Genomic DNA, 144179 nt, shown 5'->3' with positions numbered 1-144179 from the left:
GAAATCAAATCAGATATAAAAGTAAATATTGGACATGACAAGTGGACACAAATGTACCAATGTTACTCTGTGTCTGCTGGATGTATGAATAGACAACTGTTTGCTAACAACTTAGCCATAACAACTTTCTAATGTGGTAATACTGTATGTCAATGTTGTGTTTATAGGTATTTCTGCTGCTCTGAAGTGGCCAAAAACTAATTATTGCTGCTTTAATGTTTAAGTTTTTCACTTAAACTGGCAACAGACAAGTGTTTTGCTTTAAGCTATCATTATGAGATAAATACTTGCTGCACAATGTAAAGACTAAAGAATAATGACACTATCAGCGTTTAAATTGGTTCCCTCGCTTTCACTATGCGATTTTGTCTGCCACAGGGTACGATCTCCTATGAAAATGAAAGCATCATTTCTATCTGTCTCCATTATAGGCTAAATTGATGGACTTGTTTTTTTTCCTAATGTTTTCTTCTACTCAAGCTATGTTGTTACACCATATAAATAATGACAATTTCACTGTACTCTTCAATGAACATGCTTCTTCTCTCTCATTTCCAAAGTGGTGTTAATTCTTTCTTCCTGGAAATTGGATTAGGGATTGTGACAGCCTGTGTGTTAACATCCTTGTTCACCAAACCCCTAACATCATGTGTGTGTTTCCCATTCCCCTGGATGTTGCCTGCTATCCACACATATGCTGTTTTTCCAGTTGTTAATATGGTCATCTTTGGGCTGATATATTTTTCCTATTGTTGTCTTGAATTTGCCTCATGGATTTGAGACACCCAGGTAAAAGTTAACACACTGCATTACTATGACTAACTGAAATCAAAGACCACATTTATCAAAGAAATCACATGCATATGACATAGAATGAACATAAAAACATACAAATTTAATGTAAAATAAAATGGACAATAAAACCCAATTGAGAATGATAGTAAAAGTAAGATAGAATAAGGATGAAAATAAAAGAAAGTACAATTCATAAAACCACAGAATAAAATAATAAAATATAGGTAAATATTGATTACATGCAGAATCAAGTAAAATGCAACAATTTAAAAGAAGTGCAGCAGTGCATAAGTGGGAGAAAAAAGTTTTAGACCTGTATCAGGGAGTCATGGCTACTCAAAGGATAAAGTGAAGTTTTTAGCTTTCTTTTGAAAATATTCCACGAGCTGCTTCCCTGATATCTGTAGGTAGTGTGTTCTAGAGCTTTGAGGCATAATTGACAAAGGCTGAATCCCCAATTTTCTTTTAAGTGTTGCTGGAAACCTCCAATAAACCAGCAGCAGATGATCACAGTGTTCTTGAAGGCAAATAATAAACAAGAGAGTTAGCAATGTAGCTTGGGCCTAGTCAATTAAGGGCTTTGTATACAAGGAGGAGGACATTAAAACCAATCCTGAATGTTACAGGAAGCCAATGCTGAGCAGTTAAAACTGGACTAATGTGCTCTCTCCTCTTGGTTCTGGTTAATAATTGAGCTGCAGAGTTTTGAATCAGCTGAAGTTTTTTTTTTAAGATGCCAGTAAATAATGTGTGACAGTAATCGATTTGGCATGAAATAAAGGCATGAATCAGTTTTTCAGCATCTTTCTGACATATAAATGTTTGCACCCCAGCTATCTTTCTGAAGTGGAAAAATGAGGTTTTCCTCAGCTTGCTGATGTGGGACTTGAAGCAAAGATCTGAATATAGGGTAACACCAAGACTTGTATCGTCAGATTTAATCCAGGGAGTTAATTTCCCCAAATTATTAAACAGCATTTCCCTTTTTGTCGACTAGAAGGATTTCAGTTTTGTCCTCATTTAATTTCAAGAAAATATTGCTCATCCATTTATTTATTGCCAAAAGACAGTTAGTAATGGAATCTATGGCTGCAGCATCATTTGGTTCAGCACAGATGTAAAACTGTGTGCATCTGCATAAGTGTACATTTTGCTCTCTAATGATGTCACCAAGTGGTAGCAAGTAAAATGAGAACAGGAATGGAGTGAGGCAGCTCTCTTGTGCAACCCCAAATCAGACGTCATGTTTCTCAGAGACATGATCTTCAAGACTGACATAAAACTTTCTCCCTTTGATGTATGTTTTAACCCAGTTGAACACAAAGTCAGAAAAAACAACCAACTGTTCAAGATGATTGATGAAGATATCATGGTCAATATTATCATCATTATAATGCTTCACTTAAGTCTAAGAGGATAAGAACTGTGACCTCAGAATTTAGTCTGAGGATACTAATTGTTTTAGTTGGAGCAGTTTCAGTGTGTTCCAAAGCCTGACTGAAATCCCTCTAGGTTATTATTTTCTTCAGGTAAGGAGATGATTGCACTGAAACCATCTTTTCCAGTACCTGAATGGAAGGTTGATTATCTGCCTACAGTTGGTAAGTGCATTACAATCTAGGTTAGTCTCTTCAGTAATGGTTTTACAACAGCTGTTTTACATGCATCTGGAAAAATGGCTGTTTACAATGATCTTTAGGACGTGACTGTAGGATCAACACATGAGATGAACAAGGTAGACTCGATGACAGCCTTGCAGAGCTTAGTTAATGTAATACAGGTACATTTTCCCATGGTTACATCAGGGTTTGCTGAGCTCGTCTGTGTTCACATCAGCAGCAATGCTGGCTCTGATTGAGGTTATACTGTTATTGAAGAAGGATGCAAGTTCTTCACAGTTTTCAGCACCCTATTTTGGCAAGCCCAAGCCATTGTTGCCAACTCCTCGGGATCAAGTTTACACTGCCTCTCTGTTTACACCAGCGTGCCACTCGGATTGCTGCAGCTCAGAACAACATAGCACTGCCATCCTCAGCTGTCCCTGCCATGGCCAGTAAGCATGGGGATCTTTCTCCAGAGCTAGCGCCTGACATTGGGAAGGCTATAATGGCTATCCTGGCGCATGCCACAGTAAAAACAGTGACTGCATCCAGGATTTTGGTATCCAGTGCCAGTGGCAATGATGGGATGTGGGGACGATATGTTCCAATCCAGCTAAGCAAAGAGAACACAGCAGTCATTGTCAGGGCCATCCATTTTACCTTAAATGAATGACTTGGGAAAAATATTATTAAAATCTAATGATGTGTCATAATTTTAATTGTGTGTGCACCAAAAACAGGTCAGATTTTCTATTTGCCTGTTAACAGTATGTTTTTTGTGCTGATTTAGTGCTAATTAGCAAATGTTAGATACTAGCACGTTAAATCCAGTTGGTAAACCTCATTCATTCTGCTTGCTTCAACAGTCATACTGCTTATCAGTGCTCCTGCATGATTTGCTGCTTTGCAACTGAGCTCCCTCTGCTTCCCCAGCCTGCTGCAAGGAGAATATAAAGATGTTTGTCATTTCAGGAGATTAATTTCTCTGTGAGTACAGAGGCAGGTCTGCATCAAGCTCACTCAGATTTGTTCCAGAGAATCATATGAGCAGAGTCACACTGCCAAATGTCAAATGCATGCAATTAATAGGTTTAAAACTGATTTGGTTTTCCTGACAGAAATGCAATAATGTGGGTTTTCTGTTTTTCCTTCTGCTTTCCTTTCCATTCCATTTTGAGATGGTTTGCAATTTGCAATAGAGGGCACAAACCAGTCAGTCAGCGATTTTAATAAATGACATTGCATTTGCAACGAGAAAATATTGATGGATATGTAATATGCGTTTAACCTTCATGCAATTTTCTATTACTTTTTCTCTTTTGCAATGGAATGAAATATACACTATTCAAACACCAGTTTCCTCCTGATCCTGCCTAATACAAAAAAATGGATGTAAAAAGATTGCAGAAGAAAGCATCCTAAAAGCAATAAAAGAATGATATTCATGATGGATTGGCTAAGTGGGTAATCAAGAGCCCACACAAGGGAGGGTGTCACTGTTTGTATTTCTCACATTGTCAATAATTGCAGCTTATTGTTTGACAAGGAGACTTCTTGCCACTCTATTCCAGTCTTTTAAGTAATGAAATATTAAACTGTGAGCCACTGTGCACTCCACTGCTTCAGCCCAACAGTTGCTGATAATATGACAAAAATCAGTAGCAAGACGTCATGGTAGACCAAACTGAAGGCTATTGCTATTCTTTGTATGCACTATAACATATTTACATTGAAGATTAAGCAGAGACACAGAATATGAAAATCAAGACAATATTTTTCTGTTTAGTACTGTTAAGTACTTTCTGCATTAACATGTAATCTAAACATTTGACATTAATGAAATTTTTTTTGACGACCATGTTAGGGCTGTGGTCCTGAGTTATTTTTTCCCCTGTTGACATGCCTTTTTCTTTCCTTTTCTCAGTAGGTCGGAGCGAGAGAGAGAGGCAGGGCCAAGTCACTCTGGATGCGAGTTTCATGAGATGCACCTGCACCTCATCATCTAATCGACTGGGCTTCTTAAGCCAGCTCATGCTCTGCCCCAGTGCCAGACTATTACCTAAGCTCAGATTATCCCCGCAGTGGCTTTTTCACAGTCGCCTTTTGTTTAGCGTTATAGATTGCTCGCCCCAGCGTTGGTGTGTTTTGAGTTATTATTTTCCTACTTTCCTGCTACGCCTAGTTTTTTCTTGTCTTGCTTTTTGGTGCCTTTTTCCCCGTTGTGGTGATTTTCAGTTCTGCTTGCAAGCAGTTATTCCCTGGTTCAGGTGATTTTTTGGTTGAACTTCTCATCAATAAACCTTGTTTTGACGCCTCTGCCTTTGGGTCCTGGCCTTGCTTCTCCTCAAGCCATAACAGACCAAGATGGATGGAGTGTTTTCTTCTCAGATTTAAGGTCTTGTTCTCTTGTTTTAAACAGTTGTGACCAAAATGTCCTGTATTCTTGTTTTTAGGCAAAATAAAAAAACATTTTTTAGTTAACTTTATTTAATTAAATTAAAAAAAAGGTAGTTGAGATGTATATGATTTGTAGAAATCATTCCAAAACACAGATATGTTGAATCTGTAGAAAGCATTTAACAAGCGAAGAAGAAAATCTGCTGCAAACAAGGAACCTATATAAGAAGGGTCATCACATCATGATGACAACATCAAATCCTAACTTAATTCATCGACTCATTGCAGGAACCTGTCTTGGGCGATTGGAAGATGACTAACATGTAGACCTATCATTAAAGGAAACCTAGCACCATGTCTTCTCGTAAATCACAAGAGGACAGACATGGTCAGTTATCATTAATAGAAACATCAACACTGTGATATCTTCTGGGGGCTCCTCGTAAATCCAACGAGGACAGACATGAGTGGTACAATCCTCAGTGGCAATATTGTTAACACTTTGTTTTTTCCGACCCAAATGGTTGGCTGTACAGCACCACAATGCTGGAGCAGAGGTATGGATCTAACAAAAAACGCTTTTTCCACTTTCCAAAAGATCCCAACTGAAGAGGAAATGGGTGAAAGTAATAAAAAGGGTCAAATGTATTTCATTTATGGCAGCCACTTGAGGTTGTGTGAGGTAAGTTAGAGCAATCGAACCCAAAGAAGTATTTGTCTCAAAAGCCAACCCACCATTCCCCCTGATGAAGGACCACTTCTCAAGAGACCAGCAATGGCAAACTTCTCACTGATGTGTATACATACTATCATATACTGTCATATATTAATATATACATGTACTATCATTCACATACCATATACTTATGCTAGCATATACTATTTTATTATTAGTCATATATCTATTATGTGCCTCTAGTTCTGCTTGAGGTTTCTGTCTGTAAAAAGGTTTTTCCCTCTCTGCTGTCAGCAAGTACTTGCTCACAGGGGAATCGCTGTGTCTCTGTATATTAAAGAGTATGGTCTAGACCTGTTCTATATGAAAACTGTCCCGAGACAACTTTTGTTGTGATATTTTATAATTGTACAATTTGTCTTTTGGCAGACGCTTTTATCCAAAGCAACATACATATGAATTGACACACCGATGGTACAGCATCGGGGTCAGTTTTGGGGTTCAGTATCTTGCCAAAGTATACTTCGTCATGTGGGCCGCCGAGGCCAGGGATCGAACCACCGACCTCCTGATTGGCAGACAAACGCTCTACCTCCTGAGCCACAGCCACCCCATTTTGCGATATTTTTGATGTAAATAAAATTGAGTTGAAACTGAACTGAATGTGGTCCCAAAACTGACTCATTCTAAAGGTGAGATAAAATAATATGAGTAATGAATACATATAATTTGATAACAGTGGCAAATTTCTTGAGAGATAATTTATTTAAGTCAAGAAAAAAACAAACAAACAAACATACCCATTATGTGCATTCCACCATCCCCAGATGTGCTAGGCACAACTGCCATAATCCCCACTAATACCAGTGATGCTAACAAGCTGTTTTTGAGCAAGGATTTGGCCCACAACACATTTGAGGATGATGTTACAGTGGTATTGGAACATGGCACAAGAGGCAATACTCTAAATGAGACCTGTGGAGGAAAACAAAGATTGTGTGTTTGAGCAGTTCAAAGCTTAATTAGACTTTGAGGTAAATATATATATATATATATATATATATATATATATAGAGAGAGAGAGAGAGAGAGAGAGAGAGAGAGAGAGAGAGAGGATGTCACCTTCATTGAGGGAGCTTCTGTTGAGGCAGCAAGGTTTGTGTTATATTCCTCCATTAGCCGGTGTGGTTATGGGTGGTATTTGGTACTTCATATGCTGGTGAGCCAAGGTTCAGACAGACAGAAGATCCCCGCAGTGCCCAGCTCTGATTAACCCAATGGAAGATTTTTCAAAATGGGATTGAAATGAAAAATAATCCAACCTTACCACTGGAACAGAATCAAAAATCGAAGTGAATCATTACATGTCTCTCTGAAACACGTTGCCTCACAGCCCCTCTGGGACTCTTCCCTCTGACACCTAAAGGCCCCCTTCTTTCTTCTCCTCACAGCCAAAGGGACTCTTTTGTTAAAACATATAGTTTTGACAGCATCTTGGGGTGTTTTGGTAGTTCACCCAGTAGAGCGTGCGCACCATGCTCTGAGACTGAGTCCTTAGCAGCATCTTGAGTTCGACTCCAATCTATAGCTGTGCTGTGTGCAAAATAAATACAAATAAAGAATTAAAAAGCCCTAAATATAAAAACAAGTATACTCTTAAAAGTGTTGCAATGCTATTGCTCTTTTTCAAGCGTTTAAATGTATCCTTGACAATGCAGGAAGCTTGAGATCATTTACAACCAAATAATGCAAGTTACATGTGTGATGAATAATATAAGGATAACAAACAACACAGATGTCCTGTACTGTCTTCCATCTGCTAAGAAGACTGAGGTCCTTCAGAGTGTGTTGGACACTGTTAAAGACATTTTATGACTCTGTGGTGGCATCTGCCTATCTTCTACGCAGTGGTCTGCTGGGGCTGTGGAAGCTCTGAGAGAGAAAGAAAAGACTGAACAAACTGGTCAGGAGAGCTGGCTCTGTCCTGGACTGCCCTCTGGATACCATCGAGGAGGTGGGTGAGAGGGGGATGTTAGCCAAGCTGACATTGATCATGGACAACCCATCTCATCCCCTGCACGAAGATGGTGGGGTTCCTAAGCAGCTCCTTCAGCCACAGACTACGGCATCCAGGGAACGCTGACATAGGTCCTTCATTCCAACGGCTGTCTGACTGTTCAGCTCTAGCATTGTTTAATGTAGCACTGTGTTGACATACCTACTGTTTGCACTACTGCGTGAATTATATTTAACATCTTGCTATTACATCCATGCAATATCTTGTACAATATTGCACTTTTTTTTAATACTAAGCCTATGCATACTGTGTTGCATATATATGTATCTACTGTGCAATAGTACAAAACACTGTACTTAATTATCCATACCTTACCATCTGCAATTTCAAAAATTTTCCATTAGCAAAATTAGCTACTATTGCTGCAGTCTGTAACACCCTAACTTCCCTGGCGGGGGATGAATAAAGTCCTTATCTTAAAGAAACTTATCTTAAAATAACAACAACAACAATAAAAAACATGGCTATCCAGTTCAACATACTTGTTAGCTGACATATCTCACCCAGTTTAGATTTTTTATTTTGTACATGAAGAAAGACAGTTATGGTCAAGTTATCTTTGGGGAGGCTATACTGTCTTGTGTGTGTGTGTGTGTGTGTGTGTGTGTGTGTGTGCATGTGTGTGTGCGAGTGTGTATGTGTCTTGTTTGTATGTGTATGTATTATATGGGGATAGAGTCACTTCTGAGCTGTATTATAAATACATAATATATATAATATATGAATTTATTCCTCTTGTGGCTCACATCGTATCTACACATGTGGGTGCATGTGAGTGCTGCTGTTTAAAAATACATAACACACTCTGTTGCACGCCTCATTTGTCATTGTAATGCCACTTAATCTTTTTTCAATTAGACCATACGGCCCTCTCTTGTGCTGTGAGAGAGCAGCACATTTTCAGGATAATGCCAATTAGCCGTGTCTAATTCTCCATATTTCAGCCTCTAAGCACCTTCCACAGAAACCTCAACTGAATGTACTTGCTGTAATTGTAGTTGCAGGGAAAGTCTTTGTGTTTACATCAATGCTTGTAGCTGGGAATTTTCCTTGAATCATGATGGATACATGAAGATAGTACATTGAGTTGTAAAGTTTGTCTAGTTTTGCTGATGACTGGTTCACTTTTAATTTGGGGTACATTCATCCTCATTTCTTTCCCCATCAGTTTACCCCTTTCTTTCACAACCCCCCTACTCCCTACCTTATGTTTTTCTTTGTTTCATGTTGTTTCAAATGTTCCAGTCCTTGCCAGTGGTGTGTTCTTCCAAAGATTTTTGGAATGTTGCTTTATTTTTCTGGACCTTGCCCGTTTTTTGGATTTTTGATTTTTACCAGCTCCTGTTGGGTTAGTATGCCTGTTTGAACTGCTTTCCTTCGATTTGACTATTGCTTGCTTTACCATCCTGTCAGTTTTGTGCCTTCATTTGTTTTAATGAATCACTGACATGCACTAATGCTGCCTTTGTGCATTCAGTTTCCATCCCCTGTATTCTGTACCCTGCTTGCACAATTGTAACACTTTTTGTTTTGGTATCTATCATTATTTCATATTCCATTCATTTATTTTGTACTGACACTATATTTCATTCAATTGGCCTCCTGAAAGAACATTTTTATGAGATTTAAAATGTTGAAGTCAGAAGAGGAAAGAACACAGTCTGCTCTATGACTTGGAACCCTTCTCACAGTAACACGTAAGAGACATACAACAATTTATATTGTATTTGACTTTAAATCTTTAATTGTTTTTCAATGAGGTATTTTAAATATTCCATACATTTTCATATCTCATTCTAATTTTTTTGTTTTTTGTGAGATTTGCTCATACTCGTGTTCAAGTCATGTAGCACACTCTCATGGTGACAGTTTCCTCAAAAATTTCAGAATCATCACAGAATCTTTAAATCTTACCAGTACGTGTCAAGCTGTACACATTTCAGAGGACATACGTGCTTTAGATGTTGTTTTAACTCTTGATTGAAATATTAATTAAATAAGAGGATATTTGTATTACTGATCAGAATTTGATTAGTAATACAAATACAATACAATAAATGTATTGAACACTGATCAGCATGACCCAAAGGACTTAAAAGTAAACAAGGCAAATAGTAATAAAGATCTCAAGTGAATGAAGACGAGTTTCAGTCTTCAGTGGAAGAGCATCAAGCCTCAAGTCTGAATATTATTAATATTGATTGTACTTTTTCCAGAAAAGGTAACATTGGAAGAACTGGAAGCATCACCAAGGTGTGAACTTTTACTCTCCCTTCAGACTCATCGCACACTCACATTCACACTCCGAATTCTGCCAACTTGCTTTCTGGGACTTGTCGTCTTATACAGATCCAGTTAAAGGCAAAACTGTTCCCATCTTTATTAGACATACTAATCCTGATTTATAAAATGTATTTCTACCACATGACCATACTGCTATCCACTGTTCATATACAGTTAGTTCTCTGCAATATCAGGATATGTTTGGAGCTTAGTTACAATGGTATTTTATTAATAAAACAATTGCATCATTTTATTTAGTAGTAATGCTAGGAAGCATTCATTCCCCTTTTGGTTAAGTTATTATGCTGAAAGATTTGATTGATGTACTGTCAGGAAAATCATGTTTGCATTGTTTCTTGTGTTAATAGTTGAATTAATTTCATATAGTTATTTTAGGTTTTCAAGACTCATGGGGGAAGACTGATGTGTGACTTTTGTGCGTAAACCTCTGACTAAACAATTACGTTTTTGAAAAGAAATATTAAAGACGAGCTATGATTGGCTGTAACTATTCCCACACTCAGTAGTCCCTGCAGATAAAAACATCTGATGTCTCTTTTGTGCTCTTTTCTCTTGTTTGCTCTTTTCCTTTTGTGGTTGTTACTCTTTTCTTTTGCTCTGCTCTTTTTGCACGCCTGCAATCAACTGCCTTTGTTCTTTCTATTAGAACATACTCGATAATAAATTCACCTATAAGGCACTTCCATTTTACTTTCTTTGTTTTACAAGTCAAGTCACTGCAAGACTGAACTAAAGGAGCCAAAGCACCTTAGAACATCATAATAACATTTATATTTTTTCAATTACCACAGTTTTGCTTTAAGACTTCTGAAGGTTTGTCCAGCCAATATCAAGTCTTACTGAAATTACTTACAGAAAGTTATGAACATCAACCAGCAAGAAATCCATGCAGACTGTACATCTGTGTACTGCAACATGACCAACCAAATTGAACATCTTCAGAAAAAGTCTGTGGACAGACTTCACTTATCATAATTATTATTATTATGATTATTATTATCAGTCATCAAGTTGTTGTCCTGTGTATTCCTTTGAACAAGACAATTGGTAATAATTTTAATCAAGAACTTTTGATATCAGAATGATGATGTGGATTCACTGAATTAATTTGGTAAGTAGCCTCTGCACCTCAGAAGAACCCCAAAACGAGTGTAAGACAAATAAATTAGACTTTTTCCACACTCTACTTCCTGAGCCATATTTCTGCTTTTAAGTTTTGTGCTGCTTGTTGTTGCTCAATTGTTCCATCTTATCAAGATTTTGATTTTATTAATAAACACATTTACAACACAACAGCATTTCTTTTTTGGACTGAGATTAACATGATCAGCTCCCTTGGTTAGCTCCTCCCCCTAACTCAGTGATAGTATTCATACTTTAAGTTTAGGTTTTAAGTCGGAATTGTGGATTTGTGGAAATCCAAGGTCATTACGTTAAATGGTAAATGGACTGTATTTGTATAGCGCTTTTCTAGTCTGAAGACCACTCAAAGCGCTCTTACAACTGAAGTCTGCATTCACCCATTTGCACACACATTCATACGGTACTAAGCCACCTGCTCATTATGAGCGTTATACGTTCACACACTGATGGCACAGCATCGGGGACGGTTTTGGGGTTCGGTATCTTGCCCAAGGATACTTCGGCATGTGGGCTGCCGAGGCCACGAATTGAACCACTGACCTTCGGATAGGTGGACGGCTGCTCTACGTCCTGTGCCACAGCCGCCCTTTACTCAAAGTTATTCATTTTCAACAATATTGTCAAGATTTCTAGAATGAGCTACTTCTCTCATCTTGTTTCCAACAGTAGACAGAACGCCCAAATTGTGTTGATACTATCAGTGGTATAATAACTTCTGCATCACCTGCTGTGCCTATTTTCTAAATTGTGGATTGTTATAATTTTCAAACAGTCCTTTGAAATTTGGTCAAGTCCATTGTTATTTTAAATCGATCAACATTTTGGAATATACCCTCATACAGTCCTTGCTGAGAGTTAGATGAGAAAATGCACACCATTCTCGTATCTGTGCGCTAAATATGAAGCTACCACCAGCAGCTATTTAGCTTTGCTTAATATTAAGGCTGGAAACACGAGGAAACAGTTCTGTTGAAGAGTAACGAAATCCACATACCAGCTAAAAATAAAATTCCCTAATATGTTCATATTAACATGTTTCAGTATACCTGGTTCAGTCCATACAACGACAATAGGACTCCAGGAAGTTACATATCTTAGTTTTCCAATGGCCTGATCCTATTCCCTCCACATTATTCCACATTTTTTTCCATTCGCTTCTTACACCTCAACTCCCCTTATTTAATTAAAATTTAGATGGGCTTTGCACATTCAGTCTTTTTAATGAAATGTAGCTACATATTCATTAGTATCTTTCAAGACTGGCTGATTAATTGAATTCTATGGACTACTCTCATATTAGTGGTTAATCAAAGAGTTCCAGGGCCATCATGGTTAAGTGTGGTAACGAACAAGCACAGGCTGTTCTGGGCTAAAAAACAGATGAATGCTCTTCAAGCAGAATGATGAGCCTTTCTCAAGGTCAGAAAGGTTATGTTATGAAACTACTGCTTTCTGATCTTACAAAGTAGCTCACAGCTGTCATGGGTAGCTACCTAAGCTCATCTTGAACTGCAATGTTGGTAAATTCCTTGACTCGCGAGACGTATTTCTAGATTTATTTCTTAGATTAGATTGAGATTCAATAGGTGTTAGGGTCCTTAAACATTTTGGTTCATTTGTGTCATTGCCATCAGGCCGATGTGATTAACACACCTAATAAATGTACTTACAAAACAAGCAAGCTTTGCAGAGATAATTTGAAATGTGAAAACTTTCAATGAATACTCAGATACACCAGTGAATATAGAAGTATATAGGTTGTAGTTTGGGACATGTTGGTGTCTGGTAGGAGCAGGTTTGGTTATCAGCAGGATTAAGGATAGTAATTGATACAAACAACTGCTTTAATATCAATAAAATTATGAATATGAATTAATAATTACACAGTCTTGCAAAAAGGCTGTTCACTTAATATGCCAAACTTTAAAATACCATTATATATTTATAAGTTGGACAGTGATGGACTGAAACTGAGCACTGACCCTCACAACCAGCCATTACCATAACACATATACACAAATAATGACAGACAGTTGCTCTTTCACTGTACAGTGCTGTTTATTTACTTTAGCAAAACTGAACAACAACCAATAATCCTTCAGTCAATAAATATCTATTGTCCAACTACAAGTACAATACAAGCAGTAGGTGTTTGCTTGTGCAGTTTTCTGAGCTACAACCAGAAACAGCATATAATACTTTAAAAGATGTAGAAATCAAATCCAAACATTCACACTATCTGAAATTGGCATTGAACAACCTCTGCAGGTGAATGAACCTTCTCTGCATCACTGCGTCTTAAAACCTGTGATCAACAGCTATGCTCAGCTTGTCAGATGAGAGTTTTAGATACGTCAAGACGACGCTTGAAAAAACAAAGAAACAACAAACTGGACAAATTTAACGTCTGTTTTGGCAAATCTCAGAAACAGGTTTTGAAGACTGGGAAGCTTTTAATGAGGAAGATATGGATGAAATCAGTTAAATGAGAAAGTATCCCAAAGAATCATCAAGAGGATGAATTTTATAAAATGAACAGGACAAGCCTAAGAGCATCAAAAAGCCTATCAACCGCAGTCAAAATTGAATAGATTTTCAAATACAGAAACCCAAGAAACATAAATCGTACAACATAGACACTGAATGAAATGCTGAGGGACTTGTACACCTCTGTCTAACCTTCTAAACTAGGGACAGGGATTAGCCCGGTAAGCCTAATATGCTGGAGGACAGGCATCAACCAAACTGTATTTAACTTAATAAATGACATCAGGTTTTCAGTTTTCAAGTCTGTCATAAGTCAGAATAATTCACCTGCACTGTCACCCTGTGCAGCTGAAAGGTTTGTCTGTACAGTGTTGTTGGGGTTGTGGTTGTGGGTTGAATACATGCAGTAAACACTTCTTTGAAAGGGGAGATAAATATAATAGTAATTGTCATCTATTTTATCCTGTTGAGAGATTGTTTGCTTCACTGTGCTTCACAAAACCACTATTTGTGAAGCACAGCTGTCCATCACCTCTCTGACGCTGGCCCGAAAAGCTGAAAAATAGTTTACAGTTTTTGCAATTATTATTAAGCATGCACTGACCTGTCTTTGAAATGTCAAATATTGTGTCTGTCTTATTACCATCTTCAGTTGTTTTTTAATGTTTTCAACATTACATTGTGGAAGATATGAAAATATAGTCCATCAACAGTTCAGTTAAAAAAAATCAAGTGAATGTAGTTCACATACTGGGTTTTCAGTATGAATACACAACATACAAATCCTGCTAATAATTAGGATGCAGTTTAGAACTGGGACACAGCCTTCATGTATAAAGCTATCTGACAATAATCAGGACACAAACTATGGTGCCTTTAAGTCAGTCAGTGGTTATATTCAAGACCACACTTCTAATTCTTCTGATTTTGAAATGTGCATAATTTCCAACATACTGTATAACGGCTGCCCCCCTCCATCACCATTTTTAGGTTTACTTTAGATTTGCATGCTGGTAATTCTCTGTTGCTGCTTTCTCTGCAGGCAGCCAGCTAGGAATAAACCTACAAGAAGTACAACTGGAGGCGGTAAAATAAGACTTGGTACAGATGCTTATACTGTCCCATCCAGACAAGAGAATTATAAATAGGCAGGAAAAAGAGGGAAACCCTGCATGAAACATTTGCCACACTATACACTATTTTGTGTCTGTATAGGTATTAAGTTATTGTAGGGGGAAAGGATGACAGAAAAAGATAGGCAGGGATGTAAGAAGGAGGGCTTGTTTAAGAGTTGCTATAAGGAAGGCAGCAGTGGAGCTGTCTGTGGAAGCACGCTTATTTGCATAACCAACAGACACAGAAAATCTGGATAATCACTTGGAGATGTTCACTGTCCATTTAGCTCTAGTTTGGTCTCAGACTCTTTCATTGCTAAATGTGTTTGACTAGTCTACCCTGGAAATCAGGTTGATGAGATCAGAGTTTGCAGGTCATAAAACCAAAACAATGAGCTAAAAGAGGCTACTCTTTAGGGCATATGGAACTGCAGCATCTGGTCATCTCATATCATCTCATATTACATCATTTGATCCATTTTTATATAAATACATTGCAGCTTTAGGGCAGGCTGAGGCATGCGTAACTCCCTCATACCCTCAACTCTAATCCACAGTGGACAACACCGGTTAAACCTTCTGACTGATAAGGTGGGGAAGAAAAGTGACCAGGGTGGTTATGGAGGGGCAGATAGCCTCTGGTCAAATAATAAATCCATTAGTATGTCCTCCTCTATTTTAAAACAACTAAAAGGGTTAATATAACTGATGGCTTGATGGTTGATATCCATATTAATGGTCCTGGGATTTGACCCCCTATTCTATTTAATTTACTATTTGGATCAATTGAGTTTTACTTAATGTGATCCCCAAATTGTACATGCTAAGTATGCTGTATAGGTACTGTACATGTTAGTGATATGGTGTAACTGCATACATGGAGAGCATTGTGTTCTATGCTTACATCTCCAGTTAGAAGTATGTTTGATTGGTTGATTCTCAATGAAACATCCAGCTGCCTTGATTCTGAAAAAGGTCTAGTCCATAAGCATTTCTTGAGGTAATGCTGCCATCTAGTGTTCAGAGTCAAGCTTCAACAACCAGGGAAGAAAAGGATGAGAAGAAATCTGGCTGGAAGGTCTTTCCCATTTCCATTAGCTCAAAGTCATGGGAGCCTGAAGTGTCATCAAAATAATTGGATACAAGTTAGCAGTCTGATAGTGTTTTGCCAGCAACTCATCTGATTAATCTGATGTTCAGACCCGACTGAACTTGCACTGAAAGGAAGCTTTGCAATCCAGTGTACAAACCATGAACCTGCAGAACCTGCTCTGGTTTGTGTAAATCTTGTGTTGTTGTTAAGTGAATAAATGTAATTGTTTGGAAGTCTAACAATGAGTTACTAAATCTCCAATAATAGTCTTCTTTACCAGTTGTTGTTTGATGTTGCAGTTGTCTTGTGTCACATGTGCACAGTGGTGACGTGGAGTTGGTCCACCTCGTCATTCCCCTGTGAAAGATGAAATAACGCACAGTGATGTTTGACTCAAGAATGGTGAAATGTTTGATTGAGAAGAGTGTGAGATCCACACTAGAGCCAATGGTAATGGTCAACTGAAAGCTGTTGGTGCCATCTTACCTCTGCCTGTTCCCCTTCTCCCAAAGTGTTTGGGAAAGAATTCCCCAGGGGCTCGCACACCTTTCTAGCAGTTCTGGAAGGTAACAACGAGTGGGAAGTGGGTAGAGGAGAGTTAAGCTGGATTGTTCAAATGTATATACAGATGAAGATATTTATTGTTATTTATTAAGTCTATATGGGTGTGTAAAAAAATATTGACTGTGTATGTTTTTGGTGATGGGTTTGTGTTATTATTTATTGTGTATTTAAGCATGTAGATATCTGTGTTGCTCTCTGTAAATGGCATATACTAGCCATTTAGGTCAGCAGACACCCTTATATGAGGAGCAGTCTGTGTGTGGTGAAGATTGTGTTGTTGTTGTTGTTGGGCAGAATTCGTGTACTCGGATGATTGAAAAATAAAGTTCAGACAGAAACCTCACCGCTCTCCTCATTTGCCCTCTTTGACTGCTTGGTCAGCCTAACAGGAAGCTTGCGTTCATGAGCACACAGGATATGGTGAACGTCCCTTATGCTAATAGTAGATAAAACACCTGGACATGTTTAACTTAAGTCATGCCCCTGAAATCCAGTATCATGCCGAAGTATGTAATAGACCGGTTGGTCCACTAGAGGATAGTGTGTTTGTGGCATGGTTTATAAGGCTAATACATATATTTTTAAGTTATTAGTGGCTTTTGTTTCAGTGTCAACTGTTAATGAGTTAGCTCTTTTAGCATTTAGCTTTACAACTAGCTGAAGGGCTTGCTTAAAATTCCTGTTTGCTGAAGTTGAGTTGGCTAAGCCAATGTTGGTGTCAAGTCTGAGATGTCTTGTAGCAATATAACGTCAACACATCACTGACAAGCCAGTGCTTGGACAGGTTGGGTTGTAATCTTGTCATTTAAGCATGCATTCAGTTGGCCAGGGTTCGTGGAAAAAAACAATCAATTATTCTGTTGGCTAAAGGATGAATTGAATTCATTTAAGTTAATAAATTCAGCAGATCCTTATTGTTCACAAATATCTACTGCCCTTTATTATGTTAACATTCATAGAGTTTACATGTTGAATATGACTAAATATGGATCCTTCAGCAAGTTGTTTGCATTTTGTAATAACACCATCATGGTTACCATCTTCTTCTGTTTCTGTTACAGTCCTGCATTTATGAGAAATCCAGGAAGGATCGCTGCAAGAGGAATAACATATGTTTTTGTTTTTCTTTGCCAAACAGCTCCTGTCTTTTCCCACCACTCTTACACCTGTTACCGTCTTAATGGCTCTTTCAAGAGCCACTCATATACCTTTCTCTTACTGCCTCACTCACACACACCTTGTCTCTGTGTCTGTCTGTCTCTTGATCCTTTCTAGACACCTTGCTCCCTTCAAGTCATTTTTTAAATTGTATTCTTTCTCTCACTGTCCAAAACAGTTATTGCCTGCCCTTTTGTTTCTCCCACGCATGAAAGTGCCTGCAGCCTCCTTACACCCTGTTCTTTGTCTTTCTTTTTGTCTGACCATGTTTTTACCTTCCTTTGCATGAAGTAAGGTTGAAAAAGCCACTCAACAAGAAAGAGGGAGAGCAGAGTTGCTTTTTTCCTTGCAGACATGTTTCTTGCTCAAGAAAAAGTATCTTCATTGAGACAGTATTTGTGATGATACTAAGTCGTGAAACTTAGAGAATGAAATTTATACAAACTGGTCAAGACTTGTTTGTATTTCAGCGTTACCATACAATGTTCATGAGAAGTGGGTATTGGTCAGCATCTGTGAATGCTGACACATTGCTTTCAGTGGATGTATTCAGCACATTGAAGAAGTCAAAACTGTTGTCTCCAGTTTATCAAGACAAAGGTTTTAGCAGATGTTGGAGAGGAGGATTTGTCACTTTGGAAGGGTAAGAACAGTGTGGATCTCATTTGTCTTATCTAGGGATAGTAGAATATTAGTGTACATGTTTCATTTTACTTTTTACTAATCAACTTCTTAATGTACAGGTCAGTAAAATACATGGAGACATGTTCCAGTGAAGCTATATGGCATACAGACTCTGCCAGTACCAGTGCAAAAAAAAAAAAATGGCCAATGTACAGCACTTTACCTGTCTGGCATGTACACGCAACGTGTGGTTGTAAAATATGTAGTGTTTGCACCCTTCCTTTAAATGTAACGTGGTCGATATGTATGACTTTTCCATTGTTAAATAGTTATTGTATCCCTCAAGATCAGTTGGTGTCAGCTTATATAATACAAATTATCTTAGTTTGCAACAAGCAATTTGAGAAATATGGGGCATCGCTTCCTGGCAATTTTGTGTTGAGATTTGGAGTTGGATATACCTATGTTTGGCTAGTTTAGCAGATTGGTAGTCCATTCTAAAAGGGCAGATTGCTGTTATAGATAGTGTGTATACACCCTGCCTTTCGGATCCCTTGCACAGCTGGAGTGGGGAAAGCAGAGGATGTGTTTTCTGAAGCTCCTTCAGCCTTGATAAAACCTTCATTAGTGGTTTGACAGTAAACCTTTGGTGTCTCAAACCATTACAAAGATACCAGTTGTTGTGATGTAAATAAAATATTTATGTGAAATTGCTGATTTGTCATATCTATCTTAACATTGTGTGCCAAGTGTACACAGGGTGTTTAACTAAAAGTTATTATCATATAATATTACACTTTGACAAGTTGAATGTCAAGTAGGTATATAGTTACGTGTTGTATTAATTAGAAAATAATAGCCATAATAAGAAAAATAATGTTTTTCTCATAAACTCAGAAATGGCAGAAGAGCGAATGTGAAGTCCATGTTTTACTTTCAGACAATTTATCTGATAAATGAAGATCACAAGCTGAAATTTTAAATACATTTAAATCTACAAGACTATTCCAATTATAAACGTAAATAATGTAAACATAGTTCTAAATTAAACAAGGCTAAAGTTGATAGCCAGTGCTAGACGTGAATAGTCTGATCGCAGTTGGAATGAAGAAACTGCAGTAGTGTTCTTACAGAGTGGATGCAGTAGTCTGCTGCTGAAGGAGAGGATTCAGGCCCCCACTGTCTCATGCAGGAGGTGAGACGGGTTGTCCAGGTTGAACAACACAGGAAGTTTTCCACAGGGCTGGAACTCTCTCCAGACTGAGGCTCCTGTTGAAGATGTGCAGAATGACCCCGAGGAGCTGATCTGTGCAGTCCCTGAGCCATGAGGGCCTGTAGCCTTCCTCGCCTTCATCTTCCCGAGCTCCTTCCTCACCTGATCCACTATTATGGAAAGGCTGGGTTGACCTCCAGATTCTAGGCCCCTCCTGCTGTCTCTGCTGTGGCCTGAGATGGTTTCCAGGCCTCTCCAAATCTCTCTGCCCTTGTTCCCCTGAAGGCGCTCCTCCAGGTTCTTCCTGTTCTTCTTCCTGCTGTCCTTGCCTCTCCTGATTAAAGCTACATTTGTGACACAGCAAGTGAAGTCAAGTTCTTATAGTCAAAAAGGGCCTTATAAGTCCTGTAACCATGACATGAATTTCAAAATCTATTTCCACAGACATAACTTTAGCATTTTGAATTTCTTATGGTAAGACTGTCTAGGGTTTGAGAGGGATTATATCTGATCTCAACAACTTTGCATTTGCCAACCCTCTTCACAGGGTAAAAATCCTGGCTTGCTGTCACTGAATTCTGAAAGAAAAATGTGTAGAATGATAAGAGATTATTGATATAGCATGGGTTATAGTTTTGGTGTTCTTATTTCTTAAACAAATAAATCAAAACATTTGGACATACCTTCCAAACCATACAGACCACTTTCAAATGCAAATGCAGCCCAAATGAAGGCTCACAACAATTAGCATCAAATTCAAATTTTGGAATTTATTCACAGTACACCAGCACACTTCTCCTTTTATGTGTCAGCATTTTACAGGGAGCTGGAGAGCCTCTTTCCACACTTCCATCTGTTAATTACAGGGAAACATTTAGAATATCTAAAAATGTATTGCATCTATGTGAAACACACACACAAATTCTGACACTGTTTAGAATGTATTTCCAGGATTTGCCCTTAGATTTTATTATTATTATTATTATTATTTGGCACACTGCTTTTAATTGCAGACACAGCTCATCAGAGATGGAGTTTTTCAGACGACCTCAAATTAAAACTTTCTTCATCTGGGACTGAAGGCAGCACATGGTGGGCACTGGATACAGTTATTATCATTGTTGGTGAATTAACCAGACTCTGCCATTATCAGGCTAACGCATGCATTTCAAGCTAGTGAATGACTTGTACAGTTAGCTTTGAATAATGTCATCACATGAAATAGTGAAAATAGTGAATCAGTGATGCTAAAGCACAACAAAATTACATACCGTGTACTTTACATTTATATGCAGTGATTACCTCTTATCATTCCAGGATTTAACTTTCCATAGATAGTGGACAACAACTAAATTGAGTAGTGCGTAGAATTTGAAAGGCACAATAATTCAATAACCTTTTTTTTTTTCCTAATAAATACCCATTTCTGCCATTCCTAATCCAAATTGTTTGACTACAGGGATGCCCTGACTTGGAATTTTTTTTTTTTAAATAATCACATTAAGGGGAGCCTCTATAGCTCAGTAGGGAAGCTGTGCACCCCATATATTGCAGCTGTTAGTCCTCTACAGTGGCTGCAGGTTCAACTCCCACCTGGCGCTCATTGGCTGCGTGTCGTCCCCTCTCTCTACCTGCTTTCCTGTCATGCCTTCCACCTCTATCATAAAGGCTTAAAAAGCTCAAAAAATTATTACAAGAAAAATTCACATTATTCAAAGTGAGCATGTGGCTGTGTGGAGCTTACAACTTATTTCAAGTTGTATTAATATAGTTCCTTTTCTGCTTACCTTTTTCAAGACAAACTGCAGAGGCTGCTAGAGGTTGTTTGATGAATGGTGTTTTCTCCCTGTTTCCTCCCCTTCTCACGGAAGAGATGACTGAGGAGGAACAGGCCAGATGAGTGTCCAAATCCAGATTTTCAGAAGGTGCAGACAGACAGGTCATGGACTGAGATGGGTAATGGTTAGGCACCTGACCACAAAAAAGGAAGGCAGGTAAGCAGACAGGAAAAACAGAGATCAAAAATACTTAGGTGATTTTTTCAGGTCTTGGTGGTTACCACATGGATAAACTAATGATTCAGTGAACACTGGATGGAAGCACTGGAGCTGATTTACTGCAGTAGCAGTTGAGTCTGGTCTTGATTGTCTGATTGTGAGCAGGTGTGCTCAGGAGAGGGGGAGGCTGGACCAAACCCGCCAGCCATGCCTTACAGTGAAGCATACACATACACAACAGACAGGAGACAGAAGGAGAGGGAAACACAAACACACAAGGAAAAAGGAGGGGAAAGCTGCAGATCCCCACAGAAGCAGTCTTTAATTATTTTATTTTTTATAGGTTATGACCTGTTACTATAAGAAATAGCTTACCTGGTGTGATGTAATTAAGCACCAAGTGCAGTTTTCCTTCTGGCTGTGCATATGCAAGGATTTTGTCACTGATAGCAGCCTAGTTTTCAAAACATTCTCCTGCTCCCTTGGGATAAAGTTGCTGGAAGTCTTGAGATATCTGATCAACTTTTAAAACATGGAAACCAAATATAACCAGAACAACAGTGTTTGTAGAAATTAGATGGGTTTGCAGAAAGTACCTATTAGGAAAGAATACTAAGAGGCGTCGACATGACAGATCAATCACGTAGATATATGTCACAAGCCAGTCAGTTTAAGGTACATGATTTAAGTCTGTTAGGCAGTTACTTTGACGTGTATGACTTTAGACAGTCAGACAGATTGTTACTTAATTGAGTCAGCAAGTAAAGGTCTGACAAAGATGGCATCACTTGTAGTATAAAATTGAATGAACTGTTAACAACCCCTTTGACCAAGTATGAGCAACCCAACAGTGTGTTTACCTGCACATTTTTGAATAGTTAGTAACATGGACAACCCAAAGAAGAGCGATAATGAATTAAAGGAAATGATAACTGCTAGTTAAGCATAGCACATTAAAATACATTCTCTCTCTAGCATGGGACATTTCAGTAATTCAACTGAATATTCATAGAGAGTGTTATGATGTGGGGGCTGACAGTAAACAAATGCTTCAATATCAGTATATACTGAAGGTTTTTTCTAAGAATGAAATGAATATCAGTATTTGCTCTTCCACTGTTGCAATTAGACTCGGGACATGCAAATTTCAATCTCAGATTCACTTGTTCTGGAAGGCTGAAAAAATAAGAAAATAAATAAATAAAAAACAGAAATCCCAAAAAAGGAATTTACTCTGATTTCTGAACCAGCTTTCTGTGTTTGAGAATTGATGAGACATTTTTACTTAGTGTCTTCAAAGTTTTACATTGCCTTTTTCGGCAATGTGTCTCTGGTATTAGCCTGATTTTTTTAGATTATCTGGCACAGGACCTCTGATTGTTCCAAAAGTTGAAATAAACAAATATCATATGAAGATAAAAGCTGAAAGGATTATGATGGCAAAAAGTGATTTTCTAGTGGGTATGTTTACCCACCATACCCATATGTATTATTATACCTTTTTAAACCAATTTGTGTTTTTTATTTATTTATTTTTTTAATTTCTTAATATTTCTTAGCAGGTTCCCATTTCTGTGACAACCCAGTTTCCCACTCTTGTGGCACCATTGCTTCATCCCTTGGCTGTTTGCATATCACTCATTTCTGTAGTTATAGAATTTTTGATGTAATTCACTGAATAGACACAAGAGAGCACCGAAAACTAAGAAACAGGATGACGTGCTCTCACCTCAGCCAGGTCAGGTTAAAATGGTCAGTGGACATTTCCATCTCTTCAAATCTGCTGTGTGATCTTGTGTTTCTCAGTCTGATACCTAATGGCAGTTTATCAGCCTCGTATACCAATTCTAATGGGTCCTAGTGCAAAACACAACCATCTTACCATCCATTGAGAGAGACGTGCTTTCACTGAAGATGCTCTGAAATCCTTTGTAGATTGACCAGGTTTGTGTGTCTGATGAAAGTGGACATTGTGGTTATGTTAGCACCTGGGAGCAATCACTGTCATAGATTTAAGTTTCATTACAAATCTGTGCTTGCGTCTGTCTGTTTTGGACTCATGGTATGGTACTGGAACCTGAAAGAGGTTGGTTGCAATATCACAAACCTACTGTTTTGCACTTCTGATATTTATGCTGATATGCATTCGTATCTATTACATCTTGCGCAATATTACACATTTCTGTGTTGTATATTTTTCTATTGTGCAATAGTACAAATACTGTATTTATTATCCATATCTGACTCATGTGCAATTAAATATGGCAGCGGTATTTTTCTCATGTGCAGTTAAATATGGCAATGGAATTTTTCATGGTTACAGTATTCTTATACTTTTGTATATAATATACGTATATGTGTTAATTTTTTATTTTTTACTCTGTATCCTTTTTTATTGTATATTTGATATTTCTGTCTCTCTTTTCTTCTTTGCTGGCTGTAGCAATTTTATACCCCAGCATGGGATTAATAAAGTTTTATCTTACCTTGACTGAAAATGTTGTAGTACACACAGTTTAAAGGACCAGTGTGAGAGATTTACAGGGATCTATTGGCAGAATTTGACAAAAAATTGAATATAATATTCATAATTATGCTTTCATTGGTGTATAACAACATTTTTTGGTTACCTTACAATTAGCTCTTAATATCTACAAAAAGAGCAAGTCCTCTTCCATGGGGTCTGCCATGTTTCACCGCCATGTTTCAATAGCCTGGAATTTTGAGTTTCGTGGTCACCATAGATTCTCTTACACACTCGGAAAGGGAGTGGTCAGGTCAGAGTTATTCACTTGGTTACAATCTGCAACCTCATCGCTAGATGCCACTAAATCCTACATATTGGTCCTTTAATGCATCATGGGTAACTATTGATTAAACCGAGTGCAAACAATGAGGCAGATATGAGCTGTGGTAGCGGAGTAAGAGGACAGGATGGGACTGTTACTGGGACCCATCACAGTATCCATAATAAGTAGTGAGGAAGGTGTGCCCTTGCAAATTCTGGGGGTAGAAAAAAGAATAACATGCTGGATTTCATAACCTGAAATGTTAGTGCTTTATAAAGAGCCAAATGGTGGTCAGTTGTTGATATAATAGATAGCAGTCGTTGTTAATGGCAAGCAAATGGTCAGGATGCACCTCAATGACTGCATTTATAATATCTCCATTTTCATAATCACCCTCTCGTACTAACTGTCTCACTTGCCAATGGCCTCTTTCAAAATCACAAGTTAAAGCCTAATGATGTGCACATATCCTTCAAGTAGTACAAAAATTAACCAAGTGCTGAATTTATATGCCCTTTTGTGCTTTCATTTATATAATGCAGGGGTGTTCACTGCATTTAACTTTCAACCAGGTTGTGGAGATCTGCAGTCTCCTCTCCTTTTCCCCCTCTGTGCTCCAGTGTTTCCCCTTCCTTTGTGTTGTCTGTATGTTTGCTACTTCAACAAAACAATTTCCCAAATTGGGATCAATAAAGAAGCAGTCTAAAGTCTACGGTCTGGTGTCTCCTGTTCTCTTCCCTGTCTGTCTAGTCTGTGTCTGTGTTCCTGCAGGGCGTGGCCGGCAAGTTGGGCTGGCCTCCATCTGCTCACTCAGTAAATAAGCACCCGGATTAGAACCATTATTTGTCGTATCGTCTGCCTTGCTGCATGGTAACGACCAGACCCAAGGCTCATGCTAAGTATCCTGTTTTTGTCTTGTCTACCTTCAGTATACCTAATTGGTTGTGCTTTCTCTATTGTGATTCGGTTCCTAGCCCACACCTGCTTGTCTGTGTCCTGCCGGACTGCTCTCACGGAAGAACTTGGATCAGTCAATTGCTCTGCACCGAGGACTTGGACCTGTCTGCTGACTCTAACAAAGGAACTGGATCCGTCAACACTTCAGCTCAGTGTAAGGACTGGCTTTGCTGAGCTCAGTCATTACCTTTAATTCATTAAAATACTTACTTAACATTAACTTGTTTTCCCGATTCCTGTAAATTCAGTCAAAACCTAACAGGTATCTGATTCTGAAAACTTAATTGTAGTCACTTACTGTCGGAAGTAATTAACTCAATCCTTGTTGCGCTGACATTTTGAAGCAAGTGGTTGCCTAATGGTGATTTTAGTATTAAGTGTGTAGCCTTGTTTGAAGTTAAAGGGTGTGTGGACAGAGGTAAAGTCAGTGGGATGGCCCAGGGGAGCGTGCTGGAAAAATTCCCATATTCCCATATGTTGACTGATGCATATATGGCAAACCAGAGTCCAAAATGTGTTCCAAAGCAATTGACATTGTCAGTGTAATTCTACAGAATATAAAATACAGTTTTATAGCCTTGAGTGGGTAATATAATACATTTAAGGAGATTAAAGTGTGGGCTGTCTGCCTGCATAGCTATACTAAATGAAACAATTACTGCCACACATTTCCTTTGTTTGAGGTCAACATCCAGTGTATAAAAAATATAATTTATTAATGTCATACTTTATATCCATCCCTGAAAATATAATTGGCCTGAACAGTCAGTTATAACAATCACTCAACAATCAACAATTCATTCACCAGACCTAAATACACTGACAAATTTAACATTTGTATATATCATATAGAACATTAACAACCATTCTGTCTGTAATGCAGAAAAAAAAATCAATAAATATTATATATTACCAGGATTTTATATATGTATATTAGTATCTGATCTCTATATTTATTTAGTTGTAGACTTGTGTAAATTCATTGAAGAGGGTTCCAGTGTCTTTGACGAGAGAAATCAAAACAACACTTCCACTGTCCTGTTCCAATCCACACAGACAAACATATGGGGCCTCATTACATAACCAGGTAAGTGTCAACGTTACTGAAATTGCATTGTGCCCTTATTTAAACAAGGAAGTCCCACTGACTTTGATCCTGTCTTGTCCCAGACAAATCACATTGGATTCAGCTATACTGCAGATACGAACAGCCACATTCCTGTTACTTTTCAAGATGTTGTCACTGTAACATACTATATGCACAGTATGTTACTATATATATATATGTGTGTGTGTGTGTGTGTGTGTGTGTGTGTGTGCGCACACACACACACACACACACACACACAGTATATAACTGATAATCACTTGTATCCCCAGACTGCACAGTCCCTGTCTATAGACAAGTACTAGCAGTTCTTTTACTTGAGTAAAATATTTTACTACTCTTTCCATCTATAATAGATAAGAACAATCTAACTCATTGATTCAATATTTGTGACAGTTACGTATAATCATGACCGTAATGTTGCATAAACATGACCCCTGTAATTTTAATTATTTTTAATTATTTTAATTATTTTAATTATGTTTTATGCTCAAATCTGCAGTGATGTGTCTTGGTCTCTCAGCACTGTCAAAATGTGCATGACACTGATTGAGCACTGAACATGTCCATGTTTTTTTGGTGAACGGTGAACTCAACTTAGTTGAACTCAGTTTGCAACTAATGAATGAATGTGAATGCACTGTTTTATAGCACCCAGCATGCCAGCAGGGGTAATGCAACTAGCAATTCAGTCGCAGCTATGAACTGTGAAAAAACAAGTCAACCACATCGTCAGCCACATCAGCAACCAATTTGAAATAAAACATCAAGTTGAAGCATCCAGCCAGTCTTGGGAAGCAGTCAGACAATGTCAGATAAACAAACCCAAGGTTAGCCAAGAGGAGGTGTTGCTTGTACCATCTGACTTTGTTGTAGCAGTGCTGCTGTGTTTCCAGATCCCAGCAGTTATTTTTGAGGGTACAATGTCACTGTTGAACTACTTAAAACTGGGCTTTAAGTAATACACATGTGTCCGAAAGGGGATATTTTGAAAGTGATACATCTTAGTTCCAGCGCATGGTTCTACGGACTTAACAGACACACACAAAAATCAGTTGTTTTAATGCTTAACTTTTGGAAAGGGTTGGATCCAGTGTGAATGTACAGTCTATGAAAGCATAGATTCTATCTCAGCTTTGTGGGTGAAAAGAGCTGCTGTCCAAAAGCCATCCTCCCACATGGTAGAGGAGCTCTGGATACCAGTGGACACCTTCCACTTGGTGCACTCTGTTGAGCTCATTCACCAACCCAACCAGTGACAAGAATGAGTGCCACAGTCGTACTGGCGCAAACACCCAGTGTGCAAGGTCATGATCCTCAACCACTGCATAGCAGGATGCCAAAACCCGGTCAACTATGATGGTTCCATGAGATGTTACAGGTGCGTAAGACCCTTCACAATGCTCCACATAAGTTTTTGTCACTCTTGCAGGGATGAGGTGGTCTGGCCAGTCATTCCCAACAGCAAGAAGCAGCTGTCCAAGTTTTACATTACTGGCAAACACAGCCGTAATGTCACTGCTGTTGGTATTGTTGTTCATAACAAAGACAAGGTGAGCTGGAGTCAGTGTCAGTCTGCGACATGGCTCGTCAGTCTCCAGGACATGGAACTGTCGTGTAATCTGTCCATCCTGGTCCATGAACATAAGAAAGTCACTAAAAACAAGATTTCCTTGTTGATCAGCAGCTAGCACCTTGTCCCCCACCCGGAGCTCCTTTAGTGGTTTAGTTCTTCCATCTGCCAGGATCACCAAGGATGAACCACAGAAGCAACCTCCAGACTTAGCTGCCACGGAGTTTTCTGTAAGATTCAAAACAGTAACACTTACTAGAGTTAATAAATACATTCAGCAACAACTATAAATGGGTTGAATTAATGGGTGGGATACCATAGGCTTGAGTATTCTCAAAGCTAGTGTGGTATAGATGGTAGTCAGACCATCTCTATAGGCAAATGTGTTTTAAATATCCACACTTGAAGTCGAGACAAATTCATCTGTAGGCATATTTGGGTTTGGTAATTGTGATGTGCAGATGCAGTAGGTGGAAGTTAAAAGATACATTACTCCTGAATTAAACCAGAGTTATATTTTTGGGGTCTGTAGATTAAAACACAAAGCAATTAGGCCTAACATTTATCATAAAATCTGAGATTCAAATGAGCAAAAGTTCCCAAGAGAGAATGGGGAACATTCACAGCCAGTCCTTCTCCACGGCTGATGAAAAATAATGACTACAAATAATGACTGTAGAATAAGGAATATCGACATTTTTTCATTTAATGCAACACAGTCACTTGTATTAAACCAAGTCTCAGTCAGAATAAACAAATCCAACTGATCTGATAATATGAAATCATGGCAGAAAAAGTTTTCATTCAAAATCATACATCAGCTAGTTTTTCCTTCAACCTCTTATGTCCAGGTGGGATGGGGAAGAGGAGTGGAACAGGGGGGAGGCCCTCTCCTCTGCTGATTTTTCAGCACTGTAATAAGTCAAAGTTTTCAGTTATCCAGGGAAATATCTCAAAATCTACTGGATAGATCAGCACATGATTTTATAAAGACCTTCATTCTTCCTAGATGATGAATCCTTCTGATCTCCTGACTTTTCCTCTAGCGTCTCCAATTGGTTAGCATTTGTGGGTTTTAAGTGAAACATCTCTACAACTACTGGATGAATTTATATTCATTCAAAATCCACTGTTAACCCCACTGTTAGGTAACTGAAGCACGTGGATATTGCTGGATTGTGAAGAGTCCCATAGGTCACAAGAGTGACAGGTCACGCAAGGGGTATACTTGAACCAAACCAGTTCATGGTTTATGTTTATGTTTTTGTGGTCTGACTACATCATAAGTCAAAAGTGTCCCACAAGGCCACACTTCAAGGCAGGGTAAAAAGCATGTTGTCATGGAGAGGGGGAGGATACAACAGTCTTTCAAATAGAGACAATGATGCAAATTTCAGAAGATCTTTCCTCAAAGACATAAAGTGATTGAATCAGTTGTATGAAGAATGAAAAAGACAGAGTGAGTGAATGTACAATGTAAATACTGATGCAGCCTTCCCTGACATCAGAAAAGGTGTGGGAAAAGGGGTGTCAGATGCTGTTTGAGGATCCAACAAGCACTTTGGTTGAAGCATACTGACCTCTTTACATTGTGCAAAATGGTCTAGTGGGCTGGGCTTTATGAAATAGGACCAGCTGCTGCACAATGTTAACGATAAGGTGATCCACCATTGACGCTGTGTTGCTATGTAGCTGTTGCCATGTGTGACAATGTCTGTTGTGGCTGAAAGTCATCATTAACAGAAAAACATAAGAAAACTGACCAAGGAGTGTATACAATAAATGCTGCATTTCAGCAGTGAAATTTTGTCTCATTTCATTCAATGGGCATCATGAGCATGTTGTCATCTAATGGGACTGAAGTCTCAAGTATAGACAGATATAGTCCACCCACCTGCTTTTACAGAGCAGTGGATGTGGGCTTTGGACTCATAATAAACCCAGTCAAAGCCCGCCTCAACAGCCAGCCGAGACAGCATGCCATACTTGCTCTTGTCCCGATCTGAGGTGGTGATGTCCACCGCTCGGCCCTCATAGTGCAGAGACTCCTCAGAATGATGGCCGTCCTCATCCCAGCCTTCTGTGACTCGAAGTTTAACTCCAGGCCACTGGTTCATGACTGAAATAGCCAAAGAGTTCAGTTTGTCCTTACACCTCTGAAAAAGGAGGGACATGTCATGTTCAGATCATTGACATTTATGTCATGAATTCTTTTTTTTTTTTTTTTTTTTTTTGTTAACTAGAATTATACTGTGAGACTTTGACTTTGATGAATAGGCTTTGAAAGTTACTTACTTCCAAATTTGTTAAATGATTATTCCAGTTTGTTACAAATTCAGTCTTATTTTCATAGTTTTGATCATCTGATGGCGTTATCATTTGTAGTGTAGCTGTGATCCCAGATCACAACAATTAACTTAGTATAGTCGTATTTTTACAAATTGCAAGGCCATTTCTTACTGTAAACATGTCATTATTCAGGCACCATGCTGATGTGTCTTGATGTCATTTAGTCATGGTTTGACGTGGGCATTTTGTTTTGGAATTTGGTCTTTCTGGCTTGATCTTCTTTTTCAATGTTGACACACATCATATTACAGGAACCAGAATGAAGCCTGTCACTCTTGCAATATAGTTTAGTTGTAGTAAGGGTGCTGTATTACAGCACCTAATCTTTTAAAGCTGCTCTAATCTATATTTTCATATCATCCATATGTAATGTGAAAGGTATCACTGGTGACAAAGCAATGAAGACTTATCACCTGATTGTGCACCCCCCTCAGCTCTACGTAGCTTTTCAGACTCGTTAGCCCATTATTGGGTTTTACACCTCACAACTTTACTATCTTGGGTCATTCTCACAGCCCCCATCAACCTGGTTTCCAGCAGCAGGCAGGCAGGCTGTTTTCAGTTGATAATAAAATTAATAATTTCTAAAACACTAGAAATCATGTTGAATAGATTTTAAAATGACTGGCACTCCCCTCTCACTTCAACTCTGTCACCACTCGACTCACAATAATAAAATCAGACGGAAAGAAAGAGTACAAACAGAAGCAGCAGAGTCCGAGACCTGACTATTCCTTCATCTATCCATCCACTGTGCAGCCTTTGTCCACATGCCCGCTGCAGGGTTGTGAAGGGCTGGTGCCTGATCCAGCTCTCTGGAGTACGACTCCGGGAAGACATTGGACAGGACGCCTGACTTTCACATCCTCAGCGCAGAGTTGCCTGTTCCCTGACCTGCATGTCTCTGGACTGAGGGACATCCGCTCTACTCTGCCCATTCCAATTATACTCGCAATATGTGCAAATGAGAGGGAGAAGGAAACTTTCTGCTCCCTTTCACATATTCAGAATTCACCGATAATGACTGTGTCGAGTTCACTGGCGAGAAACATACCGACGCGCTCCAGAGCTTCTTCATATCCGACTGCCATTCACCTGCCCCATATTATCACGACAAAATAAATTCCAATAAAATTATTCAGACTCAAACTAGTTTCCTACTTGTGTCATAAGCCGATCTGCGTTGGTGTTCTCCTCATCCTTAAAAATAATATCGGGATTGTAGTTGGGAGTCAGGTCCTTGAACCTCTCCGAGTTGCGGGTGATCTTGCCTTCGTACTTGCCGCTGGCTCCGAGGGTTTTCTCTGCCACGTTGGGGATAAACTGTTTCAAAGACAGCGGTGTCAGCTTCTTGGGGTGCCTCCGCTTCCCGTATCCCCTGCCGGGTCCACAACCCGAGCCGCCGGACGCCAGCAGCAGGCTGAGGGACATCCACAGCATCACTCTCATCAGGACCATGTTTGCCCTACCTGGAGGATCCTGGAGATGAGGATAACTTGGATTGATCTTCGTTTAAATTCTGTTTCTTTAATTTCCTTTTAAGTATTTTTACATTATAGTTTGAGCACTGCAGGTGTCTTAACTACTGTAGGTCTGTTTGAGTCTCTCTCTCTCTCTCTCTCTCTCTCTCTCTCTCTCTCTCGCTCTCTGTCATTCTCTCTCTCTGTCTGTCTCACTCTCTCTCCACACAGATGAGAGTGAATATTTTTTATGAATACATAAAACTTAACACAAAACTTATTTAGTAAACTCTTTGCTTAATTCAATGTTTTTTGTTTTTGTTTGTGTGTGTGTGTGTGTGTGTGTGTGTGTGTGTGTGTGTGTGTGTTTAACAAAATTACAGGCTGTGTCTGCCTGCTTCACCTGAGAGAATCCAGACATTTGGGCTGCAGTGTCTTACAGAGACTGTAGCAACTGTTTTCTGTAACTGCCTCATTAAACGAAGTATAAAGGACAAAGGATGGGTCACTTTGCAGCTATGTGTGACTACAGTGAATCGGCTCCCGCTCAGTGATGGACGCGCTTGCAATGAAACATGTTTATAAAGACAGTTGTAATGCTGGGTGTTTGTTGCAGAGGAGTGCTGGAGGAATGTCCTCAATGGACACCATGGATCTGCAGGGAGCAGGATGACCACTGCAGCATCACTGCAGCAGACAAGTTAAAAGAGGAATTTTGATTCGGCAGCTCAAACAAGCTGCTGGAGTGTCTATTTCAGCATGATATTAAATCCCCCAAGAATGTGATTTTTCTGCTATACACCTCACAACCTTTCTGTGTGTTTAGTCAGAATGTAAAGCCAACTTCAGTGGCAGCATAATAACATACAATGACAATGTAAAGCTGCATGTAGGTGTGAAATGACCCAAGGTGGCACGAATTGACAAGGGAACGCATCCATACAAGTTGAAAATGTTTCAACTTCAATGGGAAGTCTCTGAGTTCAGGAATCTGTTTCTCAGACAAGATCGAGGGAAAAGGACACTGGTGGGAGATGACAGAAAGAACTGAAGTTCCTGCTGAGTTCTGGGATCAGTCATTGGCTGAGCGTCACACAGACACTCCTACAGACACAGTCAGTGTGTCACTTACAAGTTAGCTTTCAGCTAATCTACAGTTGATACTTTTATCGGCTGAATAAATGCCCCAGCAGTGAAATTCACATGGACAATGCAAAGTGAAAATTTGCTTGGCTTTCTGTCTGAACACACTAGCAGGATCATATTAGATCGTATTAAACTTCTCTACAAATTGTAAGGACAGTAGCTCTGCAGAAAAGCAATCAGTTGAAAATCCATCACACAAGTATAACAATGAAGTTAAACAGATTGTACTGTCTGTGCTGCAGTGGTTTGGTTTCTCAAACTAAATGACAAAATATCCTTCTGACTACCAGTAGTTCAATTTTGTCCTCTGTGGAGGACATTTGTAAACCTGAATATCTCCCACCCGCTCCATACTACTGAATTAACTCCTTTACAGAGGACATTTAGGGCTTTTAATGATACCAAAAGTGAAGGGGTGGGGCTTTGGTGCCTTTCTCTTTCTCATTAAGGAAAATGGAGGAAAAGTAAGTGCATAATACTTTTCATTATTTAACAAATTTTGGCTTGAAATGTTGTTGCCATATTTTAGATAAGTCTCTTAAAACACATTAAAATATTGTCTGAACTATTTTAATTGTATTTTAGCATAGTATTTAAGTGTTTAAAAAGTGTCTAAAATGAAAAAAAGCTTCTTCTTTTTTTTTTTTTCCCCAAGTTTGTTTTTTCCAGAATTCTAATTACCTTACAAAGATTGGGGAATTTAAAAACAACAACAACAACAACAACAACAAAAAATGTGATTGGACAATACATTTTCTTTCTGGTAGTCAGGAGGATGTGACAAAATAAATGTGTTTCATAATTAGACATGCTATGGTTAAAGATTAGGAAAGTTCAAGCACAAAAGCAACTTGCTCAGGTTTTCGGAAAGATCTTGATTTTTGGGTTAAAATGACTATTTTGTTAAGGTCAAACAACCTTTCTAGTCATGGTTACAAAAACAATCATGTGGTTAAGGCTATGGAATGATCCTGGTCATGCAGCATTGACCGTCTGTAAGACATAGGAAACAAACAGTAGTGTCCTGTCTGATGTTTTTTGCACTTTTTGTACTACTTCTAACTGACTTGTATACAAAAATGATTAGTGCATTTTTTTTAAAAAAACGATAACAATACATTGGGATGATAAATAGTCCTTCAGTTCAATCGAGATGGTAAACAACTCTGCTTTTACTATTTTCTGTCTTTGAGTGCTGCTCTACATAAACGGTTGTCTGGCTCAGACAGTGACCTGGATGTGCAGACACTACAATATACAGTTGTTTTCATTTTATAATAATAATTTCAAAAACAAACAAACAAAAAAATACCTGTGAGTAATCATTTCCTGGTGACAAAGAATATATGTTTTTGACAGTTCTTGATGGGCGAGCTACAGTACAATGCATGACAGTACACTGACTTGTGTCTGTCTGTTATATTGTATGACGTTGTTGGGCCCTACATCAGTTAACAAATGGCTCCAGGCATGAATTGTTAAAATGTTGGAATTTGAATTAGCATTTCTTATAATCCTGATCCTCAAACTATGTTAAGAGTCTTAAGTGGGGAATCAGGCTGGTTAGTGCTTTCAACAGTCACTTCAGGGCCTAGATAAACTGAGAAATACTGAAGAGGCAAGTCCTATGTAGTCATGATGGAGATGTTTTTGGCTTTATTAGTATAAAATGTATCACATGTAGTTGTTATTGTGGATCATGCTGGATCCATCCCTGGCTCTGATCTGATTTGCTGCTTTGAATGTTCTGCCTTCCATGATGCTGCTGAGGTTGTTATGGGTTGTTATGGGTTCCAAGAAAGGGTTGGTTTATGTGGACTGCAGGACATTCCAATAGTCTCGCTGTTGTTCGCCTCTGTTATGGCGGGGCATTTAATAGTGTGCAACAGTGTATCAAAGAGTATTGTCTCTTTGCCATCTACAAACATTGTATGGCCCACAAGCTTAATCTTCTTCTGGTTGAATCATGCAAAGTCAACTGAGACATTGAAATGACATTAAATGTGCTTGACAAGCAGTACTCCATGTTTTTGGAAACAAGTAACATCACACGTTATTGTTGATGCACTGGCAGTGAAGCCCAAGGAAGTTGTACAGCAGAATCAGATGCCTTGGGCGTGCAAATGGTGATATCTTCATGCTGTTAAATCGCAATCTGCTGTGTTCACATGCTGTCTGAAGGAGATGCAAGATGAAGGAGAGCAGTGGTCAGTGGAGGCAAGTGGGTTGTATCAGCATATGACCACCCAGCTAATTATCTCCAGCCTCATTATCCTGTGACCGCATTTGGCTAAAACTGTGCAAAGTTCAAACTTTTTTGTCAGTGTGATCCTGTCTTTGCGTCCATAATGTTATTCTTATGCATAATGTGCTGCTCTGTATGGATAATAGTGTTCACCATTTTGAGGTGTCCAATCAACAACTACTTCTGTTGAGTGTGTGGGACTCTGCTCTGGCTCCAGATCTTTGCATCAGTTCATTTCAGATGCAGCATCCTCCTGGTACTGTGTAATGTGAAACTGACAAGGTGCCCTCCAGAGACAGGCAAGTTTTAAAGAAGTCATTCTGTGACACATCAAGATAATGTTGTAAACTAGATTACAATTAATTGATCGTTCTTTTTCTTTAAAAACAACAACAATAACAATACTGTAATTGTTGTCATTAGTATACAACAAATATCAAGGTATCCTGTAATATACTGTAATTGTTCTTACATTAGTTAACAGCAACAGATTTTTGACAACTTTTTGAACAGAGCATAGCGCTGGGAAACTCAAAATAAAGATGTGCATCAACCCCAAAGGAATGCTGCACCTTATCCTGAGGACGGCACTACAGAGAGCCAGTAGAGAAGTAACAGTAACACCTACCAACATGGCCAATTTCATTTTTCAAGTGTGAGGAACAGCAAGGAACAAAGCACTGACACTCGTTTATCCAAACTTAGCAGAATTTGGGTTAAGATGTTAAGTTAAGATTTGAATTGCACTATTATCTTCAGGTGAATTGTTGTTCAATGGGCAGTACACCTCCGAGCTATGCCAGTGTATATGTTGGTGTCCTTGAAAAAAATGTCAAAATCCCACAATGAATCTGCTGCTAATCTCAAGATACAAGTGTTTCTTATGATTACACAGCTCTGAGTAACTGATAGTATGTATGAAAGCTTCAAAGCCACTGTTTTCATTCATGAGATATGCAACCCTGCAGATATTCCTGTAAACAGACTTACATGTCATAGTGACTTCCTGTTGTTCTGTCCTTGTTGAATATAATGTGTCACATTTGTACATGTCACTGCCAATTATTTTCCCACACCTGTGCATACAGAATGACTGGAGCATTATCTGAGATTGCTGTACGGATTGTTTAAAACTCTTTTGACTCTTTCAAAGGAACCAAAATGTGATTATGATCAATAAATTGTGATGCTGATCAACAGCTGTGTGCAGGATCTTCTTTTCTCAAAGCTTTGCACCTCACCTTCTAGTGAGGTTTCAGAACTAATACAGAACCAAATACTTTTGCTTTGATACATGATGTGGCAACATGTCATACAAACTAGTTTATTCAAAGCATGCTGAACCCTAGAGACAAGGCACTGTTTTGATCTGTCCTAACCAGAGTAACTTATCTCACACCAGTTTATCACAACACAAGCAGAAACTTCTTTCATTACATTTGTCTAAACTTATACGTACTCAGTGTGCAACGAAGGAAACTACAAGCATTTTACCTTCTGCTTACAGGACATGCCACCCTGCAGCTGTTATATGACATTGTTACACTTTAGAAGTATACTATTTTTTGCTAATAGCATCCAATAGAAATGATTTATTAAATGCTATGTATAATATTATTTTACATTCGTTACCGACATCTTTGCTTGAGACACACAAGATACTAAAATCAAATTTACGACTCCAATGCTCTAAATAGAACCCTCTAATTAATACTGATCAATAAATGAGGTGGAGAGAGACAAAAAGAGAATGGGTGTGCTGTATTATGATTTTCTGCGTGTGTGTGTGTGTGTGTGTGTGTGTGTGTGTGTGTGTGTGTGTGTGTGTGTGTGTGTGTGTGTGCATGCATAAGTTTGTTGAGGTGCAATCTGCAAGACTGAATTTTTCTATTGAAAGAGTCTGATTTAAACAGTCTTGGCTTTAGGAGCAGCCTCTGGCTGTGCTGCCCCAGTCCTTGATGCAGAGGCATAGTCAGAACTATCTTGTTGGGGTGATGAGGTTAGACCCAGTGACCCGCCTTTATTTATCTGATCTGTCGTGGATACATCATACTCATCGTACTTCCAGCTGTCAAATATTTAATAAATAGCTTAACTTATATTGTATTTATCTTAATGTATTACCCCTTACTGTTTATTCTTTTATTACTCTTTACTTCCCTGCTTTTTGCACATCTGCTTAGATGCTAAACTGCATCTTGTTTTCTCAGTACATGTACTCTATCCAATGACAATAAAGTTTAATCAAAATTTTGGGGCACTTGCTGAAACACAATATGTTCTCAGAGAAGTGTCTGTTAGCCAACACTGAAGGTAATCTTTAATGACACAGAGCTGTCCATCTATCAAAGGCATGCATAATGTAAACATCAGGTAAACTGGAAATCACATTACATTAAATCCAGTTTGGAACATTCCACAGGTAAACAGGTTGATTGGTAACAGGTGATAGTATCATGATTGGGTATGAAAGGGGCATCCTGGAAAGGCTCAGTGGTTCACAAGCGAGGATGGAGTGAGGTTCACCACTTTGTGAACACATGATTGTGGAAAGGATATTACTACATGAACACTTTAGGAAATTGTTGTTGGTAAACACAGTTCATTTGAAGATGGTTGCATTCTGTTCTTCACATTTTGCGCAGCGTCCCAACTCCTTTGGAATCAGGGTTGAAGTAAAATGTCTTTTTTTTTTTTCATCTCTAGTCATTTCCTCCTCTCATCTGTCCTCTCCTGTGCTGTCCCCTCTTCTTCTTCTTTCATTTCCTTTTCATTCTTTTCATCTCTTTTCACCTTTATGTCTCCTCCCAGGTGTTGCCATGGTAACAGACAGTTTGATCTGACCGCAAATGTGGTGATGGATTAAAATAGACCCTGATAAAGAAGTGGCTTTTCTATTTCACCTTTCTCTCTGTCTCCCCTCTCTCTGCTACACACACAGACACACACACACATACACACACACACACACACACACACACACACACACACACATACACACACACACACACACACACACACACACACAGAAGATCCTACTCTGACACTATAGCTTTATTAAACACTGAACAGGATGAAGCACTACTGTTATCAGTTGAATGCACGGCTGAAAGGTAAACTTGTGTAAAACAGCAGACTAAAGCTTGAAAATAGATATTTTGTCCCAAGAACAAGAATCTTGAAATAATAATAATAATGTTATAATAAAACATAATATTATAACATAACATAATACAATATAATTTTAATGGATTCTGGAGGATCAGCTAATCCCAAGTAAGATAAAATTGCTAATTAATAAATTGAAGTAACATTTACTTGAACTAACTCAAACAGCCTTGCAGAGTTAGCACTGCATAATCCAATCCATACTCAAAACAAGTCAAATTTGGTTTCAAATCTAAATGTAAGATTACTTCTATTTTTGTGCGGTAACTTGTCTGTCAATTAGAACAAAATATCTGAGCAACTGCACAGCTTAAACATTAAATGGATCTTGCAGACAAAAATCTCAATTACTATAATTCCAGGAGTCTGACTGGGATTAGGTCTCACTTGAGAAACAGTGCAGCAAAAAACAGCCTGTCGTGGAATTCTGAAACTGACTTAAAGACTTTGACTTAATGTTATACCAACGACTCTTTTCAAGGCCTTGAAGTTCAATTATATGATCTGATGAGAGAAAAAAAGATCAGGGAAATTTATTGTCTCACTGAGAGTCAGATAGGAGGATTTATTTCAAATCAGATATGTGCTTGTGGGCTTGTGATAGTCAGGGTTTCTTCTCTGTGAACTGAAAGTTATAAGCTTGATGTCATCCACAAATCTAACCATCTGGTTGTCCTGGTGTTTAGCAACACAGTTCTATGTAAGCAGGCAGGAATACAATTCTTGAACACACCAGACCTCTCCTTATAACCACAGCCAAGAAGAAAATATTACAGAAATGGAGAGAGAGGCCAGAATTAGGTCAAGATCTCTCTCTCTCTCTCTCTCTCTCTCTCTGTGTGTATATATATATACAGTATATACACACACACACACACACACACACACACACACGTGTGTGTGTGTGTGTGTGTGTGTGTGTGTGTGTGTGTGTGTGTAAGTTATTATTTCAAACACACATATGTCAGTCAGACCAAAAAGTAATCTTTCTGAGAAGCTATTGGTGAATGCTAACAGCACGTCATCAGTGTCATCTCTAGAAATTACTCAGTTATAACTACAATTCCTGATTCTAGTCTTTGTGCTATGATAAGCTAAACATGTTCTAAATTACCTGTGTGCTGGTTGTACAGAGATAAAAATAATATTGGCTCATGGTAAGCCAGCAAGCTACCAATTTTCCCCAATCGTTAGCCTGTTCCTTTAAGACATTTTGAACTCCTCCATGACCTGCAGCCACCCTCTACTTGGAGTGTAACTTAAACCTGCAGGGATTAGAATGACCTGCTGTATAATAGGGAAAACAACAAGGAAACTGCTTAACATTTCTGACCTGCTAATTAGGGTTAGGGACAGTGTGGAATTCTGCCCCTTGTTGTGGATGAAGGAGTCTCAGAACACATCCTGACAGTATTCAGACTGCCTGGAATTCTCTCTATTGGGAATTGTGGTTTCAGGAGTCTTACTTGAGAGGTCCAGCAAAAATCTGAATGCATTGAGAACAGGATGTAATTGTGCTTTGTATCCATCTTTAAAGTGAAAACAGTGACAGTTTTATAGTTCTTACCACAGACCTCTGCAGAGCTCTTCATTTGATTATACCCTATCTATATCTGTGCTTTTTTATTTTTCTATTCGTTTAAACTGCATATGCTTCACATTGATTTATGTTGCAGTATTTTTTACCACTTTTGCTACTTACGCTTTTCATACATTCATCCATCATTCAGTTTCCATTTGGTATCAACCTGCAATCTATATCTGAATATGAACATCTGATGACTGGTTTTCACATTTACATCTGGCATTATAAAGAGTTCTTGTTATCTCAACTCTGCCCACATTGTGATGAGAACTCAATATACATGTCTTGTCAACAAATGGCATGTCCATTGCTACCAGACGAGAAGTACTGATGCAGTAAACCACTCACACTTCCCCAGATCATTTGAGTTATCCTCAACTTCTCCAATGACTTTCAGTCAAGCTATGGTATATGTTTTCAGTGTTCTGCAGAGTGAGCAGTCAAATGACAGGCATCACACAGTACAATCAGCTGTCATCTAAAGCAATACCAATTTACCAAAAATGGAGTCATTCAGCTGGGTTTTGCGAGAAATATCTAGTGAATGGATTGTTATAGCTTTGGTCATCCATTGAATTTCCATCCACCATCAGGTCAAAGTCAAATGGTAACTGCATCCAACTATTCACATGTAAGAAAACACCTAATACGATCATAACAAAGGTAAACAACAAACATGGCATTGTTAGTGCTCACAGATGTCAGTGTATGTATGTATATATATCAAATAACACTTTTTTTTTTGTTATTTTGTGCTGTCCACCAAAAAAAAAAAACAGCACACAATCCATATCTCTCATCTCTTGTTAGAAAAGAGCAATTTCCCCACCTGAACTGGCATATGGGGTAGACATAAAATCTTGTTTTCTGCTTTTATGTTGCTACTCCGATGCTACCAGGACTGGTTCTAAATCATGGTCTTTGTTCTTTATTAGCTGCTATGACTTCACCACTGCTGCTGCTGTTTTTGTTTTGGAGTTCACCTTCAGGTTTTATATCTGGTGTCATCTCCTTTAGTACAGCTCTCAAACTCCACCTTCTAGCAAGAAAGAACTTCCAGTTGCAGTGAGTGTGTTGCTGGTCTTTATGCCCAGCACCTTATGTGTGAGAGCAAGCCACGCTGTTCATATTAACTGAAACTGAACTACAGCAAAGTTTCCTTTTAAACAAATACAGTTTCACTGTTAGAAAGAGCCAACATGTTTGGTTCTACAGCAGTATCTACAACTGCAGTGCCAAATAATGCCCACATGAATCACGTGAATATGATTGAAAATACTGCTGACTAGACAATAAAAGTAGTATTTCATTTTGTGCAGGAATGTTGATGGTCGCAATGTGACAGCCACTTGCCAGAAGCAGGTTCAAACCAACTAAATAAGTCTCTTCATCACACTAAGAAAGGCCTGAGAAATGTGTGTGTGTGTGTGTGTGTGTGTGTGTGTGTGTGTGTGTGTGTGTGTGTGTGTGTGTGTGTGTTTCCTATAGTCAGGTACATCTCAATCAAGCTTTATAAACCAGTTAGTCCACTCTCTTGAAAATTAACTTTCCTGTCATGTTTTGACAGCTGCACTGATCTTATATCATCAATGTACTTTAATGAGTGTGACAATACAGGTAAGAACTTTAACTCGAGGACTAGCTGTAGAATAACTTGTGTACTCCTGGGACATTCTGTCTGACCATTTCAGTTTCAGCTCATATTATGATGTCAACAATTACAATTGTTCCTTGTTATGCAAATGCTTAGCCAAGATTACACTATTTTGAGAAAAGCTACTTAAAAACAAGGCTCTGTTTTGCTGAGCAAGAGTTACACAGAGAAACATTAATTTCGTAAACAGGCTTTCATTTGACTAAATGCAGTCCGGTGCAGATGCAGGCTTCTATCCATCAGTCTTTGCACTGCACTATTGGTGAATAAAAGAGTGTTATAACAACATTAGCTAGAATGAAATCAGTCATGCACACTTTGTGTTGTGCCACAACACAAACTCTTACCTGATCAACACTAAACTAACCAAAGATAATACATGCAAACTTAAGGGATGTCAAAACAACTTGACTCCGATGAAATTCATTTGTATGTTATAGATGAGCTGTTCACACTAAATACAAAGCAGCCCTCAGATAACATGCATGCACTGTTCTGATGGAAGTGATCTCTTGGTAAGGGAAATTCAGGTCTCCTCAACAGTCCCCCATCCAGGCCTCTAGTGGGAACAACATGAGGCTCCAACACTGGACTGGCAAAAGAGGATTTTATGAGAAATGTGTATGGGAATTAGTGGCAAATCTAGCCACTAATAAGATTTCTTTCTGTTTCCTAATCTTTCCTCTAGCCACCATTCAGAGGATCAGGGTGGCACAAATACCTTGTCACCTCTCACATCAACATCAGCGTCAACAACTCAACATCAAAGATCCGACTGACTGGTATGCTCAGTAAAAATATCACATTAAAATAAATGTCAATATTGAACACAATACATTTATACCAACAGGCCTTTTACCAAAGTCACACAGCTTTATTGGTAATGATGATAATGATAATGATAATGCATTGAGTGTGACTTACTGGAACTCTTCATGGAACATAGCCATTAATAATGTTTTATCCTCTGGTATTTTAAAATTGCTGAATCATTGTCCATTGCAGACAACCCCCTCCCTTTCAGATATACAATATTGTTACAAAATGAAAACTGACATTTAGCCAAATATGTGTGATGAAAAGATGGTTATGCATTTCATTTCTGTGTCTCCACATATTTTTTTTCCATCAATACAGATGTGAACATTATGCGTGGAGTGTCCTCAATACTTCCTGCAGTCTATGGCATACACACAATCCACTGACAATCCCACTAATATGTAGCATTCTATTGATGTGAAAATGACACAGATGGAACACTTCAACAGTACCACTAAGACTGTGAAAAAAAAGATTCATTTTCAAGTTTTAAAAATCTGAGTTTTTGTATTCATTGCAGAATAGTGTGAAATATTGGATGTCTTCTGTCTTTAACCCTTCTGCTCCCCTTCCAACCTGCTGACTCTCTCCACCACAGTCTTCCCCCCCGGTCCACACTTTCCCAGCCGTTCATCATTAGCACACTGTAGGCAGCATGCCAGAGCGCAACCTCTGCATATATACCTCTTGCACCTGCAGCACGCAGTGTATGTTTTACAGTCCCTCATGGGCGGGCATACCTGACCGTACCTGCTTTTGTTAACTTGCCATGCTGTGGGCAGGGCCCAGGTTCCCATGCTCATTTTCGCAGCTGGTCGCGGCACTATGGACGGCTTGTATGACAGCGGCGGAACCTTCCGTTCAAGGCCTTCACATCCTCCTTTCAATGAGCGGAGTCCTGAGCGCCTTACCCAGGCGCTCCAGGAACAGCCTCCTCCTGTTTCGTTTATCAGATATCCAGTCCATGTTGAGCTCTTGCCATAGCACAAATGCACTGTAGCAGGACACATCGATTACGTTGTGCAAGGTGGCCATGGGCCATTGGATCGGACCTTCAGCAGCTGTACGTCCCTATGACTTGTCGAGGTTGTCAACGCCTCCTTTGTTGCTGTTGTAGTCAAGGATCATAAGGGGCTTCTTGTCTCGCTGCTAGCTGACGCCTGCGTCTGTGTGCCATGTGCTCATGAGCATGACGACCTTGCTCTTCTTTGGCATGTAACAGACCAGTGTGGCGGCAGGCGCAAACGCAAACATGGACGAGTGTACCTCCCTTCGCTTGTAGGCCAGCAGCTCTGGAGGTAATTCGGGCTTGTTCTTGCACACGGTGCCAACCACGGTGACCTCTCTCACGAGGAGTTGTCACGCCAGCTCGTAGGAGGTGAAGAAATTGTCACAGGTGACATTGCAGCCCCTCAGTCCCTCTGTCAGGTCGAGAACCACATGCATCACCTGGTTCTTCTCTGGCTGTTCGAAGCTCACCTTTCCGGTGTACACTTTTCCACGCATAGCTGGATTTTGCGTTGCAGGCCACCCAGGACGTTATGCCGTACCTGGCCGGTTTGCTGGGCATGTACTGGCGGAACGGACAGCAGCCTGTGCGGACAGAGGACATTGGAGGGCTGCGTTACTGGGGTTGGCACAAAGGGCTGCATATACACAACAGACCGTGAAGCCAGCATTCTGCGGCGTGTGCGTGTGTCCACCTCTGCAGGGAACAAGCTACTCAGGCTGCTCAGCAGCTCAGGCACATGAACAATGACACATCTCACCCTGACAGTAAGAACAATGCCACCAAAGCCATGGTGAAGGACCCAAACGTATTGTGGATTACCGGTGTGTCGTACATTTGACAGCGTGGACAGAAAACTGCTTTAGGGAAAGGTGCACCTTAGGCTTAGGCTTAGGCTTAGGCTTATGCAAATAAGCACTAATGTTCCGCAGATGGCACGAGTCAGTAAGAACACAGCGGTCCCTCACATTGATTAGACATCTGTCACTGCATTGCTCATTGGTATGCAAGGCACGACTGTTGTTCCACCTTAGGCTCTGTAATAGGAATTCTTATTATTCATCTTCTCTTTCACTCAATCATAAGTATTCACTGTCTTAAAGTCAAATGAATAACCATGTCATATGATTAGGTGTGTGCATGTGTCATAACCTGCTGACCATGACACCACATACAGTATGTTATTACGCACTGATTAAGTGAACCTTTTGTCCTGATTCTACAACACATTATGACGTGCCTATTGTGCTGACATTGTTCTGATGATCAGTCATCCTGTCTACAAAGATAATGTATTGTATATACTCAACTTCTCCTGCTCCAGGCGCTTTCTTGTCATTTCACACTTGAGACAGCAAGAAGGGAGTCCGTCTGCAGGCGTCAGAATAAACTCACAGAAAGACAATGAACGACTCTGTGCTTTATAGTATAAAATTGCCAGAGCAGCTCCTACTATCCACACAACACGATACAATAAGACCTACGGTCTCGCGGTACATCACACCAGGTAACTACAGGTCTGGTGATGGCCTGTGTCATTCTCGGGTGCCACACTAGACCTTGCCCAGCTTTATTTCATTTCACATGAAGCTGGATTGCGAATAAAAGTTGTTGATGCTCCTGCCCACATACTCTCAAGAAGAGGACGGTACGGGCTCTAGCTCTGGCATGTCTCTCACACATTCCACATGCATCCTTTCATGTTTCCCCTATTGTATGGTCAAGGTCAGCACCATGGTCACAATGTACATGATATATAATACTGAACACAGCAATGGCACATTCCACATTATGCAGCCTCTGAGATATCTGAGATATTCTGAGAATCCCACGTTATTGTGACAGTGTAGAATGGAATGCCTCTGTATTTGCACATGGCAGCAATGAGAAAGCTGGGGTTGCAAGCAGAGTCTTCTTGTTCATCCATATCACAAATGAGACGTTTAAGCATTACGGCTACCTTGCATATGCAGGGCCTTGTCTTCTTCAACTTGTCGCATCATGAGCTGCAATTCCTGTGTGTGGTGAAGACACTGCACTATGCTGTTGACACTACAATGCAACCCGCTGTTAAGCATGTTAGTTCTGATGAGGTTATATATACCATGTCATACTGAACAGAGTACACTGTGTACATGTGTTAATATAGGTATCGTATTACACTGTGTATCACACAAAGGCGCTACAAGCTTATAATCTGTCACGCTGACCATTGCAAAGTTCTGGAACATATCCCTGATTGATCTGACCGATCCCTGTGGGCGTAGCAGGACCACGAGGATCGTCATCTTGTAATATGCAACATTAAACTCCTGCAGGAGTCCCTGTCTCTTGTACTTTGTGAACATAATCACGGGGGCCCACTTGGACTCAATCAGTGAAACCACGTCATGTCTGAAGCCGTGTCCATTGTCATTAAGTAACCTAGTCCAGTCCAGGTATCCACGCTGGCCACACCGCGCAGTGTGGATGGTTGGGTAGTGACCGTGACCAAGCCTCTTGTGCACTCCAGTGCCGTAACATCCAGCTTTGCAGATTCAAATATCTTCACTCTCATCCTCAGTACTATATTTCTGACCAGTGTGTTCAACGCCATGTCACCTAGACCCTCGCCGGTTTGGTCACCTCTCACAGCCTTTGGATGTCCATAGACAAGTATCTTTTCACCACCTTCATCATCCCCTAAGTGTGTCAGCCAACTGGGTATCTCGGCATTATAGTCCCTTAATGTGAAAATGTTACCAGCTAAGGTCAATATGTGTGGCGTGGTCCTTACGCCGATGATGGTGGATTCTCTCAAACACTCAATACATTTGGTCAAGACATCGGATGCTGATGCACCGGTGCCTAACCTACACATCCACGCACAAAAGGCAGTGTCAGGTATGTGCTTTGCCACTAACGTTGTACAGGGATCCACCAAACTCTTAAACTGATCACCGAATAGCAAGCAAGTTGAAGTTCCTGCTGATATAAGTGACAATATCAATCATCGCAGCTCCATCACCAACCAGGAAATCCTTCCATTCTGTTATATGCACGGGCACAATTTTCATATTAAACGCAACCTTGACTGTGAGAAACATTTGCAACAGGAACACTTGGGCTGAGTTGGGCGCATCTGAGGGTGTCCAGTGTAGCATGTTCTTGCAATTTGGACCATCGACCTTACACTTCTTACACTTACTCTTAAATACACAGACAAGGCTTTTGACCCTTTCCGAGTACCAAGCGTGAGGCTGAGTTTAATTGGGAGCCAGCCTTATAAAGTCTATACCATAGTGAACTTTTCCATCAGACTTAATTACCTTCATGGTAGGTCCTAAGACTTTTCACGCTCTCGGTTCTGAGCTGAGCCCCTCAGGGATGCACTCATCATTGACTATGACATCTGTCGGCTTGTACTCACCCACACGAATGGACAGTGGCAGCCGTTCCACGGGCACTGGAGCATCACTTATATTTTGGGCCAAACTGTGATGCACAGTGTTCCCATAGCTATAAATTGCTTGTCCTGAATGTTACACCCAATGCTGGGCAGGCTGCTATGTATCATCTGCACTGTAGGCCTTGTATATCTTTGTTCCATGTAGAGGGCGGGGCATTGATTGCCTTCATGTAGCCCAGTTCCAGGGTCTCCTCTTTCTCAGGTACGTACACACCAACTGACTTGGATAGGTTTTCAGCATATGTTCTCTTACAATATCCTTGATTGGACCCCTTGTATTGTACCAGCGGCATACCGCTGTACAACCCCCACATAACACAGTATGTCAGCTGAATGCTAAATTTAAGCACCACAGTACCTCTGGAGCCATGTTAGTGCAGTTACTCCGAGGTTGATCAGGGGTTGACAATGTACAGGACGTACCGAAGTCGCTGATCTTGAACACGACCAGTATTGGCTGCTTGTCTGGCTGGTGACACACCATCACCTTCCTGTATGTGAAGTCTTGGTGCTGGATGGTCCATTTTCTCAGTCCAGGCCTCACAGGGCATCCAGTTCAAGAACTGGTACGAATGCTGTGTTCTTAACCCACCACTTGAACTCCTGCAGTGAACACAGGGCTTGTTCCATCACAAATACGACTCTGCCTGAATGATGATGAATGAATGATGCCATTCTGCGGTTTAAATTCAGTCACTGGCCTTTATGACTTTGTGTGGCAGAGATCATCCAGCTGACAAAAAATACCCATTAAAAACCTGCTGTAATTAAAATTTTTTTGGTCCTGACAGTAATTTGCAGTAGGGTGTTAAAATCCAGCTCAGGCATTTTGAAACTTGTCATGGACAAATTAAATCTGCACTGAATTTGGAGTATGATCTTAAAAGAGTTCTTCACAGATTTAGCTTTACATCATGACACTGTCAAACTCACGATGGACAGTTGGAAAAAAAGTGATCAAAATCAATGCAGCAGAACCAGTGATGTCAATTCATTCCATGTCTTCTTCTTCCAAGTTTCTTCAAAACATGTTTCCTACATTACCGACAATGCAACTAGACTGCCAACAATTCAATTGGCAATCAAGGTGTGTCATGCTAGTAGTAGCAAATGTGGCCCACAGCCTCTAGCCTGAGGCAGATGATGAGGGGGCTACAGAGTCTGCTAAGATCTCCTCTTTCTAATTCCACACTCCCAGATTTTTTAAAAAACTTTTTATTTATTGTTCATATTTCAAACTTGAAATTTTGAGCCTCAACCAATGGTGACTCTAATGACATCACCTGAGGACATTTATCAAGAGGTAGTCTGACTTACTGGATGTAGACTGTGGCTGTACGCCTGCCATTAGCCACCTATTCCAGGCTTTCTCCTTCCCTTCTGCTATATGTTACCATTTTAACTATCCCTCTCACTACGGGAAGCAACAACAGTAATATTAGGCTAACCATGACCTGGTCGCTAATGGTACGAACTATCAAGGCTAGCAGCTGTTACCTTTTGTTTACAGGGATTTAGCCATTTTAATGCCAGGGCTTGCCTCCCCACATGCAAATGCTCCACCAAAAGAAGCTCCCTCCCAAGATGAATGTCATTGTTAGAAAGAAATACAAACAAGCCGGAGATTTTTTTTTTTTTTTTTCCCCCCTTATGCCAGAATGATAGTGGGGGCAGCCAGACCGAGGTCTCACTCATTTACTGTTATTAACATTTACCATCAGATGTCACACAGTTCCCTCTGAGAGACTCAAGGCTTTATACTGCTTTTTGCACTTATGCAATAGTAACCCTCAACACTTGGAGACACATGCTGATCAGGGAAAATGTATAGTTCCTCTTTAATGATAGAAACAAAATATTTAACACATCTCTTATCATCTCGGGTTGTTGAGGCTCAGGCACAATGAAGAAAAGTGACATGATTGATAAGAGTTAACTTGAGTAAGTAAAGACACTTTTACCATCAACCATCCTTACATGCTTATCGATTGTATCAGGAGACATTTTTCATTTATAATTGCTTATCAAAATGCAGCAAGGCAGCTGATATATAATTAAGCTATTCAATAAAGCAAGCTATTCAAAACTGAACAATATAAAAAAAAGAATAGTGGTGTGTGAGTGGTGGCCATAGAATATGCACTAAATCAAATATATGGCTTTAGAATTATCAGCCATTTTTCTCTTTTATGGACGGTGATAATGAGTTGGTGTTGGGGCGTCCCAAGGACATTTCGACAATTGTTTTGTACTATCTATCACTCATCTCAAGTACCTATAGCAACAGCCACCACATAAACTGAGTAGAAACCCTGTTCCCAGTACAGGCTGGTCATTAACTGGTGTGAGACAGAGCGTCAGCACTCATCCTGCTCCTCTGCCTATAACCTCACATCATTACCTCATTTAAACAATAAAACCAGCTGCTCATAAAACTGATATGGATTACACACTGCTGACCTCTCTGTTTTATGGTCTAAACTGATAGACACAAAGAAGTACGCCATTGTTGACATGGGAATTAAAGCACATCAATATTCACCCATGCATATGATCAAAGATGTTTTATTTTGTTGGAGATGTTAGAGTTTAGCTGTAACGTTTTCAGTCCATCTGTGCTTTTATCCATCTGTCCCAACTCCCAAGAAAAATAACAGCATCAGTTGTTTGAGCCAATAGCCTGATGCAACATCTGTTTATGCTAAAGTGACATAAAGGAAGTTGAAGTTGAAGTCCTCTGGAGGCCCTGGACACTATGATGGGGAACAGAAGGAAGTTAGCTGAAATTATTATAAAATGACAAAGAGTGAATCCAGAGGATGAATCAACAAAACATCAGATTTTAACACAGAAGACCACTGTCTGTTTTCTACAGTCACTGCTGTTTTTTTTTTTTTTTTTTTAAATCATTACAATGATCGTTCCATAACTTTAACAACGTGATTATTATTGTAACCATGATGACAAAGGTCTTATCTTATCTTATCTTATCTTATTTTCTTTCTTTTTTTTTGTCTGTTCAATCAGTAAAGTCAGTAAAAGATCAGCAAAGTCTAATCATATCTTATTATATCTTATCTTAAACCTACACCAAACCTTCTTTAAAAGATCACACAGTCTCTCCTCAGTGACATAAAAATGCAGGTTGTGTGTAGCAAAGCCAAGATCTTACGAGTTGTCTCTCGACTCTGAATTTTTAATATTTCAATCAGGAGAGACAAGGGAATGAAGATAATTGTTTATGGTGACAGATGATATGTGATAATTCAATCTTATCAGAAAGTCTTTGGCGCTTAGACTCCACAGGGAGATTCTGTAATCGAGGGGCATTGACCTGAACAGCAGCAAGATAAATCCGCCAGTGGAGTCCAGACACTGGTGGTGGTGGTGGTGGCTTACGAGTCTCCTGAGACTGATAGTCTGATGAGGATGACGAAATGATGAAGCTGAAGAGAATCATATTTAAAAGGATGATAGGCTAACAGTGAAGGTGTGCTGCTCTGCTGTTGGATAGATGTGACCATCTGACACAGCTGATATCTCAATTGACAGCCACAGACAGTAACAGCAATATAGCAAGTAAATTATGAGAAACCATGCATGAATGAAGTGAATGCAGGAAGATATGGGAAATAAACTACAGACCTGAGCATGCAAAAGAATGGCCTTCCTAACTGAACTTTGGCTAAAGCTTCATTTCAATCAGTAGAGACAAGAATAAAGTAAAGACAAATATGTATTATGACAAATGATATGTGATTCAAACTTATCCTGCTTCAAGATGTTCTGAGAAAGAGATGAAGACAAACAGATGAGTTAGAGTGGAGTGAAGAAGATACTGGTGCTTTCACACAAACATGAGCCTTTCCAGGATGCCCCTTTCATACCCAATCATGATAGTATCACCTGTCACCAATCGACCTGTTCACCTGTGGAATGTTCCAAACAGGTGTTTTAGAAGCATTCCACAACTTTCTCAGTCTGTTGTTGCTCCTGTCCCAACCTGTTTGAAACATTTTGCTGCATCAAACTCAGTATAAGCAAATATTTGCAAACAATCAATGAAGTTCATGATTTAGAACATTGAGAATATACTTTTTGTGCTATTTTCAGTTGAATATATGTCAGAGTGGATTAGCAAATGACATTCAGTTTTATTTAAGGTTTACACAGGATCCCAACTTTTTTGGAATTAGGGTTGTATATAATTTATTAGCTAAAAATAAAGCCATTGGTTAAAACTTTGGAATGCTTCATAAAGGGTGCACTATAGTGATGGGCACGGCAGTTCTTTTAGATGTACTGAATCTCGAGAATCAGTTCACTAGAAAGATTCGTTCAAAAGATTCGTTCACCGAATCACCGAATCATTAGTGCTTGGCAGGAGGAGCCTGCGACTCCTGAATTGATATACGGCTGAACGGTTCAGGTTTTAGTTCAGTTCACAGCTTCCAGGACCAGGAGACGAGAGTGTTGTGACTGTGTTGCTTTGACAAACACATTTGTAAATATAAAACTTGTTTATAAATCATGATGTTTTAAGTGTCCTGTCCTATGGTATGCTATTTTACTGGTCTACTCGGCAAATTGGGCTCAGTGAGTGTGATCCGTTCACTGAGCGTATACCCCACAGTACATTCAGTGAAGGATTCACACTGAATATGCACCGTTCCCTCGCAAATTGTCGCAACGAGATGATCAGACAGTCACGCATTTTCTCAAACTGCGGGTTTTATAGACTACTTGTTACATGCTGTGTCCTACTGTACGTGAGTTGTTGCGGTGGCAAATTTAGCCGAGTTTAAAAAAAAAGTTAGTTTTCTCCGAGGTACACTTGAACACACCGACACAACACTAGCGCGCGGTCCCTCCCTCCCTCCCTACCTGCAGCGGCTCGCCGGCTGCCCGCCCGGCGCTGCTGACAGTTCAACTGAACTGACTGAGAAACAAACGAATCACTTGAGGAAGTGATTCGGTTCAGTACGTTCACTTAAAAGATTCGTTCTTTTGAATGAATCGTTCGTGAACGACACAACACTAGTGCACTATTAGACAGTGGTAACCAACGGTAACAAATCTGAACCTTTTGCTTTGGTTTGGACCAAACTGAAAAGCCTGAAACTCTCCACTGAAACTGACAAAATATACAATTATGAAATTTTCAAATTTAGCTCAGTGCAGCTTTTAGGGAACTCCATACACTGACACAGAAACATGCTCCACCCAGCTTCAGTACCTTAGCCTGGTCTTCCAGCAGGGGCACATTGTTGTTCTGCAGGTTGGCAAACAGGTCCACAGAGGGGATTGGTCTCTCCATGACCACAAGAACCTCTTGGTACAAGACCATGTATGTCTCCCCATTTGAGACCAAAAGAAAAGAGAATACATAACAGATGTGGTTGTGTGTTTACCATCAAAGTAACAAGCAATGATTTTAACAGTTGATGCTGAGACTTCAGATCAAATCTCTTATCATTCTTCTGCTCTCCACACCTGCTTTAGGCATGTGCTTGATGGCCACCTACAGGACAGAAGCAGCAGTAGTTTGGTTAGTGCAGGAAGTGATTACTGTGTGTGTGTGTGTGTGTGTGTGTGTGTGTGTGTGTGTGTGTGTGTGATGTGAGACTTGATATGGAATACTTACGGGTAAATTATCACTTTTGCTGCTACCTATATAGGACTATATATTATACATACATATATGTGTGTGTGTGTGTGTGTGTGTGTGTGTGTGTGTGTGTAGACATATAGATGGATAGATAGATAGATAGATAGATAGATAGATAGATAGATAGATAGATAGATAGATAGACATGTATACCTCCTGAGCTGACTGAGTTCCTGTTAGCTTCACACATAAATGGTATAAAATCAAAAGAGGTTCTGTTTCTCCCTGCGGTTGTTAGAAGTCTTACATTAGCTTTGATTGCTGACATTAGCTAGCATTCACACTTCCATCCTCTTCAATTTCAACACTGCACAGCTCCTTTTCAAAAGAGATGATTGCTCAGTGTATTTTTCATATTTTCTATTTTGTATTTCTGTTTTTTATTTGATTTCTTGACTTTTGCAGTACTCGGCTTTTTTGTTTCTTTTTCTTTTTTTGTTCCTGTGTTTATTGTGATGGTTATGCATCAAAATACAATAAGGCAAATTCCTCCTAGTTGAAAACCTGTTTCTAACGCTGATGAAGATAAAAACTGATGACTGTGGAAAGGCATTCCATTGAAGCTAGCAAATGTCTGGCTAAAGCAGTCATCCTGGAACATGATGAAGAGTATCATTTCTGTGCTTTAAGACAGCTCAGATGATATGACTTAATGCCCAGAATCTATGAGGTCCTGTACCGGGTTTTTCTAACTCTCAGTCTCACTGGAAGTTCAGTAGCATGACATCACTGGTTGGCAGAGGTGGCAATTCTTACCTAAGTTGCCCTTCTGTCCGACTTCACTGCCAGACATGCACCATACACACAATGCTGTTTAATTGATGGCGTCACTTAAAAGCTTTAGTCTACTGAAGTTGGCATCTAGTTTAATATCCTAAGTGCCCTGGCCCATCTCACAAACTCCCAGAGGTACCATACCCAGACATTCAGTCAATATAGGCTGACGGACCTCTCTGCTCTCACTCAGTGTCCAAATGCATTGCACTGAGGATACAGGACGTCTATCTGCAAGGTGTGTGTTTGAGTGAACTGGCAATCGCTTTATGATGAGACAGGACTAACCACTGGTCCCAAACCTGGAATACCTGAACTGGCTGCTCTCCAACCCATCAGGTGTGCTACATCGGCTGGGCAGAGCCGTCATAGCCCAGATAACAAACTAATCTGGTCTATTGATTCTCACCTATTATAAAGTGTCAATCACTGCTTCATTTTTAAGCATATAGGCAGGTAATGGACCTCCACACTTTCTGTACAACAGCGGCACATTTGTGATCATGAGCAGAATTACACTCACAGAGCAGAATGAAATACTGCTGTTAGGACATCAATACAATCAGTTTGTCAGATAAGAGCCTATATCAATTAATACTTGCTTTGGAATCACTGTAATTATTTAAAAATGTATAAATTCACATTCACTATACACTATAATTCCATATGCAGGTGCTAATTATGTAATCAAGTATAATCCTGTATTGCACATTAATAATTACCTGGGCCGGTCGTTCATTTAATACTGAAAATAATAAGCTGCTAATAATACACACAGAGAACACTCAGTATTAGCATACTCCAACACTGGTCAGACGTGATAAGAGTTTTGGTGATTCCCTGCACTCCCTGATGTCAGCTCAGGGATAGTTAACGTGCTTCTTAAACAACCAATCAGAACAGTGTGTTTCCCATGTGCCTGCACAGACTGTGTAACTGACTGTATCTGTTTATCTGTTTATCCCTCTCAGCTCTCCATCACATGTGATCTGAGCATCTGGTACAGACCTTCAAGCTGACTCTTTCTTCTCATGGAATTCATTCAGGTTGATAATTAGCTAAAACAAGCATCCATCTATAAATGCTCTTGTTAAAATGTCCAGTCTGGATTCTTCTAGCAAAACCCAAATGATTTTATATTTCTTATTCATACAAATAGAGTTTAAAGGATTCATATTTTACACGAGTTGTCAGGAAATCAGGTCCATTGTTTCATGACACAAAAAACAATAGTTCCACAGCAAACTGACCCAATTCCATATTCAATACTAATTACCTATTAAATACAAGAAATGAACATCATTTACCTTTTTGTGCGAATAGGAGGACGTGAATCAAACTGTGACTTTAGAATGACATTGTGAAACAAAAATGATTTCCCTGTTTTACTACATTAGTTGTTGTTTTCTGAGATGTTCCTGGAGCTGTCAGACCATTTTCTAAAACCTGTTTGGACACACTGGACTTCATGCAATGGAGCTCCTTAGTTGGGACACAGCTTTTACACGTGCGCAGGTTTGTTCTGATCCAATTTGCCGTCTAACCAGAGGCTGTGCTGCGTATACACTGAACATAGACAAACAGATTCTGTAAGAGTTGTAAAAATAATTTACTTTCAGATGTTTTCAGTTTACATGATGCAAATTCAACCGATACAGGATATACACATTTGGCATCATGCTATCCATTCATACTGTCCTTGATATCCATCTTACTAGGGGGGCAGATTACAGGTTACTGCATGTATGGAAAAGATGACAAACAGCGTGCATATACACTGGAACACCACCTGGCCCTAGTTTAGCTTTGTGTCACTTGGTGATAATTTCATTAAGAACATGCACCACATAGTATCATCAGAAGTTTTAACACAGAGGGCCCTCGACAAAACACGGCCTCAAGATCAGGTTACATTTCAGAAGCTACGTAAGGCCCTTATTACTCAGTTTTTATTGTGTTTTATCATATTGCCAAACAGATTTGTAATGAAATTCACACAAAGTAACTGGCACACAGACAATCTGGGTCTTTCTGGGTCTTTGAGGGTCTGCTTTGCCTGGATGATGATCCAGCCTCCATGCAGAGACCCGCCTCAGTGGTCTGACAGAGAGAGAAGCAGAGCAGGTGAAGTCTCAGTCTGGCTTGGTGCTGCTGAATGAGGCTGCAGGATGGAGCTGGGTGGAGTACTTCAGAGGGACTTCCAGACCCACCAGAGGACCCACCACACTGAGCCACGACAACACGTAGTTCACTGGCCTGCCCACACACACACACACACACACACACACACACGCAGTAAATACTAAGAACATGGCAGATATCCAACAACACTGTATGAGGTGAGGAACACTCAACGTCATGTTGAGCACAACATCACATGTTGATGTGATCTCAGACACTGCATGAAACTATTTGCAAATCCAGGTTCAACTTAATGCAAATGCTGCATGTTGCATGCAATTTTTCAATGAAAAGGGCCCAATGAACCGTGTTCGAGTAAAGACATTCAGCAGAATCCAACTAAGTTGTGTAAACAAGTTCATGTGTAAAGCAGCCTGTTATTGTGTTTTTATTGTTTTTTCTTTTTGTAATAAGTGAATCCAACAGTGACCCTACCTGTGTTGGTTCTGAGCCATCTGCAGAACAGGCTTCATAAACTCCTCTGTTCTGCAGGGGTGGAGCATGAAGAAAGGCTGACCCAGCAGGGGATGCTCCTGACACACACACACACACACACACACACACACACACACACACACACACACACACACACACACACACACACACACATGTGATGTTTTCATCACTTGTGGGGACATTACATAGACTTACATTCATTTTCTGGAGACTTACCCTGACCCTAACCATAACCACTATTTGCCTATTCCTAACCCTATACCTAAGCTGACCTAACCTTACCTAACCCGTAACACTATCCTCAGTTTTCACCCTAAAATGTAATGATTTAAATTGTGGGGACCTATATTTTGTCCCCACAAGTAAGTTGAGTCCCCACAATGTGACTATGTAAAAAGGTTTTTACTACGTGAGTAATACATGGGCGCACACACACAGACACACACACACAGCTGATGGCTTTCCTGGTTTTACCTGCATCGTGATTGTATTCAGAGGATTTTTCTGAAGTCGCAGCCTGAAGTTTGGATGAACAGAGCTCCACACCTCCTCTAATGACAGGCTCCTCCCCTCTGACACATGAGGAATAAACACAACAGAAGAAACCAGTGAGAATATTTGACTCATATATGAGTCTAACAAAACTGCTTTCAAAGCTCAGAAATGTGAGGTGTGATGTGTAGATCAGATCCTAATTCACTGTTTGAGCTCCAAACCATCCGAACACTGAGCTGGAACAAATCTGGGGGCATTATTGAATGCTCTGAGTAAATCCTGGAGCGTACTTATAAAGTCACTAACAGCTTTACATCAGTTAAAGGGAGGTCAAAGGGATTAAACGTTAAGTTTATGACTTCGTGTTTTTTGTTTTTTTATACATAAGTAGCTATGATACAGTATAAGCTCATCAGTTCAGTCCAAAATGTTCTGATAAAAAAAATAGACATGGTGAAGTGCTGGTGAGTCACAACTAAACTCGAGGAGCTTGGTGGTTATTGTTCTCATGCATTCAGCACCACAAAAGCAGTGATGATATAATACATGAAGAGGTCAGAGTCAAAATACCCCTCATCATCTACATCTAACGATGACCCTGGAAGTGCTTTGTTCACACAGCAGTGTGTGTGTGTGTGTGTGTGTGTGTGTGTGTGTGTGTGTGTGTGTGTGTGTGTGTGTGTGTGTGCTGAGACTGTCTCACATGTAACTAACCCAGAGTGAAGACTCTGAAGTAGAGCACAGGAGTACTGTAGCTGCAGGAGTACAGGATGTGATACTCGTACTGAAGCACCTGGCTGCTGCCTCCAGACACCGTACAGACCCCATCATCTTCATCTTCATCATCTATGTCACCTCTGATGCAGTCAGCATCAACTTGGGCAACAACAGCAGACTGTGGAGGAAGAAGAGACAGAAGTGAATGATCAATAGATCACAATGTTTCCTGTTGCTGCTTCAAAATGAAAACCTGGAATGATCCTTCATTTCACAATTATTAAAGACAAAAATGTGCGTGCAGATCATTACCTTAATATTTTAATTGAAGGTTCATTTTAGTACTGACTAATTTCTGACATTCAGTGATATTTAGTTAAGGCACAGATGGATGAAACAGCACATCATAGATGTTTTCCCACACAATTCTGTTGTTCACCTGTTCCTTTGGCCAGGAGAGACAGGAAGTGTGTGGCTCTGACTCTGAACTCAATCCTCCTTGATCCCACGCTGCGCTCGAGTCAATAACGACTGACCTGAGAGCAGTCTTCCTCAGGTAGCCCTCCTCTGAACCCTGAACCAAGGTCAGAAACTACCGTTAACCACATTCATGGATCAGAGCAGGCGTCCAGGCCGTGTCTACACTAATGACAGTGACAGTATGGACCTCCTCACCTGGACCACTTCCCAGCTCCAGCCGTCTTTCAGCTGCTCTGACTGTTGCAGGAGGAGCTGACAGCAGTGACTGAAGTTCTGCTCATCCAGCACACACGAGCTCATCTCTGCAGGGGAACATGGTGGACGCTAAAAGAGGGTGGTTAAAGTGTGGAGGTCTGATTGATTACATCCTTACAGAATAATTTGTGCCAGATGTGCAGAGTTTAAAACAGACACACAAACCGCTTTACTGAGCTGAGCACACTGTACAGTTAGAAAACAAAATGTCACAACAGCAGGGTAACTAATAACATACATACTGTTACCTTTAGGTATGTGCATATGTGTGTGTGTGTGTCTATACTGTATACACACACACAGAGAGAGGGGCACATTTACATACACATATATATAAACTGTTGCATTTAAGTGCAGGCAGCTCATTCACATTGTTTCTGGTTGGAGCGTAGCTACTTTTAATCCCTTTATACAGCACTCTGTTGGATAGCTTCATATATAACAATGTTCTCTATGGAAACTCTGTTTCTGAAATGTAACCAGTGACTCCAGCTGTCAGATACCTGTAGTGTAATAAACAACACAATACTTCCCTCTGAAATGTTCTGAAGTAGAAGCAAAAAACTGAAACACTGCCCGTGTCAGAGGATACAGTCCAGCACTGGAGCAATGAACATTGACGCCTTGTACCACTGCTGCTTGACAAGCTGCGGCCTCCTGTGTACCTCCACACTGCACACTGACAGCAGTTTGCTGCAGTAAAATGTTCATTGTGCAGTGTTTTTGTACAAATTGCGTACAGATTAAACCAATGCAGACGTGACAATGAGCAGAATCTGTAACGATTCAGCAGCTATTCATTTTCTGAGGGGTTCCATTTCTCCAGTCAGGCTACAAGTTTTCATTTCCAACATTTAGAACCAAATCGGTTCTATTCTTTGAGTATAACCAATCAGTCACACTGTATATATGTGCATACATAGAAGTGTCTGTCTCTTGCTGCAGCAGTGATCAGGCGTCAGGTGTTGCCCCTTTAAGTTGTCACTTCATTATTTGTAACGACACATCACGTCAAACCTGGAAACAACAACGTTCCATCTCACAGTTAACGAGCCATGTTTGGTCGTTTCAAAAAAGTGAAAACACAAAAGCAGAGTTCAAATATTTCTCAAACATTCCACCGTGATATGAAAACAGTGTTTGTTTCGAGGTGATATTCTTACTGGATTACTGGATGGATCTGAAGCTCGGCAGCTTGACGTCACCTTACGGTTGACGAGTGGATTCAGTATTAAAACAAAACCATCCAGACACACAGAACACAAGGAGGACACATCAGACTGGATCCGACCGCACTTCTCTGTTCAACAGCATATTACTTACATTTAGAGGACTGGGACGGTTCTGCACAACGCTCCGCCACGGCTTCTCTTCCGGGTCGTCATATCACGTGACTACTGCCGTTTAAATGTATTATATTTTTCAACCAACAAAATCATACTGATTGACTTTAAAATAAAAAAAGATTATCAAATGCTAAAAAACATTCTTCTCGTTACATGGATTTCATTGAAATGTCGGTTGTGTCGTTGTTGCTCTTAACGTGTTGTTTGTCTTTTTAAACGCTAGATGTCACATTCCAGCTGCAGCTGAAGCAGAGCTGAAGGCAGTGAGGAGGACAGTCCAGCACCACACACACGAGGTGTTTGACTGATATCATGACTCTCAGTGTTACGAACAGTTTCAATGAGAATGTACAGGATGACAGAAATTGACATACTGCTAAAAATCAAGGGCAACAAAGCTGAACAACTCTTAATGTACATACGAGAATATAAACAATACATAAAGGTGAATAAAAGCACCAGTGATCAACAACATACAATGTCTACAAGTGTTTCTGTAAACTGGGAAAACAGACTCAACAACTTCAAATTGTGCATTCGTGTCTAAGACATGTAATTAAAAAGAATAAATAAGACAGGAATGAGACAGAAATATGAAACATCATCAATAAACATCTACAGAGAACCAATGCACAGAAATAAAAATATAATTGATACACGTGAAGCCGGTGGATATGTATACATGGCTATGTAAAATATGAACTATATATAAAGTATATATTTTTTGAGACCCACTAGAACTCAGGGTGACATTTAGTTAAGGCACAGATGGAAAATAAAGCAGGTTATATATCAATGTGAGCGCTTTCAGTCATTCACCTGTTCCTTTGGCCAGGAGTGATAGGAAGTGTGTGCCTCTGACTTCGAACCGGATCCTTCCTGACCACACGATGGGACTTCCTCCAGTAGTCAATTGTCATCTCCATAGTTTTGAGTGTGTTCAGCTCCAGATTCCTCTGCCTGCACCAGAGGGCCAGATGTTCCACCTCCCATCGGTGTGCAGATTCATCACCTTTCCAGATGAGACATATGACCATTGTCTTGTCTGCAAACCTCAGGAATTTAACAAATAGGTGTCCTGAGGAGCAGCTGTTCATGTAGAGGGAGAAGAGCAGAGGGGAGAGCACACCTCCCTGTGGGGTCCCGGTGCTGAGCATTCAGGTGTTGGATGTCATTTTACCCAGCCTTCCCTGCTGCCTCCTGTCTGTCTGGAAATTTGTGATTCAACTGGGTGAGTTTTCAGTAGAGGTAGTAGAAGACTTGTGATAGTGTTGAACAGTCTACAAACCTTGCATATGTCCCTGGGGAGTCGAGCTGTTGCAGAATGTAGTCCAGCCCCATGTTGACCACATTATCCACCGACCTGTTTAACTGGTAGGCAAACTTCAGGGGGTCCAGCAGGGGGCCCAGCTCCAACCCAGGAGTCTGACGTCTCTCCAACCCCTAGGTTGGAGCTGTTACCTGTTCCTGTGCTGCAAAAAACTGAACTGAAAAATTAACATGTGCAAAAGTATGTGAACCCTTTTATTAGTAGCTTGTGGCTCCTCCCTCTGCAGCCATTACTTCAACCAAATGTCTTTTGTAACCACTAACCAGTCTCTCACGTCTGCTTATGGGGATTTTTGCCCACTCCTCCTTGCAGAACTCAGCTAGTTGGGGGAGGCTGGAGGGACATCTGGTACGTACCAACTTCTTCAGGTCTCACGACAACATTTCAATTGGATTAAGGTCCGGACTTTGACTGGGACAATCCAGAGTACAAATCCTCTTTCTTTGAAGCCATTCTTTGTAATTTTGCTGGAATGCTTTGGGTCATTGTCTTGTTGCATAAACCATTTTCATCCCAGCTTTAACTCCCTGACTGATGGCAGGAGAGTCTGGTCAAGAATTTGTTGATATGTCTGAGAATTCTTGGTTCCTTGGATAATATAGAGTCGTCCAGGTCCAGAAGCAGAAAAGCAGCCCCAGACCTTCACATTTCCACCACCATGCTTCACTGTTGGGAGGAGGTTCTTTTCTTCATATGCAGTGTTGGCTTTTCTCCAAACATGGTGGTTTTGATTGTGACCAAATAATTCTATTTCGGACTCGTCTGTCCTGAGAATGGACTTCCAGCAGGCCTCTGGTTTGTCCAAATGCTGTCTGGCAAAGTTGAAACGGGCAGCGTTGTTCTTTTTTGAGAGCAGAGGCTTCCTTCTAGCAACCCTCCCATTAATGTCATGGCTATTCAATTTTCGTCTGATTGTAGAGACATGCACATTTGTCCCAGATGCTACCAGAGAGGTCTGCAACTCTCTAGAAGTAATGTGTGGGTTGGCCTTTACCTGATTTATCATTTTTCTGGTGCTACTGGGTGATAGTTTTAATGGCCGTCCTCTTCTAGGCAGAGTTGCTGTCACGTTGAAGGTCCTCCATTTGTAAATTAGTTGTCTTACAGTGAATGGATGGAGCTGGAATCACTTGGAGATGGTCTTATAGCCCTCCCCAGACTGATGGGCTGTCACTACACTCTTCTTCATGTCATGCTCTCGGCATTGTTGATTTGTATGGGGCCACAGTGGTTTGGTTGGTTTCCTCTCTCTTTTAATTAGTGCAGGCCAAACCCTTTCCCAAGGATGTCTCAATTCATTGCTCTGCTAAAATGATTAATTAAACACCCAAATGTGTTTCACCTGAGTTTGTTACCTGCTTGACTTAACCAATGCAGCTGGGGGTTCACTTACTTTTGTGTCATGAAGTTTTTGGGCTAATTAAACAAGTCCCACTAAACAAGTACATGCAATTGCTAAAAATATATCTGACATTTCATACATAAAAACTGGTGATGATAAAATAAGAAAATCATGATAAAACAACAGAAGCATCTAAACTGCTCAAGGGGTTCACATACTTTCAAGTAGCACTGTATAAAGGTGCATCTCAAAAAATTAGAATATCATGGAAAAGTTCAATATTTTTTGTCAGTTCTTTCAGAAAGTGAAAACTGTATATATTGTAGACTCAGTACATGTAAACTAAAATGTAAAACTGAAACATGTTGATTTTAATTTTGATAATTACGGCCTACAGCTCAAAAAATAAAAAGATTCAAGATTGAGTAAATCACTTTTCTGTGGTATAAATATGCTCAATCTCTGTCAGGTTCAGTACACACGACTGCAATCATTGGGAAGACTACTGACTTCACAGTTGTCCAGAAGACACTCACTGACACCCTCCACAAGGAGAGGAAGCCATAGAAGATCACTGCTGAAAGGGATGCTGTTCAGAGAGTGCTGTATCAAAGCAAATTCATGGAAAGTTGACTGGAAGGGCGAAGTGTGGTAGGAAAATGTGCACAAGCAACAGGGATGGCCGCAGTCTTGAGAAGATTGTCAAGCAAAGCTGATTGAAGAATGTGGGGGAGCTCCACAAGGAGTGGACTGAGGCTGGAGTCAGTGCATCAAGAGCCACCACACACAGATGTGTCCTTGAAATGGGTTACAAGTGTCGCATTCCTTGTGTCAAGCCACTCCTGAACCAGAGACGTCAGAAGCATTTTACCTGGACTAAGGAGAAGAACCGCACCATTGCTTAGTGGTCCGAGGTCCTCTTTTCAGAAGAAAGTAAATTTTCTATTTCATTTGGAAATTAAGGTCCCAGAATCTGGAGGAAGAGTGGAGAGGCAAAGAATCCAAGTTGCCTGAAGTCCAGTGTGAAGTGTCCTCATCAGTGATGATTGTTTAACCATTTAGTCTATGACTGACACAATAATAAGGCCTCAACTATATTTATGTGAACAAGCTCTCCAGATCTCAGTTACTGCAGAATGTGTCTCAGAGAAGGTCGTCTTTGCTGGGAAGAAAAATATTGAGGATAGATTCATCATATCAAGAATAAGAGGGGACATCGTTGTCCCAAGGAGGAACACATCTTTAGGCCAGACAGTCTATATAGTAAAAGTTGGAGCACCCTTCAATTAAATATACAATATGAGTACTCTTAATGTTCCTCTGCATATAATCATGGAACTTGCTTAAAAACAACCACACCTGCCATCACACCAAGTCATTACATTCTTGCTATGTCTGCCTGTACGTCTGACTGTGTCCCTTCTTGTTTTACCTCTATCTTCTGTTAGGTGATGTCATTTTATGTTGTCATGATTTGGCTGCCTGTGCTGATCATCTGCTAAACATTGTCTTGGATCAGTTGTCTGTATTGTATGTCCAAGTTTGCATGATGCCGTCTTACCGTCTCAGGTGATTCATATTTTGCTTTCTCCTGTTGTAGTTTTACGTGTTGTGTTTTCTTGTTATTTTAATGGTCAATTTAACATCTTGACAAGGAATAGGAGTAGCACATTAACAGAGATGTTGATCAGTGTGCATTGCCCCTGAAAATAAATTCATAAATAAAAAGCAATTGAGAAAAACTGTGAGAGAAATGGAGACTTAGATCAAAGATGGTGCCCCACTCTTTTCACTGAAGGCTGCAAAATAGGCACATAAATGGAAATAAGTTGTCAATATCAATACCTCTAAGGCTCATTCAGAAAAGTACTTTGATAGGTGTTACAAGTTCAGAAATTTCAAACCATCTCCATGGAGACACTTAAGGTCTCAAGTCCCATCTCATAGTGCATTTCATCCAATCACAGCCCTTAACATGGTGACAATGAAACCAGTCGCAGAGGGCTCAGTATGTCAATCTGGAGGGTACACATGTGGATACAGCTTGAGTCAAGAGAACCTTTGGAAATAAAGGGAAATTTAGCGTGTCATCATCATGTAATTGCCACTTGGGGTCAGAGTGGTCAACGTTCAGCAGAAGTTACAGTCTTACTTGAATTAACACTTGAATAAACATCAGCGAAAAGAGATGGCAAAAGAAGCCATTTATTGAAATAATCAAAAGAAACTAAACATGAACACGTGTTTTTCAATCAAGCAAAATATAACAGTTTCCACGTCAAAAAACAGTCAACACTAAGTCTCTGAAATGATCCTGCCCTGTTTGATCAGGCAGTTCTGTAGCAAGGGCAGGGAACAAAACAGCAGTTTTTTGTTCAGAATCTTTTGGAACACATAAACCTTCAGAAAGAGAAAAACTGAAATCCAGCACATTGCTTTTAAAATCAAATATATATACATTTTTTCTTACAGCATTTACACAGAAGAAAAAAGAAAACGAAGCGATTACCACAGAACTCTATCTGTCAATCCAACAATTAAAAAAATAAAAAATAAAAAAACCACACACACACACACACACACCATGTAGACAGAGGTCAAACTGAAGTATGGTGACGCTGCCAGAACAGTACAATATTGTCTTTGTTAATGCTGACGGTAATAAGCAACAGTTTTCCTGGGTTCAAGGGGAGGTCACTGGGAAGACACATGGAAATGACAGATCAGGGTCCTGGATAGGAACATGCTAGCACAGCCCTGAGGTCAGAGCAAGGAGATGAGGGAAGGGTGTTTGTCCCAGCTGGGTTCACTTGCACTTCAGTAAAGTTAAGGAAGAAGGGATGCATCAAAAGTTTAAGCTTCCCACAACTCCCATAATTTTGCTGATTTAAGGCCTGATTTAAGCCATGCTGACACCTTCTCAGGAGTATAATTATAACTGAATGTGAATTTCACAACTATTTCAATTGGATGTTTACAGTGTTTTTAATGGACAGGTGTGGATTGTTTTTTCAAGCTGGCTTAATACAGTGGTCAATATAATTATTTCCTCCTGTCAGTATGAAATGATAACCTTAGTGGTGTGACTACACTGTAAGGGACAAAGTCCACAGTCTCGTGGATTCTAAAGTTCAGCTAAAGTTAACATTAAGGCTCAACTAGTAGGATAAAGTAAGTATGTTTCAAGGTGACTTTCACTTTAGTAGCTTTTCAGTATGTTTGCTTGTTAAACAAACCTCTCCCCTTCTAGGACAATGATTAATACGATGATGTTGCTCACGCAGACTAATGAAGCTATATATTAACCCCTGCTGAACTTTAGGATGTATTCTGACGTGGCCTTAACTCTACTAACTTATCGTTCAAGGACTTTTGATCACTTTTGGTTTCAATCGTGAGTTCTGACTGACTCAAGTGTAAGTGGGCAGCAAACCTGTATCTGCAGGCTCTGGCAAGATTTCTACCTTCACAGTAGATTCTCACCATATGCCTCCCTAACTATATACTGTCAAAATTAAAGAGACCACAGTTGCCTAAGATGTTGATGCTTCCATACCCCAAATATCAGCAAAGCTGTGTTCCGCCTTATGCAGTATCTTGTGCTGAGAAGTGAAGTAAGCCCAGCCGGGTTGTTGCTGTTGTGCGGTTGTTGCACATTAAAGCTGACCTGCACCACAGATTGAAGGTGAGGTGAAGGGAGGTGGTGGGGCAGACAGACACAGTGACAGTTTGTAGACATTGACTGAGATGCTGCAATCACACCGATAAGCTTTCAGGGATCGAGACATGCCAGTGACCTGCAGACATGTAGACAGATGGGAAGGATAGGGGGAGAGGTGAACTTGGTGATGCATCCTCCTTCACTATCAGGGCACACACAAGGGTAAAGCAACAGGTTTCTTCCTGTGGTTGGCTTTGAGGACAGACAGGGAGTAGAGAGTGAGGAAGCAGAGATGAGGGCATCGACAAGGTGTTCATCACAAATGCAGCCTAAATCTTCTGTGTGTGTGGTTGTAGGATGCGATTTACAGTATAAGCAACTATCAAAAACCTAAATCTTAAATGGCATTTGGAGAGAAGGCTGACACAAAATGACCACAGTCCCCCTTCCATTTTCCTATGCTATACTGCTCTGTAATGTTTCCTGTGACAGTGAAAAGACAGCTTCATTTGTATTGCTTTCAGTGTAGGTTTATAGTGCCTGGTGGTCTACACACTCACAGATTTTTACAAACATTCTTTTGAAGGGAGAGTTTTGGTGTCCTGCAATATTACTGCTGAATGCTTGAGGTGTTGTTCATTTTATGCCAGATTGCCAATGATTAGCTCTGTTGAAGGCAACCTTGATACTGTCAAACTCATGAATCATGTGACTCTCAGGATTTTCTGGTTCTTTAATTTTGAATTGTCCCAGAGATTTGCATGTGGAAGTGGATTTCATTGTGTAATGTAATGTAATATGTGTGAATATATGTATAATGTTTGGTGGTCTTTAAGTTGTGGTCCATTCAGTGTTCTCACTTATTATGAATGAAGAGATGTAATCATGAAGTTATATGGACTGACTGGTAACTCATTCATTGGACAATTATGGTGATGTCATTCGCTCTCATCAGAGCAACATGGACCCACAGAGGAAAATAAAATTTGGATCAACAGCAGATCATGCTGTGCTTTACAGAATTTGATTTGTGTATTTAATCAATAATGAGCAATATTTGTCAAGATTACAACTGGACCTCATATGTCATGGACAGGCAGAAAAGAAGGGTGGGCCAGGATTTCTGATGGATCAGGGAAAATACATGATTAAAATTCATGAGCCTACACTCAAAATGACTTGGGATGAAATACTCTTTCTGTGAATTTGGACAGTCTGGTCACTTCCCATCAACTGGACCCATAAAGTAAAGGCACAACGCGATTTGACAACCTAACAGCTAACTGCCTGAAAATGGCATGATGTGATCACCCAGATCATTTATGTGTAAAAACTCAAACCCTGTTGAACTGCTGTATTTTTGAAGAGAATAACAACACAATCAAGGAAACTTCTTACATACAACCTTATGTACATAATACAGACACCAGCATGCTGAGAGTACAGTGACCAGACAAGAGTGTCATTTAGTTTGGCAAATTAATGTTAATTAGTTACTGCTGACCCAACTTGTCAGTAAAATAGAAAAGAAAAAACAAAAGTAAACATATGAAATGTGGTGTGTAATAGGAAGCACTAATGTTAAACAAGACTGCCTAGCTAGCTCCCACTTTGCTAGTGGAATACAAAGTGAACAGCATGATGGGTCTTCCCAGATGTGGCATGAGTAAAGTGACAGACATCTCAAATCACTTGACAGATAGTCAATGCTATATGGCCCTGTTAAAAATGCATATGGATTGTATAAACCTAAGAGCAGTTTATCTTTTGTATTCATGCTAAAACCACATATTATCATAAAATCCTGTGGGTCTGGTTTGAGTTTGTACCACAAACAAATAAACAGTAGTTTGGTTGGAAGCTGACTGAGACCACCAGAGCAATTTTGATGTAGGTCTGGGTTTGAATGACAACATTCTCAAAGGCCTAATGAAGAATTAATTAAACAGGCAAACGCAACTGAGAACCACAAAGGTTTGGAGGAAAGACACCCTCAGACAGTGCTATTACTGATCCATTAAGCCTTGCAGAATGTTTAGTACATTTAGCCACTTTGCTAGATTTCACTATTTTAATGCCCCAGAAAAATCACTCAAATTACAAGTAGTCATGATTTAAATGATAAATGTCAGGAACAGCCTCTGAATAACCATATCCTATCACAGGACACTAAAACTCTGCAATGAAATGTTTTGTTAGTTACCATGAACAGAACAGCTTTGTTGATCAGCATAATGATATGATAGTGTAGCCTTAATGCTGTATGGATAAGTATGGTCAAGAGATTATATCTTATATTGTGTGTGTCTGTCCAACTCACTGTGTCAAAGTCCAGTGCCCTTTGTCACTCAGTCATCATACCTTCCATGGCCTTCATTTAGCGATTATAGTACTTAGCTTAACAAGAGCTATGCTCAGTGAAAGTTAGCTTACCACCATCTGTGTTTCATGAGTTTCTCAACATGTATTAGTTAACACTTTGATACATTAATAACCTCATATTTGTGACCCATTAGTTAGTGCTGTATTGATCAGTCAGTTCTTTAACAGTCACCTATAGCAAATATCAAGAAATTGCACTGAGCTGAATTCATCATGGTTGCACAGTGTACCAGCATCACTGACTTTCCAACATGATTTCGAATTTTTGACAGATAGAGTTCAGTATCTGTTTTGCAAAGATGTCAGGACCTTTTTCAAAGTTTGTTTTAACTGAGACATCAACCCTGTCCCACAGGCCTTTCTCAAAGTGTAAATTTTGACTTGTCATCACAGGAAAAGCACAGATGGAACTAATAATGTCCATGGTGCCCATTAGGTAGCATGAACACTGCCAAAAGCCTGAAGCCAACGTACGTAAACACTGTATGTCAAATTAAACAATTTCATTTCGGTGATGGGACTAGGGGTTTTGGTTTTCTTTGCCCTGACTAATTAGCCCATTTCATTTTAAATCGTGCGAAATAAATGAATATTTCTGACATTAGATCTGTAATGAATTCAAAATTTAGATTCACACTGTGAAACAGGCCATGTCTTGTGTTCCAGCTGGGGGAATTCATTGCACAGTCACTCTCATCTATTAGAAATCTAGGCTATTGTTGCTCTTGTTGCTACACAAAACACGTCCTTCTGACAGGACAGCTGCTTCTGAGGACAGACATGGCAGAACAGAGGTTGGAGTCTTGAGGACTGAACAGACAGAACGCTTCAATAGCACTTACGTCCTGCTCATGTCTCACTGTGAATGTGGTTTCCCAGTTGGAGTCATTATTTCTGTTAAGTCTACTTACAACATGTTGATATTTTGTTTTTTTACAAATGTACCAAAGCAGCTAGCAAGCTATTAAGAAGGTAATGTCCCCTTTTATAGTCCCACTTACAATGCTTGATTAGTCAACTCCATCCAACTGGCGAAACACCTGTGAATGAGCACATTAGGGGTGATGATTCAGAGGTGTGACACTAGGCTACACTTAAATGGAATGTTAGCCAAACCGATGTGTGGAAAGCCAAAATGTTCCATGTGAGAAAGGCCTATAACCCTTTCCAGTGAGGCCGTCACTTTATTGGTCCATGGACAATCGTAGTGCATTTTGCTCTTGTTGCTCAAGCAAATTAACAGACTTTGTCTGTCTAAATTTATACAGTGTCCATAGAGAAACATTTAATTAACTAGTTAGTTTTCACACATGTCCCGTGTTTGTTTGTCTCTCCAGACTGAACATTTTATTCATGATACTGTTAAAGTTCTATTCCTTTATGTTCTTAAATGTTGTCTTCATGTTACTCTAAACCTGGGAGGATCACAGTCCTTTTCCTCGCTTCTTCAGTAATTTCTTAACAAAATTTTGCTTGTTTTCTTACCTAGTTTGTATTCAACCTTTTCAGGCTTTCTCTTCCATCCATCCATTCATCCATCTATGTATTCTGACAAATTTTCAGTTCAGCCCCAAGATCACAGTCTCTAAACCTGTGGGAAATTGTAGCCCACGTATCAATTCTGAAACATGGGGCAGTTTGTTGATAGTGTAGAGCACAATCCACTGTAGTGCCTGTCCTAAACATGTGAGACTTTTTGCGTCTCTCTTGCTTGTTTGATGCTATACAGCCACTTAATGACTCTTGCATTTCGCTCCACAGCTGAAATGCCATATGGAACACGCTCCCCAGCCTCTTCTTCCTCGTCCTCATCCCCATCTGACAGTCCATCATTGGAGGATCGCCGCGACCGGTCACAGTCAGAGGAGATCATAGAGGCTGATCGGAAGTTCAGGCTGACGATATCTGAGTTGGCCCGAGCAAAGTTCTCTGGACCGACTGACTCCAGCTCCTCGGGGTCAAGGCCGCAGTAGTTAAAAAAGCGTTCCACATCAGCTCCAGCTCGGGCATACCGGTCTGACAGATCTGATTTAGATCTGTGTAGTGAGGATCGACGAGCCACGGATGAACCAAGCCCAAGCTCCAGGTTGGGATCGGTTGAAGTATTGGAAGGGTCTCCAAAATCACAAGGTAGTGACTGAGGGGTGGTGTTGTCACAGAGTGAGGGGGATGGTGTTGGACGAGGGGGAGGCAGTGATAAGGAAAGTGCAGGAGGAGGGAGGGAGGCTGGGTTTGGTTTTGGAGGGAGAGGTGGGGCTGAGGAGCTGCTGGATCGGGCAGTGCGGAGTGGTTTGCCATTGCACAGTCGGAGGAGGTCAGAGGAGGAGTGGGATGTGAGCAGAGGCGGTAGTGGGGAGCGAGATCGATCGATAACTCCTCCCTCACATCCTCTTTCGTCCAGGACTCGTCTGCTAAGGTTGAGGTTTCCTCCCTGTTGAGGACTGCGACGTCCCCCACTGTTGATTGGAGGGACCTTCAGCGAATGGGAGAAGGATCGGAGGGAATGTGAGGTGCTTGGACTGGGAGCAGATTCTGCTGGTTGCTCATTCAGTGTCATTGTAGATCGGTAGGTTAATGGCATCCTAGGAACAGAAAACAGAAAGATAAATACATTCAATGCAGTACAATAAGGCAGGACGACAAAATCATGTCTGGTGTAATGGTTTATTCAGAGAATGTGGACAAGAACATGGGCTGAATTTGAAATCCGTACTTCCCAGCACTTGCATACTTGCGGACATAAAGAGCAACTTGACAACCTTTTAACTTGATATGCCGCCTTCACAAATTCAAAAAATGCAATTCAAGTGAGACTCCCAACCCGGCGCCCATGCCACTGCCCTCACAGCTCTGCTGAAAGTGTTTCAGTCCTAAACTTTTCATAGGAGCTCCACACGTGTGTGCACCTGTGAAGTTTATTATGCATAAACAGTGGAGGGAGTGGGGGCGGGTTGGATCGGCAGTTGTGTCAGGGTATTCATGGACCCCCGTGGCCCCTCTTTGGTGGGGCCCTCGAACATACTAAATTACTGAACTTATATGTATCACGTTAACCTCTGTGATGACTGGAACTGCTTCTCTTTGGCGAGATGTCTGATGTCAGATGGTAGAGTGGATGATGATGCTACTCTCAAATGGTTTTCCATTTCTTGAGCGAAACTGAGTCTTTGCAAGAGACTGGCTTGAAAAGAACTGCTCACAATAGATCTTTGCCTTGCAGCTCAATGATTGTGTGCTGTAGGTTGTCAGGCACATCAGCCATCAGGTTCCTCTTTACGCAGCTAAGCGTTAATTGCTTTTGTCTACTTTTGTTGCAGTGTTGGTGTTGTTCCTACAACATAATATTACTCTCGGATCATCATTGCAACTAATCAAAAATTGACAAAGTCCTCATCGGGAGCAGGTTATGGTGGGTGACTGGATCAAACACAAGACCCTCACCTGGGAAACTGAGGTTTGTGTTCCGTGTAGAACTTCTGGTAATATTGTTGACTTGTTATTTTTTAGATTTAGTTCACTTATTATTTTCAGTTATTTTTTTTTTCTATTTTCAGTTTCACATTGCAGTCTGGTTAGGTTTGGGCAACAAAACTACCTGGGAAGGTTTTAGAAAAGATTATGGTTTAGTTTAAGTGGACCCTTAGACAATGCTAACCACGTGCTAGAAAGAGAACTGAAGAAGCCTCTTGGATGAGAGGTGAAACAAGTTAAGCAAGCAAGTCCACTTGCCTTTTTTAAGCACTTAGAAGTACCATGACTTGGTTGACTAAGGACTTTCATAGATTCCAATATGAAAGGCTAGCTTCTTCAATGTGCATAATCTTCCAGTCTTTTTCCCCCCATGTCATAAAGCTTTGACATCAAACCAGCATGATTGTTCAGTTGCAGTTATCCCGGAGTAACATAACGATGATGATGAAAGAACAACAACAACACTGCTATATCAGATCATGCTGCTATCCACCAATATGTGCGCGTTGTGTTCATGGACCACTTGTCTACTATTTTATGTTATATTCTGTGTTGAAAAAAAGGAACCATTTTTTGGATTCATCAAGTGCCTTGCAGGCCAGATCAAACAGTCTCACAGGCTGCCTGTGGCCAAGAGACTGGAGGTTACCCACCTCTGGCCTATATCACTGATCACTGATCACTGTGATCACTGTTTACATCCCTCTGAAGGCTGACAGGAAAGCAGCACGTGACATCATCCACTCCACTGTAGCGGAGCTACAAATGCAGCAACCAAATGCATTTCTAGTTATTACTGGAGACTTTAATCACAATACTTTGGACAAAACTCTGCCAATTTTCAACCAGTTTTTCAAGTGTCCCACCACAGACAAAGCCACACTAGACCTACTGTATGCTAATGCAAAGGATGCGTTCTGTCTGAGACCATGGAAAGCAGTACAGGAGCACCACAGGGGACAGTTCTGTCTCCTTTTCTCTTCACCTTGTACACTCAGACTTTCAGTACAACTCTTCATCATGCCACCTGCAGAAGTTTTCGGACAACTCAACAGTGGTGGGGTGTATGGACGAGAAGAGGAATACAGAGAAATGGCGGATGATTTTGTTGTTGGTAGATGTTATTGATTTCAGAAGGAACAGGATGACCACACAACCACTGTGTATTTTGGGGAAGAGTGTCGCAGTGGTCAAGGATTACAAATACCTCGGAGTGCACCTCGACAACAGACTGAACTGGAAAATAAACATCAATGCTGTTTACAAGACGGGGATGAGCAGACTCTATTTCCTGAGGAGGCTCAGATCATTCAACATGTGCATCAAGATGTTGGAGATCTACCAGTCTGTTGTTGCCAGTGCACTCTTCTTTGCTGCAGTGTGCTGGGGGAGCAGCATTGGAGCCAGCGACACCAACAGACTGAACAAACTGATCAGGAAGACTGGCTACGTTATTGGCTGCAAACTAGACACTGTTAAGGAGGTGGTGGAGAGGAGGACACTGGACAGACTCTTATCCATCATGGATAACCATCAACATCCTCTTCACCACCTCGTGGATAGACAGCGGAGCTCCTTCCCCGATAGACTGCTCCAGCTCTGTTGTCACAAGGACCGCTTCAGGAAATCATTCCTGCCACGAGCCATCACTCTGTACAATAGCAACTTAAACAGTTAATCCACCAACCTAACAAACCCCAATATTTTACATATTATCTGCACTACTGCAATTGCACATACGGTCTACAGTTCACATTTATTTATCTGTTTAAGGTTTATTTAACATCTGAAACGGCACAATTTTTTTATGTAAATACTTGTTTATACCATTAGTTGTACTGTATTTTTATTATATTATTATAATATTAGATAATTTGTATTATATATTACAATACATATTATATAACTATACATTTAGTTAAATTCCCTGCTGTTATTCCTGTCTATAGTTTTTTGTCACTTTTTTGTTACTTTTTAAAAAAACTGTTGTATACATTCTATGGTCATCTGTATGTTTAATTGCTACTGCAACAAAATAATTTCCCAAATTGGGATCGATAAAGAAGCAGTCTAAAATCCAAAGTCTAAAGTCTAAAGTCATATAATACAGCCAGGGTCATCCAGATTTCATACAACCAATTTACATACCCGTTTTAATGTTAATGTCAGCCAAAATACAACTCACAATTCACTCACACGACCTGAAGCATCTTTTTTACTGGCAGACTTTGAAAGCAGTGACAGTGACTCCAGTCAACACCTTCAAGTCTCCACCTTCACTGGCGGTCCAGGTGGCGGTTCAGAGCCATACTTGTATGAACTGGTAGCTTAGCTTAGAAAGGCTTAACAGATTGTGGCAGAGGCAGTGGAGAGTGACAGAAGAGGGGATGTGAATGAGTAGTAAGCTGGGTGTAAATATCCCCCCAGAAACTGTACACTGATCAACACTACACAGCACTACTTGCTTACAAGGAGTAGTAGTGAACTTAAAGTGAATATGATCTGCAATGTAATTTGGGGGCAACCTAATACTTTTTCAATTTTGTTTGTTTACGGGGCAGAATTATTTGGTTTTCACTGAAAAAAGCAAAGAACCACTCTTGTCATGAATGAATCTGTAGACTGGGACCAGTATCAAACAGTGTAAAAATGTGACTGCACATAAAATTTACTAAAAGTTACTCTTCAAGAAGCACGGTAGTCTGCAAGTGCGAAGGGCTGTCCAAATCTACAATCCATGAAATTTAACAGTTTGCTTTTGTTATTCTGCTGAAAATAGTGCTACATAATGTATTATCTTATTACCACCCACAGGTCTGTGTTTAAAATAAATTTTAATTCCTATTCGTATAATTATTGCTTAAATGTTAAAACAGTAATTTACAGAAGACATGCCAACACACAGCTTAGCATAACATATTAGTTTACCCTGATGGTGTCCAACTCCTGGCCATTCCACCTGATGACCTCATCAGCACAGCACTCTTAGCTCCACCTCCTAGTCCTTCAGATCCTGCTCCTGAAGAGGAGGATGAGTTTAGTAGATTTTTTAGGATCTCCAGGTTTAAATTCTCCCGTTTGCTGCTCCCGCTGCTTGTTGCACATGTATCAGACTTGGCGTTGTTATTGGATGCTTTGAAAGGTATCCCGCCTCCAGTTCCTCCTCCACTAATCCCAGGGCCTCTCTTGGACAGAAGGGTGTGACCAACAGGAGGCTTGGCCAGCACTGGTGGTTTGATTGGCTCCTGTTTGGCGTTGATAACTTCCTGACTCTTGACATACTTGGCTTTGTCAGCCTCTAGTCTCTCAACAGCACTGAGGCGCTTTGGGTTAGGTTCCACCTGGGTAACAGGATAAAAAAGCTCATGTTGATAAAATGTCACACTCTCACACGATTTTCTATATACACATATCCTACAGTATCTGCTTATCCCTGTGTATCTGGATTAGAGCAAATCCAATTTTCTTTTTGCCCAGGCAAAGGCCCACAACCCACTGAAAACCAGTTGAGAATCACTGCTCTACTCTAGTAAAACTACTCACCGTCGTTTAAACTCATGCGAAAGTGTACGTCTCCAACTGTGGGTTTGTAACTTCTGTCTGTAGAACTGTAGTAACGCTCCAGCTCTGCAGGGTGATTTTTCTCCATTTTTTTTCTCCATTTTTGGCCAACACAACTGTGTTTGCTCTAAACCAGTTGATGGAAACTCACCAAGTCCACATTTTCTTGATTGCAATGATTTTGCTTCAATTGCTTCGCTTGGCAATTGGATGGAAATTAGCTATTGGGATGTTGAGAAGTGATTATTGTTTTTCCAGATAAGACTGTTAAGCGATTGTTAAGACAACCAGTGATGTATTTGAAACTGATCCATTGACCAAATAGCTGCACTATTTGGTCAATATCTGGTTGATTAGAATTGTTTTTATGAAGAGTAGCACTACAAATGAAACTCAGCTAACATGATGGCAAAACACTGCACTTCTGATAACTTCACAATAAAAGCATCTTGCTGCTTCGCCAATGTAAAGCTCTAACGTAAAGCGGCAGCAGGCTTTCCCCTGTTGTGAGGTCGTAATAGAAACTTCATCACAGCTACAGCTGATGGCCCCAGGCCCATAGAAAAACCTTCAGAGAGACTTCTTCACTACGACAATTAGGATGATAAACTTCTCTGACCTCTGTTTATCCTCAGCCTTGTTTAGCACATTGTCCTCAGTGAATCTTCAAACTCTCCTGCACATTTGGAGTGTCTGACATTCTGTCAATGCTCAAGCACACACAATATTAATCCTACACACATTTGATAATCAGGTCTTGTCAATTTTGAATGGCTTAATGCAGCTAAATGTACGCTTTCTCCAATATCTACTGGTTATTAAAACACAGCATTTTATGTGGAAGATTTTGGGCTTGAATAAAATATGTAGGCCGGAAGCTGTCTACTGTGTAGCTTGTGTTGTATGCAAACATACTTTCTTCCCAAATTTATGTAAATAGCAGTTTCCAAATATAACATAAATACAGTCTGTAGCCCAGTCTAGTACAAGATTACCACTAAGGGCTAAAAAATTACTTGCCAGCTCCCTAGTATAACGTACTATGAACACTGTCAGATTGGGCCCAATGTGTGAACAAAACAAGTCACTGCCTCGAGAATTCACAGCGAGCGAATGGGCGAATCGATGACAATGCAGTTGCTTCGTACTCTTTTCTGCTTGTCTGTATATTACTTTATGCTCTTTTGTTGATATTGTAGATATGTCGCTAATGTCACTAACAATTAAGTTAACTAAAAATAGACTAAAATGTTCAGTTTTTGGTTTTAAGATAAGGCATATCTTTATTACTTTTATTCCCAACACTAGACAGCAGGCTAAACATAAACATGTATGGACTGCAATACTGACACACACATATATACAGCTGATTTCACAGGGTAATGCAACAGTACCTGTCTCCTGAAGTAGTCAGGGCCCTTATTGAGGATGCGCAGGGGTACAGTGGAACTGAAGGGTGCTGCGGGGCCAGCGGCCTTGCTATCTGGCAGGGCTGGAGCCAGTGTCTCTGTCGGCATGGCAACGAGGCGACTGGGGTGGCCGGCCGTGGTGGCAGCAGGTGCAGGGGGGTTGACAGAGGGCGGGGGCACCAGAGGACCCCCAAAACATGAAGACACAAGGTGGAGAAGAGAAATTCTAGAAAGAGATAAGCCCCCTGGCCCTCCTCATTGCCTGTGGGACCCTGTGGGACTGAGCCAGACTCTGGGCTGCGGGACAGCTGGTAAAGTACTGTATTCAAAAACACCACTGCATGGCCTGACTAGGATGATCTCTGTTAGCAGCTGTACAACCTAAACTACTAATTTCACTGGTTCTTACTGAGAAGTCTCTTCTGGACTGTAGTGCTTCGGTTCCACTGACCTATTCATCGAGCAAAATGGAATGTTGTGACAGAATGGAAAGAGAAGAAAGAGTGATGAATTTGTTTCAGTGCAGTGGTGCGGATGAGCGCTTCCACTGGGCCAAAGGAAGAGCAAAGGATGGTGGGAAAGAAAGCCCCACCGCCTCTCCACCTTTGCTTCAGCTCTCTGTTCAGCTTGCCACACGATCTGAAACAGGCAAAGAGAGAGAGAGAGAGAGAGAGAGGCAGAGAGAGAGAGCCAATGGGGTAAGAGTTAGGCTATGACATCATGCACCTAGCAACAATGGCAGGAATAGCTGGGGCATACAAATACACTTACATACTTACATCAGTATGTATGCAGGCAAGGCACTATACATCAACACACTAAATAATCTGCTAGACACACACACACTCTCACACACACTCTCTCACACACACACACACACACACACACACACACACACACACACACACACAGCCTACTGGTTATATATGTCATGCAACAAGGAACTAATGTGTGAGGAAAAGTGAACTGGACATGGGGGACCTTATTAGGAGAAAAATCATTCCTGATGTCCTGATGACATAAGTATGAAGCTTTTCGTTTAAATGTTTACTTATGCATAATAAATTATATAATACTAGTTCTGTAATTTGACGTTGTGGTAGTTGAGCAGCTCCAGTGGAGCATATGGGCTTTCCCTGCTTTGGCACCCAGCGTTGGTATTTGTTGAAGACACCAGGTTGAACATAAACTAACAACTCTCTGGTAACAACTTGTCATTAGCTTTGGCTGCAAAGAGAGCTCAAAGTTATCCCATTTTAGTTATGTTAAATCAGCCAATGTTAGTGCATAGTTTTTGTTTTTTGTTTTTTGTTTTTTTTATTGAGAGTGTTTCAAAAGCTCAAAGCTCAAAGGACACTGGCATTAACACGCATAACATACATTTGAAAATTGCACATTACGAAGTAATCTACCATCTCTGCAATGTAGCACATTTCAAGTCAGTGCAGCATATTGCGGGATGACATCACACTGTGTTGCAACAAAGGCTCAGAAATGGACCATGTGGTTTTGGAGCTGGGGACCTCTGTCAGTTTTTGTTTTTACGCAGCACTAATGTCTGTCAACTCGGCCATAATTGTGTTGAAAATTAATTGATACTCGTCAGGTTTGAATGAGTTTTCACGAGGGCCATTTTATTTTTGAACTGTCAAAACATCTACAACATGGTTACATCTAACTGTACCAACAAAGCAGATGATCACAGCAGTCTGCAGCTTTTAAAGTGAGTTAACTGACCAGCATCATGATCACCAGTGGAGGACCTTTAATATTGTTCCCTTCAGTCATTTCAAAATGAGTTTGACTCCCATGTTGATGAACAGCATGGCTGCAGCCGTTTACACTACTGACAACCCCACAGACACATATCAAAGAGCCTAGAAGAGCTGCTCAGCCAGCTACAACACAGGTACCCACGCAATGACTCTCTCAGAAGGCCACAAATGTCCATCTAGTGGGTGTCAATTCCCCACCAACTCTCTGTCTGTCCAGCAGAGACACAGAAAGTCTAACAGTAGTCTGACAGCTCTGTTCATGCGACACTGAGTGGTGGTCAGTCAGCCTACCCCATGTCCCATGATCCTCAGAGACACATTACATAACCAGCAGGCCACACCTCCTACAGTCAGTGCCACATATTGCATTATTTAAATGTGCTGGGAGGGAGGATTCCAGCAGAATTTGAGGGTTTATAGTTGTTGTCCATGTTTAAATATCTATATGCTTTGTAAATGATACTGTTACTACTCCCTGTTCTTGCTGCTGTTGTCATCATTAGTCTTTAACTTTTTTTAGTGCAAGGCTCAGTTCATAATTGTGCAACTTGACATCCCAAAATACACAAAGCTACATGATTAATCTTTGGATCTGGTTCCAGGTTGCAAAAATCTTAACAAGGCTGTGATTGAATCATATCTCTGTGATTGAATCATATCTCTGTGATTGAATCATATCTCTCTTTGCTCTTTTTACAGACCGACCAACTTTATTTTGATGGTGAAAATTACACTACTCACACAGTGAGTGGACTGCCTGTTTTGGCGAGTCTATTACTGAAATCATCAGCTGTTTACGTTACATCACTTTTAAATTTTGCATATCATATCAATATTACAGGATAAAGATGTTGTGAATCTAGATTTCCAAGATCTGAAGCAAGTAGCCGGTTGAAATGTAAGAACAGATACAAATTTACTCAACATTTCATATGCTAGGGTGCTCATTTCATCGCCATCGTGTCGCTACAGGCTGACTTAAGTGATCGCCAATTTGAAGTGAATTGGTTCAGGATAGTTTAAGTTTAGTTTACACGTATGTTTTAAAAAAAAAAACAAACCTAAACTAAACCTTTTACTACTAAACTGTCCCAGCCTAAACACTGATTAAACAGATATGAGTAATTTGTTAAGAAATCCCCAGCAGCTCATGGTAATCAAGCTCGAACATATTTTAGTAACTGCTGCCTAAGGTTGTTTTTGAAAACAGACACAGATAATGACATTTTTATCATGCTATCAATCTTATTCCACAGCCTGTGGAGCTCTGCATGATTTGCTGGATTATCCTGTCATCATTGTCTTTTATGAGTCAAAAAAGCTTAAAAAAGATTGTTTCAGTGTACTGTCACAGTCACCTGCATTTGCAAACCAATCCATGACCATTTGCTCACTGAGCCACAATGAATATTTGATATTAACTTGTAAACTAACTAAGTGTGAGTGTGTAACACTGAACTGGTCAGCTGGTCTTTATGCCATGCATCACTTTCATTATGATAAAAATAATGAAATATTATTATTATTAGAGTGCTGTGTTAATGTCTTTTCTTCTGACTTTCGAGCTTCTCACTTTTCAACTTCATATTATGTCAGGAGAAACATATTTGTCTTGTCTTTTTGAGAGTCTGAACAGTATAAAGAAATACTGTACACAATATTATACAAGCAATGTTATTAAATGTGTCCTTTAATAAAGGCACACATCAGTTCCCCAACCACACATTCACGTGTGTGCGTGCGTGTGCGCACACACACACACACACACACACACACACACACACACACACACACACTCTGTGGATTATGAGTAGTCTTTTCTAATCTGGGAATATGAAGCTGCTGATATTGGATTGAAAAATCTGTACGAAATATTAATTATGAATATGAAAATGGCTGGAGGTCTGCCTGTGTGTTTTCTATTTTATTGAAACAGTATGTGTGTATGTGAGCCTGTGTGCATGTGTAGAACTGATTAAAATCTTCTAATCTGCCATCAAAAAACCCCTGCAGAGATGGTTTTTACACACACACACACACACACACACGCACACACACACACATACACACATACACACACGCACACTCTTTAACAATCTCTGTGTCTTATCACAATACACACATATATTCTCATAATGTAGGTGCATGAGGATTTGTTTTGGTACCTTCCTGTCACGGTCAGGAGCTAGGAGCCTGTGCAGATTACCTGTCTGAAGGCTAAACTTTAGGGGACTCATCTGAATTTGCTGTGTAATGTATTGTAAAATGCTTTGCTTGTTTGCTTCACTTCCTCTCTCAGTCTTAGTTTGAATATGTTGCATATCATGTTGTTATTGTATGTGAATATGACGTTTTGTATCTAGCGCTAGAGCTCTGCTGTGTTGTTAATGACGTTCAGTCTCCAGCTGTGGAGTACAGCCTCTCTGCTGCCATGTTAGGACAAGGGGACATCATTGTTGTCCACAGCTTTGTACGGACAGAGGGCTTTTATCATTAAACAGACTGTAGAGTTATTTTCTGCACCTGAACAGAGGTGGTTGAAGTCTAACAAAGAGACACAGTGTGTTGGCTGGTAGTGTTGGAGTTCAGTGCTTAGTCTCCGTCATATCAGTGGGGCATGTGCAGTTTTTAGAAAATGCTTAACCTTTATTTTGAAAGTTCCTGGCTTGTGTTCTGCCTTTCTGAATTTTTTTTTTTTTTTTTTTGTAGATCAGTTTTTTCATCCACGCCTATACTGTAACCACACTTTGATGTTTTTAGGCCTGAAGCATATAGTGTGCAGCATTGAGAACTTTTTAAGGATCTGTGAGAGTAATGTATTATGTGATTACTCTGTGGTTCTAGTCCTGAACAGGGCCATATGTTTCCATTTTGACGCAAACACACAACACAGATAAACACACACACATACACACTGAAGCACTGATTTCATTTGGATTAGGAACATATGTCCTGCTCATTTCCTGCACAACACAGTATCAGAGAAAGGAGAGAAAGTCAGAGAAAAGGTGGACAAACAGCAAATCTCTTGTCTACTTTCAATATCCCACAGGCATATTTTATTTCTTCTTGCCTCTAATCTGTACTTTCACCTACAGGAATGAATCTATTTTGAGCTTACCATGCTCTAGCAGACAGGAAATCACTGTCGTGATTAGTCTACACGTCTCTTGCTTCCAAAAAACAAAGCTAAGAATTAGCTGACACACTCACACACTCTCTCTAAACACATGATAGTCATGAGAGAGAGGCAGTGGGTTCCAGTCCTCAATGCCTGCAGGCTTATTCTTTCCCAGAGAACACTTGGCTGCTGTTCATTTTTGGCTTTAAAAACTGGAATGTCTTATTATTCTGTTTACCAGAAATCAGATGTGGACAGCAGGATAGCTGAGATAGGCACACAAAGTGTATTCAGATTCCATGTTTTAATCTGGAACAACCTCTCAGTACCCTCTATGTGTTTATGTGAGCAATCCAGGTGCAAACTAGAGCACTCTATGGGTCGCTTTCGGTCCATTCATCTCAGCACTCTCGGGTCAGATCAGATGGCCCGGGAAAAATTTTAAAGGAGGCCAGAGAGAAGCTTCCATCTACTCTTATATGCATAGTTAGAGATTCTCTCCCTTGACCAGCTTTCTCCTCTGCTCTGCCACACTGTCAGACAGTGACAGACCACTGACCGCACCACAAAGCGCTGCATCATTTACAGACGACTGCAGCACACATTGAACTCCTTGAATGCACTTATGAATGAAGCATCACATATCGATTACATATAGAAATGACCTAATTTATCCACCAGCCAGCATCTAGATAATTGTGTATGGCATCATTTCAAAGGTTGAGTTTTCTATTTATAAGGACCACAAGTACACAAATAATTTACTCAACCCTGAACAAGACATTGTGATACTATTACCAATAGATGGGTACTGGGGAATACAGTACACTGACACCACTGTATACAGTACAGTGTGTTTACTGATATACTGCACTTCATTCAGCTTTGTGATGTGGTCTCTTTAGATATGAATACTTACAGTTTTCTTCTTATAAGCCTTTTTCACAACATTGGTCTCGTCATAGCAGGAAAAGCATGTGTTACCAATAACATTAATGAATCTCCATTTCATTAAAGTGTACCAGGACCCTGGCACTGGCTCACCTAAATGGAATGCAACCATTATTGCAGCTGTTGTTTTTCTGCTACAACAAGTCAGAATGTCTGTTATGACAAAGGCTGGTTCTCAGAGTAAGTATTTATCACAGATAAAAAAAGTATTGGGTTATATGGTGGATGAGAAGAATTATCAAAGATATGTTTGAGGTCATTCAGAAACAGTGATTCCATTACACTTGTCCACCAGAGAGACTTCGACTTCAGCATATCTTGATCACAATTCTTTAAAAAAAAATTTTTATTCATGTATTAGTATCAGCCAGGCTATATCACATATCCTCAGATTATCTCACATCGACTGCAGCGATTTTCCCCAGAATCATTTAATTTTTCTGCATCCAGAAAACCTGCCGGTGAAGCGAGGGTTAAAGTGTGTGTAAGACACTTTGTGGGGTCAGTCCCGTCTCTCTCACTGCTACATCGTTCATGTCAAGCTCCCACTCCAAAACCATAGGTTTGAAAATGTCAGCTATGTTGAGTCCAGTGTGTGATTGGAAAAGAGGCAGCGTCTGTCAGAGAAAACGTTTCATTTCCCATTTCCCTGGACATAACATGAGCAGTGACTGGAATATAGCCCTGAGTAGCTTGTGAAGTCCACCAATCTGTGGTTCTTGAGATGCACTGTACTTCTTTAAGGCTCTGTGTCACTTTAGCTTTTGTCTCTTGGTACAGAGCTGCTATCACTGTGTGACTAATGTGTGGCCTTGATGTTACTGTATACTTTAGCTCCAAAGTGTTTACTAACCTCTGAAATCCATCATTGTCAACCACAGAAAACACACCGAAGTCTTTGGCTGAATATTTACCAATGCTTCTTGTTATTTCCTCAGCTCTGTTATGTGGATGCGGGGCTCCAAATACTTCCTTTGGCCTGACTGAAGCTTTGTTGTTGTGACTTGAGCTTTTCTGGGTGGTGCAAGTTTCCTTCTCGCCATTGTCACTGCTTGAAACAGGAAAACTGAAATGCTGCCACTCATCAGCTCTAAACCTCGATGGAGCATCTTCAATCTCTTTTTCGTTTTCACCACGTTCATCTGTAATTTTCTCGTTGGGTTCATTTTTAGCAGCGCTAGTCTTCTTGACTATTATGATTGCGCCTTCTGCTGTTCAAACAAAAACAATAGGAGTTTCGACATGGAGCGATAGGAAATAAGCATGTAACCTCACGGTAGATAATGTCACAGTCCCATGACAGCATTGAGCCATGTCCCTATCGTGATATTGCGAGATTCAACATATCATTCCATCCCAAATTCATACAGTTAACAAGCAGTTTCCACTGGTTTTGGGAATAGGGCGGGAACTTCTTGTACTGTTTGACCTTTTCAACTCTTTGCTGTTTTTGCTGGGTTTTCACTCACTTTATTAACAGGCTTATGGCAGAGTCACATGTTTTAGCTGGTCATGCTTCACATATGAATGCCATCAGTCAGAATGTCAGTGGTGCCACAACTGAGACAATTATTATTAGAATTAGACCACGCAATCAGCTGATTATTTTTTAACATGAATGCATGAGCAAATGATATTGACACAGATACCTCTGTTTAAATTTTTTTATTTTCATTGGTGAGAGACTCACTGAGGAGGACATGTTATAGTCAGAGCTCTCTGATGGACCAACTCTGTAACAGCAATCCTTTTTCTAAATGACCTCATGCTTAGTTTGGCATTTCTGTACTGTAATTTCTGGATTGGCCAACAAATACAACAATACCAACACAGCATACCTTAATACCTAAGAAAACGGCAAAAACAACAGAACAGTCACTCCCAGCCATTTTGTTTTACTATAATATATTTTGAAATTGAGCTTCCATGGCCCCTATCATGCTTTAGGTTAATTTGTTTAGATGTTTAAATGGCTTTAGGAAGCCTAGAGGTGCGCGAATTTGTTGACCTGTGAAGAGGAATCCTGCAACGGTACCTAGATGACTTCAAGCCATTGTCAGCAGTCATGGTTCAACACATCCTGCACTTACATCCAAAAATAATGCCAGAGGCCTCCATCCATTTAAGTAGTAGTACTATTAGTGAAATACACTGCATTGTGAGTTGGATATTCAGTTTAACTTTTTGAGTTTGAGTCAAATAATCACAATGATTTTTAACACGAACCTTTATGCCATTACAGTCCATGTATGTCTCTTCAAAGCACCCTCTTGAGAACAAATTTGAGTATGCAATAGCTTTGGCTCAAGAGTCTCTTAGTGTTTTAGAAATTCTAAGGCAGGCCACTAATAACTGATCTGACATCGGCTAAGTATTTAAGCAGGCACTGTTTGTTGAAAAGTGACATCTCCACTTGCCCCTTCAAGCTTTTCTTCAGTGTACATGTATTTATACTGTGCAATAACCTATTTTTGGGACAGAAGTCAAGTCAGATTTGTTTGCCTATAACATCTAAAAGCCTGTATGCATTTGTAACATACCAATATTGTTCCACTGAGTGCACTTAATACAAAGGCTGAATGTACAGTATTTACCACTTTAAAATGTGTCCAGGGGCAGGGTGTGTCAGACACCGCTGCTCCCCGCAGGTTTTCCCTTCATCTCTATGAATTATTCCCGACACTTTGGATTTGTCTGATGTTAGCAGCTCAGCAGCAGAAATAATGTAGTCCTTAAATCCCAAAGTCCAAATTCTCTCTGCATGACACTCCGCATCTACTGGTGACAGGCACCATGATACACTGATGTGATATCAGCTGCTCTGTGTGTGATGTGTTCAGGGACCACTCAGAAGAACGTGTTAGTCTACAATTTAATATTTTCTTTATTGCTGAAAAAATGGAATTGCTTTTCTGTTTTTATGAATTGCCTCATGGGTCAGATCAAACGGTCTTGCAGGCTGTATATGGCCCAGAAGCCGGAGGTTCCCCAGCCCTTTTGTACACTGAACATAAATGGAATGTCTTGTTTAATTTATTTCATTTAGTCTGGGCTTATTTTTATGCAACATAGTCTTTTCTTTAATCAGTATTAGTTTATACTCAAAAAAAGGGAGAACATCTCCAGTTTTGTAATATAAAACAAGTCTTACCGGTTTGGAGCTTCCTATTGGCTAGCACAACAGCCTTGATTATGACTCTTCACTATTGTCAAGTTATTGACTGTTGGAACTGGATGCCTCCCCCTTCTCTTCCAGGTGCTGCAGGTTGTCAGTAGGTGTCACAGCTGTCAATAAAAGAGACATAAAATGACAAAATATTAAGAATGAATCAACAAAAGCAACTCTGACTGCAATAATTAGTCAAACTGCTGACAGGACAGAATATCTGCCAATTCTATGATGGAGGCAGCACATATCTGTGCATCACTAGTGATTGATGCAAGGCATGGCCGTGTCCCTAATGACAAAGTTATTCTAGAAGTTTGTTATATTCCCTAACTAAAAAGACAAAAACAAAAACAGAACAAAACAGAAGAAGTAAGCAGAGGGCACAGGAGAGTAAAAGTCATCTGAGGACATGGAACCAGACAATTCAGAGAGAGTTTAAGACAGTGTAAAAAAGTCACAGCATTACAGAAATTAATTTTATCTTCACACAGATATCAGCTTGAATTTATCAAGTCTGAGAACAGGAAACCAGTCCTCAATGTCCTAAAATGTCCCAGAGTGACATGGCAACCAGAAAAAGCCATTTAGTCTCTTCCAAGATTTTGGAGAGTCTGACCTGCTTTGCGACCTATGCTGCTCTGTGTCTCAGGCACATCCAGACCAAATATCAAGCATCCATAACCACTTTCGTGTTTCATTTGTGCTTGGAGCTATAAAATGACACTGCTGTGTCTGATATTGGACATAAGTAATTGACTGAACATGTGAATTAAATGAAGATGCAATAAAAAAAATCTAAATTGTGATGGGCGTGTACAGTTTTCTGAAGTGGGTATATTATATATGTGGATGGACAGATACATCCCATGAAAAATCTGTCTGTTTTTTTATATGATACAAATACAGAAGCCCTCGTGACACAAGAAAGTGACACTGCAAGGGTCTTTTTTGCATCCTTGCAAAATAACCATTGATGAAACCTTAGAGCTAGATTACAACATTGAGCTACAAAATAAGCTAATCAGGGCTGCCTCCAAACATTAATGATTCAAATCATCAGTTAAGAAGCCCCCCGAGTTGAATAACACTTTGATTAATCATTCAGATTTATATTCATTTAGGATAAATGTACAATAATGTACAGGCAGGTGGAGCCATATGACCACAACTGAAAGGAGCACAGTTACTAATATGGGCCACAAACAATATCAAGTGGACACAAAGAGAACCACAGCACAACTGGATTGACCAATCTCAGGTGAGGTTTTATGCTTCAAAGAGGCTCAGAGAAAGTGTTTATATGACATTACTTGTCAATGTGCCACCTTTCAGTGTTGAACCTTCTGCTAACTCATCCTCCAGTCCTTCACTTATTAGCTTAATTACTTTCTAGTTTTCCTGTTCTTTACAGTTACTGTCTGGATTTATTTCTAGCTGTAGTTATTGTGAAGCTTTTCCTGTTTTTAATCCGTATCAAATCCACTTCTTTTACTTCATCATCTGACATCATCACTTGGCCCTGCACTGATTGGTCTTTCGTACATTAATGACTCACTGTAGTGCCTGTGCATGCACAAGCTCAGTGGTCCAGATGGTCACTCAGTGGGAGCTGGAGTCCCATCAAATGACCTGCTAGCTGTACTGCAGCGACACAGCAGAAACACACAAACAGCAGTGGTTCTGCTACTGTACATTTGTAAGTAAAAAAAAAACAGAAATGACACACTCTGCGCTTCACAATCCTTAGTTTTCAGCTTTCTTTAGCAGATTTTTTTCCAGAATTCTTTTCCCATTTTTCTGAATCTGTTGATCCTGCAATCAGTAAATATACAAAAATATAATATATAAATATACAAAATCTACTACCTGCTACTAAATTCAGACAAAATGGAAGTTATAGTACTTGGCCCTCAACACGTTAGGAACTCACTATCTAATGATACACACACTGTATGGTGTCACCCTGTTCTCCAACACCACTGTAAGGAATCTGAGAGTTATCCTTGATTAAGGACTGTCTTTGTTCAGTCCTGACAAGAGGTACTTGAAAAACTAGCCAGCCACTGGCGCAACCTAAAAATGGACCAGGGTTTCAGTGTAACAGATGTATGATGGTAATTTTCTGACCAGGGTTTGACAGATATACTGAGAGTAACACTTATTGTCTCAGTGAGAGAAGACCAACTGACCTGATCATAGAGGAATTGTGAAACTTGTTACTCAAAGGTCCTCATCTTTTATTCAAGTTCAGAGGTCGGAACAATTGGCCATAACAAAATAACATTTCGTCAAATAACATGCCTTGTGATTGGGCCAGCATGAAACTGAGGCAGACAAGGCTCAGACAGTTAGTCCATATTTATTCCTGATTCAGACGTATTTCAACTGGTTGCTGAAATTGTGTCGGAGCTGATGACAAATTCTCCGGTGTAACATTAACGAGTGAACGTGGAAAAATTTGTCTAAGGACCAGGGCCCATATTCACAAAGCATCCTAAGGCTAAAAGTAGCTTTTAGTGACGTCATTCTTAGAAAAATCTTAGAATTCCTCGAATCCTACGATTTTTCTTAGAATTCTCCCTTGGTAAGATAAAAGTTATTCACAAAGCGTCTTAGGCCTTAAAAGAGCTCCTAAGGTGAAAAACTGTTAGGAGGAGGGAGGAGGACTTTTAAGAGGCCTAAGAATGTCTTAAACAGACAGGGATTGCAGCACGTACCAGCGCTTCTCACACTCGTTACTCGTGCGTAAAAGAAGAGGGAACGACACATTGATCTGCTGGGCAATGTGCTCCCAAGTCTGCCTCTTCCCTTGGGCTGTGATCCCGGGACCCAATTTCCCTCTTAATACTGTTTTATTTTCATCCACGAGCCGTGCCAACAGCAGACACTGCTCTTGTGTCCAGTTTGGCTTTCTTGTTCTCTTTTTATCCATTTCGTTCATTGTTTTGGTCATTCTGCCAAATCAAACTGCTTTTTATAAGGACACGGGCAATCACAGGAATTGCTGACAGCTGAGTCTGCGTCCACCATTAATACCAAATACATTAAGTAGTGAAATTACCAGCATGGACAGTAAACATAACAATAAGCAAATCAATATAATTGGCATGTGAATGAGGTCTGTTCAAACATTTTGAAGCTGTGTCACAATTTAATTTTGCTGAGTTTCATCATCATGACAGAAATTTAATGTCACAATTACACATTTCTTAATACAGTCCAAGTTACATGATCGGTTGATTTTACTGTCCATTCATTACTAGAAACACGGAGTGCATTTTATTTATTCATTTATTTTTTGTCTTTTTCCTTTTTGGTACAACCAATCACAGCTTTTAGAAGACTGCGTCATACCTAGCAACGAGGTCAACCACACCTCCTCACTAAGATAAAAGTTTCTGTACCCTCCTTGCTCAGAGTTGCTCTCAGACACTTCCTGAATCACTCTTAAGCAAAGATTCCTTGCTAGGAATTTTGAGGCTAAGTTAGGAGCTCTCTCTAAGAAGCTTTGTGAATATGGGCCCTGAATTTTTCTATGCAGACACTGCAGGGAAGGGACATCTAAATAACAACATAAGTAATATATAAATCAATAATAAATGATTAATAATAAATAAAAGGTTTATATAGGACTAATAAGCATACTATTGTTTAATATTTTCACAAATTACAGAATTAATGTCATTTTTATGAGCCTATATCACTGTGAAGAGACTCCTGGTTAAAAATTGTGGAAAATCCATAATGATAACTAGATACTGATTTGAAAATGCTCTCAGACCTCCAAGGAGACAGGCAAGCTGTCTGTTGATGATATGGGCTGGGTCTGGATTGACTTGCTGTTTGAAAGTTGGAACGGCAACATTTGGATTAACATGTAATTCTCCCTGAGTTCAGCTTGCAAATAAGCAACGTCTTCCTTCATTTGTGAGAAAGTAAAATGGCAGTTTGCACATACAGCCATGGTTGTTGAGAGGTCTCTACACAAAGTTAACTTAGCCACCAGGTGAGGGCAAGCTGTACAGCTAACAGCTGCTAGGGCAGTGCAGGTAGTAGCTCGATTCTCTGTGCTCAGCTGAGCAGACACACTTCAGCCACAGCAAAAGAAGCCCATTGGCAGTAGGAATATTTCTTACCACACTGCTTACAGGAATGCAGTTCCTCTTTGACAAACAGTGTTACATGGTCAGCTTCAAAGCACAGTTAGTATTGGAGGTCTCCACCAGAAGCCGAACCATTCACAGAGGTCCACTCCTCTCAATTTACGACAGAGCTTCTAATGGGTAAACACCGACATTGATGCATGCGCTGCTGAAGGCTAGCCATGGATATATATTTGGATAACATACAGCAGAGATTAGAAAGAGCAGCACATGACTTCACTACAACACAGCTAAGAGATGAAAGATAATCAGACATGTTGGAACCACACCAAAAGTTTATCCAGATGATTCAAAGTGAAACCACTTTAGTTGGAGGTCAGGTACTTTGGCATCAGGTGAGGTCAGGTGAGGGTAAATCAAAGAGAGTGTAACCTTGCATCTAACAGGCTTCCCCAGGTTCCAGGTAAAGATTAACTCTAACATATAACTAAGATTATTAGCAGGCTGATAAGCAGCATTTCACTACACTCTCTGGTTTAGGTTTTTAGTCTGTCGCACATTTAACCAGACCCAACAATGATGTCATGGTGTACTGATACACTCTGGAGTATACTTTGACATCAATATAGAAAAGTGAAATTAAACTGAGTCATTTTGCCATTTTTTGTGTTTTACAGTGTAAATATGTAAACCATGGAGATGGTAACAGATGCAATAAACCCTTTGTTGTCTCTAGGCTTCTCTGGCATCACTTATTTTAAATGTCACTGTACCTGACCACACAGCTGCTGTCATTAACTCGCGTTATTCTTTATTTTGTCATTTTAACAGTTGCAATCACATAAAAAAAAAAAAATCTCATCTGCACCACAGCAGGTAGGTAATGATTGCTGGGCAACACATTTATGAGCCACCATCACATTTCACACTTTTTCTTTTGTCTGACAACAGTAATTGAAAAATATGTATATCAGAACAACCATATCTTCACAACGGCACTGGACGAGTGACAGTCTGTTACAGCAGCTCTCACTCTAGATTCCTTAAATTACTTTGGTTTCTTTTTTAGGACTTTATGCACGCAATTACTTTTGTTAACTGTCCACGCTCCACAGACTCTAACCTTGTTTGGGGGTGCCCTGGTTTTTCTAATGGTTTTTGCACTGCTTACTATCATGTCTGGGGGTCCCGAGCACAGCCATGGTCCAGCTGTTTTCACCAGGGCTCAGCTCATAGGGCTCCGTAACATGACGGTGCTTCCTGGGGAGAGACTCCATGATTCCCAAAAGCTGAGGGAGAAGAGACAGGGAAGCCATGCTGGGGCTGAGTGCTGCACTGGAAGGGGCAATAGAAACCAGTCCTCCCCTCGATATCATGGGGAATGTGAGATCTCTCCCCAATAAGATGGATGAGCTAGCAGTGCTGATTCGGCATGAGAGGGAATACCAGGAGTGTATCATTATGCTGCTTATGGAAACATGGCTAACCGAGCTAAATCCATGCAAAACTAGGACTGTTTCAAGATGATGCGGGCAGACAAGACAAAGGAGAGTGGTGTGTATTAAAGAACAACTCTGGAGTAAGGACTTTGAGCTGTTAGCCTTGCAATTTCCTCTACTTAGTTACTAGAAGGCTGCAGACAACAGCTGCATGGCCTCCTTCTTATTTCTGGTGACTTTAATCATGCCTGTCTGTCCTCCAATCTGCCTACATTCACTCAGTATGTTACACTATACGCCTGAGACAACAAAACACTTGACTTATTTCATGACAACATGAAAGAAGCATATAACTCATCACCTGCCCCCCTGGGAAGATCTGATCACAACCTAGTACACCTCCTGCCTGTGGATGAGAGGTTTGTATAAAGACAGGAAGTCAGCTGACAGTCAGCTGCCTCTCGCACAGTGATGGTCCAACGAGGCTGATGATGCTCTGACAGAATGTTTTCATACAACTGTGTGGGAACTACTTTGTGATGTTCATGGGGACGACACTGACAGTCTCACATTGTGTAACTGTATATCAACTTCTGTGTGGAGAATGCTGTACCCACCAGAACAGTACAGTCTTTTTCCAACAACAAACGCTGGATTACTCTTGCCATAAAGGCTCACCTCGAGTAAAAAAAGACAGTCTTTAAGTCAAAGGACTGAAAAATGTGCAGAGGAGGCAGAGGAGAGAAGGAGATAAAACAGCTACAAGAGGAAGATGGAGGAGCAGTTGGAGCAGAAAAACATCAGGGAAGTCTGGAGGGGCCTTAAACCCATCTACAAGGAGCCCCACTCCCAGCCTGTGGGGGACTGAAAGTGGGTGAATGATCTGACACTCTTAGATAGATTTGATCAGTCATTTGCCCATCCCCCTTGCTGCAAGCCCCATCATCTGAAGCCCCAGTGTGCTGACCCACCCCCACCTGCACCTCCTTCCCATAACATTTAGCTCACAGCCAGCCTGTACATCTACTTCATTTCCTGCTCAATGGCAGGACATCAACCCTGATGAAGACCCTGCAGAAGCTGGTCTTCGTCCATCTCCACCCTCCGGTGAAACAATTGGTGAGAAAGCATCAACCTGGAATTGGGGTGCATGATGCTGTCATCTATTTCCTAGTAGATCCCTCTCAACTGGAAATGTTTGGGAGCACCCTGAGAATCCTGTTCTTAACACTGTGAGAAATTAATTTTGAAAGTGAGTTAATACCAATGTTTGGTCTCCACTTCATGTGAATTGCTGCATTGGAAACCTTTAAAAGATGTTGAATACTAACTTCCCCAACTGAATATGAATTTCTTTCTGTCCTTATAGTCTCTATGTCCTCTTGCCACCCAATGACTATTTCTCTAGATCTGCCCTTGACGACCATGGAGTGAGCTTACCTTTAAACTCTAAGGAAATGGTTATTTATATGCAGGCTATGCTTTTCAATCCCCACTCCCACCCAAAAGCCACAATGACCCTAAAACTGAGCCTAACATGAATTATCTGTTAGTCTAAAGAAGTTGGTTTCCATCACATTTAAAAAACTCAGTTGTACTCTCATTTGTTCACTTCTAATTTGCTGTCTGAAGTATTTCATAGTCATTACGTTAATGCCTCAGCCTCAACAGTGTGTCATTAGAAATACCTCCACGCCCTGTACTGGTTAACAAAACAGGCTGCCAAAGTCTACTGTGGGGCTCCTTTGCCTACAGAGACGACACTAATGGAGAACCCTCTGACGTAACGAAGCCTGTTTGCAGAAGGTACTGTCAGGCAGCGTCATGCAAGGGAGGAAACTGTTCACCAAATACCTCAGTAACAGACACCAAGATCTCTCCAAGGAGTACAGAACACAACAGGTTAACGAATAAGCTAGCTGGCTAGTCAGCTAGTAGGTTGGTGATGATCTGCTAAATTATACAGAATATATAGAATATCTATGTCAGGCCTGCCTTGTATTGTAAATAGCATGACAAGCATATTAGAAAATTAGAGTTCCAAACAACAAATCTATTGAGCTTCAGTTATTTGGGGGTCTCATTTTGGTGGTATTTTACATGGTTCAATAGCTAAATAGCATAGGGCTCATATCAGACAGAAGTAAAAAAAAAAGGCAAACTCCCGGCCTGACTTAAAAAAATGCAATTCGGTTGCTGGAGTACCACTTAGGTGGAGACGGCATGTTGGCAGAATCATGGTTTGCCATTTTGGAACTTTTCATAGAATAATACATCAGCATTGTGCAGGGCAGGTCTATAATACATAAGTCAAAATTTTGGTATTGTGACAACACTATTCTACACTGACCATTTTCTGTTACTGTTACAAGTACTTTATTTATGTATTTATTTGCTACTGAATTTCCTTTCAAGTCAATTTCTATCTTGAAGGTCAAAATGACTTAGGGATGTTTAGGGCTTTAAATTTATTTGTCCAGCACTGATCCTTGACCGTGCCCAGTTTGTAACACAATCAGTCACCACAATATGAGAAAAAAAAGCAGATGTCAGAGCTGTCTCTGTGTGCGAGTGTGTGTGTGTGTGTGTGTGTGTATCTATGCAGGTCTGCGCTTGCATTAGTGTGTGTGTGTGTGTGTGTGTGTGTGTGTGACGGGGGCTTTTCCAGCTCAGTGATAATGGAAGTCTAGCTCCTCCAGCCTGACTCAGCACCATTAAATACACACATTGCATCACTAGTGTGTAGCTGGTCCTATAGAACACAGTGTTCTGGCCTGGCTTGCAGTTGCTCGTGGTCAATGTCATTCTCTTTTTGGAATTCTTTCATTCAGGGCTTTCTGAGATCTCCTTCTCTTTTAACCCCCTCCCTGTTCTGTTTCTATCATTATATTAAGCAACATCTTCGGGCACACTCCATGACCTTGTTCCACCTCTTGAGGTGAGCTGAGATATTAGACTATAAAAGCTTATGGTAGAGTTAGGGTCTGATAATCTTCCTAAGGAAGACATGCTTTGTCAAAAGCCTGAGACGCCAGACAAGTATATCTCTTCCAAACAAACAACTAAGAGCTTGTTCGGTGCTTAGATTGTTTCCCTTTTTAAGAAATGGTCTGTGGTCTGAAAAGGTGTTGTTTTCAGCCTATGGAGGAAGCTGACGGTGACTGGGCTGCCCTGATTAGGTGGAGAGCTCCTTCCATCATGGTGCAACCAATGTTCCTTACTGTCCAAGTTGGCACTGCCACAGTACTGTCAAGGGTGATGGACAGGTCTCAGCACAGGCATCCTTTCCCCTGAAGGTACACAAGCTGTCTTATCCGGGTTAAGCTTTAGCTGGTGCCTTGACACTAACTCCGAGATGTCAGCCAGGCAAGCAGTGACGTGTGCCTCCACTACAACCAACAATGGAGTAAATCCTACGAGCTAGTTAAGACAGGCATCATGTCATCAAGGTGAGGAGGTGATGACAGAGGCCCACAATGCAGTTAATCAGCAAACAACAACAACAACAACAACAACAACAACAACAACAACAAAACACCTAAAACCATTGCTCAGTGCTTGCCAAATCATCAAATTCTTAATGGTGATTAATCATGAAGACTTCTAATTCACACACACTCACTCACACACACACACACACACACACACACACACACACACAGAGATGAATCCTTTCTTCTTTCATGCTTTACAGAGCATCCTTCTTCTGTCCTTCCTCTCTCCATCCTGCTCCTTTTATCCCTTCTTACCCTCACATAAACTCACCTTTGTCTCTTTCTCTGCTGATCTGTCCCTCCTCCCCCTCCTCCTCCTCCCACACACACACACTCTCAGCAGGCACTGAGGTATACAGGTGGCTGCAGAGCAGGAGCCCACAGCAAGGGCCCCACCAACAGGGTTCAACCCATGTGATGGATACCTATACTGATTTTTCTGCCAAATTCTTCTAATCAAGCTGAACATGCAGTTACTTCAGCATGAGGTACCTGACTGTACAATTAGAATGTTGCTTTCAACAGACAACCAGGACAAGCTATTTGTATTCATCAATTCCGCAGTCATATCAAAGACGAGCCACATTAGTCCAACTTTAGTCCTGCTTTACAAATATACACAGGCCTCCTGGGGCTGTCTGTGTCTGTGTGTGATTCCATGGCCACCTGGTGTAACAGAGTGAGGGCAGAGTTACTAATTATAGACTCACCAAGACTGGGCCTTTTCCTCCAGTGAGTTATATTAGATACATATATTTCCTGATTTCCTTAAGACTGCGGCGCAGATGGGACGTTTTGGCAGACCATCACTGCTCTTGATTATTATTTACATCAGATGAAACCAGTGAGATTTTGACATTGTCAATTCACACAATTCAACAACCCCTATAATGTTGTAGCCTACTCGACAGCAATGACATTTCTGCAATCTGCATTTCAGCATTTGCATTAAACACGCTTTCATTCAACATATGTAAGAATTATGATCACAGACCTTAAATTAGAGGTCTCAGCAACATCCTGACAGCATACACACATAATCACAAAGAGGCTCACAAGCATACAATATAAAAGTAGCACACATCATTATCAAATGTCAACAGGGTGGGAAATGAACTACTGAAAATGTTCATCATGTGACTGGTAGTTACTGACTGCAATAACCACACTTTAATGGAAACAGGAGCACAATCTAAAGAGTATAGCCACTGCAATAAAGTCCTTTGTCACCCAGAGAGAAAGAAGCTACCAGACTAAAAAATCTGTCTGCGTGTTTTGGGAGTTGTTGAAAATTTCTAAACTTTGTGAAGTAACTAACAATGTATGTGTAAATCTTGCTCATTTATCCCCCCTCGTTAATTCAGCAAAGTTATGTAGTAAATTATTCCGCCAAGATAACCTCAGACTCCCTTAAAAAAGCGTTTCATCAGTTGCTGAATTGGGGGAAACTTTATCAACCTTATGTTAATTATTGGTCCCCTCTTCATATATTAGTTAATTTGGCAAATACCTGAATCCTGACTTCTGCTCTGTCTTTGTTTGCTTCATTTATCTTGTGGCAGCCACAGAGGAACAGCTCATTTGTCATAATACAGGAATTTCTAACTTTTAAGTATAATTTTGAAAAATATTGATATTCAATACCATTTTCTATACCACAGGGAAAAACTGACACAACATTGAGGGCATTCAATTTTAGACTTCTATGAAAAGATAAATATAACATAGAATATGATATATTGTTGTAGATTAATCTACCACACAGTATATAAAGTGGTTAAAATGATCTCAATCTTAAACATCTACAGCAGCAAAATACAATCTAAACATTAATGCAGGAGTAATATTAATCCCAAAGCATTAGATATATCAGTAAAACACTGACACAGAACATCAACTGCAGAATGACTGCTTGTTACTTTAAGTACATTTGCAGGACTTTTAATTTTTACAGCGTGGTATTTTTACTAATGGATGCATCTAAGTTACTTCTGACAGTAGTAGAAGTATTTTCCACTCAACTGAAAGTCTGCAGTCTGAGATTCCTCAGGTCTGTTCGTTCATTAGCTAAGCTTTGAGAATTACAAATGGATGTTGAGCCAACAACAGGACACCACACTTATCAACAAGAGTTTACTGGGCCATCTTGTTTAATGCACCAGTGATGTTGAAATAGGAGCTGTCATCATCCTCTCAGAATGCTTTATAGAGGTCAGCATGTCTGTCCTTTCATTAACACTGATCTGTAGCATCTCCTGCACCTTTCCTCGTTCACTTGCATCAAATGTGGATTTCCAATCAGCACTAATATTCATACTCTGAGGCTGAGCTGGAGGCATGTAAGTGAGGGCATAGTTAAGATACCTCAAGTGAGACTTCCTTGTTATTGCATCAAATCTATTTTGATGAATTATTCAATAAATAGGGTTCATATGTGTTTTTTTATATTTAACCAAGTCAGGCAGAATACTTAAGCCATTCTGTACACCCCTGCATGAAATCTAGAACCTGGTTTTGAAAGGTACAGATAGTGAGTTTGAAATCCAGTCTGCAGCGGAACCGTTGTGGTGCCTTACTATATGCTCTACTTGTCAATGGGAAATAGACGACCCCTCAGTTGCTTCCCCATTCGGGTCTCTTTCCCAGTTTGCTCTACTGTTCTCTAATCGTATTACAGGCTTCCAGCTCTTCCAAGCAGAGTGAAATGTATGTCTGTGTGAGTATGTGTCTGTGAGCGCACACGTGTGTTATCAGTATTATTATTACAGTACATTTCCATATAACTGAGATCCCCACTGAAACAGACTGGAGCAAGTTGATCTTTTAATAATAAAGACAGAGGCAGAAAATGAAGGAAAATACAGTAATAGTGAATAAAAAACAAATAAACAACTAAACAGAACAAATGTGGAAAACTTATGTTAATCTATGTACATTATGCAACCATTTCTATTTGTTGAGGTTTCACCAATATTTAGGTTTACTGATCATAATCACATTTTATTAAGAATGGGATCTGGCCTACCTGATGTGACAGTTATAATGTAGTTTCATTGCCTACATGTACTCTGTCTAATGGATCTGTACTGTTTATATCTCATAGTATAAGGTTGGTATCCCACTTTAAGCTCCAATGCCTGTTCTTGCACCATGTAACTTGGGTTGAGCAGGTACAATCTCCCGCAAGAAATGCAAGATAATTTACAGCACTTCACCACAAAACAGCCAACTATGGGTCTTCACCTAGCTATAAGAAAAAGCTAGCTCGGTATTCTTAGTATACACATCATGGCAGAGGTGGACAGACCAAGGAGGATGTTAATGGACAAAGCTAACAAGAGAAAAAGAGAGTGAGCAAGCAAGAGGCTGGACAAAAGGAAATGTGGGACTGGCTTTTAGTTGGCGGCCAGAGCTTTGCAAAATAAAAGGCTACAAGACAGATGCTGAGCCGGCCTTCTTGCTGCTGGACTAATGCGTCATATTAGCTGGCTTGCCATGTCTTGTGTTGGTGCACTTGTTTGGCTGTGTTAGCAAAGTTGTCGACCCTCTAGTTTTTGATTATTCATACAATGAGCCAAATCAGTTGGCGTAAAATTCCAGTTTACTATTACATATGACGAAGAAAAGCAGGAAATCCTCCCAACTCAGAAGCAGGAAAATGATGTAAATGCTGTACCGATGGTGGATTCTCTGATGCACATGACCCTCAAGAGTTTCTGATTCATGGAAACACAAACGTGGCACTGCATGGGCTGGCTCAGCTTGAAAATATTACAACGAATCAATGCAACATGAGATTAAAATACCAAGACGGTGTGCTGTATGTTCTTACTACGCTGTGCTTGCCATGCTCAGATCCATTATCAAGAGTTGAACAACTTGTTTTAAAACATTTTTATCATGAGTTCTATTAAAAACATTTTCCACTAAAAATACCCTCCCATAAATAAATAAAGGCAGCTGTAATTCATAAATCCAACACTTTGCTACAGGCTTAGTTGCAATCCCCAGCCTAATGTCACCTCACATCAAGGTTACTCCAATGACTTCAATGACTCCAATGACTTCCACACAGGGAGGTACACAGATGCCAAATTTGAAAATAAGAGCAATAGCATCAGATCAGTTCTCTCTGTCAACAGACACACATGGTAAAATGGTAAATGGCTGCATTTATAAAGGGCATTTACCCAAAGGACTCTGAGTCATTCATCCGTTTATACGCACACTCACACACCGATGCCAATGAGCGACCATGCAAGGTGCTGGTCTACCCTTCAGGGGCAAGTTGGGGTTTAGTGTTTTGCCCAAGGACACCTTAACATGTGGACTGGAGGAGCCGATGACCCAGCCCCCCAGTGTGTGGCTCGGCAGGTGAGCTGAATTGTAACTGGTTGGAGGAGTAAATACTATATGTCTCATAATTGTGAGGTGTATTGATGAAAACACATCTGTAATAGTACTGTGTTTATAATAACATAAAGATGTCTATAGCTAAGTGAAGTCACAAACCACAAGCCCATGATAAACAGAAATCAACTAAATAGTGAATTGTAAATGATGTGAATCTTACATCGAATTATGATGCAAAAGGTACAGCAGCCCCTCACAAAAAAAAGAACATTGTTTAGAGTGAAAACCACCTTTAAATCATGGGATAGTAGCCAAATTCATTTAGAGATTAGGACACCGCGTTCCAAATTATTATGCAAATTGGATTTAAGTGTCATAAACATTTAATTTTTTGTTTTCCAATTGAACTCATGGATGGTATTGTGTCTCAGGGCTCTTCGGATCATTGAAATCAATCTCAGACAACTGTGATAATTAGTTTGCCGCTGGTGCCTCTGGAGTCTCTGGAGGGCATAAAAAGGAGAGAAAATCATTGTGTGGCCCCCATCTTCCCCTGACCTCAACCCTACAGAGGACCTTTGGAGCATCTTCAAGCAAATGATCTATGAGGGTGGGAGGCAGGTAACATAGAAACAGCAGCTCTGGGAGGCTGCAAAGAAATTCAAGCAGAAACTCTCCGAAAACTCACAACTTCAATGGATGCAAGAATTGTGAAGGCGATACCAAAGAAAGGATCCAATGTTAACATGTAACTTGGCCTGTTAAGATGTTTTTGATTTCCATAAATATGACCTCCTAATGCTGCAAATTCAACAAATGACCATTTTTAGTTCTTTACAACCTATAAAATGTTTTGAAACTCTGCTGTGCATAATAATTTGGAACAGTGCATTGTGAGTTTTTTATTTAAAAAAAAAATACTGTTGTCATTAGGAGGTTTCTTCAATAAAATTTGAATTATCTTATTATTATCTGATTATATTATAATCATTAACGGTTCATGGCTTGAAAATTATACTGACTGTCATTTGCATCGACTATTTAGGGAAATCTGAAACTCCCCTGTTGAAAACACTTTTTCAGCCTTTTTTCTGCTTGTTATTGTTCTTATCTCTCATAAAAGGACAAAATGCAAATAAAACAGTAAATTAACACCTTGGGCTGGTCAGCAGTGTCCTCTGTGAGCACTCTGAGTGATCAGCAGACTCTACTTTCATATGATACCAGGCTTGTGTGGTTTGCGTGAAGTGGTGAAATGAGCAGACGCACTAAATGAACATACACTATTTTCACATATTATTTATTGCTGTATGAATTATGTTTCATTTGGGTGGCAATGCTTGGTAGAGGCTTTTAGCTGAGTTTCTCCCCGTCATTCTGATATGCTATAAGTTAGGATTGGTGCTTCCTAGTGTCCTAGTGTGAGCATTGACCGTCTGAACTGTGCGCTTCTCACGCTGCCCCCTGTATAAGGGGCGCTCGTATTGAACAGGTTAATTGGTACAAGTCGGGGATTGCAACTTGGCTGAAGTATTCTCTGCTCGGTATTTCATACCTGGGATCCACTGTCTTGATCATCTGCCTGAAGCCTTCTTTTTCTACAGCGTTCAGCGGGACCATGTCTTTGGCTTGGTGGATGGTGATAGAGTTTGTAATCTCAATCCACCGTTTGCTACTTCTGTCGTAGGGAGTCCCTTTAGCAAACGCGCCTTGAAGTGACATTTGGCTCGATTTTTCTTTTGCTTTTCCTGTGTTACCTGCTGATGTGGAGGGCGCTGACCTTAACCTTATACATTCTTGATATTCCAAGACATGCTTGTGTCTCCCACCATGCGTAGTTAGAAGGACAACATTGAAAAGGGTCCTGTCTGAAACAGTGTCGCGTGGCGCAGCGTTCCAAACGTTGTGTAATCAAATACACCAGTGTGACGGTATATTAAAAATTCATATCGTTACAAAAAAATACACCGGTATTCGGTGTATATTTTTCAGTATACCACCCAGCACTATTTTAAATGATCAAAAAATGAAGGCAAAAGGCATTGAAACACTCCATCCTATATCTTATATACATGGTCCACACTGTGGAAACTCAGCATCTGGTTGTTACCAGTATGCGTCAAGTAAATATTTGAGACAAAGAGTGGGATGATAAAGGGAGATAGCTCTTCAAAATTTTTCTGGTGCTTTCTTTTCCACTAGGTTTTAAAGGTATACTAAACAAGATTTTCCTTAAAAAAACAATGTGTAGACTTATACAAGGTAATCTTTCTCAATCATCTTATGACCCCTTGGACGTGTGTGGCGGTGTTTGTATCTACAGAGACCCTGCCATCTGCCTGCTTTCCCTTATTTTGTTGTTACTATGTTTTGCAGATAGCATAATAACAAGTTTCTTGGCATCAGCCTTTAGGCAGTGGCGTGTAACCCGAGGCCAATAATAGAGCGAGGTTGGGTCTCTATAAAAACGTAACAACCAGGTTACATCACTGTCTCCATCTTTCTCCTCCGCTCTATCTGTGTCATGAGCTGCAAGTTTGTGTGGCTGTTTGACCAAGGGTAGGAGTGAGATACACACAAGCACACACACAGCAGAGAGGCAAACAGCAGACTGCATGAATATGCGCATCAGCTGAATTAACACAAAATCTGGCAATTGGGTACCTTTCTGCAGGGGTGTGCAGAGGTGTGGATGTGTTTATTTGTGCTTCAGAACATAAGCGCTGTCAAACAATGTGAAAATAACATTTTATTTCACTGGTTCACTCTGTTCTTGCTCCCTCGCTCCCTCTCTTCATTAATATATAGAGCGCTTGACCACCACGGCTCTCAGTCTCACTGAGCCAGATGATAATGAGGATGAGGATCAGGAGAAATAGACACAAATTTTTAATTGGGGCTTTTTGTGAAGTAATGGCTGCTGCTTCTGTCCAGAGATGTGTGCTGATGCAGAATCAGAGTCAGGAGTGCTGGGATCATGACATTAATGGCCTCACAGAAACAGATTTCATCCAATATTTCTGGATATCAAAGGACTCTGATGGCAAGACACTCAGTTCAGGCGAGTGTGTGATGCAAAAGTTGAATGAATTCCAACATCATTGCTCAGACTGAGGTCACATTGCAATATATTTTAGGACTGTTTATGAAAGTGGTCCTAATCAGTATGAAAAAAAAAAAAAACTGATACGAGTAACGCTCCAGCAAACAATCGGATTTGAGCCACTTGTGCATACAGTCAAAATGCAGCCTCAGTTTAGACATCTGACATAAACAATATCAACTGCTGAGCTAGAGGTTTTGAGAACAAGCTAAACCTAATATACATTAATTTGGAACTTTCGCATTTGACAGTCTGAAACTTTCTTAACAATCAAAATGTGTTACATTACTCATTCAAGACTTGCGTTTGATTTCATCAACAACAAGCCATTTGATGAGTAGGATTAAACAGCACTGACAGAACCCTTTCAAAGGTTTAGTTTGACAATTTCAATTCTTAGACAATTGTGTTCTCACTTCATGTCACTCAGGGTTTAACAAGAAAAGTCTGGAGAACATTCTAAATACTACATTTGGATATGTGGACTTACCACAAGAGCAGTTCCTGGAACTCCACACAGTTATCAAGCATTTGATAACTTGGCGAATGAGGAAGCACAAAATCACAGTACACATTGTTGCCCATGGCAAAAGCAGCTCCCGCTTGCCTCACAATAAGCGGAGTTACCCCACCATTAAAATATGGACATATCAAAAGCATAAAATTTATATGCCAGCATGCAGGTCTTCAGAGTTGGATGTCAAGAAACTGACAGGATCGCAAAAATATTCCTTAGAAATCCAAGATCAATGTGTCTCTAAAAACTTCAGAAGGCAACCCCTGAGGCACAGCAGTTGAGCATCGAAGAAGCCCTGGTTAATGTAAGAAGCACGAGAGCAAAGCTGATGTCTACCCAAGTTAATGGGTTTACCACAGAGCTACAGGTCACATCTTAGAGACAGATTTACATTACAGCCTTAATCACCCCCCCAATGAAAGCACACGCACACACACACACACACACACACACACACACACACACACACACACACACACGTAAGGTTTTCATTACATAGACTTATAGTTATTTCCTGGAGACTTACCCTAACCCTAACACAAGTAAGAAGGGTCCCAAGATCCTCTGGATCCCCATTGCCCCCGAGAGCCCGTGCCCTTCGCAGTGCTCCCCCCAGGGGCACTGCGCTTTTACCTAAACCTAACCACTACTTGCCTAACGCTAACCCTTAAACTGCCCTTAACCCAAGTCTTCATCCTAAAATTGAATGATTTACATCGTGGGGACCTCCATTTTGTCTCCACAAGTCAGGCAAGTCCCCACAATGTGACTGTGCAAACAGATTTATGTCCCAAAGTGAGTAATACATGGGCGGGCACACACACACACACACACACACAATTCTTTAACCTTTGCAGCAAGCTTGCAAACTCCTGCTAAGCATAATTCATATGTCCGTCACTTTAATTTAAAGAGAACATACAATGCTTTCTGGATTTCTTCCTGTCCTTTAGTGCAGTGTTGTGGAACCTCCACTTTCCAGGCCGTATACAGCCTGTGAGACTGTGTGAGCTGGTCTGCGAGGCAATTCATAAATACAAATTGCTTTATTTCAGTGACCACAATACACACATTGGGCTGAGATCATGTCAGTGCATCATAGTGTCTGTTAACAAAACAAAAGTAGATGCAGTAGATGAGTGGCACTCTTTCCATGAGAAAGGGACAAATAACTTTTTTTTGTTGTTGTTGTCGAAGTAAAAGACAAGGCAGCGTGTCTAAGTTAGTTTGTGTGCATGCATGTGAAATCATCTAAAGTGAAATTAAAGCTGTGGCAAATGCAACTGGAGCTGTGGATTTTGCAAGAACAAAAGCCTGCTATGGCATTTGACGAGGTTTCAGGACAAGACAATTAAACAAAAGGAATTTTTTTTTTTTTTTACACATTTGCTCATGTGGAACCAGCTGATGTGCCTGCCAACCTACAACATGAAATAACTGAGCTGCAAACCAACAACCTACTACTGTGAGAAGCTGTTTTCAAAAGTGACTCTTGCAAAGACTCTGCTCAAGACTGACTGACCCAAACCCGGAAAACCAGCAAGTACAGCATCATCGTCGTCATCATCATCATCATCATCATCATCATCATCATCACTACCATCAGACATCAGACGCCTTACCAAAGAGAAGCAGTTGCTGCTGTCACAGAGGTTAGTATGATATATGTGCCTTGATCTTTCACCACCAATATCTGATCAGTTGAGTAAACTTACATTTGGGCCAAAATAGCAGAAATTCCCTCACAGTGTTCCTGTGACATTGCATTCACGAAAATGGGACAGATGGACAGACAGCCAGACAACCATAAAACAACCAACAACATCTCCCTTGAGTCCAAGTGGACGTTTGTGCCAAATGTAATTAAATTCTCTCCAAACGTTCCTGAGTAATGACACTGAGGAGAATTGGTCAATCATGAGGCCACAGTGACCTTGATCTTTGACCACCACAATCTAATCAGTTCCTCCTTGAATCTAAGTGAACGTCTGTGCCAAATTTGAAGAAAAATAATTCAAGGCACTCCTGAGATATTGTGTTCGCGAGATTGGGATGGCGCAGTGACATAAGGAAAATAAGCCTCTGTGTTTTCCACATCCAGCTAAGTATCCTTGTCATGGGAGAAGACAACATTTGAGACAACCTTAATTATTTTATTCATTTCATGTATTAATTCAGTATGGTGCTTTTCATACCTTGAATATGGAAAAAGAACAAAGCCTGCGCAGATAAAAAAAAAAATAAAATAAAACCAGCTACAACCCCTCTTTTCAATGACTGACTGATTTTTAGGGAAGCAATCTCAAATATTAACATGCATATTAGATGTCAAGTATTTTATAATAATTGCACTGAGACTTTCATGAGTAACCATATCTACTGCAAACATGTGTGAAGCCTGATATGCATTGGTTGAAAGCAGGTAATGAACAGCCCAACTGCAATTGGCTGATCTTAGGTGGCAGGTGATATCAACACCGGTTGAACTCCAACAGTGTATCAGTAAAGCATCAAGTCCTCACACCTATACAACACAGTTGGCTGTCTGTCAGTCTCAGTGCCCTTTAAAAGCACACATATCACAGTTCCAAGTCACCTTGCATGAGTGCCTAAGATACAAATGTGAGGGTGTAGTTATGGTTGAGCAACAATTCTGTTAAGGTTAGTGAAAAACAGTTGTGAAAGCCATAAAATTTTTGTTTCTGTATGTCCAAAAGAACAGCAGTCCTTAGTCATATAGAAACACCTTTCATTTCAAGTTGAAATTTGTATTAACTTTTAAGTTACTTTCTGAATTGTCATCATCTTATCAATACCATCACCAAGAACAGCAAGACTGAGGTCATTCAATGTATTGAACATGCTGAGCATCCATATTAGAGAAGCCATCATGGGTAAATAAACCAGTGATGACTGGTTCGAGACACGATGTGAGCCAGGGTCTGCCATATCAAATAAAATTGAAATAACACCTGAAATAAATATGTCGTAAAAAATAACTATGTAACAAATACACATGTACAATAATTGGTCAAATAAAAGGTTTTGGACACATTTTTGTTATATGTGTTGTTTTGTCCAAGGGTCTGATCTGGGATCAGCAGTAACACTCACTGCACTGCCATATAAGTACTGCTAACCAGATCAGAGGCGACACAAAGGTTAATCCAGGCCAGGTTTGTGAGTCTGTGAGTCTGCTGAACTCCGTGGCTTCTGTGGCCTCAATCCAGTCACCACACACACGCAGACACAGAAGGACTTTCTATTGACTGGACTAATTCTGTAACCTACAGTCAATATTTTGTGACTCAAATCAACTGCAACAATATAGAATAGGGAAAAAAGAGAGAGTGCACACTGATTATGGGGCTTGTCATTGGCATCTGGTGGTAGCTGACTATAGATATAAGAATCTGATTAAAAACAGGATGAAGGCAACAAGGCACAGACAAGGCTAGAGGAGGTGGAGGAAGAGTTATCTCCTGTTGCTGTAAGTCGTCAGCAGACGATTCAGGGTATGAGTGCCACTGCTTCATCTTAAAATAGGGTTGGTGAAGAAGAGGGCTCTTTAGCTAGCTTGTCCAGCTAAGTGGTTCTCAAACATTTTTGTCACAAGACACACCTTTACATATGACTATAGTTATGTAAATCCTCAGAGACAGAGAGAGAACCTAAAAAAAACAAGAGGCAGTGAACACATATTATCAGATTGAGATAATCCACTGATTATATTATAAGCAAGTTATACATAGCAAAACAATGATGAGTGATGTACATCTGCTGCTGCATTGAATATTGACCTGTATCCGACATCCTAGTGTTGCTGTGTTGTGTGACTTATGTGCCCATATGAAATAATGAGCATCAATTGTTTACATTATTATAATCAGTTATTGGTTGGTGCATTCAAATAGTTGGTTACCTCTATGTATTAACACAACTGGTACATAATGTGTTTATGATCTAATCATCTCATGAAAGCTTTCGGCAGATTTTGGTTGGTATGGCTGTGTGATTTGGCCCTAGCCTTTGGCAGTGGGTTTTACAGGTTTGGGTTTGCAAGAATCAGTTTTAAAGAGCGCTTCTCAGAGTAGCTGAAGTGAAATTAAAACTGTGGCAAGTCCAACGAGTAATGGGTAACTGTGCATTTTCTTACTCTACAAGAACAAAAGCCTGCTATGACATCTGACTATGCTGGTGAGTGTGAAAACAAAAGGAAGTGAACATATTTGCTAAGCCATTTAATTTGGCACCAGCTAATGTCCCTGACAACTGACATCATGTAATCATTGAGCTACGAAGCAACAATGAGCTCAAAGCTGGGCACAAAATCATCCCTCTGAGACGTTCACTGAAGTTTGTATCTCTTTTTGGGACAACCTACTACAGTGAGAAGTTCTTACTCAAGACTGACTGACCCAAACCCGGAAAACCTGCTGCAACTATTATCATCATTACCATCTAACATCAAACGCCCAGCCAAAGGGAAGCAGTTCTAGCCATTGCATTTGAGGTTAGTGTGATATATGTGTTTGCCTACAACAACTGGAAAACTGTGTGTGCATTCTAATGTTGTCCAGACTGCCATGTCAATGAGAGCTGGTAATGGTACAAGCTCAAGAATGGGTATGCCTTCTCCAAGGCATACCCAAAGTAAGTTAAAAGCTACCTTCCCCAGCAGCCAGAATCACTGCAAGTTCTACAGTCACTGAGCAATAGAAGAGGTTTTTATTTTCACTTGATTTTGTTTATTTATTTTTTTTTTTTTTGCAAATAGATGCCTGCAGGTAACTTTATCTAGGCTGTATTAGCTGGAAAACACAACGGGACCACAACATGAAGCCTCACCCTTGTCCAAGTTAAAAAAAAATTACTACTAATAAAATTACTTTACATATTTTGCATATGATATATGCAGGCTTTCTAAAAAAAAAAAAAAAAAGACATTTTTTTATACAGATAAACATTTCTATTTCTATTTAGGCTATATCTTTATATTGATGCCCTACTTGCACTGAATTCCTTGATATGATTTACTTGAATTAATTTCTGTGAATGTTTGAGACAAGAAATCAACTGTGTAGATTTCCACGAATCAAAAAAGTGCTCCAACATTTTCAGAGTTGAGAAGATCCATACGTGCCTTCAGGTGTTGCTAGCTAGCCAGCCAGTCACGCTCACACACCTCGCTTACTCCACCATCATGTTCATGATTGGCATTGACTGTACCTGCTATTGTGACTACATCTTGAAATGGTTTACATCAATCTTATCACTAGAATCGTTGCTTTCCCATGGTGTACAGTATAGGAAACAATTCACTTCAGGTAGTACTAGTAATAGAATAATAGGTAATACTAGTAATACTAGTAATGTTTTCCTAAGAAGAAAAACTCAGAAATGTGAGCTTTCCTTCTGTATGGAATGTGTTGGTGGTTTATTTAGCGTCATTTGTAACTTTAAATTACAATTTGTGCTAAGAAAACACAGAACTGGCACCAACTGTGATCCCTCAAAACAAAAAAGAACAAAAAAAAAAACAGCTGCATATCACAGTACTCACATCTACAGTTCCCTGCAAGTCAGACAGCATCACCAAAACCTGAGCATATTAATCAGTGTACAAGCACCACTTCAGTGTTGACTGGAAGACAGTGTTATACAACAGTTCATTCCTCCTGAAATCCAATCTCCTGGAAACATCCATGACTAAGTGCAGCTGCTTATGTAAACTATGGCAGATACTGTGGAGAGCCCGAAGTCTAAAAAGCTGATGTTCTCTGCAGCCTCAGTACTGTAGAGGAGATGTTAATGAAAAAGAAAAAAAAATCACTCTTATGTAATGTTATTAAGTCACCACATGAATGGCACTAACATGCTCTGATGAACACATACATTTCAGTGATCCCTGTTTAGAAGTCATAGCTTGCGGATGATCCAACAGCATCTGTCTACACTGAAATCAGGACTTTACCAGCCATATTCAGGTTGATCAAAACACAGGGGATAATGTAGAGCAAAAAGAAACAAAAAACATACTGACATGAATATCAGCCAGTGTCAAATCCCAGACATCCCTTTCCTGAGACTTGTCTCCGTCAGAGAAGAACACAAGCTGGGCTGCTATGCTTATTTGATATTGTTTAAATCATCTGTCAGATTTCAACAGACATTAAATATAGTAAATCAATAAAAAATTATAGTTGCAGAGTCAGGACATGCATTTTAAGGAGGAAGACAGATGAGAAATACAGAAGGGTCCATCAGCAGAACTGTCAGGACCAAAATAGTCATTAAACCTAGTCATGTGTCTAACTCACACAGCACAATGTCTAATTTTCCAGGTTTGGGTCAATCAGCCTTGAGCAGAATTTTTGCAAGAGTCGGCTTTGAAAAGAGCTGCTCACAGTGGTACAGTCTCTTCATCTCTATGAATTATTCCAGACAAACAGTTTCACTTTGTCCGGTACTAGCAGCTCTGCATTCGCAACAAGGCAGTCCTTCACTAACTCTCCTTCTGATTGAGGTTTCAGCTTCTTAGCTGTTAGCTCGCTCAACACAAAACTTGCTGGGCATCCAAACTCCACTGAAAAGTGATAACTTTACCCAAGCGCCTTATCAAGCTTAGCATGTTAAGAGCTGTCATAATGCTTGAGATTACCTTTTTCATTACTGTGAGCATGTCCCCACAAAGTAACATAGGCACATTGTTTTGCCTTTTACTTAACAACAATAAAAAAAAAAAAATCATCTGCACACTCCTCTTGAAAAGCACAACTCTCTAAATCTACATGTGCTTTGTTGACAGACACCATGATGCATCCACATGATACACAGTAGTAAGTCTATGCTCATCTAGCCTACAGCATTTCTGAAACTAATCAAAAGAAAGCATTTTTTTTTTCTTGTTCACCTTCTTCCTCAAAATCTAACGAAATCTAAAAACCACAAGGAATTGACCTGAAGCAATACAAACTAACTTGACCAAACTATGACCGATGCATAAGCAGTGCCCATGGAAACAATGTTTTCCATGGGATTCATTTGACTCATGAATTGAAGGCAACATAGTGATTAATTGAAGAAGTGAATTAAATCTGAGTGAAAACATAATGCATATGGAGTCAGCTCTGTAGTCCAAACATCAGGAGGCTGACCTGCTGGGTGCACATCTCCATAACGTAATGCACACATTCAGCTGCAGCTGCTTGCACCAGAATGAAATGGAGAAAATTTTAAATTCAGATTAGAATATAACTGATTCGTCTATACACATAGCAGGTAGCTTAATAGCTTCCCCTCCACTCAAGCATACCACCTATTTTCCTCCCTCCAGCCATGAAAGTTGTTCTAAAGCAACAATCACTTACTAATGTGCTTGTTAGCATAAAATTTTAAGTTGGTAATGAATAATTATCAAAATCTGTTCATGAGTTGTAATGTTACACAACTAAAAAGTCAACTGAACTACCGCAGAAAAGGTCAGTAAAGTCAGTTACGCAGCAGCACCTATATGAAAACCAGTGGTATGAAGCATTTGTATCTGAGTGACTCGGGCGCCTCACTGGCCCCCCTTGGCTGCACCCCTGATGAAGACTTCTAACTTTAGCCACCATAACCTACAGGTAATTCCAGACCAAGTAAGGTAACAACAGCAAAACCCATGAGCATACTGAAGTAACAAGCAGTGTGATGTATTTCCTATGTGTTCCTATGTCAATTCGAGCTTTTATTTGTGACAGTGAGATCATGTTACATGATCTTTCAATTGTTAAAGCAACACTTCAAATCTACAGAAATGGAAGATTAATGCTTAAGCTGCTGTTGACGTGATGTAATCTAGGACAGTGGCTTTGACGACTGAGAGGGGGGTTGCTTTTCTTACGCTTGTACAATGACTATTATCAGCATTTGGTCATTAATTCGAGGCAAGAGAATAACAATACCCCCCCTCCCAGACACACACACATATGTACCCACACTCCATCCCTGCATATATCCTCACGCGTTCACACTAATGCGACCCATCATCTGACCATGTCCCCTAACATCATTTGAAGGAGCCCTTGAAAAAAAGCAAAGGACAATCAGCATTTTCAAGGCCTACGAGTGCATATTTGTCTGTGACACACAGCCCATGTGCCCATTTTCTAGCAATTACCAGCTGACAAATACAACAGATAGGGTGTCTCATGCACACATACATACCACATCACATAATAATAAAAGAAGAAACTATTTATATGACACAAAGACACAATTACAGAATACTTTGTGATAAAAGAAATCCAAACATAAAAACACAACAAATGAAACAAAATTAGAACAATACAAACAACTTACTCAAAAAAGCTATTATGAAAAGGTGAGTTTTTAAAAGTGATTTATAAGATAGGAATCTTTTCAGTTCAGTTTTCAGCCCTGATCTCAGGCAAGCTATTCATCAAATCTCTGTCACCTTTGTGTTTTAGTCTAGACTTCAGAACAACATGAAGATAAGCATCTGAACTATAGTTAGAGTTAGAGTACTATAGACTGGGCGATAACACATTCTCCATACAGGAAAGTTGGACAGTTTTTACTTGATTTGGATAAATAGATCACACAGCAAAAATAAATGCAGCAACAGCCGCTCAGTCTGCAGTTTTTGGCTTGTGTATCAGATTTTGGCTTACATCTACCTTTCATTTCCTACCGCAAAGCTCTGTTTGAGTTACAGGTGAAGAAAGTGGATGTGAAAGTGCTTGTCCTCCAGAGAAGAGGGTAAAAAATCAGCAGAACAGAGGGCCCAAAAAATGGCAGTGACCATGTGTTATTCTCCAAAGCTAAGGAAATTTTGACTAAAAAGGTAACAAATAAGATAGAATATAACATATAAATATGCCATCAGTCAGTGCCAACCAAGACATCCCAGTAGTTCTACTATTGGTAGCATTAGTGAGTATGTGTTTATTATGTTAATAAGCTACATTCTAAAGCTAACAAAGAAAATCTGTTTTCTTCAGGCTTCAGTCATTATTAGGACACTTTTCAAACTGGCAGCATTATCAAACATATAGTAAATATCAGCACTGACCAATATGGAAAAAATGATCATGATCATGTTTTTTGACATTGGCCCTGCCCTTAACACAAGGCACTATGAAAGGTCACATAGACTCTCTGTATTCACGCAGTTCCAAGAATAATTTTCAGGGAGACAGATGGTCAGAGTAACAGTTTCTGGGTTTTTGGTATGGTGAAACTTTGAAATGTTTCAAAGATGCTGAAAACAGGATGACCCGTGTACTTGTTTGTATTTCAGTTGAGGTTACTCTCAAAGTTGACACCAAGATTCCTTTGACATGAGGTTATAGACTGAGACTGTGTTCCTCTGTCCTAAAACTATTAAGCAGGAGGAAATTCTGAGGCATTCACTCATGAATCTCATGAAGGCAGTTTTGGGGGATTCAATTTACTAAAAATCGTTTTGCAGGCTCACATCTTTAATAAATCTGTGCCATCTGCGTAAAAATGGAAACTGATATTATGTCTCCATAAAAGGTGACCTACAAGAGGCATGGAGATGGAAAAAGGATTGGACCAAGCACCCACCCTTGAGGCCCCATACCTGTTGTGGCTGACCTGTAATCAGTAACACCTCCACAGAAAGGCCTGTCTTTTAAGTGGGATCTGGACCATTGACGGGCAATGTAAATGAGTATGAGGCAGCTACATTCCAAGCAATGTCATCAACACACCCACTCACTCGCTATGTAGCCGTGAATGACTGTGTGTAAATACAGCTGAAGGGATAGCTCCCATGGTGGGACTCTCTACCACTGGACATATTTCTACCATCGCACAGTACTTTCATACCACCCAACCGTAATTGAGAGAGCAAAGAACAGCACTGAAGGCTTTTCTCAGTGGAAAGATATATTTGATCTTGTCCTGACTAGCTTAGGCAAGAGTTTCACTCTCCTACTATGTTATATGGTTTGCTGATCCAACTGGTTGAAGTTAGCTCGTAATACACGCTGATAGACAGATGGTCCATAGATTCACCAGCCAAGTATGTTTTGTAAGTGCCTGGCCTTTTCCAAACTGCTTCTATGAACGCCTTCCCAGATGCTTCTGTAACAAACCATCTGTCACACCAGGTTACACACAAGCATGGAATATGACCGTGACTGGCTGAGAGCGAAAAGCATAAACAACTTGAGCAACACAAGTTACTTTTTTTTTTTTTTTTTGCAATTCCTTCATTTGTTCAGGGTTGAGCTCACTCTCGCCATTGTAGCTAACATGAAAATATTAGTACAGTTTGGAGACATTTTGCTTAAAATTACCTGTAGTTTCTGGATCCATCTATCCATTTATGCACATTCTGCTTGTATTACTCTGCCACACAGAGATGAAATAGCAAGGAAAGTGGTCAAAACATACTCACATACATACTACAGCAATTTCTCTAATCTCAACCGAAGTGGTAAAGTAGGTAACGGACTGCTCTGCCTTTACTGTGACTAATATCTGCCTTGGATTTGATTTGGGTTGCCCACGCAAAAAATGTTTCCACTTATCTTTTTTCCCTTTTTTTCCTTTCTTGCAAAGATCTCCATGAAAACAGTCAGCCAACACAAATAAACTGGTAACCTGTAGAAAACACTGTCCAGGGTCTCCTTATAAAACAGGGATGCACTGATACTACAATTTTTTTTTTCAGACCAACGAGAAGTACTTACATTTTGGTACTTGCTGATACTGCGTACCAATGTGAGTACTTAGAAATACCATTACAGTCCTTACAGGCTCAGCTTCTGCTCCATGACAGACAGTTTGGTAATGTGGTTTCTGTGATGTGGTGATGGCTGCTGATAGCTCAGCTCCTCACTGAGATGATGACGAAATCTTGTGTATTGTCTACTGCTGAGGCTGGTCATCAAGAGCAATGTACTGAGTTCTGTTGTTTTTACCGCCCATGGGTTGTCTCTTGACATTTTCTCTCGCTTCTCTATTGTTTGCTGCAGTTGGTTGTTGCAATTTCCTGGTGCTAGCATTACCAAACTCCTTAACTCTGCATTGTGTTGTTCCTTTAGACGTTTTATGGGATTGCTTGTGTTAAAGGAGCTGCATTTCATGCCTCTTCTTGACAAGTTAGCAGAGCATAGTTTGCAGTCTGCCTTACTTTTGTTATCATTGCTTATCTTAAAATATCTCCAAACTGCTGACACTGCTTCAGTATCAGGTGCAGTTGAATTGAAGTAGTTGTACGATTATGATTATGAGTGCATAAGCTCTGTGTAAGATCCAATACCCAATACCAGCATCAGTGTTAGTCCTATTACCAAAAGCCCAAACCATCTACGGTCACCTACTAAGTTGCTCCTGCTCTCACCTGGCCTGAGCTAGCCACCATTTTCAACTGATTTCAACCATACATATGGTGTTCTAATTCCTTAGTTTTCATATCGTCAACAAATCCCATGAGCAGACCCAAACCAATAATGTGTTTGTCAGTTTCTCAAAACTGTCTGACTTCCCAGCTCCAAGCCCAATATTCCCACTGAAGAACTCCTTCTTAAAAACGATTATGTAGTTTTATTTTTACAAAGGCTCAGTAACTTCCTCTATGGCACAGGAGGAAAAAGATCCGGCTTAGACACACACGATGCTTGTTAGTAAGATGCATTCAGTATTCGTATGTCTCTGCACATGGGATTTGATGACAAGAAGAATAACATAGAATACTACCAGACTTTCAGCTGATGATATTTTCCCTAGGAGTGACTCTTGGCTGCAAACCATGCCACAGCACATCGAAGGTCACAGCAACATAGCAAACCAATCACTGCAGTATTTGCAGTATTTCCTCATGAAAATAATCCAATTCAGAACCATTTTTAGGAGCCGAAGTCAAATACAATACAGCCTATGACCTCGACAAACATGCTGACTGTTGCAAACATCATTCAAATAAAAAAAATAACATCGCTTGAAAAAAATCTGTATGTTTAACTCTGTTCCAGACTATAAGAAGACACCCTGGTGTGCGTTGCTGGGATCATGTCTACATGAGTTTCTGCAAGACAAGGTCTGGGTCTGTCTTCATAGAGGTCTGAATTTACAAATGGAGCTCAAAGCTGGACTGGACAGAAGGACTGTGTGTGCCTGTTAGTGTGTGTGGTAAAGGAGAGATGAGGCCCTGATACTAATCCTGAATGACCAGAAACAAAACTCCCATCACAGTGTACACCAGCAGGTTAAATAAGTAAAACAATGAGTCAGGTTTTCCCAGGGAATTTCATATATTCTTTATTCTAAATGACATTCCCAACACTGGCTCAACTAATGTGCTTTTTCAATTGTGAAGACATTGATTATACCCTTGTGCTAACCGTCAGCAGATCAGCTAAAAGAAATGCTACAACTGCTAAATACTAACTGCTGAAAACAACACGATGTTCAACAGAGGCAGGCTGTAACAGCAGACAACACTAACACAGCAGGGAGTGTAGAGGCTTCATTCTGACACACCAGCACCTTGTCAGCTATGTTTTGCAGGGCCACAATGACAGCTATATACATCCTCCATCATCTATAACCACTTATTCTGGAGCCAATCCCAGCTGACACTGGGTGAGAGGCAGAGTACACCCTGGACAGGTCGCCAATTCATCATAGGGCTGACGCATAGAGACAACCATTCACACTCACATTCACACCTACTGGCAATTTTAAGTATCCTTGTTCGGCCTATCTGAATGCCTCTGGACTGTGGGAGGAAGCGAGAGGACCGGAAGAAACCCACACATGCACAGAGAGAACACGCCAACTCTGCTCACCGCTGCACCATCCTGCTGCCCCAACTGTGTACTGAGAGGCTGCACAGAATCAATCTGACAAAAGAAAAGTATCATCAAAAGCAGTCATTGCTGTAGGTATTATTACAGTACAGGGATGTACGATACATCATATCAGCGTCTACACTTCAATTTGTGCATGTGCAATAATCACATCACAGGACGTGTGATGTCAAGTAAGGCAAATTAACTCAAACGCCTCAAGCTATAACTTTTTTGCTGCTTGAAAGCAAAAACACTGCATGGTTTTCATTTTCCATGACTAATCAACAAGAGGCGTCCGTCTAAAATGACCTCATTTACTGATTTACAGGTTCACTGATAGATTGATATATATTTTTTTTAATCTATGCACCAAACATGGAGTTTGCTCTGCTTGGACAGCAAAATGAGCGAGGAACAGGAGAAAACAATGAAAAGGAAGATTTGATTTCAACGTCGGTCATATGGAAATATTTTCTTCACAGAAAGGATGATGCTGACTAAAAACAGATACTTTGTTGGCAGTGCCTTGCAATTGTTGCTACAGCATGATGCAACATAACAAATTTAGTTTGCTCATCTGCAGTGTTTTGGTCACAGACTGCAGCTCGCCGTTGATGAGTTATGCCCATGCTATATTTTCTAAGATGTTTTACTTAATGGCCTGTCCTGATACACAACAGTTTTCTTAAGTTTAATCACTTTCATAAACATTAGCTTTAAAAGCTATCCATTGTTAAAGGCACAATTGATTCAAACTGAGGGGCAAACCACTAATATAGAGGACAGAGCTGGGTTAGGATGAAGGATACAGACTGTCGGCTTGATGGAGTTCTGGATGCCAGAAGTGACAACTTATGGTATTATGTCATATTTTTAATCTCATTTATTTTTCAAGTGTAAACAAATGTAAAACACCAAACAATGGAGGGAAGTTCCCTTATGTTTTGAGTCACAATGAGTCGGAGGAGTTAAACACATGAGACCCAAGTTATAATCTTTGGATGAATATAGATCTTTAGTGGATAGACTAGTCGTTTTGGCCAAAAACTGTTAAGCTTGAGTGAGTAACATATACAGATGCTTAAAAAGTCAAATTATTTAACTAAATTATGCAACAGCTGTGAGGAAGAAATGTTGAGCTATCTGCTCGGTGCTCTGTTTGGGTTGGTGCACGTTGGAGCTGGTGCACAGGACAAGGGGAAGGGGAGGGACAGTGAATCTGGCATGCTAATGTGTGATCACATAGTGAAGAAGAATAGATGGCAATTTCTATCTCCAAATGACTCAGCCCACCTTTAGGCCAGAGACGTGTTAAAAACAATTACTCAATTAATTAATGACTCAACAGAAAACAACAATTTTTGATAACCACCGATGAAAAAATATTCACTGGATCCAGATTCTCAAATGTGAAGATCTGCGGCCTTCCTCTTTTCGTCTTTGGGTTTTGGATTGCACAAAACAGGACATTTGGAGACGCCTTCGAACACTTGAACTAAATAATTACTCATACAAGTTATAAACACATCCATTTTTAAGTCTCAGGCGTGATTAAACCAATCAATCCCATGTGCAGTTTGCCTTGTTTTCAAACATTATTTTACACTTGCCTGTTTGAAAAGTCTACACATGAGGAATTAGTGTGCTTCATTACCCAGTGCTCGTAATTTATTTATAGCAAAAATGTGATCAAATCCCAACTGTCCCTGGACACTGCAGGCCTGGGCCAACCACTGAAGCTCCAGTGAGAGCCAGGAAAAACCCTGACTGTTTGTGTTTGCATAGACTAAATTATCCAGCATTACTCATCAAGACTGCAGACAGAAGCAGTGCACTGTCAGCAAGGCTCTCACTGTGGCCCTGATGTGAAATTCCATGACTTTTCCTTGACTCTAACTGGGTCGAAGGGCTTCAATAACCAAACAACTGTATAGATCAGACTGTATGCCAGGTGATGTCACTGCCATCTGAGTGTATGCAACATGGAAAACACTGGCAATCACTTACAGAAACAGATTCAGAAAAAAACAGTTCAAGTTCAAGTGTTTTTAAAGACCAGTCCAGGACTAAAGAGAAAAGAGGCAACTTAAAGGGCTGAAAGAGAATAAATGCTGCTTTAAATTTGGACCTCTTTACACTTTCAAGCTTTTGTTGTTTAAATAAACATCCTTCTTCGCTGCCTGTTACACAGTGCCAGTTCAAAGGTAGCATTAGTTTGTTTAGGTATAGTTACACCATACATTGCATATACAGTACAAGTTAGTTCTAATGCAGAATTGGATATAAGTTGAAATTTCCACCTGCGCAAGTCAGTGACAGTCATTCATCACTATCTGATGACATGGAAAAAGATTAGAAAGCTGGAGAAGGCAAATGACAGAAGAGCCGGAGGACAGAAGAATCGGAGGACAAAGGAGCCGGAGGACAGAGGAGCCGGAGGACAGAAGAGCCAGAGGACAGAGGAGCCGGAGGACAGAAGAGCCGGAGGACAGAAGAGCCGGAGGACAGAAGAGCCGGAGGACAGAAGAATCGGAGGACAGAGGAGCCGGAGGACAGAAGAATCGGAGGACAGAGGAGCCGGAGGACAGAAGAGCCGGAGGACATGTATTCAGTATTTATACTTGGAGCACATCGACTGTACTGAAATGAATGCTAACGTGTACAGCTTCTGTTTGGATCAGACGAGGGAACAACAGTGATTTTATGGTGCATTTACTCAACATATGACACTGACGCCTCTTATCTTGTTTCTTGTTGTTTCACAGATACTGAGACTTATTTATCACCAGTCATATGTTTAACACAGCCATCGTAACCCTTGTTAGTATCATAGAAGCAACTGGTAAATGATCAGTGCAACAATAATGCCCCGATTTGTTGACTTCTTGGCATCTACTGAAACTGCACGATTTATGAATTCAAGGACGGACAGATATGATGAACAGAGCTGGACATTCCAGCTGTTGCAGGGACGCTGGACTAAAATTATTTTAAGGGGCATCTGAGCCCTATGACTCATTTAATGTAAAACTTAATTAGCATAGTAAAACTGTTTTTCAGACTCTTTATAGTTTCATATCAGTTTTATTTGTCATTTTAAAGCATTTGAATTTACTGACAGCTCTAATTAAATTCATTTGAATCAAGACACATTTTGATTTCACAGAGATTCTCATGAGGCTGTCACATTAACAGCAAAGAGCAATGAGAAACAAAGAAATATACTGCACTTACTCCATCAGATTGTATACTATATACTACCCAGCATCAACTAGTTACAACTACCAAATCATGTTAGCCCATGACACTTATCATACAGAGCAGGTTCAGATCATTCTTTAATCATAGTTGTATTTCTGGATATTCAAATGATGATGATCATGGCAACTTAGTTCCATTAATACATGGAAACTGTCTCTATCCCACCTCTCTCAAATATAGTCATCAAATCAACCTGTTTCATTGATTCATTCTGGGAAAGGCAAACTGAAGAATGCTGGATCCAATATTTAGTCTGTTCTTTGACTCAGCACCATAGCAGGATTACCAACGGAGCGAAGCAGCCAACTGCCCTTGGTCCAAAAACTTCAGTGTCTCTAAAAGCTCAAGGCTTACTGTGTGTCGACTGGTGTGTGCTGACTTCGCTGAACATTTGTTATGAAACATGCACCATTACAGCAACTAATTGACATGATACGGCTTTAATTAAATAAGGGCTGACTGTATGCGATAATGCCTTCAAGGTGCGATATGTGATGATATGGACAAAAGTTTAGTTTAAAACATTCAAAAGATGAAGGAACATTATCAATGGAACCTGAAGAAACAACAGTTCCGACAGTCTGTCAAAGGCATCCATGTTTTGTGATGCACAGATATCTACTGAAGTTAGCATGCTAACCAGGTAGCTGCTGTCCATCCCCTCTCATAACACCACTTAGTATAGGCCCCGATAGTTTCAGCTGGGAGATGTATGCAGGTTTGTTAGGTTTCACAGGCACTCTAAGCTTTGTTCAAACTTAACTGAGACAAAATAAAGCTCACCAAAAACATCGGGTCTTTCCATACATACAACAATCACCAACTCTGGTTTGATTCTCCGAGTTAGATGTAAAAATATTACGACTCTGAACGCTGCTTTTCCACGCTGGCGATGATGGTCCCCACCCATCACGTGTTCATCATCTCTGGGTCAAAGACCTGGTTGGAGCTGCTGTAAATCACCTCAGCACCATTTTCAAACTGGTCTCCTTCAGTCCGTGTTCAGTCCTGATCTGACCGTGTTCACTGAGGGGCTGCTGAACCCAATTCTGTTACAGCGGTGTAAACAACAACAATCCCCCGGTGCTCTGAGCTCCATTCAGAGCAGACTCCAGTCACACGTTTCATCTTTAAGGCTGCTTCTCACATGCCAATTTCATGTCCTGTGCTGCGTACAACACATGAGCTGTTATGTTCCTGGACATTGATTTTCTCTCTTGTCTGTTCTGTTCAGTTGCAGCTGAACCAGGGGTGCAGCCATGACCTACCAGCACTAATTGTTAATTTGTGGCACCTGCTCTGGAGGTTTTAAAAGCCCTTCCTCTTCAGCAGCACCCTCTCTACTGCTACCACTCTGGTTGGTTTTGTTATATTTTGTTTGGCATTATCTTAATTCCCTTTTAGTTATGCACAATAGCTTTTTTTTAGTTACTATTCTTGCACAGTCTCCCCTTCTTTGTCCAGCCTTGAGCCAGGTTGTGACATTAGGTCTACACCAGCAACACACACAATGAGCACAGTCAGAACTCAATGAGTGTGAGCGTGAGAGACACAGGGGTGTGTGTGTGTGTGCGCGCATCAGTTATACATTGGACTAAGTCTGTGCATGTGTGCGATTGACATTACAATATGTTCTGCTACGACCATATTAGGTCTTTTCTAACCTTCTGTATTTAGTTGTGTCAACACAACTCCCCTATATAATGCATGTCTGAGATGCTGTATGTGTGTGTTGCTTCTATTGGCTGAAACCACCCAGACATAGCATGTTGTCTGAGATGCTGTACTTGCTTCAATAAACTTTTATGAACAAGACAGTATCGGCGGAGAACTTCTTCATCATCTTCACTTCATTGCTGCATCATCAATACACAACATCAGTTATGTGCAGGGTAATGCCAACGTGAAACTGTGCGGTATGGGAAATGATTATGAGCCGTAGGACTTTCAGTCTTAAACTAGCAAGCTAGCGTGCTAAAAGCTATAGGCCTTGCAATCATAAACAACAGCCTAGTATGCACCTGATGCCTGAGCAGCTAAAAAAATGGTATGTATTTTTTTTCCTTCACACTGCCATCAAAATGAATTTGATTGATTTGGTATCAAAATAAATCTGGAGGAATTCATTCAACTGATCCCATCAGACCACAAGACCAGACACTTTCTGCAAAGCTGCATTCTAAGTCATTCAACCTGGGAATGAAAGGACAACATCGTATGTGAAATAAGTTTGATTAAATGCCAAAACTATATGGTTTGGGTTTTTGGTTTTAAATGTTCTGAAATGTTCAATAGAATTTGTACGACTAAAAAAAAAAGAGTAAAATGTCGACAGTTTTCATTGACTAAAACTACACTGAAATAGTTATGGTGTTCTTTGATAAGACTAAATTACCCAGACTTTTAGTCCACTAAAACTTGACTTAAAAAACAGGATGAGGTTGACTAAATAGATTTAAAAAAAAAAAAAATACTAACATGGACTTCTAATGAATAGAAAAATGGTTGACAAAATTAACACCGACTGCTAGACAGCACACCTGGGGACAGGTGGTTTTCTATAATAGAAAAACTGTACGAATTGTTGAAGGAGCTGGGTAAATAGAGTCCCAGCTGCTCATTTTTCCCAGGAGCCCCTTGAAGGTTAATCCAGCCATGATAAGAACACAGAAAAGTTTACGTATGCAAACTGTGCACTCCCCAAGTCCACCGAAGCTGTCACTAACTGGAAAGATACATTCCAAAAAGACATGTTTTGGAGAACATGGAAGCCTGCAACATTAAAAGTGATGCAAATGAAATGTAAGAAAAATGCATATGACAACTGGAGCTGGAAGATCCTCTAATTTCATTTTGATCTATTGTTTCAGAGCATTATACTCAGGAGGTTACAGTGACAATGAACAGAGTGCCGACACTGTTCAACCAAATCTGGACATGTCTCTGGAAAAAAAAATCACGATTTGTGATGCCTTCACTTGAATGTGTCTATCATAAGCCATGCTTATGTTCCTTCATGTGTGCATTTAGTCAGTCTATGGTAACTGCCCCAAGCAAGGTATCCACATTTTATCCTTTGCCCTGCATAAATGATCAAGCTGCAGCCATCCAGGAACTATAGACTGCCCCGGGAGCCACTCTCACCACATATGGACAGGTCTACAGAGACCTGCTGAACTGTGTAACACTTGACAACAGAGCGAGCCTTGACTGAGTATGAGAACAAACTGTTGAACTGAATGTAAAAACACTTTAACTCTTCTGCTGGCTCTGACGGTCAATTTAAGTTTATCATATACATGTTACACGTGTATTATTGGACAATTATCTTTATGAACTTGTTTAAGAATATGAAGGATAGACTGTTTAGTAATAATGCAGCATGGCATACTGATTTTAGTGTTCTTCTAAGAATTGTGACCAACGAGCCAATGTTTATATTTTTCCAAACAAATTGAAAAATATTGATCATTTTGTTTTTCCTTCCTAGTCGAAAACCTACCAATGTGTGATTTGAAAACTGACACATGTAACAATCTGTGTGTACTTTTACTCACAGAGCATGTATTGTGTGTGCTTGGCCAAGTAGGTGATTGATCCAAGATATCACTTCTGGATTGAAACCTGGATATCATATTGGGAGCAATATGGAAACATCTGAAACTATATCCAGCCCTGGTCACCACCCCAAATACAAAAATAACTGTCACATCGAGAATTGTGTGAACAGAGACTGGAGACAAAGTCAACAAAGCACTGAAAGAGCCTGGACGCGTCCAACATCCCTCACACTGTGAAACCATTCCTTCCACAAGAGAGGCAACTGCAGTGTCCAGCTGATAAGTGCAGACTGGACATGTGTCAGGAGCTGCACATTAGCAGTTGACACAAACACTAACTACACCTGCGTGCGTGCGTGACTGCATGCGTGCGTGCGTGTCTGTACGTGCGCGCGCGCTGGTGGTGGTGCAATGCCATGCCAAACCCCCACCGACACAGCAGCACAGCCATGGACGTATTAGTTACAGCACGGAATGGTTCTGTGTTCCTGAGCTGGAAGCCAGCTTTGTAACGCCATACTAAAACTCCAGCAGCTGTTTAAACAACACAATATCACATGAGCATTACTAACAGTCGACGAATGTGGCGTTAAATGAATGTGCCTTTGCTGCTGCCTGCATGACAGTAAGCCGAACAATAGCCACATTTTCGATATGACTGGAAATGAAGAAAAAAAACAGGTCATGCGTATCGTCAACGGCCTCAGTGACGTTTGAGTCATTACAGGGATGACAGGCCGCCAGGTTAGCATCACCACTAGCTAGTTAGCCATCCTTACCTGGATATCCAGCTCAACAAAACAAAGGATGCTGCTGCGGTTTCTCTCCGTTAGGTCGGTGCGTCTGTTCGGCCTGACAGCATCCTGTTCCCAGCCAGCAGCACCACTGTCACTGTACACGGCGATAAAACAGGCGCTTCCGGTCACAACTTTCATAATAGAAGTCGGATCGTATCAAAAACCTATTTAACTCCTGTTTACAGTAACGTTACCGACGTTTATAGGGGTGGATTCCTAAGATTTGGCAAACAAATTACAGAGAAAGATTGACATTGTTGACTCCTTGTGAAAACAAAACGAGGAAAAGCAGAAGTTAATTTCAGCCAAATATAACGGCATTATATAAGTGAACAACTTAATACGAGTCTTGCATAGGCACATCTGTCTGCTGCCCATAGTTGGTTGGTGTTTATTTCAGCACAAAAATCAACAAGATTTGTGATGTGTTCTCCTCTAAGTCAAAATAGGTTGCAATTGTAAATTTGCTATGTAATTATTATTTATAAAATAGATGCAGGGCCTCCATCTGCATGAGGTTTTACAGTGAAAAACCAATGAATAATTTAGGCTATGTAATTAGGTACTTTTTATACAGTAGCAGATGCTTCCCAGGTACAAAATTTATCAATTCTCATGCTTTTGTTTTGAAGGTAAAAAACACATCTCTTCCGGTTATTTGTCTACTAATGCTAGCCACCTTGACGCAAATGCCAACAGCTCAGTGTCTGCAATGAGACAGATAAATGCAGCCGAACGGGAGAGCACTGGGCCTGTCTGCTCCTTTACTGCGTTTTACATCGACTGTAAGCATTTGCACCCTGATATCTAGCATGTCAATATGATTTTCTTTAGTATATTTTCATGACTCCTTGTATTTTTATGAAATTTGTGTACATCCAATCTTTAGCCACTCAGTTCTCCCCTATGAATATGAATGGAGCGGTCCATTCATTAAAGGGCCAGTGCGTGTATTTTCTGACAGGTTGCTAGACTAAATAGACAGTTTCCCATTTATCATAGAAAACTAGGGCAAATCTTTCCTTTTGTGTTCACCTTGTTTCTTATTGTTTCAGGTGAGGCCCTAATGCTCCAATTAAAGGGTAGACCAGGTATGTAGTACTGCACGTCCACACAATTAGTGGACTTGTAAGAGACAAGCTAAAATAAAATGTTCCAAATTGATACAAAAGAAGCAGAGATATGAAAAAAGCTGGAACCTGCATTTCCCATGATGCAATTCACTAGTCTCTATATATATATCGACGTATGTCTCTATCCAGGTTGTGAACTGTTAAACGTGTTTATTGAAATCACTGGACAATTAAAAGGTCAATCACCAAGACATTTTTGTGTTCATCCAAACAAACAAACCACCATCAGTTGTAAAGTGACAGGAAGCAAGAAGAAGTCACATGATCAGCTCATGATCGGAGATGTAAAAGTCACACAAATAATGAAAGTCAGTGAAGTGTGCTTGCCAGAGGAGATGGTTTTTCCCAGCAGGTTATGGAAGGACTGAAACGTTGTGGTCATCCAGAGATTCATCAAAACATATACAAAACACATGAAGATATTTGGAGAATCCAGGTGAAGGAATCAAAGTGATATAAGAAACCATGTTGTCATCCCATGTGGAGCTGGAGTGTTCATCTACGTCAAAGTGGTGCAGCACTCACTAAACCGAGGACGGGGTTTGAGACACCATCTGTCCTCAGCTTACAATGCTGTGTTAAAGACTGTACCTCTGCACTTCATGGATGAACCAGCTTACTCCACCTCACAAGAGGGAGGAGGGGCACTACCATGCTGGGAATACCTTCTCCTCTGGCGAGCACTCTTCAGTGACATTTCAATATTCGTGTGATTTTTACATCTCAGGTCATGTGCTGATCACGTGACTTCTTCTTGCCAGAGATCCTTCCTGCACACCTGTACACCTGAAAGCTATGCCACTGTGTGACTGTTATATATCTCTCTGCAGGAACAGTACAAAGAGCTGAGCTGGAGTCAGGACATGGTTAGCTTAGCTTTGCATAAAGAGTGGAGGCAAGGGGAAATAGCTTGCCTAACCACCACTCAGTTACTCATTCAAAACAAAAAATATCAAATACAGCAACAACAGTCTGGGGTCCACCTCCCCTTTAATTTTGTCAAAAGTTAATTTCATTTTCCGAATAGGCCACGGATGGCTTGTCGAGCATGGAACAGCCCCAACAGACAGTTAAGGCTAATAATCTGAATAAATTGTGCTTCATATTTTGATCTTTGCAATCAAACACACAATTGTTTTTCATCCTTTTCAAATAATTTGACACCAATAGAATAGAGGTCATTATTTATCCATGAACTGCTTCTTATTAACTATCCCGATACAAAGGAATTCATTCATCAAATTTATTGTAGTCTCAGTACTCACCATGTGTGAGTGTGTAGGTCTGCACACTTCTACGAGTATGCATAAGGGAGAGCTGAACCAAAGCAGATGTGATCATATGTGCCTCCTGTGGGAGTATGTTTCTGAACTCTATCTAATCAAAGAGGTTAGGTGCTGCAAAGTGAAAACGTGACTTCATACTCAACTCTGAAAATCAGCTGAATAAATGTAATGTAAAAAATAAATTACTTGCCAAACCAATTTTCTTTGGGAGAAATTGTGTGGGGTTACACGTGATGGTCATGACAGGCGAACAGAATGAAATGGCATCCCTGATGTGCAGGACAGTAAGGCAGACTGGAGGAGAGACCATGAAACTGCATGCGTTGTATTATACATCAGAAAGCACTCTGTGCCAGAGCCAGCTTTTAGATTTTCTTGTTGGAAACTAATGCACACTACAGGGTCATAGTCTGCCACTCAGATATGCACTGGCATCAGTGTGGCACAGTTCAAGAGTAGCTCTGAAATCAAGCATTTCGTGAAAGGAAAAGGTCATAGCCTTGTTGAGCTGAGCAGCACTGAGCCGTTGATCTCACTGGCCACATTGAACAAAAACAGGTTAGGAAAAGATGGACTATGCTGCAAATGTATGCACACGTGCAATCATTTGTGGTGCAGCTTCACCTTTTGGAGGGACAAATCAGTGACAGCACATTTCCCATAACCCGTGCTCACATCACTGACCACAGGCTTTGAAGATTTTGCTGCCTTTAAGAACAATGTGAATTTTGTCAGGCAAAATTGTGGCATATTTGTTTAAACCCTTTAATTTTGCACCAAAATTTTAACGGCAACATAAATAAACAAACAAGACAAATTAGTGTGAAATCTCTGTTCATCATGCCCTGAAAGGTAAAGATGAGACAAAAATGCTGGCTCTGTCTGGGTCGAGAGGTTAGATCACAGTAGCCATCTCAAGTCATTGGCTGTTTTCCTTTTTAACCAATCATTTAATTGCAAGTGCAAGAACATATTCTCATTGTCTCTATACATCTTTCTCATTTGATAATTTTGTTTTCCTGCTTGGTGCATGTCCTGGATGTGTTGTGAGTGGAAAAAACACAACCACTTTCACCTGAAGATACTCCATCCTGAAATGTCTGCGGAGCCAAATTTCAATTATATATGTGGCTTGATTTGAAAACACGTATTTATATAAACTGTCAGGACTTGCAGTGTTGGACCCAAACAGAGACACAGAGCCCAGGGTTGATACACTGCCAGTCTGATGAGCTGATAGACAGCAGGTGGGCAGGTTCAGCAGGTGTGCTTCATCAGCAGGGATCCAGGAGCGGGGAGGATGAGAGGGATTAACACGCCCACACCACAGATGCACAGACACAGAGAAAGACAGACCGGAACACAGGAGACACAGGGAAATGAAAAACACAAGGAAAAATAACTGGGACACAGCCATGACTGTGATGTACATTCCCCTTTAGGGCAAAATTTAGTGTCAGTATAACTCAAAGTTGTTTGTGGAGTCAGGACGCATTAGCATTAGCCTGCCTTGCTCTGTTAACTAATTGTTAAATTTGATCAGAGCCAAGCTTACGATCAAGATACTCTCCTAAAAGATCATTTATTATGTCTTACAGCACATAAACAGGTACTAACTCATTCTGCAAAGACGTAACATTATTCAACATTAATTTTAGCTCATTGTAACATAAATAAATGTGATGTTTCCCAGATCAGGCTCATCTGCCATAACTAAGAAGTGCTGATTCATTAAATCGGAGTTCTACTGACTGAAACATGACACAGAAAAGTATGCCATAAAGGATTGTTGTGTAGATATACGCAGACAATAAATATGTGTGAACAAAATCTGATTGTACTGATTTCTAACAAAATTTAGGCTTATTATGTGAAAAAGTAGAGTAAACCAGTAATGCATGCTCAGCCTAGACGACTAAAGACATAGTTCAAAGTAGGCTTACTTCTGCTTGCGGCCAGGCAAAATATCCATTACAGCATCATGAAACTGTTTGAGTTGGGCTGGTGTCAATCAAATGATATAGGCTTTGCAGATAATTGGATTATTCTATCTTGGGAAAACCTGGTCCGATAGGAGAGACTGTATTCTCCCCACTTTGGATGGAGCAGCACACATATCTAGAAATCTGACCAAGTTAATTAGTGGACCAAAACCATGACAACCCAGAGCTGAGACCAGGAGGCAGAGATGAGATAAGGTAAGATAAGACTTTATTGATCCCACACACAGTCCTATAAGCTTATCTGCGCTTCCACCAGAGCAGTTACCCACCCAAAACCCATAGAGGTGAACGGTGAAGGGTTGAATCCAAGCACTGATTCTCACAGCCAGCTGTTACCACAACACATGCACAAATAATCCCAGACAACTGCTTTTCAACTGTAATGCTGATCAGCAATCAATAAACATGTACTGTTCAACGGAAAGGCAGCAAACAATTTGTGTTGCACATTTGAATGTGTGTGTGTGTGTGTGTGTGTGTGTGATGAGGAGAGAGAGAGAGAGAGAGAGAGAGAGAGAGAGAGATGAATAAACCAAGTCAAAAGGAAATGGGTTGATGTCTTCTGTAAGGAAGGCAGGATGGTGGACGTGACCACTTTCAAGACAGTGTGCCTTGACAAGAGGTATGAGAGGCACATTGGAGTCTCTGACAACAAGATGGTGGTGAGCAAGTGGGGGCGTCTGTGGCTCAGGGGGTAGAGCGGTCGTCCACTGATCAGGAGGTCAGTGGTTCGATCCCTGGCCTCAGCAGTCCAAAGTATCTGTACTGAATGCTGAATGCTGTGCCATCAGTATGTGAATTCATATGTACGTTGCTTTAGATAAAAGCGTCTGCCAAATGACTAATTGTATTTGAGTAAGTTATATTGCCACTATCTGCACCTTTAAGGTGTGTGTAAAAGCCTGTGGATGTGTGCATGTGTGGGTTCGTAAAAGTGTACTTAATGTACTTATGGCAATGCAGAGGGGATCCTAATTGCTACAGGAAGACACAATAACTGTCTCATTATTACACAGAAACCCGACATGTGAACTCAGCTCAGGGTTTGTCAGCTGGTGTTCTACCTGACAAAGTGCAGTTTGCCAGCTTTAGCACAGTGGCAGAAAACTAACACAAAACAAAGCAAAGCCTGACGGCGTAGGACAAACATACTAAGCAGAACAGAAACAAGCAACAAACACAATGACTGAGGTTTCTCAAATGGCAGCAATGGGACTCAGCGGTTCGCTAATTTCACAGCAATACAGTCAAGCTTGTATAACAATGACACTTACAATAACACACTACTTAACACATTACAAGAATTTCCCAAATTGGTGATCAATAAAGTCAAATTTAAGTCTATCATTAACTTGTCCCTACAAAGACAAAAGCCTCTTACTTGAGGTCACTTCGGGAGGGATTAATGTGTGTTTCACTCTGTCAAGGGCATTTCCTGGAGCTCAAACCAGCAGATAATCAACTTAATTGAAATGATGGTAAATTCAAAACTTCCTTATGCAGGTACAGTGAGATCCCTGATGAAACAAACAATTGATAATTTTGAGTATCCAAACATGTTTTGTGAACACAGTCTGTTACTCATCCAGCATTTAAGGACTGTTGCCTCGGCAAGTTAAAGTGCAAAGGTTGGATTGCGAATGATATACCACAACTTTAGGTGAGGAAAGGCAAGGTAGAGTGGGGAGCACTGAATCTTATATCCTTGATATCCTTGATAATTTTAACTCAGGTGTGATTTGTAAGGCCTGAAGGATCAGGCTTCAGTTTTTACATGCAGGCCTCTGTTCATGCTTTTGGTGTAACATGCAGGCCTGTCTTTGTTCATTCACATGGTGACAACAACTGGATATCTATCTGATAGTGCTGTAGCTAAATTTCAGGAAGTGGTTTAATTTGACGTCATGTCTCCATATAAGAGAGGACTCCTGTGCTAACGTTAATGCCTCTCAATTTCATCGTCTGTTTGATAGCACTGCTGGCTCAGTGCCAATGACGCTCGACTCTATTGCCCCCCTAAAAAGAAGATAATACGACAAAAGAGCTAAGCTCCATGGTATAATCCCAAAAACCTGAAAATAAATCTAGAAATCTTGAAGAATCTCTTTTTGTCTGGCAAGATAGTCTTAAAACATATAGGAAAGCCCTCTGCAATGCCAAGGCAGCCAATTACTCATCGTTAATAGAGGAGAATAAGAACAGCTCCACATTTCTCTTCAGCACTGTAGTCACGCTGAGGGACAGTCATAGCTCTAATGAGGCATGTATCCCTATAGCCCTCAGTTATAACAGCATCATGATCTTTGTTGTAAGAGGCAAGCCACTGTGCCTCAGTTTATTTGAGGAGACACACTGGCAGTGATGTATAATCTTGAGTGTGGTAACAGCTAGGAACATGGTAAACTGAGGAGCTGCAGGGGTAAATGCTAGATAATGCGGAGTTTGGATCCCCAACAAGCAGCTCTCACAGGACTGCATTCCTGTGCATGATGGAAAGCTGTGATGGCTGAGCTAATAGGTTGAAGGCTGAAACCTCATTCAGGGGGAGAATTTAAGATGTGCCATGTTCCTGCAGCAGAGGTGTTAGCACTGGACCAATTAAACTGTTCTGAAGTGTCAGGTCCTCAAACATTTCATAGTAATGAAGGGAAAGCTTGTTGGAAACTCAGTGATAGCAAATGTCTGTGTGATCTGGCTTTCATGGTGGACATTACCAAGGACCTCTAAGACCAGGGCTGAACCTGGTGATGGCGTGACAAGCAGCAGACCACTATTGAAGCCTTGTTTGTGGATACAAGCCTGGGTAATTCGACATTGGGATATTTTCCCGCCGTGTGTGTGCTGAGTGCACCTTTCTTTTTTACATGTCAATAATGAATCCTGTGTGCATGCCACAGTTAGTCATGGAGTTCCACAAAGTTCTGTTATATGGTTCCTTTAGATAGTATTGATAAGAAACATTGAATTAACTACCCACGTATATCTGTGTATCAAGCCAGATGAAACCAGTCACTTCGCTAAACTTCAAGCATGTCTTAAAGACATTAAAACCTGGATGACCTGCAATTTTCTGCCATTAAACTCAGACAAAACTGAAGTTACTGTACTTGGCCCCAAAACCTCAAGACAGATAAAACAAACTGCCTTTTTTCAACCACATAATGGTGAGAAAATCAGGCATATACTGTCACAAAAAGAGGCAGAAAAACAAGTCCAAGCATTTGTTACTTCTAGGCTCGAATATTACAATTACTTATTATTGGGCTGCCCAAATAAATCTGGAAAGGTTCTCCAGCTGATCCTGAATGCTGCAGCATGTGTACTGACAAGAACTAGGAAAGGAGATCATATTATTCCCACATGAGCTTATAACCTTAGTAATATTGCTATAGGTCTAGACTGCTGGGAGATTTCCCATGATGCACTGAGCTCCTCTTTCCTCTCCTTCCTCTACATTTGAATGCTGCTTTCTTATCCCATTAATTCATGTTACTAACTTGACATCTTCTCTCTCCCACAGTTTTGTGCTTTCTCGACTCTCTCTTTTCCCCTGTTGCTTTCTGCAGCTATCTCTGCTTCCAGAGTTGTAAAGTCTTGATTTGAAATTGCAAGCCACCGACTGTCCCCATGTTCCTACTCAACACCCACTGCTACAATTATTATTATCATCATTTCCACCATTACCAGTATTTTACATTTTTACATGGGACTTGCACTTGTGCTACTATATGTTCTCTGGTCAAGACAGATGATTGCCTACCAAGAGCCTAGATCTGCTAGAAATTTCTGCCTGTTAAAGGGGTTTTTCCTTGCTTCTTGCTTGCACATGCTAGCTCATGGTGGGAATTGTTGGGTCTCTCTTATTAATTTATATACATTATAAAGAGTACGATTTAGACCTGCTCTATATGAAAAGTGTTCTGATGTAACTTCTGTTCTTAGGAAAAGTCCCGATGTCGCCAGATGAGGCTCCAAAATGATGCACATGTGATGTGTTTTTTCTGATGACACTGAACAAGAGCAGAATGAGGTCAAAGATGACTGACAGTCACCTCTGATTTACTGCAGACCTCCCCAAGACGTATGGCAGGACTTCAGCACGTGGATGAACAAAGACAGGCCTGTTTTCCCTGGACCTGTTCTACAGCTGCAGGAGAATTTCAACAAGAAAACAAAACAAAATGAAAAACATTTGGCTTAAAGATATTTATTGGAGGCCTACAAATCCTAACATCTGAACTGGTCAGGGTGGTTTGCACAAATGGAGTGGAGGAAAGAGAGGAGGAAACGTGCTGAGAGTCAGTAAGTGTGTGCCTGCTTCACTGAAAGACAGTGCTGTTTCTCTGCCATGACACACACCCATACACACATACACACCGTTCCACAGCTTCTAAGGCTCTGTATTGTCATGTGGGTAAACCCCCACACTGTTACCTAGCAACAGTGGAAAACCAGGCTACAGAGACAGCATCCTTGTCATCAGACTTACACAAAATCAGGCCGTGTGGACAGTTGTTGTGGAAACATAGTGTAAAAGCCATGTGAAGCCACAGCGGATGTTGCTCCAGACAGACTCAGCTGCTGCTACTACAGGCCACATCAGAGCAAGACAGGTTTTTTTTTTTTTTTTAAACAATCACATGCACACAGACGGCATCTTCCTCCATCAAACAGACATGCTTTGCTGTAGTCATACTGACCTTCCACATGGCATCCCAGAGACAAACGATAGGGCCAGGCTAGCCATTTTTGGCCTCAAGCAGAATTTGATCCCTCTTTTTTCCTTTGCTATGTCTCTTGTCCTATGTGCATAAACTACTGTATATCATCTGTAAAAACCAAAAGACTATGAGTTATTATAATGCTTCTTTCTTATTGTTATTCTTCTTTGAAAACACTAATGTGGTGCACCAATAAGTATGTAATTGCTATATTCCAAACTTCTAATGAGGTAAAGTTAAAGGTTAAAAGTTAATCAATTTGATAAAATAAGCATAATGCAATATTCACTCACTTTTTCCATAGTTTCAACCATATTTCACAGTTTTCATCAGCAGGTGAATTTGTCATGGAGATGGCTTCGTTGCAACTACATGACCTAAATATGGAACTTCAGTCACATGACAACAGGTGGTTGTAAATTGGAGAAGGGGGGTTGATGACATTCAAGCTTGGGAGTAATGGAATACATGAAATGACATTATGTAATTAGGATACAAAAAAGGTAACTGTATTCTGGTAAAGTTACAGAAAAAAAGATGTAATCAGCTGCTTCACCTGTATATGTCCAAAGGCCAATTAGCCTTATATTGTTTAATAATTTCATTTTCTTACAAAATTTACATTATTTTTATGAGTCTACATCAGTCTGAACAGATTCCAAAATCCATAATGACAACGACATACTGAACTAGAACAGACCTCCAGCAAAGAGGCAGTCAGTACTCAGTACAAAACCCTCAGTTCAACTACCAATGAATGAGTCCTTATGTCAACAAAAAAACTCCTCTTCTGGGGCTTAATGCAACCAGTTTGCAAATGAAAATAACCCAAGTGATGCCTCTTGTGTGTTATAGACACTCTTTGAGATTCTCTGTGATGATCCATGGAGTGAGTGAACTATGAAATACAACTTTTTGGCTCGTTGCGAGGGGTTGGCAAGCTGATCAACCATCACTCTCAGGACAGAGTGGACCTCTTCCACTGGTGAGTGATCAGATGCACAAATTTTCTGATTTCATTAATATTATGTGGACTGCATGGGAATGTGGTGAGCTGGATGTGACCTAGGGACTGCCAACACTTGCTGGGTCCGTATTAACTTTCAGTTCAGTCTGAATGGGCACCGAGGTCCGGACTTTGAGAAGCCCTGGTTCAGGTCATGGCGGTGCAGAGCATCAAAGTATTTAACCTGGATTTAAAGGTAATCAAAATCTTTGTTCTAGCTCTGTGGTGTTCAGTAATTTAACACTGCTTCTCCGTGTTTCATTTGCACTACAGGCAGCCTGATGACCTGAGAGGTCCATTGGTTTCAGATGTTAAAAGACATTCAGAAATGTATTTTCATCTTAAGACAGAGATTTACAAACAAGCAGCAGCACTCTTCGAAGTACTGCAAACCCTTTCTTGTGGGAACATAATCACACTTATTTAGTTGTCCACAATACCAGACCATGGTAGGTTACTAATACTAGTTTTGCATGTGCGCACATGCACACACACCCTTCAGTCCAAATGACTGGCTCATATACTGTATTCAGGGAACTTCAGGGACTTTATTAATGGAATCATATTGATGACTGAAGCTGGTCCTGAGTCAATGATCCTAACACACACATGAACAAGCACGTTGGCTTGCACACACAGGTGCACACAGACCTACTTGTACTTCTGTCCTTGTGAGGACACTCATTGACAACGTGTCTTCCTTAGCCCTTACCTTAACCTTAACCATCACAACTAAATGCCTTTCCCTAACCCCCACCTAAACGTAATTCTAACCTGACCCTTTAAAACCAGCCTGAACCCTCAAACAGCTGTTTGAAGTTGTGAGGACTTGCCCAGATGTCCTCAATTTTCAATCATGTCCCCATTCTGCAGATTAAAAATTTGGTCCAGTCCTTACTATGCAGACAGTACAAGTACACACCACACAAAGAGCACCCTGAATGACAGGAGGAGGGAAGAGAGGAGCTCATACAGTTCATTTAATCAGAAAACAACTTATACAACTTAAATTCCAAACTGTAAATCCAGAGTCTATGAGTACTGCCGTAGCAATTCTTAGAGGGCTATGGCTAACCTCATAGAATATGGAGTATATATCTTATGCTCTTTTTTGAATATTTATGTGTAGTCTCTGTCCACAGTGACACCACAGTCCACAAGCACATACAACAGTCCAAAACACAAAATGTAGTAAGACAGGGAGGCCCTGACTGTGCAATGGATAACACTATGGCAATGCTGTGTGGGGAAAGAGCAGGAAAAGTGATATTACACTCCCTCCACACAGTTTTGCTGCTGAAGAAGGGTGGGACATTGATTACGTATTGTAATAGTCCTGATGCAGTCCACTAATCTGAGCTGATGGGATTAGAGGTGCACCATTTGGCATGTGCGTAAAATGCCAGATCTGACAATGGGGCATCTGCCATCTGGGATATTTAAAACTGACTGAGTTAGAGAGGACTCAGACACACTGTGCAGATAGAACAGATGAAAGCCTATGGTGTTGCTGCACAGATATGTGCCATGGTCCTCCCTCTAAAGAGGGCCATGGATGAGAATAAGGCTCTCGTGGAGTGTGCCTGGACACCCTCCCACTGCACTATAGTCTTGTCTGACAGCCTCACACAGCCAGTGAGACAGATGCTGTTTTGACAGAGTCGCGCATTGTGAATGCCCTCTGTAATGAACAGCTGCTGTGTCTGCCTGAGGTTTGCTGGTTGTAAAACATACAGACAAAACAGACAAAGTGGGCATTGGCACTGAGTGGGTGACCTGCTTCTTCAACCTCATTTCTGTGAGGCTGGGGGAAGAACCCCTCAAAGAAATAATTCTTGACCATAAGAAGTTTATTTGGACATTAGGTATAAATGATGGATTTGGCTGTAAAGTTGACTGACAGTGCCTTTACCACTCTGTAGGGCACGATGTGTGATAGCAGAGAGTCTAGCACATTCAGCCTGGCTGTGGACGGATTTGCTGTCATGGTGATGGAGTTCATTTCCACACCCAGCTAAATTTATGACTGTACTGAATGAAAGTACCAGTTATTGGGTTTTATCATTCACCCTCTGCACCTGTAGGTGCCATAGCTGACTTATTGCTTTGATATCCAGCTATGATGGTTCAGAACTTCTTATGTGCTGTGACAGCAGCACCAAAAGCCTTGAATGATGTTGTTGAATGTTATTTGTTAGGATTGTATCACTGTTTTCATTGACTTATCTAAGACTTTTGAATCTGTTTATTATGAAATTCTTTTGAAACACCTGAATTCTCTTGTATTTGAGGAAAAAATTATAATAAAATAAAATAAATAAAATGCCAATTATCTAAGTGGTAGAGATAAATAGAGAGAAGTGGTAGGTGGGTAGCCGTCATTAGCAGTCAGAGGAGAACAGCACTGTGTTCTGTTTATCTATTAAGCACTTCTTGGCAAACTACCAGTGTATCGCTCATGTCTTCTTGACTATAAATCAAGTGTGCAGAGCACTAGGTCCCAAGACTGTTGGGTCTTTGAGGATCAGGATTCAAATTTGTGTGTTGGGCATTGTTGAGAGAGTTGGATCATAATGAATGGGAAGCCAGGGTGAATGAATGGGAGTCCAAGTGCAAGTGAATCAAACACCAGCTAAATACTGGTAAATTTTTACTACGCTAGCTTTGTCTCTTCAAATGCATTGCTGTACTGTTAAGGTAAAATGGACCATAAAGTGACATGAAATGTTTATGTTTTGTAGCAGCTGCTCACAGTGAGTGTGATTAGCCACGTTAAAGACTCCACTTAATACTACTGGTAAAGGAACTAAAGTATGGTGTGGTGTCAGTGACAGTTAATACTCCAGGCAAACTTGACTCTTAACTTGGAATTGCACATGTACATATAGGTTGTATTATTGATGTTCAGGCAGCAAAGGCATTGTGTATATATATACTAATTTGTGATGCAGTAGAGGCTTTGAATATAACATGCAGTACTCTTTTCGTACCTGTTTTGTCTGCTAATGTGGATGCAAACAACATACCCTGCACCACATTTTGGCATGCTCATTGTTAATTTCAAGCCAGGACACATCTTCAAGGCACTTTTCACAGAAAAGTCTTTTCTTCCGCTCGGGTGTGGTTTGGCATTTTTTTGAAGGTAGCAGGAAGCCACAGTAGATGCTTAATGCCTGTTGTTGCTTGGACATCTCTCACAGTAGGTTACAAATGTGTATTGATGACCAAAGACAGTTGCTGCCATCTTCTTCTTCTGTTGAGTTTTATGACAGTTGGCATCCACAAGTGTTGCATTATCACCATCTGTGTGTCCACCTAAAGTGATTCCACTCACATCATTGTCCATTGAAACAACAGGATGTTATGCATTTCTGCACTGGACGCACTGGACGCTGTTTTGGGCCATGACCAACCTGCGTGTGCCCGATAATGTACAGTAAATGTATTACTGACATACTAATTCAGTGAGCAGCCACAAGAGTGCAGCAAACACAGACAAACTGCATCAGACATGCTCTCAATGATTAGCTGGTGGCCATAATGCTCAGTGGAGTACAGTTCAGGTGATTAACTAATACAATCAGATGGTATTGTTGCATGTGATCAACTCATTGTGTATATTCTGCTTATGTTGTACAGTGTTATACATTAGATGAATGTTTTTACCCCATGGCCGTCAAATCATTTTACAATTACAATGAGTCATTTGGCAGATGCTTTTATCCAAAGTGACGTACATATGAATTCACACACCGAAGGCGCAGCATCAGGGACAGTTTTGGGGTTCAATATCTTGCCCAAGGGTACTTCGGCATGTGGACTGCCGAGGCCAGGGATCGAACCACCGACCTCCTTATTGCCACAGCCTCCCAATCATTTAGGTCACTAAGGTGTTCCTGTGATACGGCTCTAATTTGAACTCTTTTCACAGCCTGTGTATCTGTGTGTGCTCCTTTTACAGATATTATTGAGCCAGTGTTTCACAACACAGATGAAGATGACCCTCATGATTCTGTTTGGGACCAATACCGAAATGGCAACACAACGAGTTTACTTTTTTTTAGTCTTGAATCTGTGTTAAGTGATTTTTACTTCATGCTCTATAGAACACTCTTAAATGTAATTCTCAGACTTTGATGTTCAGGCCTATGGGCACTGAACGTCACCTGTAATGGAGAAGGCAGCTCTATCTGAACAAGTTTGTACTAGTGACGGGAATTCCGGCTCTTTTAAGAGGGCCGGTTCTTATGGCTTGGCTCTCTTAAAAGAGTCAACTCTTTCGGCTCCCAAGTGGCTCCTCAGATTTTTTTGTTGCGTTAAGATAATTTCCAAAAACAATGTAAAAATATATGTAAAATGAATTACTAATGTACAAAACATACATTATAGCAAATGTTTATTATATATATATATATATATGGCTAATTTTTTTTTTTAGCTCTCTCACATTCTCTGTCATACAGACTTCAGATAATTTTGAGGGAGAGAGTTTTCCTGTTTGAAATTACATACACTGGATTGAGAGTAAAGCTTCTGAATCCTTTGTCATCCACGATTGAAAATGGTTGGAAATCACGTGCAACCATTTTAGCCAGTTCCTCATCAGTTGTGTTCTATCTTACTGGGGTCATAGCCTTTAGCACATACTGTCTCATATAACTCTGGGTAGGTCTAGGTGGATGTGGTGGTGTACTGGATGACGCTGTAGATACTCCAGCAGCAGCAACAGTTGCAGTAGACAAACTGGCACTTTCATTAGTAGCAGGTTTACTTGCTTGTCTTTTTTCCTCCAACTGCACTGATGGATGTACAGTTCTAATGCGCCTGTGCAAGTTATTTGTAGAACCTGCTCAATATGAGATTTTAACCTTGCATACTCTACACTCTGCCTTTGTATTATCGATGTAATTGAAAAGGGTTAGGTCACTAACTGCGGTCACTCATTTTCTCACCTTTTCAGCATTTTGTCTCTCACTGTGTGTGTGTGTGTGTGTGTGTGTGCGTGTGCGTGTGCATGTGCGCTGTGTCTGTAACCCCCGCCCCTCTCCCTCCTGCTCAGTGCGGACACACAGAAGCCACCACACATCATATAGTTGACCAATCACGTGCTGCTTGAACAGCACGTGATTGGTCAACCGGCTCCAATCGGTCACTTCACTGAGCCGGCTATAAAGAGCTGTTTCGTTCGCGACCAACACATCACTAGTTTCTACTGACGTGTTAGTAATGTGCATGTCATAGTGTGATCTGGACAGCATGACAAGCACCAGAGTTAGACAGTGAAAAATGCTTTTATGGTGGTTTGTTGTGTAAGTGAATCAAAGTTTAGCATAGCCTGAAACCAATCTCAGAGAGCTTCCCACTCTGATCACAAACTCTGACACAACAAAAACATATCGTGTTATTCTTATGTCATGGAGCAGATGCCTAATGTTGAAGTTGGAATGGAGCATTGTTTAGATGAGCCGAGCTTTCATAACATCCTGACTGCCTTGGGAGTGGGTTACGCTCTCTTGCTCTCAGAGCTTTGCATGTTCACAACCAGGAATCAAACACAATCAAATCTGAGGCCATGGCTCATTTGTGGGAAAGAAATTCAGCTGGGGCAGCTATTTTGTTAATATAGGACTGAACCATGTAAATGAAGAGACAACTGCTCACATGCTTTGTGAGTCAAACATTTGGGCTTAGGAAGTTTATGTTGTCAGGTGTTCAATAACCACAGCTACCTTCAGCAATTACTGCTAAATCCCATTACTGGATTAGATGTTCCTGCTCAACTGACAGCCATTCATGACTTAAGGTTATAGCACAAATCAAAATGCCAGACTGGGTGGTAAACGCATACATGTTCTTGGATGGGATTAATGGTATTTTTGCATGACATACTCTTGTCATTACACCCTTTGCATTATGGTAGTCTTCTTACACTGTTAGTGTTCAGCCAAAAATTTTCTTCACTGGAAAAGACAATTTATGGCTGTCCCTCCTCAATCCATGCTGTGTAGACCTTGGTGATTCCTCATGCTGAGTGATGAGGTTAAAGGCTAAATGCCAAATATTAATTCTGTATTGTAAACCCTTCCAATAACACTCCTGACATCTGGGAACACAGAGGCCTGGCTAAAAAGACAGCTGACAGGTCAAGAAACACCAGGAGTCAGACAATTAGAAGGCTTGGTCACACTTTGATTTTGAAAACTATATTGGTTAGTTGTTGGTTGTAACTCACCAAATTAATCAAGTGAACAAGATAATGAAGAGACATTGGAAGTTTGCTTACATCCCAGTAATGTTAGCTAACTTTTTCCAGGAAGACATTTTTAGGTTAACCAGCTAACAAGGTGCTAGATAAGTAACTTAACCAGCTGTTGCTATGCTACTGATTAGCTTGATATTGACTGATATTTTGTGTGACACACAACATGTGGAAAACCATTCTCAAAAGGATCACTTTAGATTCATAAATGTCCATTGTAAAATGCTAGGTTGATGTACAGTAAAGACAGCAGCTAATATCATTATGACATGTTACCACAACTCATTGAATTACATTAAATGGTAAATTGACTATTTATATAGCGCTTTTCTAGTCTGATGACCTCTCAAAGCGCTTTTACAACACTGGTCTGCATTCACCCTTTCACACACACATTCATACGATGGCTAGGCCACCAGCTCGTTGCAAGCTTTTTGACCATTCACACACGGATTGCACAGCATCAGGGGCAATTTGGGGTTTAGTATCTTGCCAAAGGATGCTGCTGAGGCCAGGGATAAAAGCACCAACCTTCTGATGAGTGGATGACCGCTCTAGCTCCTGAGCCACATTCGCTGCAAAAGAACATCATTAAGAATACAGCCAATCTGCTCATGGATTGTTCTTGCTGCTTCCATCTACAAAAACTAACAGAGCATCAAATCTCATACCACTTAGACAGCCAGATTGCAGGGCAGTGATATTTCCTGGAAACAGTAAGTACCAGTGTAGATCTAAAATACACCAAACTCAAAAATGTATCAGTAGAAAAGATATATTTGTTCACTTTTAGCTCGCACTAACTCCAGAAAATGCAACATCAGACCAAAGTTGTAATAATATCCCTCAGGGGATTTACTCAATACTCATGTACTAATGATAGAAACAAGTCAGCTGGGATGTCCTGCAGATGTTCCATCCATTTATGGCAACAAAGTTATGACATTCAAATCCCACAGGGCAGTGACTAGGAAGTCAGTGTGTACGTATAATGGCGTGTGGTTGCTTAAAACAGTATGCCGCAATCAAACTAAAGCTGAGACGTATGCAGTTATCCAGAAAGTGACTCAGAAGCATAATTTAAAAACATCCGAAAGCATGAGTGAGCGGGTGGGTCAACATACTGAGCTTCCCCGTACACCACACTCCCAGGGAACTGGCATTCCATGCATGACTATCACTGATGGAGTTTTCCAAATTTGTTTTGTAAGATAGGAAAGACATTCTGCTTCTCCAGACCTGCTGTCTTTTTTCTTGGAATCTGCCATTTCGAAGGTAACAGGGTGGATTGAGGGACATTTCTGGATTTGGTTTTGTTGTGCACTGCTTCAGAGTCAGTTTTTTTTTTTTTTTTTTGTTAGTGTAAGCACTTAATAATCTATTAACTCACTGAATACTTGAGCTTTATATAAGATATGAAATGCCTGTGGTTCATTTATCAAATCACTAAGGTTGAGTGGGCTGTAAAAGCTGATTATTTTCATTATTTTTGCAAAAAATGTTCTGGATCAGCACTTCCTGTAGTGGGCAAACTGGCCAAAGTTGGTCTGCCAGATGTTTCTGAAAAAATAAAAATAAAAATAAAAATAAAAATAAAAATAAAAAACAAATTAACCCTAAAACAAGGAAGACACTCAATTAAGGGCAATTGGGATCGTAGTACCATTGCACCTTAACAATACAAAACAATAGGTGTTTGCTTTTGGACTGTGGCCCACCATTAAGTTTCAGTTTTGGCCCTTCAAGTAAAAAATTTTGAGCACCCCTGTACTAGAACAATGGGCATTACACTGACAGTACCACAATTTTTTTGCTCATTTTGAGTGTGTGTATGCGTTCTTTGTCTCAGTGATCAAAAACAGATGTCTGTGGTTTTGGATTATTTACAACGAAACTCAAGTAATTTCAGTCGTAAGTGCAGCTTTGGGTTAGGGCTGCATAGAAAAAGTGTATCTTGATAGTTCAGCTCTCCCAGTTGACTCCATATTAACATGAGGTGGAATGAAGTATGGCCCAGATTGATCCTGAATGATCATGCTTCTGCTGCAGCTGCCAGTGTCACATAAGGGTGGAGCTGTTTTCCTCTGTTGATAGCGGTTGGTTTGCTTATTGATTGATCAGAAGGTCCACTCCTTTGGTCGAGACCAATGGCTTTGTTTGTCTCCTCACTGACAGTGACAGTTTTGGATTCAGAGTGACACTAGTGGATTAATTGAAACTTGGTTGCTATGCTAATCCCTTCACTTTTCACCTAGCACCATCACCAGGTCAAAAATGTAATTTGTCAAATACTTTGATTTATGACCAATACCTGTAAAACTAATGATATTTCAGATGGAGTTACTATTTAGTGCTAATTAACAAATGTATCTGTAAAATTTACCTCTGTTTTGGGGAATATGGTTACATCGTAATTACTCATTCAGGGATGTACTTTTATAGTAAACATAATAAAACCATACTCTTGTTGATCAGAAAAGAGTATTTAAGTTAACACAAAAATAAACTTGGAAAAGAAAGAATCAGTGCATGCGCAAAGTGACTGAGAGTAAGATACGAATAACCTGGACACCGACTGTATATACTTAAAACATTAATTACTACAACTGCTAACAAAGACTCAACAACATGGGACAAAACATGAATAAAGAGGTGTGTGAATTTTAGAATTTTAGGTATAGGGTGTGCCTTCACCTGTGGCGTGTCTAGGGTCACTTGAGGCCCCAAGCAAGAAATCCCTGGGGCCCCCACTCCACCCGTGCATGCCGTTTTGCACACATAAACGTAAAATTTCCAGGACATTTGAGATGAATACTGAAAAAATAGATTAGTGGTTCTCAAAGTGAGGTCCAGGGACCAACAGAGGTCCCTGTAAGCCCAGGCCTATCAATAATCGTTGTTGTAAATAAGTGCCCATGGCCCCCCTAGTGCCCGGGGGCTCCAAGCAACTGCCTGGCTTGCCTGTTCGCAAGCCCCGCCCCTGGCCTTCACCAAATAAAGTGACCAAAACATTAGGCCATAGAACACAAGTGCACTGAGCTGTCAACCAGCTCTGAGCAGGCAGGTGCACATTGACACATCGTCTACTGTGCTGCTCCCTCCACACAGCCAGGGTACCAAAATATCACAGTCAAGGAAATAACGTCAGTGCTAGCAGCTCTGTGAGGCTGTGCTGACACACAGCCATGTTTTGAGCTAAAGGCACAGACAGGCTTAAGAATTACTTATTCAAAGGAGAAAATGACAGATAGATAGATAGATAGATAGATAGATAGATAGATAGATATTTGATTCGTCCCCAAGGGAAATTCACAGAAAGAGAAGGAGATAGGAGAAATATTGTCCAAGCCCTGAGTGAGAGTAACTTAATGAAATGCTACAGATTTGATGGTGCAGGGGTTTGTGGTTGGTCTCATTAGAAATGTGTTCAAAACGCAATAATGCCAAAAATCAAGGAAACTGATGAAAGCCTATTAAAATGACCAATATGGCAAATAAAAAAGCAAATAAATAAAACATACACTACATCAAACAGAATTCATAATTACATCATGTCTTAACAGAGACTAAAATCTACTATTAGGCCACTGTCCATTCTGCCCATTGTTCTTCTTCTTCTTCTTCTTATTATTATTATTATTATCATCACTATTTTTGACCAGTCACACCTTTTAAAAGTATGTGTCATACCTAGCAATGGGGTCAAACACGCCTCCTCACTAAGATAAAATTTTCTCTCTCATTCTTGCTCAGAGTTGCTTTGAGAAATTTCCTGAATCACCCCTGAGCTTGTAGGTGAAGTAAGGAGCTCTGTGAGAGATTTCTCAGATTGTTTGTGATTACGACCCCCCAGGTTTTGATGCACGGTGGACTACAATGACACTAAAATGCCATATTTATCTTTAATCTTATCAATAGTGATTTATCATACATTCAACTTGCAGCAATCAGCTAACGATAGCAGAATAAAACAACGTTATGCATTTAAACACTCAGAAAACTAATAAATGAAGGCCTTATAGAATTTTAGAAGCATCCACACTTCTTCAAAGAGTTCCTTTGTTGAGAGGAAAGGAGCAAGCTCATCAAAGGGAAGAGTTCCAGAGTGGCTGGCAGGTTGTGTGTTTCAGACATATTTAATTCTCAGTCCCGCTTTTAGTTCTGTTCCAGCATTAATGCTGGATTAATCTTCCTTTTGGTTCAATTTCAAGACATGTTCCATTTCTCTGCATGAGAAAAAACATGCAAGTTCGAGACAAAGTCTTAGCTGTGTTGGGAAAGTCTGGGCATGGCAGGGGTCCAACTATTCTTCTGGGCGGGAGTCACGTGTACCCTCAACCAGGGCCACTAACAGTTAGTTGCTAATCAGCTTTGTCTTCTGTCCTCTCTGGAAGAACTTAATCTTCTTAAATGTAAATACCAGTCTTTGTTTTGGTTTCTGGTTAGAGTTGGCCCAAATGGCCTTTCCTAGTTGTGGAACACGGACTAGTAGATTTGGTGTCTCAAGGGGGTTTCTGACCTTGTAGGCATCGCACATTAAACAGTGTCTGAACAAATGTTATCAGTTGTTATTATGCAAACACATTAAGATGGTAACCAATACCTGCATAAAATCAGCAGGTTAACATCGTCAATTTGTGCATTTAGCTCAAAACATGACTATGTTAAGAAGACTGAGGTCCTTTGGAGTGTGTAGCACACTGTTAAAGACATTTTATGACTCTGTGGTGGCAGGTTTCTGCACAGTGGTTTGCTGGAGCTGCAGAAGCTCCCCACAAACTGGTTAGGAGAGCTGGCTCTGTCCTGGACTGCCCTCTGGATTCCATTGAGGAGGTGGGTGAGAGGAGGATGTTAGCCAAGCTGACATCAATCATTGACAACCCATCCCACCCCCTGCATGAGACGGTGAAGCTGCACCTTCAGCAGCAGACTGCTGCATCCACTCTGTAAGAAGATATGCTGCCACAAGTCCTTCATTCCAACTGCAATCAGACTGTTCAACATGTTGTTTCATGTAGCACTGTGTCTACATACTCACTGTTTTGCACTGTTTTGTACTTATGTGTGATTTTTATGTTTCATCATCTTGCTATTACACCAATGCAATATCTGGTGCAATATTACATATTTTCTTCAATATTACATATTTATTTTTCTTTTTGTATCAAATCTATATGCATATTTTCTTTTTATATACTGTGTTACATAAATTTTTA

The 144179-nt window shown here is 40.3% G+C and overlaps 3 protein-coding genes across 6 annotated transcripts; all 3 read right to left on the bottom strand.

Annotated features, from left to right (window-relative positions):
- Positions 1–26809: 26809 nt before the first annotated feature.
- Positions 26810–31576, bottom strand: LOC143329378 (tiggy-winkle hedgehog protein-like). The gene is made up of 3 exons (XM_076745234.1): positions 31182–31576; positions 29566–29827; positions 26810–27899 (listed from the first exon to the last, which is right to left on the bottom strand). The coding sequence occupies exons 1-3, from the start codon at positions 31476–31478 to the stop codon at positions 27229–27231; spliced, it is 1230 nt and encodes a 409-aa protein (XP_076601349.1). The 5' UTR covers positions 31479–31576; the 3' UTR covers positions 26810–27228.
- Positions 31577–54591: 23015 nt separating this feature from the next.
- Positions 54592–58976, bottom strand: atg10 (ATG10 autophagy related 10 homolog (S. cerevisiae)). Of its 4 annotated transcripts, none has more exons than XM_076744433.1 (7): positions 58904–58976; positions 57521–57649; positions 57285–57419; positions 56843–57023; positions 56108–56205; positions 55613–55710; positions 54592–55252 (listed from the first exon to the last, which is right to left on the bottom strand). In XM_076744433.1, exons 2-7 carry the CDS (start codon positions 57623–57625, stop codon positions 55129–55131), a joined length of 741 nt encoding a protein of 246 aa, XP_076600548.1. In that variant the 5' UTR covers positions 57626–57649; positions 58904–58976; the 3' UTR covers positions 54592–55128. The 4 variants fall into 4 exon arrangements, with proteins under 4 accessions (XP_076600548.1, XP_076600551.1, XP_076600550.1 ...); XM_076744436.1 differs by having other exon boundaries at positions 57521–57627; positions 58904–58965; XM_076744435.1 differs by having other exon boundaries at positions 57521–57627; positions 58744–58943.
- Positions 58977–63778: 4802 nt separating this feature from the next.
- fam110b (family with sequence similarity 110 member B) lies at positions 63779–122657 on the bottom strand. The gene is made up of 5 exons (XM_076744432.1): positions 122538–122657; positions 85081–85214; positions 76068–76721; positions 74041–74453; positions 63779–70223 (listed from the first exon to the last, which is right to left on the bottom strand). The coding sequence occupies exons 3-5, from the start codon at positions 76188–76190 to the stop codon at positions 69320–69322; spliced, it is 1440 nt and encodes a 479-aa protein (XP_076600547.1). The 5' UTR covers positions 76191–76721; positions 85081–85214; positions 122538–122657; the 3' UTR covers positions 63779–69319.
- Positions 122658–144179: the final 21522 nt, after the last annotated feature.

Source organism: Chaetodon auriga, chromosome 12, assembly GCF_051107435.1.
Source record: "Chaetodon auriga isolate fChaAug3 chromosome 12, fChaAug3.hap1, whole genome shotgun sequence".
Taxonomy (NCBI): Eukaryota; Metazoa; Chordata; class Actinopteri; order Chaetodontiformes; family Chaetodontidae; genus Chaetodon; species Chaetodon auriga.
Note: the sequence above shows the minus strand (reverse complement) of the source record. Positions and strands in the feature narration are given on the sequence as shown.

Excerpts from the sequence above, each read along its gene's own strand:
- atg10 (XM_076744433.1), bottom strand. The coding sequence starts at position 57,625 with ATGAGCTCGTGTGTGCTGGATGAGCAGAACTTCAGTCACTGCTGTCAG. Across the intron at positions 57,420-57,520 it reads GGAGCTGGGAAGTGGTCCAG|GGTTCAGAGGAGGGCTACCT; the intron begins GTGAGGAGGTCC and ends ACCTTGGTTCAG. Across the intron at positions 56,206-56,842 it reads CTTCAGAGTCTTCACTCTGG|AGGGGAGGAGCCTGTCATTA; the intron begins GTTAGTTACATG and ends CTCATGTGTCAG.
- LOC143329378 (XM_076745234.1), bottom strand. The coding sequence starts at position 31,478 with ATGGTCCTGATGAGAGTGATGCTGTGGATGTCCCTCAGCCTGCTGCTG. Across the intron at positions 29,828-31,181 it reads CAGATCGGCTTATGACACAA|AGGTGTAAGGACAAACTGAA; the intron begins GTAGGAAACTAG and ends CTCCTTTTTCAG. Across the intron at positions 27,900-29,565 it reads CCACTGCTCTGTAAAAGCAG|AAAACTCCGTGGCAGCTAAG; the intron begins GTGGGTGGACTA and ends TGAATCTTACAG.
- fam110b (XM_076744432.1), bottom strand. The coding sequence starts at position 76,190 with ATGCCGACAGAGACACTGGCTCCAGCCCTGCCAGATAGCAAGGCCGCT. Across the intron at positions 74,454-76,067 it reads CTGACTACTTCAGGAGACAG|GTGGAACCTAACCCAAAGCG; the intron begins GTACTGTTGCAT and ends CCTGTTACCCAG. Across the intron at positions 70,224-74,040 it reads AGGAGTTGGACACCATCAGG|GATGCCATTAACCTACCGAT; the intron begins GTAAACTAATAT and ends TTCTGTTCCTAG.